General features: G+C 42.3%; 1 protein-coding gene across 7 annotated transcripts; it reads right to left on the reverse strand.

The window, feature by feature from the left end:
- Positions 1 to 3,985: 3,985 nt before the first annotated feature.
- Positions 3,986 to 54,071, reverse strand: Tab2 (TGF-beta activated kinase 1/MAP3K7 binding protein 2). 7 transcript variants are annotated; one of them, XM_063288633.1, is made up of 8 exons: positions 53,584 to 53,724; positions 27,875 to 27,938; positions 22,251 to 22,438; positions 17,508 to 19,008; positions 10,465 to 10,625; positions 10,168 to 10,261; positions 9,097 to 9,177; positions 3,986 to 5,929 (listed from the first exon to the last, which is right to left on the reverse strand). In XM_063288633.1, the coding sequence occupies exons 3-8, from the start codon at positions 22,350 to 22,352 to the stop codon at positions 5,787 to 5,789; spliced, it is 2,082 nt and encodes a 693-aa protein (XP_063144703.1). In that variant the 5' UTR covers positions 22,353 to 22,438; positions 27,875 to 27,938; positions 53,584 to 53,724; the 3' UTR covers positions 3,986 to 5,786. The 7 variants fall into 7 exon arrangements, with proteins under 7 accessions (XP_063144703.1, NP_001380743.1, XP_038966847.1 ...); NM_001393814.1 differs by lacking the exon at positions 27,875 to 27,938 and having other exon boundaries at positions 53,584 to 54,071; XM_039110919.2 differs by lacking the exons at positions 3,986 to 5,929; positions 9,097 to 9,177; positions 10,168 to 10,261 and adding an exon at positions 30,438 to 30,577 and having other exon boundaries at positions 10,568 to 16,262; positions 53,584 to 53,722.
- Between the last annotated feature and the right edge of the window lie 90,108 nt (positions 54,072 to 144,179).

A 144,179-nucleotide genomic window follows, 5' to 3' on the forward strand; every position in this document is an offset into this window, starting at 1 on the left:
CAACGTACAAATACACTTGTAGTTGCTACTTCTGTCTGAAACCTGTCTTTCTGCCTTTTCTGGGACACAGGAAAACAGGGTCATCATACACTTGGCAGTCAGTTTTCTTCTTTTCTTTGTAAAAACATCCTCTCATATCCCTCTCTGTTCTAATCCTCCCCTCCCCCTCTTAAAAAAAAACCCTTAACATATCCAAAACACAAGAAGCCTCTCAAACACAAATCCACAAAAAAGTCAAATTTTCAGCTTTGAAATAAAATCAATTAACAAATCAACATAATAAAATGTAGGGACCTTGGGTTCAAATGGCGCCTTGTGAATGTTTTGGACTGTCTACAGGCACATACTTCTCACCCTCCACTAGCACAAGCTGTGTAGCTAACCATGGTATTACTAATAACTAGAATTATTAATTACTAGTGCCATTGTTACATTTATGGATTCTACTTTGCTAATATCGGCATTCCATTAGTGGTCTAGCCTGGGAACCTATCATTTATAAGATTGCTACTATGGGAACATACATGAACCTTCAAAAGGCTGTGCTCACTGGTGAGCTTGAATAGATGTTAGAAACATTACTTGGCTTTCAGATTAAGAATCATCATGATTGCCAGACAGTGTTGGCACATGTCTTTAATCCCAGCATTTGGGAATCAGAGGCAGGTAGATCTCTTGAGTTTGAGGCCAGCCTGGTCTACAGAGCGAGTTCCAGGTCAGCCAGGGCTTCACAGAGATACCTTATTCCTAAAACTTAAACAAGAATCACCACCATCAATAATTACCAGTCTCTATGTCCCTTACTATGCCAGGGAATAGACCTAGGGTCTTGTGCATGGTGGGCATATCACAGACTCCATCTCCAGTGGACCTCTTACCATGCACACACGTGTATACTCTATCAGAATACACATAGATGATGTTGGCAAAACACTTCAGGGGTATGAGGGAAGGTGTAGTATAGAAGGCCCTCACCACTTTAAGAACCTTGTATGTGGTGTGTGAGTGTGCACAATGCATGAGGCAAACATGACCTGATGGATATGTGGATGTCAGAGGAACCCTTTGGGGAGTCAGTGTGGTCCCAGGGAGTGAGCTCGTCTCCAGGCATGGCAGCAGCGTCTTTACCTGCTGAGCCATCCTGTCAGTCCAAGGGCTTCAGGATCTTGGCCCTATTCTTGATCAGTTTAACTCAATTAGAGATCTAGGGCAAACAAGACAGACAAAGGTGGGGATATGCAAGGTCTTGGGGAAGTGACAAGGCCAATTTAGATGTCAGAGGCTTTTATGGGATCGACCCTGCAGAGGCAGCAATACCCGAGGACAGGAAGGCTGCTGGACAGGAGCCTGCTGATGAGGCGTCCTCTCCGCCTCTACTCTAACACATTACACGCTGGAGCAGGTTAAGGACCAGAAGTGGAGTAGGGAGCCAATTCCAAGCCTTCTAACCCATGGTGGCTGGGTTCCCAAGTGGGGCTGTCTGTAGCAGAGGATGGAGATGAGAAAATCTGCAGCAAGAGGCAAGGGAGTGTTCAGTGGATTTATTTTAGGCCACGAAAAAATGCCAAGTGGGCAATCCCTAGAGTGTCTTTTGAATATAGCACATGTCATCCTGGAGAAACACTTTGTTATACTTCATTATAAAACACACACGTCCTAGACAGCTGGACAAGCAACAGAAACATTAGGCCAGCCTGACATTAAAAACAAACAAAACCAACTCTGTAAAAAGAAGGTGGAGAGGACAGCTGTTAGTAAGGTGGCTTCTGTACAAGAGAGCCCGAATTCAGCCCTCACCCTGCAGCCAGGTGTGGTGGCTGCACCTAGTGTTAGGGAGGCGGGGGGGGGGGTGCATCTTTGGGGCTCGCTTGTCCTCCCCTCCCCCGTCTCTGCAACGCAACTCACCTTTGACACTGAGAGGACTTTAGTCTCCATGACTGAAACACCAACTGATCCACGGAAATGTCCTTAGAGCGACTGATGAAATGCAGGGCAGCTCACCTGTTAACTGCTGTGGAGAAAAAGGCGTTGGAAGGCAGAGGGAATCTCAGGGAGGTCACACTGGGGGACCCAGAACCTCCGGCCTCTGTGAGCACTACACACAAATCCAGACACACATTACATGTAATTAAAAAAGAAAGCAAATGGTGGGCCAGAGTGACACACAGGCCTGTAATTCCTGCACTCGGGACGCTGAGGCAGGACAGTGAGCCTAAGGCTAGCCTAGGCTACTATGCAGCAAGGCCTTGTATAAAAAGCCAAAAGGTGCTGCTGGGGCTGTGTCGGCACACACCTTTAGTCTCAGTACTCAGCAGGCAGAGGCATGCAGATCGTAAAGCGAATGCCAGGACAGCCAGGGCTGCACAGGAACCCTGTCTGGAAAAAAACCAAAACCAAATAAACCCAAAAAGCAAGAATGGTGATTTAAGAATTTCACTTTTGTTTACAAAAACTTGCAACATGGGTCTCTGTACATCAGACACGGTAACAGAAGGTAACCACTGCCTTTAAGTCTGTACTTTTGTGTGTATGCACGTGAGTACACCAGACCCATGTAGAGCAGTAAGACAACTGGCCAGAACTGGTCATCTCCTCCCACCATGTATGTTCTGGGCCTCAACTCTGCCTGTGAGCCCCTCACCGTTCCCCCTTCTGGGACTAGAGCGCCAATGTCCAAGGACGGTGGCACATGCTCCTGGGAGGCTTTCAGGTGTGAGGCTCTTGTCAACATGGTCATTTCTAAAGTTGGCTTCCAGACTACGGTCCTACCCAGGCCTCCTGTTCTTTAGCAAAGAAAACTTTCCTCTCATTAGGTTTCAAAAACTCAGGGTGGGCTTCACACACAGGGTGGGCTTCACACACAGACCCTGTCAGACACCAGCAGACCTCACACACAGGGTGGCCTTCACACACAGACCCTGTCAGACACCAGCAGACCTTCACACTCAGGGTGGGCCTCACACACAGACCCTGTCAGAGACACCAGCAGACCTTCACACACAGGGTGGGCTTCACACATAGGGTGGGCCTCACACACAGACCCTGTCAGACACCAGCAGGCCTCACACACAGGGTGGGCTTCACACACAGGGTGGGCTTCACACACAGACCCTGTCAGACACCAGCAGACCTCACACACAGGGTGGGCTTCACACACAGGGTGGGCTTCACACACAGACCCTGTCAGAGACACCAGCAGACCTCACACACAGGGTGGACCTCACACACAGGGTGGGCCTTCACACACAGGGTGGACCTTCACACACAGGGTGGGTCTTCACACACAGACCCTGTCAGACACCAGCAGACCTCACACACAGGGTGGGCCTTCACACACAGGGTGGGCCTCACACACAGACCCTGTCAGAGACACCAGCAGACACGACTTTGCTTGTTTCTGTCTGTCTTTTCATTTTTTTTTCACAAAGTCTGACTATGAGAGCTGCCCTCAAGAGAAGCACCACTGTACACTCAACACCAATGCATCATGGGGCTTAGTGAACATGAAGTGACTCCTAGGCCAAAAGGCCCAAAAAGTCACCTGTGTTTTGAACCACAGGGTAGAATTTTTAAAAATTAAAATGAAACTGCTAAAGTACACCATGGAAAGAAGCCACCACCTGCTTTCTTCCTCAGCTGAAATCCGATTACTCTGTTCAGTTAAACAGCCTGACAGCCAGACATGGTGGAGCATGCCTGGCATCCCGGGGCTTGGGAGGGGAGACAGGGAGACTCCAAAGGGGATGGCAGTAGCCTGGTCTTACCTAGTGACATTCTGCTTGCAAGAACAAACCAGGAAACCAACCACTCAAGACATGCAAAAGAAGCCAGTCTGCAGAAACCGACAGGACCAGAGGGGAGGCTGGGAGCTCCTGAGGAGACTCAGGAGTGAGGGGCTGCCTTCTCCTGACTTCAGCTAACTATGGGGCAGCATGCCAAGTACAAACTGTCCCACAAACCTCAAAGACAAGCCACAAAATCCACATTAGAATATAAGTTTTTTTAATTTTTATAAATAACTTATCTGTTACAAAGATAGTTTACCCAGCTAAATCACAAAACCATCAACTCAAGATATCCAAATTACGTTTTATTAATAAAACCAGTAAAAACTGACTTACCAATCTTCACATAGAACTGCAGAGAAAGCTGAAAAACAAGGCCTACTTTAAAGCACAACGCGTCAAACACACGAGTTTGGGGTCTGCTGACTAGTGACCATGCTTGCCGGATCTCTTCCCATAGCCACGGTGCAGAGCCGGAGGCGAGGCTCTGACCTTTGTACACTCCTCTGTAATAATCCTGTTTATGTGAAGCATAGCCACGTGTGAACATTTACAGTGGGACAGTCTGATTTCCTATTTTTATTCTATTTCAGCACTTCCCTCAGCCCCATTCCAAGCACTGATAATTTCATAATTTTCTTAAAATGCAAACTTATTTTTTCTTGATTTTATTTAGTTATATACATTCCTGATCATATGAATATTTATTTTCCTTACAAAAATATATCATCAAAATAAAGAGATGTCTGAGGTTGCTTCAGTGTTCAAGTCTGCTTGTTTTCTTTCTTTTTCCAGCTTTTCTTCAGTTGTCCTAGTGATGACTATGTTGTAAATACCCATGACTCTCCCCACGCTAGGTCAGACGTGGGCTGTACCACCTGCAGGGCAGCTCCCCTTCTTCCCGGAGAGAAGAGGCTGTGGGAGCGGCTGCTGTGGCTGCTTCTCAAACTGCACTTTCCCAACAAGAACCTCCCGTGGAGTTCTACGGGACACCACACAGACGGGGCGAGATGGCGGTGGGTTTAAATACTTTTTGCTTTAAGCTGCTGGAGAAGACAAAACGACATGTTTGGCCACCCACTGCTTAAGTCAGTGTACAGCATGACCATCCTACATGGCTGCCGTGTTTCCTGCAACTCCCATGCAGCACCTGCACTGGCACCAAGGGGACGACGGACGGGCAGGCGGGTGGGAGGTGGGGGGAAGGAGGGGAAGGTGTGTTGTGCACAGTTTCTTCACTTCATTAATGCTCTTTCTATCGTATGGCATTGCTTTTCTCAGGTAAGGTAAGGTAAGGTAAGAACATGATCGTGCTTACTAAAAGGGAAAAAGAACATGAGTTAACAAAAGTCTATTACACTATACATATAGAAATATAAGAAGATAATGAAGAAATCAAAGCAGACGTGAGAGGTCTGTACAGTAGGAAAGGCTTGGGGAGCGCACTGCGGATTGTACAGACAGACACACTGCTTTCCTTTGATCTCACACCTAGATGCTGGCTTCACAGAGACGTCCTCAGGGAAGACAGAGGACAAGGCCAAAAGTACCACAGATTTGTGACGATTCCCACATCTACTGGCACTATGTGGCAGCAGAGTTTTTAATAGTCAAACCTTGTTCCTTCTCTTTGTGTATGTAGTGTTTCACCAAAAGCTTTAAAAACACAAAAAGCGATCATCCTGTTCCTTCCTCCCATCGAGATCAGTAGTGACAAGAGGGGAGAAGTCCTGGGAACGCCTAGGCATTGACACGGTGACACTGCACATGGTCAGGCAGCAGGCAGCCCGGTCTCTCAGGTCACCTTTCAGGTGACGAATCCCACTGCCCGTGACTTAGACTGAGGTATCGTTAGCTCTGTGGGCTGACACTCGACACAGCACACCGCTGTCTCCCCACACCTTCAACTGGACTAACTCCTACGTGGGTGACACACTTCCCCATGACAGGCGACGGTCTTGAAGTTTAGACGTGGCTTCAGAGGAAGACGGGGCCTTTGGCTCAGAAATGCCGCGGCATCTCACACTGCTCACAGCGGATCAAGGCCGGGTGGTTCAGAAATGTACAGGCAGTGCAATTCCACTGAGCCCCCTCCTCATCCTCTGTGTCTTGAGTCTTTGGTGCTTTGATGGTGGACCTTTGATCTATAAGGAAGCAAAAGAAAAAACAATTTTAAGTTAAATAAAAAAAAACAAAAAACTAAAAAACCAAAAACCCCAAACAACACAAAGCCTACCTACAAGCTGGTGACAGGTGAACTGGCTGAACTGACACGTCCCCCTCTGGGGAAGAGCAACACGATTCACGGAAATACTTAGATGGCCTAAGGGACAGCACAGCCTCGAATTTCCAAGTGCCAGAGAAGGAAGGTGAGCACTGACTGTCACATCAGACTGTCACGGGCCCTGCTGACCGTCACACACTGCAGAGTGTGACCCTGGGTCCCGCATCCCATTCCAGCTGTGTTTATATTTGTTTTTACTAGGAATACAAGTTTCCATTCAATGTAGTGTTTTTTATCTAATGAAAAAACAAGTCTTTAGTAACACAAAAGACAAACAACTCTGCCATCCCGCTTTTTGGTTTTGAGGCTGGGTCCCACTTTGAGGCCCAGGTTGACCTTAAATTTGTACCAACCCCCTGCGTTAATCTGCTGAGTGCTGGGATTCAGTACGTGCTATGACCCTCGTTCACACTTAAGGCAGTAACACACTGAAAGAGTGAGGCAGAGTCAAAAAAAAAAAAATCCCATTTTCTTGCCGTATTTTTAAAACTCAGACAGGGTCTAAGAGAGCTCTGAATCTGGTTTAAAACAGCAGGGAGCTTTCTGCAGTGCTCAGTCCTTTGGTATACAGCTCCTTGGCTGCCATATCCAAAAGCCACCACCTTCTACAATGCCAACGTTTCCATCTACCAAGTTTCATCTTGTATTTAAATTTGTAATCTAGTTAATTTTTTTTCATTTATGCATTTTGTATATGTACACGTGTGAGTAGGCATGTATCACAGCATGAATGTGGAGGCCAGAGGCCACCTTGTGGGGTTGTTTCTTTCCCTCTACCACGTGCAGCCAGCCTGGGGATTGAATTTAGGCCACCAAGGGCTGGCCAGCACCAAGAGCCCTCACCATGTGACCTTCCTGCAGCTCCACTCGAGCCACTGTCTATACATGGGGGTGTGTGTGTGTGTGTGTGTGTGTGTGTGTGTGTGTGTGCCCCATCATTCTGCATATGGAGACTCAGCTTTCCCCAATCATTTATCTACAGCTCCACTGTGAGGAGGTGAGCACTGACACACCTTGCTTGTCCCTCCCTCTTCTGTCCCATGCTGTGTATCTGTGTATCTGGGGCCATGCTTCTGCAGCTTTCTGATCACTGCCTGTTACTCGCTCTGAAGCAGGAGTGAGCTATTTCCAGCTCCATCCTCCTGCACGGGGGCTCGGCCTGTTTGGAGTCCCGTCTGAGTTTTACAATATCTTTCCTATTTTTACAATGACACTGGAAGTGTGTAGAATCTGTAGACTGGGGCTGGCAGTGAAACACACTGGCTGTTCTTCCTTCCACACGACTGAGGTTCATTTCCAGCACCCACATGGCAGCTCACAAGTGTCTGTAACTCCAGTTCCAAGTGACCTGACACGCTCACACAGACACAGGCCGATAAAACACCAATGCACAGTAAAAACAAAACAAACAAAACAAAACAAAACAAAAACTGTAGATCTTGGGTATTGTAGGTAGTTCGACAGTATATATTTCTGATAATCTCCTTCAGTGTTTATAATTTTGATAAAAAATTTTTCTGCCTCTTTGGTGGAGTTTACTCCTATTTTAACGTTTTGATTGTTAATGTGAAATGAAACTTTTTTGATATTTATGAATTTTTTCATAACTGTACAAAGAAACATAGCTGATTTTTATATACTGCAACTTAATGAATTTACTAAGTAGTTTTTAACAGTGAGTGCTTGAAACTATGACTAATACTGATTCTGATAAATACTATGCTTTTTCTTAAAACACAAATACCTATAAAACTTAATTTACAAATTAGGTATAGTAAAAGAGTAGTAACTCATAGTAAAATAGATTATAACACTATACTAATGAAAGCGACCTAAATGTTACACATTATTTCTGAAATATTTCTCTATGGCTAACGGCAGCGGAGAACCCACATGAGCATCAATCTCTCCTGCCGTCAGAGGTGACTCAGACTGGGTGCCTGCTGCTGCTCACATAACTGCTCAGGGGAGGGAGGGCAGGGCCTCTACTGGAAGAAGTAGAATGTGGGCACTCCTGTCTTGTGATAAATGGCCTTTATGATGCTGAGGTTAAATCCCCCTTCGCTTACTGACTTTCTTTGTATTTACTTGTCATTGTGTGGACTGTGTGCATGTAAGGCAGGGCACACGTGTCAGAAGACAGCTGCAGTTGTCTCTCTCTCTCTGCAATGACTGGATCCAGGCCATCGGTTTTCACAGGAAGTACCTTTCCCAGCTGATGATGCAGTTTGGACTTTACGCTTGAATCACGAGTGGACAGGCTTCCGTCCTGCTCTTTTCATGTGTCTATGGACATGACATGGTTTCTTTGTTCACTTAGTGTAGTCCACCCTGTCATGCTCTGTGTTTCTTATAGTCAGAATTTGCTTTCTTAATATTGTATGTTCAATTACAAATCATTTTACTTCTCTTAGGGCTAAAAGCAAATTATGTGTCATAATGAATAGTGAAAACACTGACCTAAATATACATGCTGTACACTGAATTCCAGCCAGTCAGATGTATGCACACAATTCTGCTGCACACGTATCCTAATGCTTGGATCAAACACAAAGCCTTACTTCATGTCCTAGTTTGGTGCACACATATGCTGTGACTGAATGCTGTAAGAGGTTACTACATGATACTGTTTTGAAATTTACCTGGAATTCAGGATATGTGACTCAGAATTATACAGAACAGTGTTCTCAAATCTAAATTTCTCTAAAGCACCTGCTTATCACTGTTTAAAAATGTAAAGACACTACATCTTTGAACTTTGTTTTAAACCCAAACTTTCTGTTTTGGGAGTACACAATAGCTACTAAGGCCTCAAACATATTCTAAAATGTTAAATATATCACATCTTTGCATCCTCCCCAAACCCCAGAATGTAAATAAAAACAAACATCTCCCTGATGAATTCACTCCAGAATACTAACGTTGGATGGAGGCACTACTAAAGTGGAAGGTTGAAAAAAAATTTTGTTTTCTAAGATTTGCTTCCCAAAATGTAAGTAACAGTTCCCACTTAACGGATGCACTGACCTTTAGGTTTGGGCGGCACAGGGCCTACAAATCCAATATTGTCATAAAAGTTATGGATAGCGCTGGGGTTAAAATGCGGTCCTGAAATATGTAAAAAAGGAAATATATTAATATTTATAGCTCAAAAAGATTTAACTTTACTTTTTAAATCAAGCATTTCTTTCTAAAAATAAGCACAAGAAATGCTTTAAATTATACCCTCTTAATTTCAAGTTATATTAAGACTTCAAGAACATAACTCAAATACAGATATGAGAGTACTCATAAACTGAGGCAAGTGATGAACTGGGAAGAAGTACAATTAATGCTTGTAAGAAAGAACTAGAATGTGACAAGTTAAAATGATAGCCTATTGGTATTTTAACATCAATTTAAGAAAAATGTCATCTTTCGGCTTAATGGATGCTGGATTAAATATAGAAACAGGACTCAAGACTTCTTTGTTAAGTTTCCTTTTTCTCTTTAAATTTTGTCTTTTCTATTCCTCCCCAATTTCAGAATTAGGTTTCAGTGATAAAATTTTATTTATGTTTTCTATGAAACTAACTTAAATCTCAGTACTTTTTACTATAATAAGAAATTAATGCTGGCTACTAATTGCTTGAAAAGTATCAAATCCTATCATTGTCCATAGAATATAGCTATACTTTTATGTCGTTTTCTATTTTATCATCCAATGCAGTGCCAGGGAGAGGAGGACACACAATTCTTAAAGGAAAAAGAAGGGGAAGCTACACATCCTTATTAATAAACCCTGTACAGAGGCTGCACACAGAAGCCAAACCTTTCACATGCAGCTAGAAATACGTTTCATATGACCACTGTCTTCCTTTACCACAGGCTATAGCAGCACAAGCTACAAAAGAGCTACGGCTGCTGCGTGTATCTGATTCCCTGAACCAACTACACACTTACTGGGGGAAGAGGGGCCACAACCCAACTGTCCTTTAGCACTCCCTGGCTCCAAAGCTAAAGCACTCTGAGACAGGGACTGGTAAGCCTGTTCTCAGCCACAGAAAGGCCTTGGCAGATCAATCAATGAATTTCAGCTGAGAATGCACTGAACTTTACCTCGGGCTTGAAAAAGATCAATTTCTTTGGTTAAGCAGTCAATGTCAATCTGGAGTTGTCTATTACAACTTCTCAACTGCTGCATTTCTTCGAGCTGAAAAATAATTCCATGTAAAAAGGTTTGTATTGGATTCTCATGTCATTACTGAACAAAGAGTGCAGTTGGCAGGGGAAGGGAGGACAGAAAAACAAGTATGAACCAAGAGCGTGTGCAGAAAGCTAGAGCAAGCCTCACACTGTGGCAGCCAGCCTAGTGTCCTGGTCGGGCAGAGGCCACAGTGGCTGCACAGGACTTACTGAAGGTATCTGGGACATGGAGTTGGACCTCTTCAGGCGCCTTCGCGTTAGACTGTTTTCCATCTCATTGACCTCAGATTTGAGTTTGTCCAGCTTTTTCTTCTGCATCTCGAGCTCTCTTTGAAGCCGTTCCATCCTGGCCTTCTGGTGCACCAGCAGAGCTGCAACATGGACACACACATGAGGACCAGCCCACTCCAGCAGCTAACTCTCAGGCAGAAAAGCAATTCTGCGACCTCTGCCAAGAATCCCAGAGCTACGTTAAAACAAAATACGGGGATGCACTTAAATTTTCAAAGATCTTGACTTGGAAACTTTTAACTATTTAACCAAATATTGCACACCTAAGAATGGTTTAATGGTTTGAATGAAACCCACATTATGGCTGAAGACAGTGTCTGTGGTCTGCTACTTTTTAAAAGCTTCCAGCTTACTAGACTGACCTAACTCATTGGCTCTTCTGTAGCTCACATCTGACGGACGCATGGGAGGGAAGGACAAACTCTTCTCTCCAGTGTGATGTCACAGGCTACTCGAGACATTCTAACATGATGAATTTACAGACACTTCATACACAAATATGGAATGACAAACGATTTTGATTGTTAACAAACAAGAATGACCAAAGCACATTCAAACTTCTCATTAAAAACGTCACTTAGATAAATACTTTATGTTCTTGTTCTCAGATGACATTTTGTGAAATTACTTTAGCAGGATTTCTAAAAAAAAGCAATAAATCTCTAGGGTAAATGCTGTGCTGTCAGGGAAAAGCTCATCAAGCTGTCAACGTCGGTGCACCTCTCTGGGAGTCAGCCCACAGAGACAGGGACCTTGACTGTTAGGACACTGGGTTGGAAAAACACCCCAGGATGATGCTACCCAGAAAAAGTGAGCTGATGTGAGAAAGTGCCTCAAGCCACAGTGTTTTTAGTCCTTCCATGTTCAGAATGTCTCACAACTGCCTCAAGCATCCAGTGCCGTACAGTGATGCGCTGTACAGGCTTGCAGTCAGCAGGTATACGGTCTAGGTATACAGTAGCACTGCCACACTGCTCGGGGCTCCCCAGTAACCGTATGGTAAACAGACTGGCTCCATGGCATTTTCCAGACTGAATCACTTCCTAAATGTTGTTTACCTGTTCACTTAAAAAGGAATTCTAGGGGCAGGCACAGTGTGGCGAAAAGTCAAGATCTGAAGAGTACCGGTTAAAAATGTCCCCAAATTGAAGAAAGTATAATTCTAGAAGATAATGGAACAATTTGTTCACCTAACTAAATCATCAAAGAGTTCAGATAAACACATTTTCAAAGTGTGGGAGAATGTACAAACAACAGGCAGCTGCTGAAATAAAAACGGACTGTAATGACACGACAGAAAGCTGAGTACACACACAGAGAAGACCACAAGACAACTGTGGTCGGGTGGGTGAGAACGCTGGAGACTGCTGAAAGCAAAGTGAGACTAAACACTAGAAACACCTGAGAAGCACACCAGGGTCTGGGAAAGGATGGCCCCAAGCCCAATGAACCAGCTTGACTTCTGTGTTTCCTTTGCAGGCCATGCTTAAATCTACACAGGAGCCATTCTTAAATGCCAACATGCTAAGTGTTTAGGGATTACAAATGAAAGGAATCAAGGTGCACTATCTAAATGAAATACCCAGTTTCTAAATTAAAATAACAAAGAGAAATAAAGAATGCGTGTTTAAACGTAGTCACCAAGGAAGGACATGAAAGACACAGAACTCAAAAAAATTGGACAAGAATTATACATTGCTGTATTACTACTAGACATTTATTTGGTGACTGAGTCACAGAAGATTCAAGGATGGCAGCTTTTGAAAGCCTCCTGTTTTCATTTGTTGTGACAGTTTTAAGGCTAGTTGAAATCAGATCTTGCAGCAGGGACTGTAACTCGAACAACAGACACAGCAGGAAAACTGAGATGATGCGGAAGGAAGCTCTGGAGCTGAGATATCCACATCATTTACACTCAGTACTGACAAGACATGAGCTAGACTTTTAACACAACTGGTAATGGCCACTGCTAGGCACTAGCTTGTTGGCATTATTTGTACATAACTAAGGCTCTACATGCAGTTTTACAGCCATGAGGTACCTTCACCATCTAAAGCTTACTTCAGAGCCTGCTTACAGCTTAGATAGATCTCTAATTTTTTTTTTTTTCCCGGAGATGGGGACCGAACCCAGGGCCTTGCGCTTGCCTATCTACCACTGAGCTAAATCCCCAACCCCATAGATCTCTACTTTAAAAGGAGATGCACAGCAGTCTGTGAGTTTGTGATGGAATGTCACAAAGCTAGTTCACTGTGGTTTCAAGGAGTATCATCACCATAACCAAGAGAAACACAGGACATTTCTGTTGTCTGCTTTTCCAAATTGTGGAAGGGGAAAGGTTTTCTAATTATGATACAAATGCCAGAAAGTAGAAGGGAAAAGACCGGCAAATGTGAATGCACAAAGGTAGGGCATTAAAACATTGGTGAGCGCAGTAAAAGGCCCTGCGAGTAACAAGGAAGTAGATGAAGACCCGGGCATGCTCACAAGATAAGAAACAAGGTGCCCGAGGACGACACTCATGTTCCCTCATTGACAAGTTAAGAAACCTCTACATAGTACATTTCTATGTGACAGAACAGGGAAGTATTTTCTTTCCAATCATTTATTCACTTGAGAGAAGGAAGAACACTCTTGTGAACACTATGAAAGTGCTCTCTACTCATAAATGGGGCACAAGGACTAGTACAAGAGGTCTAGGAAGCTTCACATACAAAGCGAACACATTTCCTGTGGTAGTCACATGGTGGGATGCAGAACTGCAGTTTCCTTAGAGGTAGGTGTGGCTACGGGACCTGCTTTACCAAAAGAACCCCCCAATTCCAACCCCTCCTCCCTCCCCCATGGCAGGAGCAAGACTGATCTGCTGGCATTTCTTGTGTCATGGAGCAGAGATGAACGCTTCCTATCTGGTTCTCGGGTGGGGATGGTGCTGAACAGAGCCCACCAGCTACTCTGCTAATGACACTGCATATGAGGCAGGGAGAGCATGAAGTCAAAGCTTATTTGGGCATTATAGAGAAAGGTCCTGACTCGGAAAAAGAAGACAGTGTCACTATTTGCATAAGCACATCTCTGGATTATCTGTGATGATATCTAACATCACATAAACATTATATAAACAGCAGTTACACTGTACTGTCTAGTGAATGAGGAAGTCTGTATGCCTTGTGAGGGTCAGGATTCAACCATATATTTACAGAAATCACATGTATGTAGCATGTACTAAAATGTGCTTTGTGTGTGTATATGTAGTTTTATGTATACATGAGTGACTAAGAATAAAGAATGTTAAGCGATTGTACTTAACAGATGAGTGGTTAGAGGTGGAGACAGTTACCGTATCTTTTTTGTCAGACCTTTTAATTTGCATACCACTTTCATGCTTTTAAGGTACTGTTTTTTTTATCTTTTTGTTTTTTTTGAAACATGGTTTCTCTGTGTAGCTTTGACTATCCTGGAACTCACAGTATAGACCAGGCTGTTCTCTAACTCACAGATGTCCACCAGCCTCTACCTCTGCCTCCTGAGCTCTGGGATTAAAGGTGTGCGCCACCAACACCCTCCACTGACGACACCCATCAAGGCATCAGCTTCAAGACACAGCTTGCTGGGCTGGGCGAGCTCTCCAGAGATGGAGCACGATGCCTCAGAAGGAAGCCACTACCAGATCTGCAGCCTCTGCGGCTCCTGTCTGATGGCGCTGGGCGGGGAAGTGGACTGGTAACTGTGGGTACAGAGTGCTGCACACCTGAGTGTCTTTTACCTCTATAATTTAAATTGTATGTCCTTTTGAAAAAAAAAAAAAACACTGAATGTGTATCACAACCAGAATTTTATTAACTCTCCAACAGGAGTGTTGTGACTTGTAAGGAAGTGCTGGTGAGAAACAACAAGGAACGAGAAACACAAAACTCAATCAACTTTTCAACTCTCAAGTTTTTTAACTTGAATTTCTATTTTAGGCTCAAGTCAAGGCAATCACTCAATAAAATCAATGCTTCTGTTGGTATTAACAGGATGACAAAATCACAAGTATGGCTGGAGACAAGACACTGGAATCGTATTATTAAAATATAACTTACGTATTTAAGTTTTTAAACAAAGATACTTTGCCATCTAAATCACTCTTAGAGAGGTTGCTTAGAGAAGAGAGACTGAGTGCTTGTCTGCTGAGCCCTGGCTTCTCTAACACATACTATGTATCTTTCTTTCCCCTGTGACAACAGTCTTAATGAGGAGTGTCAGCTCAAGGACAGCAGCCGCTATGGGGGAGAAGGGGACAGCACCCTACTTTCAGCAGTACTCTCTCGGTGGTCTCCATCAGGAGGGAAGAGGAATGGAGCTTACAGCTCAGTGGGTTCTCAGCCAAGTCCAAATAGGACAGTAGTAAGTACACAGACACCAAGGGACGCTGTCTTCTGTGTTTACTGTAACCTTCAGACAAGAGGGGCTGGACGGATCAAGTGAGGTACTGGCTGAAAGGATAAGGTGGGGCCAGGAGGATGGTTCAGTGGATAAATAAAGCACTTGACACCTATAAATTGATAACATGAGATTGATCCCCACAAACCATGTAAAGGTCAGAGGAGAAAACTAACTTAGAGTGAGTCTTCTGCCCTCAATTGCTAATAAAGTACTTGCATTCCTACCCACATATGCAAGCACACAAGTATGCGTGTGTGAACATAAACACTCTTACAACCACACATACTCTAACCACTCATAATCTAAATAAACGTAAAAACAGACAAAGCCAAAAAGTGGATGAGAAGGCATGGCAGGCATGAGAGCTTTTACTGTGAATAGACAGCTAGCACCTGCACAGTGACAGGATCTGAAGTAGTTTTGAACAGTGAGGGTCAGGTGCTAACACACTGATCTGAGAGGTGGTGGCATTTATGAGGACAGGGACTATGTGGATGGGAAGACAGGACTCTGGGCAGACTTGGAAGGAGAGTTGGCAGATGTGAACGTGAAACAAAGGAGACCAGGATGTTCCCAAGGTTATTCTAATCCTTAGAAAATTCAATTGCCAGTAACTGACTAAGGGAAAATAAACTGGTGGGAAAGTCAGAGGCTGCTTCAAGACTCAGTAAATTTAAGAAACCCACGAGATATTCCAATGCGGGGTACTGTGCAGACAAGGTGCCTTGAACTCAGGGAAGAAGTATGGCTTAAAAGTTACCAATTAAGATCTATAGAATGTTATTTACCAATTAAGGTCTATAGAATGTTATGTAAAATCAAAGGCCAGAGCTGGGCATGGCGGCAGAGTCCCATAACCCCACACTTGGGGACTAAGGTAGAAGATTTTGTCTTGAGTAGAGCTGTACTATGTAGAACTATTTTGTCTAAACAAGTAACAAAAATCAAGAGATCAAATGAGATACTCAAAGAACAGGTAGGAAAGAGGTTAAGAGTTTTATTAAGTGTGAGCTGGGAGACTCTGATCTCACTAGGAGCAAAGAGGTAGAGAGCAAAGAGGTGAGCAGAGGGGAGAGTGCACAGCACAAGACAGAGGAGGGAGAATGCACAGCACAAGACAGTGAGGACTGTGAAACACAGTGCTTCGTGGGCAAGAGGTGGCTGATCTCCAGAGAAGGGAGAGGAAGGCTCAAAGATGTCTACTGAGGATGTAACAATGCCATCACCAAAGACCTTGACAGTAGTTTTCTGGGTGACTGCACTGGGGGAAAACTTGATTGTAGTAGATTCTAGAGAGAACGGGAAGAAAAACAATATGGAGACAGAATATTTAAAGAACATTTTGCTTCCTCATTTAAATCAAATACAAAAACTAGTATTTAAAATGCCCAGTTAAATACAAATGTCTACTTCATTGTATTTTATCATCATAAAAACTCAGCTCTACATTTAAGAATCAGCAATTATTCAAACACAGGGAGACTACCTCTCCCCCAAGAGAGGCAACTGAGACCTACGGAAGAACTTAGTAAGTTATACAAACTCAGGCACTGCTGAACGTAAAGAAAAAGTTTCAGTTAGTCATAGTATAGGGTAGTATCAATTTTAACATAATTTCTAGTACAAACAGAATCACTCACAGACCTCTACAATACATACGAGCATCAGCCCACTATACCAAGATGCTAACTGAGCAGATTTAAGCTGGGTCCTGGGCACCTGATGTTTTAAAACTCCATAGAGGATTATGGAATGGGAAAACACCACTCCCTGCATGGTTGAAGAATCACTTCATATGCATCAGTTTAAAACAAAGCAAGACCAAAGACTCAGAGTCCTCTGAGAAACTCAGTCATAAGGTCAGTGCATCAGAAGAGCATTAAGGGGTTTGAGAGATGGCTCAGTGATTAAGGGCACTTGTTGATCTTAGAGTGGACCTGGTTTTAGTTCTAAGCACCCACATGGTGCTCACAACCACCCTTAACTCCAGTTCCAGGGGATATGATGCCCTCTTCTGACTTCTGTGGGCACCAGGCAAGTATACGGTACAAAGACACACAGGTAGGCAAAACATTATTCATATTATGGAACAAAATAAAAATATTTAAAAACAAACAAGCCAGGGTTGGGGATTTAGCTCAGTGGTAGAGCGCTTGCCTAGCAAGCACAAGGCCCTGGGTTCAGTCCTCAGCTCTGGGAAAAGAAAAAAAAAAAAAAAGAAAAGAAAAAAGAAAAACCAACCAACCAACCAAACAAACAAAATCAAAAAAACAAAATTAACTTTCTGAAGAGCTAGTAACTCCAGATTATAACATTAAAATTTACATGAATAATTCCATATTAAAGTACTATTATTTGGGACATTTAAAGACGGAAGTGGGGATACAGCTAAGTGGAAGAAGACTTAGTGTAGCAAGGCCAGGACCACAAAACAAATTAAAGAGATCCGCAGGCATGCTGATGCCCACTGCTGCTGTGCAATCACATGCACACCAAGCCCAGCATGGAGAATGCCCCTTTAATATCAGCTTTACCTTGTGTGTAGGCAGCATCATCAGATCCCATACTCAGTTTCCGTGCTTCGCTTACTCTATCCACGTGTGCTAGAGTAGGGTCTGTGAGGTGCTGAATAGTCTCTGTTTCTACATAATGGTCAGGGTGATTCAGAAGATTTGTAAGTTCAAAGGTGGGGGAGACAACCCCCGGGGAGACGGCAGGGGGCTTATTGGGAGAAACTGTGATTTTGAAGGTGTACTTTGTGTTGGGCTGCGTCACCACCACTCGAGGGGAGGCTGCGGAGTTGCCACCTAACACCCGGCTTTTGGGAGGGTGGTGGTGGATAAAGGCAGGACCCATGCTCACTTGCCCAGACATGTTCCTGGAGGCTGCAGAGGCCCCAGAGTTCGTGGATATGAAGAGTGTAGGCTGATTCCGCATGCCCTGCTCATCTCCTGTGCTGGCATTGGCTGAGATGTAGACCTTGGGTTGACTACGGGAGATCATCTCATCAGTGCTTGGAGGACTGGCAGCTATGTAAACAGTGGGCTGATTTCTATTTAAGGTCTGGCTGTTGACCAATGAGGAAGTGCTGGCAGTTCGAGGTCCAGAAGAACGTAATTTTGAAGAACTGTTTCTTTGTGGGGGTTCAAGTTTGATTTCTATCTGGTTTTTTCGAGGTCCTGTTGAAATATTCTGAATGTTATATTGGCTATGGGCAGAAGACTGAGAGCTAGCAGACGAGTGAACTGTTGGCGGTTGTGGAGTAGTTGGCGAACTGATAGGCATGTAGACATGAGAGGTCTGATGGCCCTGCTGATTCGGCTGCTGGGTTGAGGTATGTGGCAAAGGATTGGATGCAGGATAAGTAGTCCAAGGTCCAGGCTGTGAAGGCTGATAGGCTTGCTGAGGGTTCACGGGATTAAACTGAGATACCCAGCCAGAATGCTGCTGTGTCTGTCGAGCTGCACCACTAGGAGTTGTGATGTAAGGCCTAATGTAGATAGAATTCCCCTGTGGGCTGTTGAGTACAGGTGGAGGCACACCATGTATGTGCAAAGACGTAGGGGTGCTTCGGCCAGTCTGTATGTTTGGGGCTAAAGTTACCATAATAGGATTAAACCTGGGAGTTTGTTGAGAGAGGTTTGATGTCCCTTTGCTGCCTAGGTGAAATCCAAGATGTGGTGTTGAATTAGAAGCACCAGATGTACTGGGCATTCCAAAAACATTAAAGCCTTGAGGAACTTGAGCTGGTGCTGTTTGTGGCTCCTGCTGAAACAGTTCGTTATTGGACTGCCCACCTTGAAGCTGTCCATCGCTAACACTGTGTGTTAAAGTCCTACTTCCGTTCACTCGACTTCCTTCTCTTCCATGGTGGTAAACATTCTGTGACTGCAAGTCCAAGTTGAGAGAAGTCATGTGATTGCGTAGACCAGAAATTCCAGACTCATCTGAAAAATTCAGGTCTCCTTCACCGTAAAGATACCTTGTACTCTCCTGAGAGAGAACAGCACAGCAGGCATCCAGGTTATTATTGTTCTACAGAGCAAAAGAAGAACAGGTCACTCTTAGTCACGAGAAGTGAATGCACAGATTATCACTACCACAGAATACTACACGACTAACAAGAGTACAAATATAATCGTAAGAGACATCTTTGGATTTGAGAACTATTTTATATATATGTTTAAGGTATTAATTCTCACTGTTCATATAATGGAAAAATTTACTAATAACAGATAAATCATTGTCTAAGAAGCTACTTAGTAAAATGGATTCATCCAAATACAGTAAAAATGCAGCCTAATTAAAAATACAATTTTTACAATGAACAGAGTAATCAAGTTTAAGAATATAATAAGGTATAGTTAAATTTCTTTTTAAAGTGAAATGATAAAATGCAAAGTTCTTCAGACTACTTAGAAAAGATTCAGTATTTATATAGCCAATTGGTACATGGATTCTTTTAAAGATCACTTATCATGTCAAATCTACCTGTGCTTCTTCCTTTTGTATAAAACATGCCTCTACAAATGAAATGTAAGCATAAAGGAGCCAACAATAGAGCTGAGTTCACGTCTCTGCCTTCAACAGAGCACCCATTCTAGAGCAACATGCAGAAAAAAGCAAAACCCAACACAAAGTGTTTTTAAATAAAGTACCACACCATTGGTCATAAATTCTCCAGAAAAATACTTACTGGACATCAATCACATATGCAACAATCTGAGCTCATGGAAGACTTAATAACAAATAAAACTTAGCTTTTCCCCCTAAAGAGCCTGTAACTCAATCAGGTAGACAGTTTTGGAAAATGGCAGTAGTCAATTCCCTTAGGCCTATGACCTCTCCAGCCAAGGACCGTTAACTGGGTTTAGAATACCCCAGCTAAATTCTAAGTATTTATACAAAACCACAGTCAGGTGTAGCTCTCACCCCTCATCAAAGCAGTTTCTTTTGCAGCAGAGACCATTACAGAAAGCTATAACTGGTCAAAATACAGAGACTAATCAACTGTGGGGTGCCCAGAATCAATTGGTACATCCACAACACAACCTCTACACCGTGGAAGAAAGGACGATACAGTTTTAGGAGTCAGCAGACCAGAATGCCTGCTGTGTGACAGTGTCCTCTGGAATGAGAGGGAGGCTGAGCCCATGAAATGCTAACACTCTGGCTGTCTAAGTAAGACCTGCACAATGACACTACCATTAACAGGCCAGCATGGGCGGACGGGGGAAGCTACATAAGGTACCTTCCCTGGATGAGGAGCTATAGACAATCAATGGCTGCTGAGAGAGGGAGACCCAATCTTCTCCGGGGATGAGCCCTGCAATTCCAAGTGGTCAGCCCTAAACAAATGTATACTAATGTATACTAGAGCAAGACTAAATTAGCTCAGTGACCTGTTCCAAAAAACAAAACAAAACAAAACCAAAAAAACCAACCAACCAAAAAAACATGGAAAGATCTAGAAAACAACAGTAGAGGTTGCTCTTATCTCAGGCCCCTACGCATGTACTTTTGTTCACACTCTTGTACCTATACACACTAATGTACACAAACAAACAAGCATGTGGGCACACACATAGACACACACTCCTGGATTAATGAGTGCATACAGCTTGATGGTTAACAGGGCACAAGCAAATTGGATGAGGAGAAAAACAGACAACCAACCAACCCTCCCAAAACAAAAACCAAAGTAACATAGAAACCCTAGGCTCTTGATGAAGGGAATGGTAACTGTGAGAATTAGGTGAACGGCGTTCCTAACACAGTGAATGAAGTAACTCTAAGTGGTGTGAAGGTTCACATTGGAAACTTTGTAAACCGCATGGTTGTAAAAGGAGATTGGGCTTAAGCAATGGAGGATTTAAAGAAGTGAATGGTACTATAGTTTAGTCGTTATCAAGCAGTTGAGAGAGCTACTAACACAAATGAACAGAGAAGTAATGACAAAAGAGTATTTTGGGAAGACAATTTTGTTAATACATAAGATTCCTTTTTCTCCTCTTTTTTTTTTTTTTCGTTATATTCTACGTTGATAAATGTGAATGAACTAGTGACTCATTCACCAAATATTTACAATAGGGAACTTTCCATTACTGTTTCTCTTTTTAGAACTGAGTCATGTACCCTACCAGTAAATTTACCTGGATTATACTTTTCTGTGAAAATTTTTATTCTCATTGAACAGTAAAGAAATGAAGTAAAAATGTGGGTCATAGATGTTACTACTGGTAACAATCAAAATCTGAACTTATCTGCTTATTCTAAAACACATGTCTAACCACTGTATAAAAGAACCAGGTAAGTTTGGAGAATTTCACGTCCCCAAGGCTAACTATAATGAAGAGTATAATGTCAGGCTATAGAGCTGAGCTGGGACTCCAGACCAGACTAGTGTACTATAGGATTAGAGTCAAGACATCCAAAATTCATCTTGAAGAACATGGAAAAAATTTTAAAAAGGCAAATATATAGCACCCTGTATTTACACTGCCAAGAAACAATAGTATCTTCATCTAGAAAGGAAGTAGACAGATTGGTGGGACTCAAACTAGGTTAAGTCTGAAAGTACACAGAACAACTGAAAGCACAGATAAAAGATGGTAAGGGTGTGGGTGACATATGTAGTCACTATAAAGCAGGATAAAAATTTCATACATTATCAAATTTTAAAAATAATCTGCCAAAATTTGAAGGGATCACCAAAATACTTTTTGAGAGGAAGATGAATAGCCAGCTACAACTATCACTAAATATGTAGAATTATGGATTTCTAGAATTTTGTATACTAAGAAAATGTAGAAATTGGAGAAATTAATTGGAAAATTTATAAAGAAAACTTAGAAATATGAAACAATTTTTTTCTTCACAATTGGGAAGTTATGCACTGTTCATACAAATCACTCAAGTCAGAGAGAAGAGACTGACGTACGAACAGTGTTTTGACAAATGTACCCATCAACAGAAGAATAAGCTTTCTGAACCAATGACTTTCCCGTTTTCATACAAAGACCTGGGATTTTACAAATGTAATGAGAGGATGAGGAAAAGGGAGCGAGATTGTAGAGAGTAGAACTAGAACCTCTATTACAGGCAGATACCGAGAGCCCTCCTTTGCCAGAGGCCACGCTACTATGAGACACCAAAGATCGTTGTTCATTACAGCACAGTAAGGCTATCAAAGAGTTTTCCTCCAGTATCTAAAAATCATCAGATTCATATTATGAATAGTACTGTATCAATAAATCCAGAAACCAGTGAACACTGACCTGTAACATGCACCTGGATACAACAACTTCAGGCACTTCAGGGAACTTTTGTCGCAGGTCATGTAAAACCTGAAAATCAATTTGGTGGCTTCCTTGGGCCATTCGTATGTCGCCTGCTCAGGACTATCTCAATAGGCAATTCTAGGCCTGGGTGGAAGTAGTACTCATCTCTTCTGGCCAAGCATTTTCTGTGAAAGAAAAAAAAATTATTGAGAACTGACTTTAGAATGAATGTTGCTATGGATTTATAATCACAGCACCTAACTATAAACTGTAAAAGTATTATTTAGGTTTATTAATTTTCATTTCTAGTAGACAATTTCAAAATGATCTGATTCCTATCTGAATGCTCTACAATGGCAGTGCTAAGATGTATCCAATTAGGAAACTGCTGTGATGCTGTCTTGTCTTTCCTTATTCTTTTAGGGAGAATCAGGAACTAATAACATTTCTTAATGATTACCCATTAAAACCTTTGAGAATCTAAAATGTGGCTCTAAAAGACCATGTGTATTTTATCTAAAACTTAATGCTTTCACTCTCTATGTTGCTGTATATTCAGTTCTGAAATGCACAATTAACTCCTCTACACAAAATAACCAAGTCTTCACTACCATCAGATAGTTGCAAAAGTACTTTGTATCTGACAATTCTTTCTTGCCCCTACTGCTTTTTCCTGACCACCTTACTCCACCTTAGCTATTACTGTAAGTCTCTTAATGGTCCCCTCTCTACCTGCATTGTTCTTTGTGTTAGTCCCCTGCCTCCTGCACTCTCAGTCTTTCCCCATAAACTATCTTTGGGAACGGTACACCAGAGCAGCTTTCTCCTACCTCTGTGCCTCAAAACTGCATACCAGGAGACCTCTTGTTAATTAACACATTCCTGTTCCCTCTGTTGCTAATGGGCTTCTGGTATCTTTTTTGAGGCTTTGAACTTAACTGTCCTCTTTAACATTCCCTCAGATACTTGAAGGCTCTCTTGTTTACTTCTTACCTTCTTCACTCATCAAATGCTACCTACCCACTGACAAACATCTTCCCTAGTCATTCTGCCATGTTAAAAAAAAAAATCACATCCACATATTACTTTTTTCCTGTGACATTTATAAGTGATCTCTAGAAGATCAAGACCTCTGAGGTTAACTACTATATTCCCAAGACTAGACCAATTCTAGGTTCACAAAAGATGCAACATCATTAGATGAAAGTTTTACTGTAAAGTTTCACATTACAGTTTCTAAAGCACATTTCAAATGACTTAAACTTAGAAAAAAATTTATATGCAATATTAGGAATGGGAAAATAAACATCTAAATGAGAAACACCTTCATTAATTAAAGATGAAGAATGAAATCAAATTCTAATCTCTTCCATTATTAAAGCATATACAGCATGTTACCATTGGCTTGCTTTTCTAGACAATTAGGACACAAATGAGAAACATTATTCAAATGCGCAACTATACTTTATGCCCACTTTCTGAGAGGACAGAGCAGGTCCTGAAGAAAGAGGGATCCGAGTCGGAAGGCTAATCTTGCGTAGTACTCTGTACAGTAGGTTTGCTCTCTAAACTACATATGTGAGAGAGACACTTGGAAGAGCCAGGTTAAGGTTAAAATAACTCATCTGTGATTCCAGGGTTTCTAGTTTGGCTTCAGCATAGCTAACTGTCCCCTAAAACAAACTAAGCATCACTATCCAGTCGGGAACATGAAAGAATCCAGACTTTCTACACTCAACCCTGTCCTTCATTATATTTTAAATGTTTAGAATCAAACAGGAAAAACGAATCCATACTTAAGAAAAAGGCAGCCAATGGAGAGCAGGCCCAGAATAACGTGGCTGCTGGGATCAGCGTATGAACTTGGAAGCACCTCATGCATGAGGGTGAGTGGACCTGGACTTCTCGGGAGATAAGTGCAATATATTGTGGATTCATACATATGAAATTTGTATATAACATTTTTCTATTTAAGAACTAAAATATGTGAAACGACTCCACTGGACATGCTTATCCACAGTAGAAAGAGGAGAAAATAAAGCAGTCTGGAAGATGGACAGAGCTATGAGTGAGTGGAGCGGGGCTTCCAGACGCTCAGAGTGCAGCAGGTAATACCAAAACGTAATGTCCTTGTAATTAGAGACCAGAAACCAGGACACAAGTGAGTAGGTGGATAACCTGATGGAATTGTGATTAAAATTTTTCTCAAGTTAGCAAATGATACAAACTTACAAATCTAAGGAAAACCACACAAAAGGCCCAATATTGTCTAACTGCTATAAACCAGGGAAAGAAATCTTAAACACAACCTGAGACACCTATGGCCAGTGAGACAGCATATTTATAGACAGGGCTCACACTCTAGCCCAAGGTAGTTTTGAACTTGGGGCAATCCTCCTGCCTCAGTTCTTTCTAAAATATACAGTGAAGAGCAGCGCTGCAAAGCAGAGGAACCTTGACCTCTGGTTAGCAGGAAATACGCATACAGAATTTTTAAGACACTGAGGGGTACTATGCTCAAGTCAAGGAGGAACAAGAACAAATTTAGTAATTCTAATCTTAAATCTATTTGAGTCAGGCATGTTGATGCACGCCTTTAATCCCACTCGGGTAGCAGGTGGGTCTCTGAGTTTGAGGCCAGCCTGATCTACAAAGTGAGCTCCAGGATGGCTAGGGGTACACAGAGAAACACTGTCTCGAAAACCAAACCAAACCAAGCCATGTCACGCCAAACCAAAATCTATCTGAAAACTTGGGTGTCACTTGTCATTTACCACTTAAGTATATTTCAGCAATATTACTGTTGTGAAGGAAAGTAAGATTTTTGTGGAATATGTTCAAGGAATGTTTTTTGAGGGTCTCTTTACTACTTTAAAGTCTAGTATAAAGCACAGGCAGTAGAGAAGAAGAAGAAGACACCGAATTTTCCAGATTTCACTGGAGTACCTCTATATATTTGTAAATATTTTATGTGGAGATGCCTGAGGAAAATGCTGATATGCGGACACAGCAATTAAAATATAGCCTCTCATTAGCCTGGAACTTACTGAATAGGCTAGAACGGTTGGCCAGTAAGTCCCAGAAACCCACCTGTCTGCTTCTCTACCACTGGGATTTTAAGCACACACCACCATGCGTAGCATTTTTATATGTGTTCTAGGTACTGAACTCAGACTGGGCCATCCACTCGAGCTCCCAAAAAGCTTAAAATCCAAGGAACTGATAAGGTTTCTTCTATAAAATTCTTAAGAGATCCACATAATGTAAATATGACAAGTATTTTCTTTTATATTAAAACAATAAAAAAGAAGGTAACAATGTTAGCTGAGACAAGAACAAACTTTCCTAAAAAGTAGAATTTCCTAAGAGTAAAAGAAGCAATATTGAACTTTAGTCATGTTAGTTTCTGGAGGTTTTGTTTTGTTTTTTTTTTTTTCCAGTTAAAAAGGGTAAAGAAACAAAGAGGAAAACAAAAACCATCTTAATAGTTAAAAATGGAAGTAACCAACACTATCTCCTCTCAAACTAAATGAGGTAACTAACGTATATAGAGCTCATATATTTGACACATAGCAGTTGCTAAGTAAAAGCAAGGATTCTTGAAATGTTCTCTTTGGCAAGTCACTGAATTTTAATACTTCAGTTATCATCCTGTATAAAATGATGACAGTATTCAACTGTCATGAGAATCAATGGATAATCCATGTTAAGATGACAATGACAGCAAAAGAAACCAAATATCGGTAAAACAGTAATACTATCCATTTTTTTTTCTTTTTTTGGAGCTGGGGACCGAACCCAAGGCCTTGCATGTGCTAGGCAAGCGCTCTACCACTGAGCTAAATCTCCAACCCCTGTTTATTTTTATAAAACGTAAAAACTCAGGAGTTTACAAGATTACACAGTATATGATTATATTAATTGTATTAATTATATTATTAAGCCTGTCTAGCTTACAGCAAAAAAATTTAAACAGGTAGCAACATGATTATTTATTTTGAATACTGTGGGTTCTCACAAAGTAGGAAGGAACCAAATTTTAGTAGGAGGGCTTCATGCTCCCCGGGCTGCAGAATTCTGAAGTTGATTTAATCTTTGAGGTGTTCTTTTTCAGTCTTCATAGAACAAATGATTAATGCACATTAGAAAAACTGAGACACGCAGATCCCTTCAATATGTACGCCTGTGCTCAAGTACTCGAGAAGTTGTATAAACTGTGCTGTGTGTATTCAAAGGGATCTTCACTGAGGGAGTTGGAAACTCATAAAGTACAACTATGTGAATAACGTTAGAGATGAAGCAAGACTGTAAAACAGGTCAACTCTAGAAATGAGGAGGAAGTGTGGGTAGCGTAAGAAACGGGAAGCCGAGGAGAGGGGACTAGGGAGACCATGGAAGGGCGTTCAATTGCTGTGACAGAAGAGGCCAGTGAAACCTGCAGGTGGGTTTTATTAGAGGCCCAGAAATACACTTGAGGAGAGTCTTTAATATTGTCACATACAAACTGCTCACACAACACTGAGACAGATCTTGCTCTATATCCCAGGCTGCCTTTGAACTCACGGTCCACCTGCCTCAAACTCACCAGCGCAGGGGCTACTGCTGTTTCATCCTTACAAACTGTGTATTAACTAGTATGAAATGCTAAGCTGGGAGAATAGTGGGAAGCTGCTGTATAGCATAGAGCACTCAAGAGGCTAGAAGACTGCAGTGGATTTTAGCTACCAGATTACTACCCACAATGCAATTCCACTACTCAGAACCAATCCCTGACTGCTAACAAAAATCTTCACACAAAAACATCAGTTTCACCACTTCAAAGTGGTGAGACTATCTTGTTCACTGCTGTATACTAAGTACTTAAAAAGTATATGGTAGGGACACAGAGATGTCTCGTAGTTAAGAATTTACACTGCTCACTCATAGGGCCCAGGTTCAGTTCCAAGTACCCATGTTAGGATGGCTCATAACCGCCTGTAACTCTAGCCTCTTTAGGCACTGCACTAGCAACACCCAGTGTTACCTCTGGTTTCAGAACGTTTTGTTCAGTAATTCATAAAGCTCAATTTCACAGGCAAATTTTAGGTCTTGTTTGAGGCAAAGTACAATATTTATTATAGTATTTACACATCATTACTTTTGTTAGTTTCTGGACTCAGATTCGCCTGCTTCTGTCTTCAAGAACTTGGGATTAAAGGCATGAGTCACCATCACCTGATCATTTCTTGACCTTTTAACATGAATAAAACTGTCCTATATTTGTAAAAAATTCTTGGCTTTAAAAGACGTTACAGAAGCTTTTGAAAGCTGTATCTCTATCTCGTTTTTCTTGTCAGCGCTGCGCTGTTCTGGGAGGGTGCTTTTAGTAATTCTCAGGAGCAATACATCACATTTTAACAGAGCTAGATACAGATCAGCCTCTCCAGGGTCCAATGGAAAGGCAGACATGTTCTCCCTTCCTCCTCCTCGCCCTCCCACTCCCCACCAGCATTTCCTAATACTAACCCTACCTCGTGTTGCTTTTGTGGATTGGCTGACATTACCAGTGAGTTATTTTGAAATAATGTCTTTACCATAAGAAAACTGATGTGCAGTCAGAATAGCTGGATGATGTTACCTACCATCTTTTAAAGTTACAGTAAGTTATAGAATCTTCTGATCTCAATGAAGATTCCCAATTGAAACCTAAAACGAGAATCATATAATCTAAGCATCCATGTTATATTGTTGCTGTAGTATATAAGTATCATATTATAGGCCAGGTAAACAATACCAGATATTCGATTCATTTTTAAAGAATTTACAAATGTCATTAACTAGCCTAAAAAAGTCAACATTTTTCTTTTCCTCCTCCTCTTATTCAGACAGGGTGTCACTATGTTACTCTAGTTGGCCTGAAATTCTCTGTGTAGACCACCAACTCACTCCATTTGCCTCTGCCTCTAAAGTGGTGAGCCACCATCCCCAGGCCATCAACAGTATTTTATGACAAATTCCTGGAATTATATTTCTTGAAGTATGATACTCCAATTTTAACAAGATAATCTAAACATGTCAATATTATTTTTCTATGATGGAAATAAAAGAATTACAGCCATTCAACAAAAAAAAAATCTGAAACTTAAGTACTATTACCATTTAAGATAAAAATAAGAACTTCCAGACATGGTAGTGAATGCCTTTAATCTTAGTCCTTGGGAGGCAGAGGCAGATGAACTGAGTTCAAGGCCAGCCTGGTTTATGTAGTGAGCCCTTGGACAACCAGACCCTGTTTCAATGAAAAACAAAACAAACAAAATATAAAATAAGATTATAAACAATCTTCAGCACTGACTGCCATAGAACTTGTAATATGGAATCACACTGCGAAATCAGTTAACTGCCAAGACAACAATACGCCAAACCAGTTATCCAAATGCTAAATTATTTTAAGTTATGGTCTAACTTAATACCTTTAATAACTTGAAGTGACCAAGTAAGTAAGTATTATATAAAAGCAGACAACTTTATAGGCTTAGCATAATGACCTTTTCAAAGAAAAGCAATACAAATTAATAGTCAGTAGCATGATTTATGCCTTCTCTTTTTAAAAAGAAACCTTCCTATAATCCCATTACTTGGGAGGCAGAGGAAGGTAGATAGATCTGAGTTCAAGGTAGCCTGATCTGCAAAGCAAGTTTTCCAGGACTTGTAGTCTAAGGGTTACACTGAGAAACTCTCTTGAAAAACCAAAACCAACCAAGCGAACAAAAGCCCTCCCCAATGTCTTCATTTAGTGCAGCGCCTTAAGGACTGAGTGCTGCCCACTGCTTCTGCCTCACCACTTCACAAGTTCTTCTTAGAGGAATGTGCAGGTCAACCACAGTTGGCAATTGACGTTTTGAGGTTTTGTGGTAGATGTTGCCATTTTCTATGGATTAAGGAAAGTGCAATAAATCTGAGACAAACATATTATATAACTAACTACCTTGTGTGTATTTTCCACTTCATATCTTATTATTTTTCCAATATGCTAGCATTTTACTATGGAAACAAAGTTACTTTCCAGTGCCCCCTTTCATTTAATATTTTAGATAATCTATCCTGATCATAAATATCTTTAAAAGAAAACAGGGAGTAAGCATGTTAACAAATCCTTACTTATAAAAGAAAACTATAGAGTATTAGAAAAACTCATGTTCTGGTCTTAGAACATAACTATAAACTTTATAAGGAATGAATTAACCTGATACAGGAAAATGATAATTAAGTTGAATATTAATTTACTAACATAAGGTGGTTAGAGGACAATTCTCCTTACACTATTTGGATCTCTGTGATCAAACTCCTAGCATCAGGTTTGATGACAAGGGCCTGTCTTTAACTACAGAGCCATCTCAATGCCCCCCCCCCCCAACTCCAAACAACTGCCTTCAAGGAGAAATAAATTATTGCATTGCCACATTAAGAAATACTGAGTCTTGGGGTTAGGGATTTAGTTCAGTGGTAGAGTGCTTGCCTAACAAGCACAAGGCCCTAGGTTCAGTCCCCAGCTCCGAAAAAAAGAAAAAAAAAAAAAAAAAAAAAAAAGAAATACTGAGTCTTTTCTCTTAGAGGAGTAAGACATCCAAATTACTAAATATAAGAAACTTTTGTTATAGCTTCTTTCAAGCAAGCCAGTAATATATATTTGCATATATATATGCAAGTTAGTGGAAATACAATTGAATTCAGGTAAATATACCATGTAAATACAGTATTTGTTTTATCTATAAACAAACCCGATCATTTCAAGTGACTGGAGAATGTGTTAACTTCATGTGAACGTAGCAGAAACAGAACAGTTAAGGATACTGGGAGGAAATCTGCTTCACTCACTCAATCCCCAATATTACTTGCCTCACACATGAACCCTGGAGAAGGATGGCTGTTTTATGTTTACTTTTCAATGAATGCCAGTGTACTATTTTGCACATTTGCAGGGCTTGACTATATAGCACTTCCACAGCATTTCTCTTAAACTGCTTTTGCCACCACTAGCAAACAAACTAAACTAGAAAGACTCAGGCAAAAGTTAAGCTACAAGTGTTACTAGATGTTAGGGGATTCCATGCCACTCAGGTTAAAGCAAGGCAACTGTAAGTTGTGAACTGTGTGTTGTTATAGATCACACAGCCTAAGCTTCAGTGCCCAACTTTCGCATACCTGGAAATAGAAAAATTCAAACTGTAGCTGTCCTTGGTTGGCTCATTTGCAGTTATAAATGTTTAATTAAGTAACTGCAGTGAGCTCATCTCTACTGGACACTTCTTTTCCAGAGCAGGTCCAGGAACTGGTTCTGGAGCCTTGAAAGCAGGAGAGAAACTACAGTAAACCCAGAGGTAGGCAGGTAAGAACTGTGGAGCACACAACATGAGGTCTGAAAGCAGGAGCAGCCCACAGCCTCAAACTGAATACTCAAGTAAGGAAAAGGCTTCTTGGCTCCAGCTTACAGGGAAAGCCATTTGCTTCAGCAGGTAGTCTTCACTTGCCCAAGTCTCACAATTCCCCATCTTGGGAAGTGGAAAGAGGCCTTTAGGAAATCTCCAAAACGGTGCCTGAGATCAGTGCAAACTGTAACAGAAAAGCTGTTAAGACCTATTGTGATGGATAAACTTGGAATTATAAATTCTTCGTTTTCAGGTTATTTACTCCTCCTCTTCAATATTGCATTTCCTGTTATCTTTTAACTGTTCTCCTATTTCCGGAGGTCAAAGCTTCCTTGAAAATATTTTAGATATACTCGAGCAATGAAATTAATTTTAAGTTCCAGCTTTCTTTCTTTCTTTTTTTTTTTTTTTCAAGACAGGGTTTCTCTATGTAGCCCTGACTGTCCTGGAACTCTGTGGACCTGGCTAGCCTCAAACTTGGAGATCTGCCTGCTTCTGCATCCTCCGGAAGGCTGGGATTAAAGGCACTGCTCAAGTTCCAATGCTTAAAGGCGGTGGTAGATAACAGGTCATAAGATGTGCTTCTTAACCCATTGGAAATTGTTTTTCTGTTACCAAAACAGAGTCACTTGTTTTAAAAATATTTCTTAGGCTCATATTAAAACAAAAACAAGTTGGCAAGTCTCGAAGTTAGACAAACAGTAGTAAGCTATTAAGAGTGGTAGCCTAGTTAGTTTCCTGGGAATGATGTCCTTGCACTTGATTCTCAGTATGCTGGCACCTTTACAAGTTCCTCTAAGAAAGGAGTCCCACACTAAGTAAACTGAATCTCTGCTCTATCAACCTGGAGGACTGTAAACCCCTTACAGTTCTTGTATACACCAATCTAACACTGTGAAAAGTAGTTTCCCTCCCCTGGTGGGAAACACAAGTTTTCCAGGCTCTGTGATGGCATGGCATAGGGAAAAGAGCCCCAGAGGACAGGAGAGTTGCTTCAAATCTCACTTCAATTTGGCCTTGAATTAAAATATTCCCATCCAAAGTTTCCATTCTACCAACCGGCAGACAACTGGTTATTCATTCGACTGGGCTGCCTTGAAATTTCACTGTGTACACAAAGCACCCAAAGCCTGCTGCATATCAAGTTTCCAATAATACATTGTTTTGTATTACTAAAAAATGAAACATATTCTATTCTGTTTGCTTCATTTCTGCTCTGACCATGGAGGTAAACTTAGGTTTTCATTTTCATAAATACTAAAGCAACAGCCATGTTTAGTAAGCTTTAGGTGTAATAAAAGTACATCACATTCTAAGAGATATAAGTGATTTATTAATACTGGCTTCAGAATAACTACAAGAATGAATATATGAGACAGTTCAATTCTCACAGCTGACGATAAAACAAAGATGTAACAATTTACATTAAGGATACAAAGATAGTTGGTAGAAAACAAGATTTTTTTTCTCCTTTCCAGTAAAGTAGAAAATAGGTGTCCTAACAGCCTTGTTAAAACTTAGCTCTAGGAGTCAGAACTTAATTAATCCACAATATAGCTTGATTTTTATACAGCTAAAGAAAAGAATAGCTTTCTACCACATATGGGTAATAATTTCCCTCTTACTGATAGAACAGTGGGTTCCACTGAAAATTATTATTTACCAAATATGGCTCTAAGATCAGATTACAGCTCCTCTGCCATCTACCAAGTATAAAGCAAGTGTCACCAGCCACAAGGAATTTAGGAAAAACATTTCCTTACAGTTTCTCAGATGTATTCACAGCACAACTTTCTTTCAAAATAGTTTTTAAAAACATTCATGAAAGTATGTCACTCAGAAAGGAGAGATTTTATTTGTATATTCCTCAGAAGGCGGGGGGGGGGGGGGGGTCAGGAGAGATTCCCTGTCACTAACTAGTTCTCCTGGAGAACACTCCCTACTTTAGAGACTCCCAGGGAGAGAGACACTGTAGAGAAGGCACCATGACTTTATATCTAGCCACCACAGTGACACTTCGGACACTTTGGCCTGTTTCCTTGGCTGTCTGTCCCAGGTATAAAGTATTAGATAGTAAACGTGCCTCCTCCCTTCCAGTCACACCTGCCTTTATTTGCTTACTTACTCATTTTTGGTCTCACTGCACTAGGAACCTCTCCAGGACAGTGTTAGCTAACAGTGATGTTGGGGCTAGAGAGGATGGCGGGAGATGAGGCAGGTGCACTGCACAGCCAAGTCTCCTCTTGCCTTAGCCTCCCATGCAATCATAGATAACATTCCTATATCTAAAATATTTTCAAGGAAGCTTCTGACCTCAGGAAATAGAACAGTTAAAAGATAACAGGAAATACAATATTGAGGAGGAGTAGTAAATAACCTGAAAATGAAGAATTTATAATTCCAAGTTTATCCGTCACAATAGGTCTTATGGCTTTGATTTATGACCTTTTAAATAGGAATTTGGCATTTTCCTAAATACTAAAATGGGAATTCTAGCATCTTTCCATTTCTAGTAACAAAATGGTGGTTTCTGGTCTGAGATGTGAAAGCTTTGGGAATATTGCTCTATTCGTCCTTTACTAAGAGCTCTTCCACTTTCTGACACCCTTTAGGTTTTCCATGCCAGTGCACAGCACTGCCACTAGTCAATCTACAGTGTTACAGAGATGAAATGCTGCCACTAGTCAATCTACAGTGTTACAGAGATGAAATGCTACCACTAGTCAATCTACACTGTTACAAAGATGAAATGCTACCATTAGTCAATCTACAGTGTTACAGAGATGAAATGCTGCCATTAGTCAATCTACAGTGTTACAGAGATGAAATGCTGCCACTAGTCAATCTACAGTGTTACAGAGATGAAATGCTACCATTAGTCAATCTACAGTGTTACAGAGATGAAATGCTGCCACTAGTCAATCTACACTGTTACAGTGATGAAATGCTGCCACTAGTCAATCTACACTGTTACAGAGATGAAATGCTGCCACTAGTCAATCTACAGTGTTACAGAGATGAAATGCTGCCACTAGTCAATCTACAGTGTTACAGAGATGAAATGCTGCCATTAGTCAATCTACAGTGTTACAGAGATGAAATGCTGCCACTAGTCAATCTACAGTGTTACAGAGATGAAATGCTGCCACTAGTCAATCTACAGTGTTACAGAGATGAAATGCTACCACTAGTCAATCTACAGTGTTACAGAGATGAAATGCTGCCACTAGTCAATCTACAGTGTTACAGAGATGAAATGCTGCCACTAGTCAATCTACAGTGTTACAGAGATGAAATGCTACCACTAGTCAATCTACACTGTTACAGAGATGAAATGCTACCATTAGTCAATCTACAGTGTTACAGAGATGAAATGCTGCCACTAGTCAATCTACACTGTTACAGAGATGAAATGCTACCATAAGTCAATCTACAGTGTTACAGAGATGAAATGCTGCCACTAGTCAATCTACAGTGTTACAGAGATGAAATGCTGCCATTAGTCAATCTACAGTGTTACAGAGATGAAATGCTGCCATTAGTCAATCTACAGTGTTACAGAGATGAAATGCTGCCACTAGTCAATCTACAGTGTTACAGGGATGAAATGCTACCATTAGTCAATCTACAGTGTTACAGAGATGAAATGCTACCATTAGTCAATCTACAGTGTTACAGAGATGAAATGCTACCACTAGTCAATCTACAGTGTTACAGAGATGAAATGCTACCATTAGTCAATCTACACTGTTACAGTGATGAAATGCTACCACTAGTCAATCTACACTGTTACAGAGATGAAATGCTACCACTAGTCAATCTACAGTGCTGTTACAGTGATGAAATGCTCGAGTCCACTTGATGATTCATTAAGTATTTTTTTTCCACCAACTTTCCTGAGACTGGTCTGTAGTCTTTTATTCTATTTTACTATCATGACTTTGTAAAGAATCTCAAAGTTTACCTTTGCCTCTCTATGTTGTGAAATAGTTACCTGAGGCTTTAAGTTAAAAAAAAAATTCAATGTTTAAAGTTTCCAAGGTCTGGTTACTCTTTGTAGTGAATGTCTAAGACTGGACCTTGCATTTTGTGAGTTCAGATCCTTTCATACTTCCCTCCCTCCCTCCCTCTTCAGGAGCTCCCTTTAACCTATAAGCATGTAGAAGTCTTAGTCATTTTAAATACACTGCCACGTGCATACACCAAAGTTGCCAGTTAAGTCTGAAAGTCATTCATCAAGTACTAATTCACAAAGCAACTTATTCAAACTGCCCTCACACTTTAGTCTATCTAGCAGGAAGACAAGGAGCACAGAAGAAGCCACAGCAGTAGTGTAGGAACTGAAGCAACACAAATAAGAAACAATATTCACTAGGCTCCTTTCCTGCTTGCCACTCCCACTAAAATCCACGCCTATGCCTTCTCCAGTTTGGGTCTCTACATCAGAGATCAAGAAGGCTACAGATTCCCTCTTTAGTTTTTGGTTATGAATGCATAAAATACCCACATTAATGTTATTTTAAAAATGTAATTTGTCAGGTCCAATGTGACACGTCCAAATACAGATTGATACTGGAATTGAGAACAGTGGTTACACCAGAGATGAGAAGATAGGGAAAAGCACAAGATACACAATTATAGGGAAACATGGTGATGAAAATGTGGATTGTTGTCTCTATGTAGGCGAGGACAGGCATCAGATAAGGCGAGAGCCTGTGATTGGGCAGTGGGAGACTTTTAGAGGTGAGTACAGAGAGTACAGGGAGAGAGAGGAAGGGAAGGAGAGGAGAAGACGAGAGGGAACCTACAGGAGAGGAGGAGGAGCGGGAACCACACAGTCCCGAGAGCTGTAAGTATTGGGGATCTCTTAGATGATTAAGTAATAAGTAGGGTGCGTCTGCCCCACCTAGGTGTGCAGCTTGTGTTCCTATCAACTAAGTTTTGAGTTCTTTGTGTTTTGTGGGTTGAGAATTTACTAATATAAATCTGACTGATAAATTAGAGTTTTGATTTTACCAGGTTATGGGGATTTGTGACAGCTAACCACAGAGGGCAGATGGCTGGGGATGTGAGAGGCCAGTTTGTCTGCCAGTGCCTTGCATGGAATCCTTTTTTAAATATTTCATGCAACAGAAACAGCCCTGCGGACACTACTGTGCTCTACTGCATAAAATCCTAACCCTTCACTTCTGCATGCATCTTTCCTTCGAATCCTATTTTTAGGTATCTTTAGGGTCGTGTGATTCAGATTTAAAATCTATTAAATGTACCTTTAAAAGAGAAAAAAGCCAGAGTGTCATATATTCTAAGCTGGCCTCAAACTCTCTGGGTGACTGACCCTCTTGCCTCCACCTCCCTAGTGGCATAACTATGGTGTGCATCTCCATGCATGACTTATATGTTATGCTGAGCTTGGGGCCTGAGGCATGCTAGGTAAGCATCTACCACCTGTGCTATATTCACCTACTGCTAAATTTACTTACTTTAAATATCTTTTTTAAGTTTCAAAAAAAAAATATCCTTGCGTATATTCACCACCCACGGCCTGTTATAGAAGGGCATGTTTACACAAGTGCACTCTGAACACTGAGCACATTCCGGTCTTCCCACTTCTTTTTCCTCTCCGTCAGTCCTCTTTGCTCCCACCACTGTTCTACATCTACTTTTATGTTACAGACAAATAGTGGTTTTATGTATTTTTATCACATCTGCAAGTGAGAATGTAGATGGTATTTGTCTTTCTGAAACTGGCTCCATTCACTTCCATGCATTTGCCTGCAAACTCCATTCTTTTGAGTGGAAAGCATTCCACTTGTGGACATACACCATATTTGCATTATCCATTCTCTGTTGTACCTCTGTGACTTGACTTGGTGGCGTCTGGGCAGAAACTGGAGTGATTTGGGTGAGTCACATGGTAGATCTATTTTTAGGTTTTTGAGGAGCTTTCACATTGATTCTCATAGTTGCTAGACTACCTTACATTCCTGTCTGCGCGTATCCTCGCCAGCATTTATTATTATTTGTTTTCTTAAAATTGATCTATTTTTATTTCCCACCAGTCCCTATATTCTTAGGAATCCAGTCAGGCTTTCTGAACACATTCAAACCCCTTTCTTCCCTCAGTGAGCAATGTTGTTGCTTAGAATGCAATTTTTCCACTTTTGACACGTGTTAAAACTACCTCTTCATAATCAACTCTAGTCTGACCTCTTTCTTGAGTCTTCCCAGTCCAGTCCTCATGGGCTCTATACTCAGAATTAATAATGTTCCTGTGAACCAATAAACACCACGAATCATTATTTTCCTTGTATTGTTCTACTTCTTTGGTGACATGGACCATGTGTTTAAATATAGACCCTGTCTATATGCAACATTGATATATAAAGTGTACAAAATTAGTAAAATGTTCTTAACATTAGACTTTTGTTTTGCAATTTCAAATACCAGAAGATATATTAAGAAAGCCAAAATTCCACTAAGTAGCTACTGTAGTTTGAATATGCTTGACTTAGAGTGGCCCCATTCAGAGGTGTGGCCTTGCTGGAGTGGGTGTGTCATTGTGGGCATGGGTTTTAAGATCCTAGACCTAGTTTCCTGGAAGCCAGTCTTCTAGCAGCCTTCAGATGAAGATGTAGAACTCTCAGCTCCCCCTGCACCATCCTGCCTGGACGCTGCCATGCTCCTGCCTTGATAATGGACTGAACCTCTGAACCTGTAAGCCAGCTCTAATTAAATGTAGTCTTTATAAAAGTTGCTTTGGTCGTGGTGTCTGTTCACAGCAGTAAAATCCCTAAGACAGCCACTAAAATGGATATTCTGAAACCCCAATGAGAACCTAGATACTCATTAAAAATTCATGAACTTATTTACTGGGCAGAAAGGAATTTCATGAATTTATTAATTAACCTAAGTTAGTAAATTAGGGAAGGAATACCTTAAAAGTAGAAAAAAAAATAAAGTATCTTCTAAGTATGTACAACACACACCTAGACTCTATGTTCTAAGTTTCTTATACAGCTTAGTGGCAGGCCTTGGAGTAGAACCTGGATTTTTGACTCATTCTAAGCTCTAAAGCAAACACTATTTCTGTCCTCTACAAAAAAGTGTAGTATGCAAGGTAGGTACATGCGCATAAGGATCCCTATTCAGAAGGTAGAGAAACATGAAGTATAAAGAAGCAGAGTTGGAACTAAAATATACATTTATTAATCTACATAACATACATGGTGCAACTTTAATTACTTTATGCAAGTAATTTTACCTAGTAATATAAGATGAATGATGTCTTATTTACTGATTACTATTTGAATTATAAACACAGCATGTGGTCGCAATTTCCTTTAAACAGTTCTAACAACTTACTTTATTTCACATATAAAACTATAAAAATGAGTACCCATGGCCTAGAGGTGGGGTGAGACGACAGACAATGACACTGGAATAGTCTCTAAGTAATCTTCATATAGGTTAGAGGAGACCTCAGTAGGAGAAAAGGAATGAGGGTAGAAAATTTGGGATTGCTCTCCACATATAATAAACTCTGCTGTTCGCTATGACTGAAAAAAAGAACATACTTTTTCCTAAAGGGAAGCTCTTAACAGCAACGGAATTAAGACAGTGAGGGAGAGAAAGGGTGGATCTGGAACAAATAACCAGCATCCAGACAATACACACACTACCAGCCTAAACAATGCAACCGAAACTCAATCCACTAACTCCTACCCAATAATGCACTGTAAACAGCGTGGCTCTGAAGCCAAGAGCCTCACGAGTACTCTTTCTTTTCAATCTTAACAATCAATGTGGAAGGATCACTGATCACGCCCACAAGGATTTCTTGCATTCATCCCTCTACTGCTACCTTAATGTACTGGTTCTGCTGTTACCTTTATAACCAATTAACAACAACCTGTTTGATACCTTGTCTTACCCAACAGCTCTCCTAAGCTGTATTTTACAATAGCAACAGGCCTATTAACTGCCCAAAATACAAACTGGGTCATATCATATTGTTTCTATGAGAAGCGAGGGATTTTATAGTTGACTGGTATTGACTTTGGGTATTTATCCTTGACACTGACTTGGGAAATGCAAAAGAGGAAAGGTAAGAGGGAACTTATAAAACAAAGCCAAGAAAGTTAATGTGAAAGTTTGTATATGGTTGGCCCACGGAGTGGCACCATTAGGAGGTGTGGCCTTGTTAGAGCAGGCATATCACTGTGAGCGTGAGCTTTAAGCCCCTAGACCTAGCTGCCGGGAAGCCAGTCTTCCAGAAGCCTTCAGATAAAGATGTAGAACTCTCAGCTCCCCTTGCACCATGCCTGACTGGATGCTGCCATGCTCCTATCTTGACAATGGACTGAACCTCTGAACCTTAAGCCAGCCCCAATTAAATGTTGTCCTTATAAGAGTTGCCTTGGTCATGGTGTCTGTTCACAGCAGTGGAAACCCTAACTAAGATAGTTAGCTACATGAAATCACAAAAGAACTGGCATCAAGCGCCTATACCTGTTCATCCTTGTATTACATACAACACTTGTAAAATCCAAGGCCAGCTTATGCTATATATATAATAAGACACTATTTAGAAAAAAAAAAAAAAAGAAGAAGAAAACCAAATGAAAAGAGAAAATTTAAAGCTTTAATAACAGGTACTGGGCCAAATGATTTATAATGTGCTTGGTCATTTAATGCTGCAAATAATCATGGGAAACAGACACTTAGTTCAGGTGATCACATATTGTTTCATTTACAGCATTAAAATAAATACGAGTTATTATATAGCTATTTTCTCTTATTCCCGGTACTTAAACCAGGTCACTAAGAATTCTTATATTGGTGTCACCAATATTAGAGAGCATCATATATATCCTATTAGTTTGTCATAAACTGTACTTATCTGTATATGAATGTATATACAGATAAGATCATGTACAAAAGTACTCCATACACATACTAAGCAACTGGAAATAAAAATACTTTAGTGCCAGTAGATAGCTCATTTGGAGGCAGCTGAGTTTGATCCCTAGTACAGGTATTTTTAAAGGGTATTTATACAGTGTGGTGACCTGTGTAATCCCAGGCTTTAGGAGGTAGAAAAGGTGGATCCCTTGGTTTTATGTGCAACCAGCTTAGCTGAATTGGTAAACCAAGCCAGTGAGATATCTTGTCTCAAAAACCATAGTGGATAGACTACTTAACTCACAAGAGGTATTCCTCTAGCCTACATAAACATTTGCACCTATGCTCGAATAGTACTTAAAAATCACTCACTTTCCTGCTATTTAAATGTACAACAGAACAGTAAAGGTTCACAGTGTTTTTGTCTTATACAGCTCAAAATAAAGGAATATGTAAATGTTTTACAAGTATAATAACTGACAAAGAAAAGTGTAGCCTATACTTACTTCTGCTATCACCTGCAAACAGAGAGGACTAGACAGAAAGTCCTAAGAGACATGCTACTATGTATTCAATGAGCCCAGGCTATCATTAGCAATGTGTAATCCATTCAACAATGTTCTGGACCAAAAGGAAGATGAATCTGTAGACCCATTACCACTAGGGAAAAATGACAGCACAAAGTAAAACACATGCTTTACTGGCTTTGGCTGGTGAAGGTATTATGGTGCATTCTCCAGCAGTGAGATACAGATTTAAATGCATCAAGGTCTTCCTACTCAGAAAGATGACCAAGTGTAACCTGGACTCTTAAATGCATTTGTTTTCAAAGTCAAGTAAGTGTACTAGCTTTAAACCTTGGTAGACTGTGTGCATCATTCATTTACAAATATTGACCAATAGCCTATGTGCTAAAGCATTGTATTACAGTGTTAAAGGAGGACCGAGACGGGCAGCCTGTTACTGTCATGCCCACTGTATCCTAGCGGTACACTCAATGAGTTTTCCCTTTTCCAAAAGAAAAAGAAAATGTTTAAAACAACCTAGTACAAAGTACTGATAAATTAAGGCAATTATAACAATTTGGCAAACCCTACAAATCAATAAAGCAATGTTAGCCATATATAAATCACCAATAAGAAAGTATCATTAGAGCTAATGATAAGTTACAGCAGAAAAAAAGTGATGTTTTAAAAATATCTTCCAGAAGTTAATTAAGTATAAAGCAAATCTGAGTAGGGCCCAGAAGATGTGCCAAGGCTCATGCTTTCCTTTCACCAGTTAAGTCTGAGCTGCATCTCTCCTTGTCAGCTACTGCACATCCCGGTTCACGGTCTTTCTGGATGGTTTTACGTATAAGAAATGCTGTCAGAGAATACCATCTGAGGACTTACTCATGTCAAGCTCTTCAAAATACTCACAGGACTACTTCAGTTTATAAAGGCTTGGACAACGCTCTGAATTATTAGTAAAGAACTATTATTAGGGGAGTAATATTAGAACCACTCATCTACCAAATAAGTATGGTTCAAAATAAAAGTAATCTTTAAAATATCCATCCTCAAAATAATTTCCCAACTGTACAATTTCTGTTGTCCTTGACATCAGATATCTAACTGTTTGTGATAAACGGAACCAATCCACACTTTTACAAACTTTTTTTTTGGTTCTTTTTTTTTTTTCAGAGCTGGGGACCGAACCCAGGGCCTTGCGCTTCCTAGGCAAGCGCTCTACCACTGAGCTAAATCCCCAGCCCTTACAAACTTCTTTACTTTGCTACTACACTAAGTGAACTAAACAGAAAGGAATTACAATTCACAACAAATCTGTATTTCCTCAACTGACAAAGATTATTTCTAGCCTCAATCTCATGCCTAAATTCCATTTTAAATATTGAATGAGTTGTCTACTTGATCTTACAAATTCTCAGTCTAGAAGCATTTCAGAGCGAATGTGTTCAAAAGCAAGCTCCTGACTGCCTGCCTAGCCAGTCTCTGCTTGCCATCCCTCCTCTCCCCAGCTCAGCCAACAGCAGCTCCATGCTTCCAACTGCTTTGGCCACCCCCTGGGAGTCATTCTTGAATTCCCTTTCATGCCTCACATACGATTCATCAGCAGTTCCTGCCCACACAGGGCTTGAAACACATCCAAAATCTGACCTTTTCTCACCCTTTACTGTTATTACCCTGGTTCCAGCCACCATTGCCTGCCTCTCGTCTGGACCATTGCAATCATTTTCAATCATTTTTCCATCATTTTCTTTGCTTACATCTTTGTTCTATTTTTATAATGTATTCCATACACTGCAGAGTAATGCTTTTAAAGGAGTTACCTGTTTAAAGAAGACCATGTAATCAGTTAATGATGTATAAAAAGTATGACATCGTCTAAGACCCAATCATGATAAAAAATTTTAATCAGCTAGAACTAGAAAGGGAACTGATAAATAGCACCTATGAAAACCTTTCAGCCAACACGTCCCTCGTGATCAAAGACTGAATACATCCTGAGATCTGAAAATAGCTAGCAAGAGCTGTAAGGCAAGAAAGAAAAGGCATACAAACTGAAAAGGAATGAAAATGGACTGGGCTCACGAGGACACTGAAAACTCACAGAACTATTTAAACAGTTTTCAAAAGTCTCAGAACACAACATGTACCCCCAGAAATCATCTATATTGGTATGTTAACAATGAACAATTAAAAGGCAAAATTTAAAATATAATTTACAACTGCTTGTAAGGCCTAGGTATAAATCTACCAAAGTATGTTATGATTTGAATACTGGAAACTACAAAATGCTGAGGAAAGAAATAAAAAACTAAGTAAGTAGAGAAAGATGCTTATGGACTGAGTTAATAAGAATGTGTATTTTCTTCAAAACTGACCTACAAGTGTAGTATATATAATTCCCACCAAAATCCCAGTGATACTTTTTTAATATGAAAAGGAAAAAGAATAGCCAAAACAATTAAAAAGAATAAAGTTAGAGAAATTTGACAATTTACCATGTAGTTACAGCAATCAAGATAGTGTACTACTAGTGGGAAGGACAGATCAAAAGAAAAAAGAATAGAAAATCCAGAAATGGACCCTTGTAATTACAGCCATGTCACTTTTGTCAAAGTTGTAAAAGCAATTCAATTTATTCTCAAGCCGAAAATATTCAACCCAAACACCAGACCTTAATATAAAAATTAAATCAAAATAGATGACACATCTCTGTATAACACATTCAAAAGCTTTTAGAAAACTTTTATAATAGGAAAAAAAAAATTGAGAACATGAGTTCTGAGAGTTAGCAAAAAAGGAACAATCCACAGAATAAATATGATAATAAAATGAATAGAAATAATAGCTAGACTTCATCAAAATAAAAAAACTTTTAAGCTATGATGAGATATTACCTATTACGGTGGCTGAGATGAGAAAAATGACAGTATTAAGTGCTGGTGAAAATACAGATAAACCAGATTCGTGTGCATTTCTAAGTACAATATAAAGTGGTCTGGAAAGCCAGTCAGCCAGCCGGCCAGCTGGCCAACCAACAACCTTAGAAACTAAAGGAAATGAAATATGATTTGGAAAGGAGCTCACACCATTCAATAGTCAAAGAAGAATCACCTATTCTATACCTTTTCTAATTCCCTTGATCCAACAAAATAGTGTTATGTACCAATAACTCATTCCTTGTTAATGCTGAAACTGTACTGTGGCTGAATGTACTATGCTTTAATCATATACTAATCTGAAGGATTTTGGATTCTCTAATTTGAAGCTATAAATATTAGGCTGGGAGTTGTGTTGTATTTCATACACAAACTCAATGTTAAAAGCCTTAATGATTGCCCCCCTTCTTTGTATCCAGTCCACTTGCCCTTACATATGTACCTGAATGCCCTCACCCCTTTCACACATCAATATGCCACATCTCTGAGGCCTAGTAGGAACATTAGAGATTTTCTATGCCATGTGATAACTAATATCCACCATTTGGTATACTTCCCTGTCCTGATGGCCACATCCATGTGTTGTTAGTGACAACGATAGCGACCTGCTCAAGTGACTATACAAAATCTGGGTACTTTCAAGAAGCAAAGAGTCCTTTTCCAATCATTAATCTTCTCTGTTGAAATAGGCAAGGTGTCTTTTGTAAAAAGTGGTACTTCTGTCCAGCAACAGAGACCAGTGAGGAACCCGGAACCCTTTGCTTCAGTGAGAAGAACAGACGGATTCACTATTTCCCACCTTGGTGCACTCACGTGCACTCCCAACACCCAGCCCCCAGCTTTATTTTCATAATGCCAAACCGGAACCCCCAAAGTCCTTCAAAGTAATCAATGTTTTAAAAAGTATATGTCAGGATGTGCATCCTGACAGTACTATGCTCTTTGGTATTAACAAGGAATGAATACTGATTCATGTAACAATCTGCATGGATCAAGGGTTATTAGCTAATCTCAAAGGGTAATAACATAATGTATGGTTCCATTTGTACAACTCTCAGTGATAAAACTAGTGTGGTTAGGGAAAAAATTAGTGTTTGTCAGGGGCTAAGGTTGAAGGAAATGGTTAGACTATAAAGGAAGAAGATGAAAGTTTCTTAATGATGATTAAAAAGTTCTATTCTAAATATGACTGATTATACAAGTAACAATAAACCATGTTCTAAGATTTAAGAAAATGCAAATTAAGTTTTATCTACAGGGAATGTACACACTTAGACACCATTTCCTATTTCCCATTCCCTCACTAGGCTCCTAAGGCCTTTCAGCTCCTGGAAGATAACAAACAGGTCTCCACACATAGGTCTCTGCAATTGCTCTATCTTATATTTGGAAACACTTACCTCCATCATTTCACATTCAAATCCCTGCTTAAATACTACCTACACAAAAGTCTGTTTTCTTCCATATAAACAGAAATCATGCCCTTTTTCCTTCTGCAAAGAAGTCTTAAAACCATTATACAAAACTCAAACAACTTCCAAACTTCATCGTTCCCTCGGTCTGTTCTGTATTGGTGAGTGTTGTCAGGATCAGCAGGAACTCAATCCAGGAGTATGAAATCCTTTACCTCTAACTTTACACTCAGTTCCCCCTCAAGTCCACTGCCAACCCCACTCCTTAACTTCAGTCTCAATTCTGATCCCTGTCAACCCTAAAACAGCACACAGCCTGTCTTCCCCCAACCCAGCACTTACCTAAGGTAATCTCTCCACTGTAGCCAGTCTTTTTAGAATTTTGAGTACTGTTGTTCCATCAGCCACAAGACGAAGTCAAAGTGTTCTTTACAGAGCACTCAAATCTCTTCATACTCTGTGCTCTTCCTGTCTCCGTCTCACAAACCATTAGAGCCTAATGTGTCATGGAGCTATACACAATGTATAGGCCTTCCTACCTCCATGTTTAAGGCATTACCTTTTTCTAGTGAAATGGAATCTCTACCTGCAACCTGTGTCTTTCTAACTCTGAGATTAAGTGCAATCTCTCCTATGTTGGGCTGTTTAATTGCCTACTGAATGAGTCAGGCATTCATTCCCTCCAGGAGATTCCTAAAGGGATTTGTCTAACCCAGTTACAGCATTTGTCATAATCTATCACACTCTTCTGCAAACATCTCTAGAACAAGAGTGACATTTTAGAAATCTGTCTATCCCCTTCACCCAGTAAGTACCTGGTGCACAGCAGGAATCTAAAACTACTGAGTTAGTCACTGTATAAGGAGTTGCAATACATCTATGGGTAACATTTTTTTTTAAAGTATAGGAATGAGACATCATAGAAGAACTCAAAGGTTTCTTTGCATAGGTGTGTCACTGAAGCAAATAAGACCTGAAGTGTTTTCTGGTTCTTTTAATCATGTAGCACTATAAACATACTGAAATACTGATTAGCACCTAAGTTTAGTTATAAGATCACTAGCTCAATTTTCCCATGGACCAGTATCTTTCTCAAAAGGTACTTCTCGTTCCACTTCAAAACTGCAACAGTAGTACATGACAGTCATCCTCCAAATCTATGTCACTGTTCACAAGTGGAAAATCTCATGAAGAGAATGAGGATGTCTCACTCGGACCAACCAATCACTTCAGCTTAAAAATCTTTAAGTGTGCAAGTAACTTTTATATGTAAGAAAGCAGAATCACCATATGTGGAAGTGGGAATTTTCTTCTGAAATCCCCATTTCCACTTGTATTTATTTTTCCACTTTCTGGGAAATCATCAGTAAGATGGCAGAGTAGTACTTGATTTGAGGATAGATATGCTACATGCCAGTCACAGAGTGAACACCAACAGTCACCCTCCATGCATACACAGAATATGTTTGTGCTCAGTGGCTTTAAACTGAACATGTAATCTGTTCTGAATCCCCCCCCCCCGCCCCCCCGAGAAAGTCTTATGTATTCCAAGCTGGACTCCAAACTCACCAAAAGCTAAGGACGACCTTGAACTTCTACATCCTCATGCCTCCATCCTCAGGACTGGGATTACAGATATTCTCTAAACAATTTTTTAATCTAAACTGTTTGGGCCTGTATTGCCTACTTCTCTATCGCTGTAACTACTGATGATAAGCACCGATGGAAACCTATAATATACAAATGTTATATACATAAAAACAAAAACACAGCCTACAGAACATCAAGAATAAAGTAGTGCTGGAAAGATGATCCCCCCCCTTAAAGACTAGATTTATAACCAAAAAAAAAAAAAAAAAAAAAAAAAGAATATGGAAGCAAATATATATCTATACAAGAGGCTTTATGTACAGTTGACTTTTTAAAAGGTAAAGGATCCCTTTTACGTTTTTGGTGCTACTACTCATTGACGCCAACTAGGCTCCAGGTAGAGACTGTGCTAGCTAATACAACACAAAAATATAGTGATGATTACTGTGTAAACTAGGCAACACAACACCCCCCCCCCCACATAATACAAAATAATAAACTTTTAAAAAGTTTTAATGACAATAGCAACTGAACTCCAGTGATAACAGTTAAACAACAGTACTTACTATCTCTGAGTAATCTGAAATTAGACTGGTTTTAAAGCCAGATCCTTTTACGTTAAACCTCCAACACACTGAAATTAAGGCACTTAACTGCTATGATAGAGACTGACAATCTGACAAGTTAACAAATAGATCAACTCAAAAGCAACACTGTCCTCAGTTTCTGAGAGGAATTAAATCAGGTGACTTAATTCTCTACACCTGTAACAGTTCTTTAAGACTCAGACTTCACTTCTCTGCCTAAAAAACTCCCTGACTAGTAGTTCTGCAAGACCAAACTGTTCAAATGAAATTGTTATTTCTATTCCAAAGTATATTCTCTCACTGATAAGTCATAAAAAAAAATCCTACTGAGCTGCCATAGCCTGTGTACTGATACAACCAGTGGTATAACTTTAACAGAGAGGAAGCCAACATGGTGTGCTCAACCCTGCTAACACTATAAAGTCAGCATTAATACATAAAAGGTCAAATGAAAAGTCATTAATGCAAATACATTGAGTAAAATGCTAACACTCAAAATTATAGTCTTGTTCAATACCTCAATTAACAAACTAGGAAGAATTCACTAATCAAAATTACCCTATAATGGACCCATGCCTTTGAATAACTCTCTTAATAATAACCAGTATTCACACAGTTCTACTAAACTCACATTTCTTTACATCCTCTCCTCCCCTTTTTCTCTCCTCCATGGACCTTTCCACTCTACTAGCTTCTGGGACTTCAACTACAAGGCCTTAATTTAGTCACATTCTTTTGTTGTTGTTGTTGTTCCTTTATGAAACAAGAATGCCATGTTCTTTAATAAGGCAAATAATAGAGTGCACATTCTTACATTACTTCTGCTCTCCTCTGCTGGACCTGTCTGTGAATCAGACTTTCTTCCTGAATCCCCGAGGCCTTCTCCACAGTTGATTGGCAAACAAAATCCACGGAATCACCCTCGACTGCCACTTCATTTATCTCCCAAATAAGACCATAGCATGCCAGATTTCAACAGACTGGAAATACATAATTTTTGAGGGCTATTTTGGTTGTCTTTACACTATTAGGTATGTCTGTGAGTGCATGCACCTACCATGGCATGTATGGAGGTCTGAGACAATATGTAGGATAGGCTCCCTCCTACCATTGTAGTTAGTCCATGGGATCAAACCCAGGTTGTCAGGCTTGGCTGTGGGCAATTTTACCTGCTGAGCCAGCTCTCTGGCCCAGTGATCCTATTGATCAATCTTTTTCTTTCTGTAATTCAAGAAATACTTTGTGTAAATGGCTTACGGATTTTTTGGCCTGTTCAGCTCTCTAGGTAAAGGACAGCATGCATCAGGAGAAAGCCAACCAATGTTAACATTTAGATATACAGAGAATGGTCACTGCTAAAGGGAGTGCTGGAGGTTTTACCCTTTCTGTGCAAACACCATTACTCTCATGTCAGGAATGGAAGCAAATGACTGGGCCATTTAGTTCATAAAGTGAGTGCAGATCAACTGCCTTAAAGGGATTAAATAAACAACCTTTAAGTTAGTTAAGGTATATAATTACACATGAATTATTTTTTTTGCCTTTAAAAGCTGCTATATCCCACAGGGTGTGGTAGCACGTGTTTGTGACCCCAGGTACTTTGAAGGCTGGGGCAGTTAAGTACAAGTAAAGAGGTCAGTCTGGACAACTTGGCTAGACCTTGTCCCACAACAAAAGCACAAAGAAAAGATTGGGTGCTACCTTAAGGGCAGCCCACTGCTCAGCATGCCTGAGCTTGTCTCTCCAGGCAGGAGGAGGCACTACCAACCCATTCCACATTCATGTCAACAGCCTACACGTTAACAACCAACCGCTTAGCTGCAAATACAATTAATCCATTTCTTTAGATTTCTAGGATTCTTTCTCAAAAGTTTTGCTAGACTTAAAAAACATAAGATTTTACTTACGGTGTGTTTAAGACTAGACACTCAGCCAGGCTTCTCTCTGTATCACAGCATTAGAGAGAAGGACTGCAGTTCAGCTCTAGGCCAACTTAGGGTACATGGCAAACCTCCTCCACAAAACGAAGCAAAATTCATACCATGCACTCAACACTGAAGTCAGTGTAACCCATAACCTTTCCGACACACAAGCTTACCAACAATGAGTAGTAGTGCAGGACATGACAGAGCAGGCCTTTAATCCTGACATTCTGGTGGCAGAGGCAGGCAGGTTCTTGTGTGTTCGAAGCCAGCTGGTTGGCACAGGTTTTTGAGAACCTATCTCAAAAAAACACACAAATAGTAGTGGTGGAACAAAGACAACCATTACAACCACTCAGCATTCTGTCAGCTGAACTCCTAGCTCCAGTCCATGCCCTCCCCAACGCATGAGGAAGGTAGAGAGGAAAGGAAGCCATGCTCTAACTTGAGGAGCTCAATGTAATCACCTCCCAGAGTTACAAAGATTTGATTTGAATGGTTACTCTGTTTTTCTTCAAAATCTCATTCATAAGCTGCACATTTCATCTTTACAAATGTTTTCCTTAATATTTTGTAAAGTGTATGAAATAGTCTTGTTTATACAATAAATGAGAAAAATTGACAGTTGACTATTATTACTCTACATTTTCTACGTGCCATACATGTACTGTGCTACATGTTTCAAGTGTCTGCATAAATGGGCATTTTATTCAGTCCTTGCTGTACATTTGTCAAAGTGTTTAGATCCAGTTTATCAAGCTAAATGACAGGCCCATAATGCTCCTTCACCAGAAAGCTGTAATGGTCCTTCTGTGTTAGACTAGAGATGACACAAATCAACTCTCCAGAAAGCTCCAGGGACAAACAGTCCTTTACATTACACTACAGGCAAGGCTCTCTGAGTAGCCAATGAAATGTGGACTTAAGATGTCCACACAGTAGTGCTGGCAGAACGTGCTACACTTACCACCTCTGCCATGTTTATTTTGCAGAGCTCCAGAAAGGCAGCAAACAAAAGTGACACAATTTATCCACACCCTATTGTATACAGCTTGTATTTAAATGTACCACTTAATCAGCAGAAACCTTAGCCAATCTATTTTACAGATTAGAAAATAGAGAAGCTAAGAAATTATACTGGCTCTAAATCAAGTGGCAAAGTAGAAGGTGGCCAAAACTAGGATTCAAACAAGGGTGGTAAATTCCAGAATTTTCTACTGAGTCACAAAGTAGCTTTCTAAAGTACTAACAATAGGAAATCCCTACTAATTGAAACTCTATAACAATTTGTAATTCTGAAACACAAATACAACTTTGTCTCCAAGTTATAAAGGATATTCTTAGTCTAAGAAAAAATGTCACTGGATAGTTTTATTTTCTGAAATTCAGACTAGTACTCATTGCAGATCTCAGATTAAACAATGTCCACTGCTCAGCTTCCCTGCTTTCTTCCCATGTGTTTCCCCCAGACACATTTTACTCATTTATTATGTCATCTACTACTGACGCGTAAACTATATGAGAACAGACAATTTTCTCTGTTCAGTACTGCACCTCCAGGATCTAGGTGTCCCAGACACTACTAGTAGTGCTTAAGAAAAACTTGAAAAGTGAATGAAAACTTGGTACCCAGTAGGAATTCAATGATCAGTAGCACTGCTCTTTTTACTAAGCAGAATACTATGTGTATAGTAAAGATTCTGAAATGGAACTGATGATTACAATTTGAAGGAGGGCAAGGACACACCTGAAAGCACTAATTAGAAGGTTGAAGCAGGGCTCAAATCAAGACCCCGTCTCAAACAAACAAAATAAACAAGGTCAATAAAGCAGTCACATACTGGAAGATGGAGGTAAGGATCTACATAAATTAAGTTTTGGGTTGATATGCTTTTAAACTGGCAAAACCTAAAAATACCTACAGAAATCTTCAAACATGAACATGTCGGCTAGAACTTCCGAGTCAAGAGAATCTAAGTGAAACATGTAATTCCCCTCCCATTTCCTTTAAAAAACAAAACCTAGAAGGGTGAATGTGGGTAAAGCACCACTATAACAAACAGGCTGTTCTGAGATGAGGATACCCAGAAAGATAGAGCCTTTACCTCAGTCCTGGCCTCTGTTAGCAAGCTCACAACTGAGTTTAGTCATTTATCAAGGAATGCACAGTACCTAGTAACTCTGAGTACTTAGGGATTTTGCTTTTCTGAGTGTGTGTTCTTGACTTTTTAAGGATCAGAATAATTAGGACATAAAATATTAAAATACTGGTAATTACTTAAGGGACCATAAGCCAGAGGTCAATAATGTGAACATATAATTTTCATTTAATGTGAGTATCTCCAAATTTCTTACCATCTGATACAGCACTAAGTGAAGACACACACAGTTTGTAAGCACCCATCGAAAGAAAGAAATCTCCTTGGTGCAGTCCAGCAACCCCTTCCCTATACTTAGCAGGCATATCTACTACCCACATTCCTGTTCATCCAATCCTCCACTAGCATCTTTCTCCCCATTTGTGCAGTGCATCGATCATCACACCTGTCTCTACTACTGTGTAATCCTGAGCTTAAAGAGTTCTTATTAAAAAAGACGGCATAAGTCAATCCAAACAAAAGCATTATTGCTGTTCTCTGGGGCACGTGAATCTGGCCAAGCAGAGATACGATGAATCTACGTTATAAATATTTCCTGAAACTTTTTAAAAAAGATAGGAAGGAAAACATCTTTTCTAAAGTATCCTGATATTCATAAAAATAAGTATTTAGTGTGTGTAACTTCAGTTTTAGAAAACTCATCCTACAGAAGCTTTTCTATCATATACCTCATAAACTCAAGCAACCTATATTATACCTAATGCTTATTTCTCAAAATGAAGGTGGCTCACTGATTTCTAACCAGTTCTTTGGGAATTTTCCTTACCTAAAAGCAGAATGAAGCTTTTATTTCTGTCAAGGCACAAAACCAATCATGTTAAGACCTTTGCCAGAGAAACACTCAATATGGACATAATTGGGAGTCTGGGCAGTACTCACCTGACTACGCAGAATTTGCCTCATTTTACTAGGTGTCATTAACTACATATCTTACCATATTCTTAGCTAAAGGCAAACACTTCTTTCCACAGAGGATTAAAAACAGGTGGCTCCCTCAATCAGGTGGGGTTGGCTTAAAATTTGCTCTCCCAGAAGCATATCATTTTTACCTTTGATCATTTCATCTACTTATTAATGAGTTAGTTATACAAACACAGGTTCTATGAGAAGTCACAGAGAACATTTTGAATAGTAATATTTCCCAATGTCCTTTGGAAATCATTTCTAACTCAGAAAAAGCTATTTGATGAAACAAAAAGAAAGTTGAAACGATGGCATATATTCAGTGGCTAACATAATAATTACCACATTCAACTTTCAGTTTGATTCTTTAAGACTGGGAACATAAAGGCACTCTCTATTACACACTGGTGCAGGGTGCAAGCAGACGCTCTGAATCACTGGGATTTTTGTTCTATTTCCTGTTAATATACAGATAGTACCACCATTCAACATACTCATTCCACACACGTTTTAAAAGCTACAGAATTCCTCCTGGACTATCTGGTTAATAGCTCAACTCATGAATCTGAATTTTTTTCCCCTAAGGATTCGAATTAAAGTAGCTAGCTAAAGCATATAGTAAAAGAAAAAAGCAACTGATCATTTACTACAAATACGTATGATTTCAAAAAGGTTTCAAGTTATGTAATTTTAAAAGTAATCATGGATTCACCTTTACAAAGACATTAAGGGTGTTTTTGAAAAGCTGTCAAAACTCTTCCTGTACAAAGTGTGGTAAACAGTCATAACTACAAGCAAATAAAAAAAAAAAAGTCTCATCTGTACCCAGTGAAATTCCTGGCAAAATCTGAACCTGCATAATGAGCAACATCTTTGAGTATGCTAGGACACAAACTAATTCCTTTATAAAATGGCAATCAACCTAACCCTAAGATTTGGCACTTCACTAACTTACCAAGAGCTGACAAAATGGATGAAAAGCTAGTGTGCCTGGCTTTTGCCTCGAATACTGCGTTTGTGTCCAAGAACTTTCCAATGAATAAAACCAACAGCCTGCAGTGCTTTGGGGAACCAGAACTTCAGGAGACTGGAATAAAAGCTCCATGTGGCTGCAAATCTCCTTCACACTCCTGGAAACCCCTCTTATCAGAAACATTTGAAGAATTCCTCCATAACAATTAAGCTGACTTGAATGGAAACTTAGCATCTCAAATATACTATATATGGAATGAAAACTTGGCCAAACACGTAAATACAAACTCAAACTCACGCTCCCTGACACTTTCCGTCTACAACTCTGAGCCAACAATTCTACAGCATCAGCAACAGACAGATCCACCTGTCACCTGTCAGCAACACCCAGAGACCCTCGTTAAGCCTCCCGATTTCAACCGCTGTCTCACAGTCGGTCTGGTGAATCGGTCAAGAAAACCGGAATAGTCCGGTGGATTCTAAGGGGGCTACCTATTCGCAGTGGGGAGTGCTCCCCATTTCGAGGAAGACTGCCGAAAAGCAAAATAGGAAAGGAAAGGGAGCGAAGCGCTTCCTCTTTACCCTGCTCTTAACTTCCCTGGCTCTCCCTTAACTCGCGGGCCCCGAAGTCATCGTTCTTCAGACCTGGGCTCCCCCAAAGGCGTCTGGTTCCCTCCCTCCCACTTCCAGAACACAGGCCTGGGGGCGGGCCGGGGGCAAGGCACCCCCACCCCCGGCTCTCCCGGGCGCTGGACTCCAGGGCAGGCCCGGTCCCCCTCCCCCGACGCCCCGGAGCCCAGGCCAGGCCCCAGGCTCCCCGCCCCCACCCTCCCTGCAGGACTTGGGGGGCCTCCCTGCGCCTGGCCACCGCGGGCAGGACCCTGGCGGAGCGGGGACGGAGGCTAGGAAGGCGCGGACGCCCCACTAGGGCCTCGCGCGCCGGGTAGAGCCGGACCCCGACCCAGTGCAGGCGCGGGGAGCCGGACTGGAGATCCCGCCGAGGCCCCGCAGCGCCGTCCGCTTACCCTTCGCCGCCGCCGCGGCTTCCCCCTCCTCCTCGTCCGCCGCCGCCGCCTCTCCCACTTGGGCAGCCGTCTCCCCCGTCGTCGCCGCCGCTGCTGCCGCCTCCGTCACCTCGGCCGCCGCCAGCGCCGATTCCACCCGGCAGGGGGGACACCTCAGCCCTCCCTCCCTCCCCGCTCAGCCCCCTCCGCCCGGCCGCCGCCGCCAACTCCCTCGGGCCGCCGCCGCTGCCGCCGCTCACGGCTGAGGGGGAGGGGAGGGGGTCGGCCTGGGGCGCCCCGCCGCCGGCGCCTGCCGCGAATCAAAGCGATGGCCGGGGCGGCGTTGCCGCGGCCCGCTGCTCGGCTCCGGCTCGCACGGCCGCCCTGCCTCCCTCCGCCCCCACCCCCCGGCCGCTCGCCTGCCCTCCCCCCACCCCCCCAGTTCTCGCTAGCTCGCGCCGCGGCTCCGCCAGCCCAGTCCGCATCAAAATACGGCTGCACAATATGGCGGCGCGGCGGTCGGCAAACACCGCGAGATCTGAGGCAGCGGCCGTGAAGAGGCCTCCCTCCGCCGGGTGGCGGGGATGCTCTGTCCACGCCCCACCTCCGCCACCCGCCGTCCCCACGCCCGTCTCGTCGTGGCTGGAGGGGACGCGTCCCGGCGCGGGCGAGGAGAACAGTGCGAGTCCCTCACGCTCGGACGGACCGCGCTGGCGGGAGGGAGGGAGAGAAACTGAGCGCCGACCGGTGCGCGCGCCGCCGAGGGGCTCGCGGGTCCGGAAGCGGGTGGCGGGTTGTGCGAACCGAGCGAGCCAGCGGCCCAGCTCGGGACGACGGGCGGGACCCTGCAGGCCCTGGCGGGCCGCGGGGCAGGGGGGCCTGCGGGGCCTGAGGGCCTGCGAGCCGGACACACCCCCTTGGAGCCGGGCCGTACTCAGGCCGCGGGCTTCCGTGCGACCGGAGAGGGAAGGCGGGACGGACTGAGATCGGGCGTTGCGGGACGCGTCCTGGGAGCCGCGGGACTAGAGCGGTGTTCGGCTTGGGCGCTCGACTTTTCCTTGAGCAGCAATGGGGGTGGGAGGACGGGAGAGAAAAATGACCTAAATAATACAAGGGAGTTGTTTCGATTTTAACTGCACGTTCCTAGAAGTCCTAGAAGCAGAGCCAAAGACACTTTAGCTTCGAGGGGAGAGGGGGACACTTCAGGTTTCTATCTTCTTGAAGATGTGTTTCGTTTTCCCGAGGGGAGGGGGTGTTCAAACGTTCTCACAGTGTAAAATATTTATTTAAAAATCTTGGCACTTTCATATGGCAAAAACAAAAAGGCTTTTTTTTTTCCTGACCCTGTCCAAAGTGTGCATATCGCCGCCAGTTTCTTCCTTGAAGAAATTCATACTACCGAGAAAAATCCCAAAGGACTATTTTTATTATTATTTTATTATTATTTTTATTATTCTATTATCAGTGTGGAAGTTTATTGTTTTTAAAGCCTCCTTTTTAAACACTTAAATATAACCTTTTCACTTCCTTTTTCACACTCAGTTTTTAAAAATACCTAAAATATTGGCGTTTAGCTCCAATTAAAAACTTTTAGCCCTTCAGAAGTCAGAGTGCTAATAATTTACAACATTGGAACTTTTAATTTTTTTCTCTTGGTTGGAGATGACATTAAGAAAGTAAAAGTATATACTTTGAAAAAGTATTTTTTGTGTGTGTGAAGTAAAAGTAAATTATAATTTACATAGCAGATGCTGTTTTCATTTATTCACAGTAACAGTCATTGGATCCAAATACTATAGCAGTTTTCTGATGAATTCTTTCCTAGTCAATATAATGATTTTAGATAAATTATTAAATAAGTTGTACTTCTCTGAAACAGGCACAATGCAAACATGTACTTTGAAATAATAGAATTGGGTTAAGTAATTTTATGTTCAAAATTTGTTTTATGAAATGTACATGTATACATTTTAATAGGAATATAATATTTTCCATATAAACTTAAATGTAATGGGTATGAATAAAGGAAGAGAAGATGTAACTTTATATCCTCGCCTAAGTTTGAAGAGCTTGGATCTCTAATGAAACAAAAGACCCCAGATTAAAGGAAGCTAAAGAACATGACATCTTAATGCAACATGGGACCCCCAACTTTAATTCCTTACTGGAGAAGAAAAAGTTACAAAGTATTTTATACTAGGATAATTAGGTAAAGTTGGGTATGCACTACTGATACAATGTAACTATTATGTTATCGTTAACCTTCCGAGATCTGTTCTACATTGTAATATTCTTAAACACACTGAAGTGTTAAAGAGGTAAAAGGACACAATAGATAAAACTTTCTCCAGGTGGCCCAGGAAAAAAACGTATATTCTACATGCTGTCTCTGTATGTATACATTCATATCTGCCATACACATACAGAAAGAGAGGGATGATAAATTTTAAATCTTGGTCAATCAGAGGCATTTTAAAAGTCAAATTTGATGAAGCTAGGGTATTTGTACTGTCTCGTAATGTTTTGAAAGTTTGGTTGCGAGCCTGGCCTTTATCAGGCAACATCAGTCCAGTTCTCAAAATCACTCAAGCCCAAAAGATCTTGCAATTTCTGATAAGTTTGACATTATTATAAAACAAATACTTTTTAAAAAACCAACCTGGCCTGGAGATGCATTGTAGTGTTAGAACACACGTTTGTGTGAGGCCCTCAGCACAGCAGTAACAGAGCAAAACAGAAGGACTTTCAACTTAGGGGTTTCCTCAGCTCAGCAAGAGGAGACATATAGTGAACTCAAGATAAATGATCAGTCCTCTTGGTTTCTCCCTACAAACAGACTGGAAGTTCGGGTTATGTGGGTATGTTTTCTAGCATCTTCATTCGACTTGATTTGGAACATAAATAGCTAGGAATGCCTTTATGTATTTGGTAAGTGTGATTTCCGTTTATCGAGTTGGCGAATAGTCATCTGTAGCCATAAGACTATAATGAAAATAAATAAGCATTCTCTGTAGTAGCTACAGGAAACTGGATAAAAACCCATTCGGCATTCAGAACATTTTAGTGTAGTTTTGTGCTTTCTGATTCTGTGAGCACTAGCTACCTGTGATTGTTTAAATCAAATTAAAATTCACACCCACAGTCACACTGCCTGAATTTCAACCATGCATTCCGTCTCCACAGAAAACACTGTTCAACAGAACCAGAAGCGGAAGAGATTACACTGTATAAATAGCATCTGCACAAGGTAGATGGTGATAGTCACCATAGAAGCTTAGGAGAGGAGAGATTACTTTGCAGGGCGTGGACACAGGAAAAGCAGAGCAAGTTTCAAGAGGAAGATTGCAGGTGGAGGTGAAGCCAGAAGTTTCCAGGCAGCGACAGCTTTAACGATGCAGGAGAGACGTGAGAGAAACACTTAAATTTGGTGTATCTATAGCATAAAAGATGGAAAGGAAGACAGGGCCACATGAAACCACAAATGCTGAGCCTAGCCTGTTTTGCAGGCAATGAGAGTGACTTGTGTTTAGGCTAGAGAAAGGACATGATTAAATAAATGGTCTTTTAAGAAGGATGCTCTTATGGCTGTCACAACACCTCACCTGGTTAAGTGCTTGCTGGACAAACCTGAAAATTGATCTCTAGACCCTACATAATAAAATTGAGGCAATGTCCCTAGCACTGAGGAGAAGAAGGAAGTAGACTGATCCCTGGGGTTTGTTGGAAAGCTACTCAAGACCCCTTCCCCCGCCAACAAGGACATTGATTAGGGGTGAAACCACAGATTATATAGCAGTGCAGTAGCCCAATGAGAGACACTGAAAGGTTGCTATAGTGTGATATGTTATCAAGATCATTTTTTTTCTTTCTTTTTTTTTTTTTTTTTGGAGCTGGGGTCTGACCCCAGGGGCAAGCGCTCTACCGCTGAGCTAAATCCCCAACCCATCAAGATCATTTTTAATGGCATTTAACAAATCTTGATTTCAAGGCATAATGAGCCATGATGGCTCACAGACTGGCCCTCAGCAGCATCCTCAGTTCCATAGTGAGTTAGAGGACAGTCTAACCTAAAATATATTTTTATATTTATATTTAAATATAAAAATCATATCTCACAGATTTGGGGACTTCAAAACAGTAGACCCCAGTCTGAAAGACTCTAAAAGTACAACAATACAGTCAACATCTGGGTTCTTTCCACTTCTGCTCTGCTGTTTTGGGCTTTCGAATCCTTCTCAGCCTAATAAGAGGGTCCTAGTAGTGGCAGGCATCTGGAATGTTAACGTCTAGAAGAGGAAGGGGAGGATGATGAGAAAGGGAAGAGAAAGAGGGGGGCATGTTTTCTAAAACAGCTTTCCATTTTCTTCTTGTCAATCTCGATTGTCAGCTTGATGTGACTTAGAATCACCCATGAAACACATCTCTGGGCATCTCTATGGGGGATGGGGGTGTTCTCAGAGAGGTTTAACTGGTGGAAAGACCTGCCTCAATGTGGGTGACCACCTCCTGGACTGAGCTTTCAGACAACCAAAATGAGACAGTGACAGTCTGTATTCTGGACAGTATCCACAGAGATCTGGGGGGCGGGAGGTCTGGCCCAGGGGAAGGGTTCAAGTCAAGGGGAGAGAGGAGTCTCTGAAGCTGTCTTCTAGGGCTGCTGCTACTGCAAGACACTGCTGGGACAGACCAGGTAGGCCTGGGCAGCTTCCAGCAGCTAAAGCTTCAGGAGAGAGCCCTCTTCCCCAGGAAGTGTTATGGCTCTTATGTGACAGATGCTCTCAGAGAGTGATGGAGTAATTCTCACATGCTTTTATTCCTTCTGGATAGGACCTCATATGCATTTTGGGGTAGGTTTGGGTCTGACATCAGATGCTTTTTATTGGATTGGTCTGAGATGTTAGGGATGCCTTATCTGCTCCTACTGTCTTCTGGTATGAGGTTCTGGGGCTTCCAACCCACTCAGTCTTACCAAGTTTCCTGTCATGGTCTATTGCCCTACAGTGACCTGGATACCAGATTCATTTCTCTCTGCTTCGTGACCGTGGATGCACTGTGACCAGCCATGCCTTCCTTGGAACAATGGATTGTACACTCTGGCTGGAACCCAAAACCTCCTCCTTTAAGTGGCTTTTGTCAAATATTTTGTTATGTCAATAAGAAAAGTAACCGCTATAGCTCACCTCTCCCAACTAGTTCCCTTCCCTTCCCCCTGGGTCATATCTGAACCACAGACCATTCCCTAATTCTCGAGGTGAAACAGGTTTTGAATAGTAAAGATGGGGAGGTAAGAGTCAGAGACACCCTGAGGGCTTCTGCCAAATGACTCAGGACCATAGGATAGGAGCAGATATGAGAGGCAGTGAGGTCCTCAGAGCTGCTGTGGTCTGGGGTGGCAGAGATGAAAAGCAGGAGGTGGGGGCGGGATAGGAAGGGGGAGAAGTAATGAGTCTTGACCATGCAAGATAAATATATAAGAATAACATCAAAAGCACAAAAGGAATGCTTGACTTAGGAGAAGGGTTACTTTGTGTGTGCATGCAAACTGAAAGCTGTTCCTAAGATTTCTATGGATGTGCAAAGGCATAGAGTAACAAGATGATTCCAAAGAACAAAGCTGGAAGACTAACCCTACAAAGTTTCAAAGTTCATTATGAGGCTCAGTAATTGAGACAGTGTGGTATTGGCAGAGGACTAGATGGATATACCAAAGGAATATAATAGAGAATCCAGAAATAGAACTTGGGAGCCTGATTTACAGCAAAGTCACTGCCACAGTTCAGCGAGGAAAGGATAATATTTTGAACAAATGGTGCTGGAGCAATTGGCTACTCATCTGGAAAGAAAGGATATTTGACTCCTACCTCACTCCATATACACTAATTAGTTCAAGATGATCATAGACCTAAGAGGGAAAGATTTTACACAAGCTTGTACTAATCAAAAGATATGATCAAGAGAGTGGGTTGGGAAGAGAGACACACACACATCTGGATAATGGACTCATATCCAGAATCAGCAAAAAGAATCCTGTAAGTCAGTAAGAAAATCAAGCAGATTAAATTTTAAAATGAGGAAGGCTATTGTTGTTATTGGAGGGTTTTTTTCCTTGCATTTTGAGACAGTATCTTATGGCAGTTCAGTCTGGCCTTAGATTCATTCTGCAGCCAACACTGCCCTTGAACCCTTGATCCTCTTGCCTCTGTCTCACATGCTGGGTTGTAGACAAGCATCCCTATGCCTATCTAAGAGACTCCAGAACAAGTGCTTTACCAAGATGGCCAGTAGGTAGCAGGGGAATCTCATGAAAGAAATGAAAATAGCAACAAAGATACACAACAGCCAACCTATTGGTTTAGTTTATCCAGAGAGCTCCAATACATCTGGCTGTCACGTGTCCACTAAAAACACATGCATGAATATTCATGAGACATTATTCATGACAGCAAACCGCAAATGTACCTGCTGAACCATCTTGCCAGCTACATTCTTGTTCTTTTTTAAAAGGGGTGTGTGTGTGTGTGTGTGTGTGTGTGTGTGTGTGTGTGTGTGTGTGTGTATCTGGCATGATGGTTCTGCAGGTAAGGTAAGGATGCTATGAACATACATGGTCAGAAGAAGAAGATAGCTTTGCAGAGTTGGTTCCCTCCTTTAACCTTTGCATGGGGATTGAACTCCAGTTTGTAGAATGATGTCATACAGGTGTAGGCAGGTACAAGATAGAACAAGGTCTGTCACTGGGCGAGAAGGAAGGATGGGTGGGAGAAAAGTTTTAGAGAGAGGAGGAGACTGGAGCGAGGGGAAGGAGCAGCTGAGAGAGCATGGAGGAGGATGTTAAGATTCCTCTCTGCACATTTACAGGTTGTTATGAATGTTCTTAAGGGACGGATGTGAATACAGGGCTTTGTATGTCTAGGTGGGCAATTATATCTTACCAATTGGATCGGGGTGATTTAAGTTCAAGAGAGTATGTGGTGGCTGGAGACACTGGGCCGCCACGGAATTAGGATGTATATTTCTGACATGGTGGCAGCCTGCCTTGAGAGCCAGGTGGGTAGAGAGATTGTTGCCAGGCTCAGAGAGAAGCCTTCAGCAGTGTGATATGGGATGGAGCAAAGCGGGTGAGAGGGTTTGTTGACTGAGATGAAGATATCTACCGGATATCTTGGGGCACTATGGTGCCAGACATAATGTGGGGGTAAAAGACAGCATTTTTTATTTTAAGTTTACAACAGCACAGGTTATCAACAGACTTATACAGAAAGCACTTTAAACACTGAACCATCTTCCTAGCCCAGAATTCTTATTTTTTAATAGCCCTAAATTGGCAATGACACAAGTATTTGTTAAGAGAAATGAATAAATTGTAGTATATTAATATAATGAAATATTACTTAGCAATCAAACAAAACTGATTAATTCCTTTATCAATAATCAGTTGATCTTTCAAAAAGATTGCCAAGAAAATTCAAAGGAGCAGTAGAGAGCATTTTTTTTCCTTTAAACAGTCACACTGGGACAATGGGGTTTTAGGTCAAAAATATGCATCTGAAACTCTACCTTATACTAGATACAAAATTTAACTTGATGGGAGGGAGTGGGTGGATGGGTGAGGGAGCACCCTCATAGAAGCAGGGGGGGTGTGGGATAGTGGGTTCTGGAGGGAAAACTGGGATAACATTTAAAATGTAAATAAAAATGCAATTAAAAAGTAAAAAAAATTAACTCAAAATGGGTTATAGACATAAATTTAGGAAATAAAAACATAGAAATAAATCTTACCTGGGTTTAGCCATGGTCTCCTAGCTATAGCATCAAAAACATGAACTAAAAAAGAAAACCAGGTAGGTAGGGTTTTATCAAAATTTTAAAATCTTATTAATAATCAAGATAAATAATAGCATACAGCCATACAAATAGTTGAACACAATTGTTTGTCGTACCTTTATTCACAGTGCCAAAAGTATAAATAACTCAAATGTTTATCAGCTGATGTGTGGATAATTAAATGTGACACGCCCACAGTAGACTATTACTTGATAATAAAGAGAAATGAGCTATTAACTCGTGTTAGACCTTAGACAAATTTAAGTAACATTCAACTAATTGAAAAGTCAGTCAAATTGAAAAATACGAAAAATAAGAAATTCCATATTGAAAAACATGTTGAATGATTCTATTTACATGAATTGTCCATAATAGGTAAGTACATACACACAGAGAGAGAGAGAGAGAGAGAGAGAGAGAGAGAGAGAGAGAGAGAGAGGAGAGAGAGAGAGAGAGAGAGAGAGAAAGAGAGAGAAATAGTGATTAGGAGCTAGAAGAGAAGAAAAAGCTAATATGACTGTTCTTTTTTGTTTTTTGGCTGATGAAAATGTCCTAAAATTAATTATATATATTATATATAATATATATTATATGTATTATTTACATATATATCTTTATATATAATATATATAGTCTGCAAATACTAAAACCCTCTTAATTTCACACTTTAAAAAGGTGGTATTTATCCTACCAAAATTATAGCTTAAATTATTCTACATTAAAATGAATGAATTAAGAAAATACTCAACAAGATAAGTGCCATCCAGACCCTGGGAGACACTGGGGAGGGGCAAGCTAGATAGGAACCACACGATCCCAATACTATCCTACTGCTGTGAAGAGACACCATGACCAAGGCAACTCTTCTGAAAGAAAGCCTTTAGTTGGGGGCTTGCTTACAGTGTCAGAAGGCTAGTTCATTAGCATCATGGCAGGGAATGTGGAGGCAGGAAGGCAGGCATGGTGCTGGAGAAGTAGCCGAGTGCCACATATAATCTGCAGGCAGCAGACAGAGAGACACTGGGCCTGGTGTGGGCTTTTAAAGCCTCAGAGCCCACCCCCAGTGACACCTTTCCTCCAACAAGGCCACACCTCCTTGGAGTTCATCAACTGGAGATTAAGCATGGAAATTATAGGAGCCTATAGGGGTCATTGCCATTAAACCACCACAGTCCTCTAAGTATGAAGTTCAAGAACAGACACAAGTAACAATGGTGACAGGTTAGACTAGTGGTCACCTCCATGGTGAACAGGGTGAGAAGTGTGGATCCAGGAGTTTCGAGAGGGAGCCAACCAGAGTACAGACATGTCCTGTCGCTCCCTCTGACCTGTTATCTATGCTTATAGGTATGCAAAAGTTTATTGAATTGTACCCTTACAGACAAATGTGATTTGATCATTTATCTTTGTGTTTTAGGAAGAAATGAATGTGGATAGTAACAGGATAATTAAACTTAGGAAAAGAGGGATGATAAAAGATCTTGGGGCTGCCATCTTAGATAGGCGGGAACGAGAATTTTCTTTTCCTGGTTTATTTAGGACAGGGATTGAAATGTGTGGAGAGAGCAGAATGGTATGTGGAGCAGGGAGCTGCCCGCTCACCCAGTCACTTGCTTTAGATAGATCACGTGACCGACACACACACACACACACACACACACACACACACACACACACACACACATTCTCTAGCGTGTCCACAGCACGGGACGTCTTAGTTGGGGTTTCTATTGCTGTGATAAAGCAATATTACCAAAAACAACTCGAGGAACAATGTAGTCCACCATCCTGGGTAGTCAGGTCAGGAACTCAAGGCACGAACCTGGAGGCACGATCTTTGCTTAGAGGCCATGGAGAAATGGTGTTTACCGGGCTGCTCCTCATGGCTTACCCACATTGCTTTCTTATCCACTCCAAACTACCTGCTCAAAGGTGATACCTACCGTAGCGAGTCTCTCCTCTGACATCAATCCTTAATCGAGAAGATGACTTGGCCACTGAGCAATCTTTTTTTTTTCCTTTCTTTTTTCTTTGTCTGTTTGCATTTTATTTTTCTTTAATCTTTTATTTTCAGTCCTGACTTGAACCCCCTTCCAGTCCACCCTCCAGCTGTTCCACATCCCACAACTCTCACCCAAACCCCCCTTTTCCAAGAGGATGCTGCTACCCCCGCCCCACCCGACCAGACCTCCCCACTTCCTAGGGGCCCAAGTCTCTCGAGGGTTAGGTACATCTTTTCTGACTGAGTCCAGACCCGGCAGTCCTCTGCTTTATATGTGTTAGGGCCCTCACATCAGCTGGTGTAAGCTGCCTGGTTGGTGGTTCGGTGTCTGAGAGATTCCAGGGGTCCAGGTCAGTTGAGACTGCTGGCCTTCCTATAGGGTCACCCTCCTCTTCAGCTTCTTCCACTTTTTCCCTAATTCAACCACAGGGGTCAGCAGCTTCTGTTCATTGGTTGGGTGCAAATATCTGCATCTGACTCTTCCAGCTGCTTGTTGGGTCTTTCAGAGGGCAGTCATGAAAGGGCCCTGTTTGTAAGCACACCATAGCATCAGTAATAGTGCCAGGCCTTAGGGCCTCCCCCTGAGCTGGATCCCAATTTGGGCAGGTCACTGTGAACCTCCTTTCCCTCGGGCTCTTCTCCATTTCCATCCCTGCAGTTCTTTCAGACAGGAACAATTCTGGGTCAGAGTTTTGACTGTGGGATAGCAACCCCATCCCTCTACTTGATGCCCTGCCTTTCTACTGGAGGTTGACTCTACAAGTTCCCTCTCTCCACTGTAGGGCATTTCACCTAGGGTCCTCAACTTTGAGTCTTGAGAGTTTCTCATCTCCCAGGTCTCTGGTACATTCTGGAGGGTCCTCCCAACCTCCTTCCTCCCAAGGTCGCCTATTTCTGTTCTTTCTGCTGGCCCTCAGGGCTTCAGTCCTTTTCCCCCACCCAATACCAGATCATGTCCCCTTCTCCCCCAACCCCCCATTCCCTTTCCCTCCCCTGTCCCTTCCTCCCTTGCCCCTTGTAGTTGCTTCTTTCTCCAAAGCGGGACTGAGGCGTCCTCACTTGGGCCCTTCAGCTTGTTAGCCTTCTTGAGTTCTATGGATTGTATCCTGAAAATTCTGTACTAATATCCACATATTAGTGAGTACATACCATGCATGTCCTTTTGGGTCTGAGTTTCCTCACTCAGGATGATATTTTCTAGTTCCAACCATTTGCCTGCAAACTCATAATGTCTTTGTTCCTAGTGGCTGAGTAGTATTCCATTGTGTAAACGAACCACATTTTCTGTACCCATTCTTCTGTTGTGGGGCCTCTGGATTGCCCAAGAGCTGGTTCTTTAGGTAGATCTATTTCCAACTTTCTGAGGAACCTCCAGACTGATTTCCAGGGTGGTTTTACCAGCTCACAATCTCACCAGCAATGGAGGAGTGTTCCTCTTTCTCCACATCCTCATCAGCGTCTGCTGTCACCTGAGTTTTTAATCTTAGCCATTCTGACTGGTGTGAGGTGGAATCTCAGGGTCGCTTTGATTTGCATTTCTCTGATCACTAAGGACTTTGAACATTTCTTTAGGTGCTTCTCAGCCATTTGAGATTCCTCTGTTGTGAATTCTCTGTTTAGTTCTATACCCCATTTTTTGATTGGGTTGTTTGGTATTTTGGTGGTTAGCTTCTTGAGTTCTTTATATATTTTGGATATTAGCGCTCTATCAGATGTGGGGTTAGTGAAGACTTTATTTTCCCCAATCTGTAGGTTGCCCATTTGTCCTATTGACAGTGTCCTTTTCCTTATAGAAGCTTTCCAGTTTCATGAGGTCTCATTTATCAATTCTTGATAACAGAGTCTATGCCATAGGAGTTCTGTTTAGGAAATTTCCCCCTGTGCCAATGAGTTCCAGGCTCCCACTTTCTGTTCTATTAGATTCAGTGTATCTCAAGATTCATCTTCCTATACAACTCCAACTTGCGTCAAGGTGGCTATAAAGAACAACCTGGACACAGTGTGTCTGTCTAGTGATGTCACTGTGGGGAGAAGGACCAGAGGTTGTACTGAATGACTTTAAAACTTTTTTTTTTTTGGTTCTTTTTTTCGGAGCTGGGGACCGAACCCAGGGCCTTGCGCTTCCTAGGCAAGCGCTCTACCACTGAGCTAAATCCCCAACCCCGACTTTAAAACTTTTAGAGAATAATAAAACTAGGTCCATGAGAAATCAACAGTGCCCTTGTCTATCAGCTCCTCTTTGTCTTGGGAGCAGACTTGAAATCGGATTAGAAGGACTCATCTTTCCGTTTTGGTGGAGAACCACATGCTTTACCCACTTTCATAAAAGGTTTCATTTGTAATGGTTTCTGTCTGTATAAACAATGGACCACAGGTTACAACTGTCACCTCTCTGTCACCTGAACTCAAGTGCTAAGTATGTGTGCTTGCCTTTGATTGGTCAAGAAAACTCCCTGACCCTCAATGTCTTTAGTTTTGGATGAGAAGAGATTCTAATCCCTGACATTAGGGGAAGCAATTGCTCTACAATTTGTAAACACTGTATGCCCTCCCTTCCTTTCACATTTGTGCATAAAAAACAGCACTAGGGGAGCGCAGGCTGGAAGGTAGAGAATTTGGGATTAGCCTGGGCTACATTGTGAGACCTTGTCTCAAAAGAACAAAACAAACACCCCCCCCAAAAAACTACCATCAACAACAATTTTTTGAGGTATTATGGATAGAATCCAGAGTCTTGTAGATGCCACCCCTGAGTTATACATACCCCAAAGAGACCCTTCTCTCTATAAGTTGCTTTGGTTACAGTGTTTTTATCACAGCAACAGAAAAGTAACAAATGAACTGTATGTTCAGATGAATAAAGTCAGCGAAGTAGAGCAAAGGACAGAGTTCATGATTGCCATTGCCTGGATTTTTGGTGTTGTTGGGGTAGAGTTGATATTTGAACATAAGGACTTGTATATGTTAGGCAAGCACTCCTACTGAGCTACGCTGAGAACAGGCTTTTAAAGGAGGAACAGCTGGAGTCTAGAGATACAGATACAATGTGACAAACTCTATAGGCAAACCTTTTGTCAGAAGCATGGAATGAACAGATGTGCGTAAGTGTTGTAGCAGTTCTCCGCCTGGGAAGTATGCCATGAATATCTCTTGCAACTTCAGAATCTTCATACGGGAACTGTATGACCTGATCTGCAAGAAAAACTGTGTTGATAACGTGGAATATTTAAGACCTTTTATAAGGGGGAATTTTGTTGTTGTTGATTGTTTGCTTTTGTATTTGAGACAGGGTCTCACTCTGTAGGCTAAGCCAAGCTGGAGACCATTATGTAGCCCAGGCTAGCCTCTGACTTTTAACAATTCTCTTCTTTCAGCTTCCTAACTACTGAGATTACAAGCATGAGTCATTATGTTTGTGGTGTGTGTGTGTGTGTGTGTGTGTGTGTGTGTGTGTGTGTGTGTCTATTTGAGAATAAAGTTATATCCAGCAAGATAGCTCAGAAGGTAAAGATACTATCTTCAAGACCCATGTAAAGTTGGATGGAGAGGACCATTTCCCAAAAGTTGTCCTCTGACTACCACATATACCCTCTTCCCACATCATGTGTACTAACATGCACTGATAATATTAATAATAACTTAAAAATAAGCTTAAAAGATACATAACACACTGGTAAAGTATAACGTGTATGATGGCAGGGCCAGTCATTCTACACAAATTCTGAGTATCTTCCTTAGGTTAAGCATCACGGTAGAGCAGCAGTTCTCAGTCTGTGGACTGCCGTGTCCACGGGGATCACATATCAGTCATCCCGCATATCAGATATTTGTACTATGATTTATGACAGTAGCAAAATTACAGTTATGGAGGGGCAATGAAATAATTTTATGGTTGGAGATCACCACAATGTGAGGAGCTGTCCTCTGACTACCACATACACCCTCTTCCCACATCATGCGTACTAACATACGTAATTTAAAGGGTTACAGCGTTAGGAAGGTTGAGAACCACTGAGTTGCCTATATTGTGATGAAGAAGGCAATTTGGGCCTTTGTGGAACTTATATTTAACACAGACTGAGTTAGAGCCCAAATGATAAAGGTTATTAAAATTATAAGGAAAAAAAATTCACAGACCAACAAGAAACTAAACGAAAAGAATTGCCGGGTTGGAGAAATGGGACAATGTTTAAGAATGCTAACTGCTCTAACTGTGCTTGCAGGGGACCTGGGTTTGGTTCCCAGCACCCAAACCGTGTGTGTGTGTGTGTGTGTGTGTGTGTGTGTGTGTGTGTGTGTGTGTACTCACATACTCAGTATAAATCAACTGTAACTCCAGCCCCACGGGTTCTGCATTCTTTTTCTGTCCTCTCTGGGCACCAGTATCATACAGACAATCAAACATGCATACATACACATAAAATAAATATTAAAATAAATTACTCCCCCCTCTCATAAATCCTAATTCTGATCAGCTAGAAGGCTTTAAAAACAAAGTGAACTTAAGAAACACTGGTAATGGCCAATAAATACAGAAAAATAAATTCAGCTGCAGGAGTCTCTTTCACTGAAGTGAAACTGTCTATTAATGGTAGAGAAAATCTTGGTGCTGGCATTCTGGAGACATGGGCATTCTTATATCTTAGTAGTGGGAGTCCGATTGGTATCAGCTTCCTGCATGGCAGTTTTGAAACACTCATTGGAATTTAAAATATGCAAACAGTTTAACCTAGAAAATCTATTTTGGGGAAGAAAAAAAAAGGAGTGGGTATGTATTTGAAGATATGACCTTCACTGTTGCTTATAATAGTTGAAAAATAAGAAAGAAAATTTTGTATTGTATTGGGTGGTGAGTTAAAGTCCATTGGCTTAATAGAATCTGATGCAGTGGTTAAAAAGGAACTATACACACTGACATGAAAAGACAGCATACTATTATAATGAATGAAGAAGGTAGGTAGATTTCACACTGGATGGCAGAAAAAGAAAAGGTATTCTCTGGTCCCCTTAGAGGGGTGACTATGTGTTTGAACACAAATATGTATGGAAAAGTCTAAAAGGACTCTAAAACATAAAAGAGATTGTCTTTGGGTAGGACCATTTTGTGGTAATCTTTATTTTTATACCCTTTATTCGGTGGCAATTTCTCAATGTTTAGAGGTGAATACTATTACGTTTAGGTCAATTAACAAAGCAAAACTACCCAGAAGTTGTTTCTTATTGCCCCTTCCCCCACCCCTACCAATCCTACAGCCTTTGCTTAACCAAGTAGAGATGCCGAATTTTTTTTTTATTTTATTAAGACTCGAGTTTTGCACATTCATATTTTTCCTGTCCTAAATCAGTAAGGAAACCTTTGGCAATCATAAAACATTCCGAGAATTTGGAACAAAATGACAATCACAGAGGACTAACCTCATTTCCAAGATGGTTAAATAGGAGGGGAAGGGAAAGAAACCTTGGTGGGATCAGCGACAAGAATTTGAGTAGGGCTGGTTTTACCGTCTGTTCCTTGGAAGGGGCTGGGTGGGAGAACTGAAGAGAACCAAGGGGGCTGCCACTGTCTTGTCCCCAGGCACCAGACATTTCTATATATACTAGGCTTTAGGGTCCCAGAGAGCAACAACCCTTTTCCATACCACTTTCTTCCCAGCCTTCCTGGATGGAACTAGATGTTCTATCTGTAGACCTACAACCACAATTGGCAGAAAAATTCACCAACTCAAATCCACCCACCCCACTCCCTTTCTGTGGGTCTTATGGGCTGTCATATTGTAGACAGAACTGTTCTGTGACTCACAATGCTACCAATCCACAAAGGACTAATGACTAAGTCTCAGATCTCGGGGCCCCGGGGAGGAGGCAGGCTTGGTGAACTGTGGGTTTATTGTAAAGAATCTACCATTTTATATAGGCCCCAAGCTAAATAGACAGAGGCACTGTTGCTGTGTGTCAGGATGCACGTTTTAAAACACTTGGATTAAAAGGGAGCTCTTACTTTCAAAAACGTTTACAAAGTACAAAATGGAGACCAATAAACTTTGCATGGTGAATTTCATGTGGTGTGTGTGTGTGTGTGTGTGTGTGTGTGTGTGTGTGCACCATTTCTCTATCCACTCCTAATGTCCATTGCTTGCCTTGGCCACCCCAGAAGTTATGTGTCCAATCAGAACGTTTTGTTCCAAGTTCTTAGACCCGGAGAGTAATCTCTACTCCCCACTCTTTCTCCGTATTTCTCTTAGAATAAAATTCCAATGTAAAATTTAAAAACATGGAGACAGTCTTTGCTGTGGTGCTTGGAGGTGGGGTTAAGGAGAGACACTCGATAATTTTCATGTGTCTAGACCTAATTATTGGTTTGCTTACTAGAGAAATTCACAAACTTTTCTAAGCGTCTCCCCGCACCCCCAAACCGAATGTTGAAATGTAAGCTATTGTAGCATGGAAAAGTTTGTGAATTCTGAAGAATTTTATAATAATAAGTCTATGGGTCTGAATCTCAGGAAAAATGACATGTTTATAGAAATTCTTGTAGGCTCCAGTTTCAGCTACTATAGCATTTCTTTAAATAAAATTTAAAAGGATGTTACCTCAGGCTTATGAGTAACTGTCTTGTGTATGTTTCACTCGCTCACTCACAGTCAGCACCAGAACTCTATATTCTATGGTTTTGTTTTCCCTTTGAACTGGTTTTCTTCCCACACGATAACCTCAGGGGTTTTGATTTCTAACATTTTCTCCGTTAACAGTGAAGACCAGGCAAGAGGTTTGAGATAAGGAAATGATTAGAGGAATTTTATATTTAATGGCTCCCGGATCCCAGCAGTCTTGTGAGATTGGATAGGGTAATCAGAAAAGGAAAGATATTCTTAGTGACAACTGATGGCAATATTTGAATTTTAAGGTTGTCATGAGCCAAGTTACAGTGTGAGCTCATGTAGCCGAACTTTAGATTATGTAAGTAATGAACACTCTCACCCCAAGCCAACTCCATTTAAAATCAACATTTCAGAAGGACATTTGAACAGAAAGATATCTCATTTTCATTCTTTGTATCTATCTATCTATGTATCTACTTATATATCTGTGTAGCTGTGTATCTATGTATCTATGTAGCTATTAATCATCTATCCATCCATTATGTATCTATGTACCTAAGTATTAATTTATGATGTATGTATGTGTATATTCATCATCTGTCTATCTTTCTATGTGCGTGTATGTGCCACAGCATGCCTGTAAAGGTCAGAAGGCAATTTGCAGGAAACATCTCCCACCAAGTAGGCCCCAGGAATCAAACTCAAGTTGTCAGGTATGGATGCAATTGGCTTTCCCTGTGGGACCGACCATCTCACTGGGCCAAGACATCCTAATTTTTCCAAAAATCGTTCTTTACATTTTCCAAGCAATATTTTCAGACTTGCATCGTGAAGTGCTAAGGCATGTTAGCCAGTTTTTTTTTTTTGGCAAAATGAAGGAAGAATGGGATAATCATGTTTATTCCTGTGCAGATTACGTGTGCATTATATCTTTGCAAAATCAACCAGCTCATCAATGAAGTCAGAAAGGGCCAAGAGCCATTCCTTTGCTGGTTTGCCTGCCATTTCTTCTTTTACATCAGAATGTAACATATTCCGTAATGCACCATCCTTTCAGGAGCTTGGGCATACCCCACTTGGGGCTCTCCAGAGAGACAGTTGATCCAAAAAGCATAGATTCTTCCAGATTGAATGCAGAGGCTTTTGTTACAGAGAGAACAGGAAAAACATGTGGGAAAGTTGGTTAGCTGGAAAAAAAAAAATCTACTGTGCCCATCAGTATCAGTGGAGACACAATCACTCCAAAAACATCTTTAAAGAAACTGAGATCTTTCTTCTTGGGAAGTTATTGCTGTAAGATTAAAATAAATGGTTTCTTTTATCCCACACTAAATCTGGCTGGCATCTGTTAGATATCTTCATCTCAGTCAGCAAAGCATCTCACCCGCTGAGCTCCATCCCATATCACAATGCTGATGGCTACTCTCTGAGTCTGGCAACCAATCTCTCTACCCATCTAGTTTCCAAGGTAGGTTGCCACCATGCCAGACGCACACATCCCAATTCCGTGGCGGCCCAGTGTCTCCAGCCACCACACACTCTCTTGAACTCAATTAAATCACCACATGAAAGAACACACAACACAAGAACCTCTGGTCCAATTGATAATATATAATTGCCCATCTAGACATACAAAGCCCTGTACACATCCATCCCTTAAGAACATTCATAACAACCTGTAAATGTGCAGAGAGGAATCTTAACATCCTCCTCCATGCTCTCTCGGCTGCTCCTTCCCCTCGCTCCAGTCTCCTCCTCCTCTCTAAAACTTTTCTCCTGCCCATCCTTCCTTCTCATCCAATGACAGGCCTTGTTCTGTCTTGTATCCGCCTTCACTTGCATGATGACATCATCGTACAGGAAGTAGCATCAGGCATCAGGAAAAACAAGTTTAGAAACTTCAGGTAACACTTCTTGGGTCAATTCAGGACCCAGGAAGATAGAAGACCACCATCAGGAGAAAGTGAGAAACAGAAAGAGAGTAAAAGAAAAGATAGGCTTTGAACAAAGCTACCTAACACTGACATATGAGATAGGACATACTTAATATATAATAATCCATGGCATGTAGCTGGTTATTGAACTAGCTAGTTAACAAAGTAAAGTTATCTAGAGAGAGGGAACTTCACCTGATAGCTTCCTTCCATCAGATGGGCTCGAATGCAACTCTGTGGAGTCATTTTCTTGATTAATGATTGATGTGAGAAGACCCAGACTATTGTGAATGCTGTCACCCTTGGGTTCTGGGTTGTTAAGAAATAAGACCGAGCAAGCCAATAAGCAGTATTTTCCCATAGTTTCCGCATTAGTTCCTGCCTTGGCTTCCTTCGGTGATGACGTAAGCCAAATAAACCCTTTCCTCCCCAAGGTGCTTTTGGCCATGGCATTTGATGACAGTAACAGGAACCCAGCTAATACATACCACGCCCCCAAATACTTTCTTTTCATCTTTTGGACTTTGGAAGTGCTTGCTTTGTGTCTTTCAGATCCCATGTCCTTGATGACATAAATACATCTTGACCCGTGTGTCTACTTTAGTCCCTGGCACCAGTTCCTGTCCATAAGAGATATAAGAAATACTTGAGCAAATGAATGACTAGGTATATAATTAAAGTAGTTCAGTAGAATGCAAAACAGGCACAAATGTACCATGGGCTGAACTAAATTTGCGGCTTGCAAACATTTACTGTTCTTATTGTATAATGTAATATGTACCGGGATGGCCAGTTTTGATTGTCAACTTGATATAACGAGGGATTGCCTGGTGAGAGAACCTCAGTGAGAGACTGTCTAGAGCACAGGGTATGTGGGTGTGCCTGGGAAGGTTATCTAGAATGTCTTAATCAATTTGGGGAGATACTCCCCCAAAATGAGGGTGTCACTGTATGAAAGCACCCTAGATTAAGTGTCATGACTGAAGGAGAGTTTTTTAGTTCTTTTGTTTCTTGGCCTTCACTCTAGCTGGCCAGTTCATCTACTCTGCTGCCGCTGGTGGTGGTGGTTCATTCCCTGATATTAGAACTAGCATTAGGACTTCGTTTATACTAAACTATTTTTTCTCGTTTCTAAAATCAAGCTTAATTGTATACTTTCTAGTTAAAACTGTTTACAAATGGTCTATATAGTTTTAAATTAGCAAATAAAGGGTTGAAGTGAGAAAAATCTGCCTTCATCCTTGATAACTTCTGTTCCTCCAAATGGTGTTTTAGTAACAACTGAGTCTGTGGTCATATAAAAGTACTTATTTCAAAATAAAAAAAATGTTTAAACATGCGACATGTTTAGTCACTAGTCATTGTGATACTTGACACTCTCTATCTGTTCATGAATAGAGATGGAATATTGGGAACGTCCAATGAAGATATAGTCCTTAGATAACAAATGATTTTCACATGGTGTGACTGCTCTTTCTGATTGTCAACTTGACTACAGCTGGAACTAACTAAAAACCCCCAGAATGGAGGACACACCTATGAGGGAATTTTTGCTTAATTTGAAGTAGGAAGATTCACTTCTAATCCGGATGTTTGAGGTAGGAAGACGTGCTTCTAATTCAGAGCTGGGAAAAGACAGTCCTTGAGTCTGGACTTTGAGGTGAGAAGAGTCTCCTTTAATCCAGATCATTCAAGCTGGGAAAACCCACCTCTAATCTGGGCCACACCTGCTGGCAGCCTACATAAGGACATGAAGACAGGGCTGGAGAGATGGCTCAATGGTTAAGTGCACTGACTGCTCTTCCAGAGGTCCTGAGTTCAATTCCCAGCAACCACATGGTGGCTCACAACCATCTGTAATGAGATCTGATGCCCGTGTCTGAAGACGGCTACAGTGTACTCACATATATAAAATAAATAAAACCTTTAAAAAAAAAAAAAAAGGACATGAAGACAGAAGCTTTAGCTTTTTTCCTGTGTGCTCTCCCCTCGATAGCAAGTCCACTCCTTCATTGGCAGTAGAACCTATTTCTTTGGGATTCCAGCATATACTGAACACCAGCTGAGGCATCCAGTCTCACGGACTTAGCAACTACTGGATTCTTGGTCTTCCCATTCACAGTCAGCCATTATTGGACTAGCTGGACCACAGCCTGTAAGTCATTCTAATAAATTCGATTTCTCTGCATTTAGAGACATTCTTCCTGTAAGGTCTGTTACCCTAGAGAACCCTGACTAATACATATGGATGAAGCTGATAAGTGAAAAGAGCCTTAAGACTATGGACTACAGCACTTGGGAGGCAGAGGCAGGGGCTGCTCTATGAGTTTGAGGCTATCTTGGTCTCCACTGAGAGTCCCTAACAATGCAGGACTACACAGTAAGAGTCTGTCTCAAAACAGTGCAGGTCACTGTTTCTTGATTTAGAGTGAATAGAGATTGAAAGCTTCCCCTCCTCTTCCCCTCCCAGGCCCTCCCTCCTACCTGCTCTGCTTCTATTCCCCATCCTCATCCCTTTCTCCTCAGAGAAAGGGAGGCCTCCATGGATATCAACATACCTTGGTACACCAAGTTGCAGTAGGACTGTGTGCATCTTCTCCTATTTAGCCTACGCAAGGCAGTCCAGTTAGGGGGAAGGGATCCAAAGGCAGGCAACAGAGTCAGAGACCACCCCTGCTTCTTCTGTTAAGAGTCTCCCATGAAGACCAAGCTAAACATCTGCTACATAGTTTATAGGGCCTAGGTCCATGCCATGAATATTCTCTGGGTAGTTCAGTCGCCATGAGCTCCAATGGGCCCAGGTGAGTTGATTCTGTAGGTTTTCTTGTAGTATTCTTGGCTCCTTCAATCTGTTATTCCCTTCTTCCACAAGATTCCCCAAGATCCACCTAAAGCCTCTAAGATAACAGTTATGCTAGGTTCCCATTTGCAAGTATAGGAGAATATTATTAATAGTGTCAGGGTTAGGCTCTGTCTCTCATGGCATGGCCTCAAGCTGGGCCAGTCATCCAAGCTGGGCAATTTCTCCTCCATCTTTACCCTAGCATACTTTGTAGGCAGGACAAATTGTGGGTCAAATGTTTCATGGGAAGGTTCGTGTCCCCATAACCCCACTGGAAGCCTTGCCTGCTTACTGGAGATGTCCATTTCAGGCTCCATATTCTCCATTGCTAGGAGCTTTATCTAGGGTCGCCCTCAGGTCTCCGGGAGTTTCCATTTATCCATTTGTATCTAGTTCGTCCCAGAGGTGCACCCCTCATCCCAGTTGTCTCTCCCTGCGTCCTCCCCACAGTTGATCCTGTTTCCCTCTCCCACCTAGTTCCCTTCCTCCATTCTCCCCCTCCCCATGTCTATTTTATTTTCCCTTCACAGTGAGATTCGAACACCCTCCTTGCGCTCTCCCTGTTACTTAGCTTCTTCAGGTCTGTGGATTGTAACATGGTTGCCCTGTACTTTATGACTAATGTCCACTTATAAGTAAGTATGTACCGTGTGTGTCTTTCTGGGTTTGGGTTACCTCACCCAAGATGGTATTTTCCAGTACCATCTGTTTGCCTACAAAGTTCATGATGCATTGTTTTTAATGGCTGTGTAGTATTCCACTGGGTAAACAAACCACATTTTCTTTATCCAGTCTTCAGCTGAGGGGTGTTTGGGTTGTTCCTAGTTTCTGGCTATCACAAATAAAGCTGCTACAATGGTGAATGCGTCTTTGTGGTATGGTGGAGCATCTTTTGTGATATGCCTAGGAGTGGTATAGCTAGGTCTTCAGGTAGCACTTATTTCGAATTTTCTGAAGAACTGCCAGCTTGATTTACAAAGTGGTTGCACAAGTTTTTCACTCCCACCAGTAATGGAGGAATGTTCTCCTTGCTCCACATCCTCTCCAGCACGTGCTGTCACTTGAGTTTTTGATCTTAGCCATTCTGACTGGTGTAAGATATGGAATCTCAGAGTTGTTTTGATTTGCATTTCCCTGATGACTAAGGATGTTGAACATTTCATTATGTGCTTCTTGGCCATTCTCTGTCAAGAATTCTCTGTCAAGAATTCTCTGTCAAGAATTCTCTGTTTAGCTCTGCACCCTAGTTCCTTGAATTCTTTATACATTTTGGATATCAGCCCTCAGTCAGATGTGGGGTTGGTGAGGATTTTTCCAATTCTATAGTCTGCTGTTTTGTCATATTGACAGTGCCCTTTGCCTTACAGAAGCTTTTCAGCTTCTTGAGGTACCATTTATTAATGTTGATCTCAGTGCCTGAGCATTGGTGTTCGTTCAGGAAATTGTCTCTTGTATCTATGTGTTAAAGGCTATTCCCCAGTTTCTCTTCTATCAGATTTAGTTTATCTGGTTTTATGTTAAGGTCTTTGATACACTTGAACTTGAGTTTTATGCAGGGTGATAAATATGGATCTATTTTCATTCTTCTTCATGCAAACATCTAGTTAGACCAGCACCATTTGTTGAAGATGCTTTTTTTTTTTTAAACCATTGTTTTATTCTGTCTTCTTTGTCAAAAATCAAATGTCTGCAGGTATGTGGGTTTATTTCTGGGTCTTTGATTCAATTTCATTGATCATTGTTTTTATGCTAATGCCATGTGGTTTTTATTACTATTGCTCTGTGGTACAGCTTGAGATCAAGGATGGTGATATCTACAGAAGTTCTTTTATTGTTCAGGATTGTTTTAGCTACCCTGGGTTTTTTGTTTTTCCATGTGAAGTTAAATATTGTTCTTTCAAGATCTGTAAAGAATTGTGCTGAAAGTTCGATGGGAATCGTGTTGAATCTATGTCAGCCTGACGTGCCTGATCTCGTGATTGTTATTTTTTTGATGAAAGCATAATAGTGTAGAAATTATCACTTTGTTGATCTTGCTAATGTGATATTAACCTTCACTTTAAAGAAAACTTCATAGTTGAATCAATCTATCAATCGATCTCTATCTATGTATCCATCTAACCTATCTACCATCTGTCTGTCTACCATCTGTCCATCCATCCACCTGGCCTTCTCATCTTGTTCTACCTTTGCTGGAGTTTACTGCAACTGTGGGAAAAGAACTCACATATTCTTTGAAGCTAAAATTCAGGAGTGCTGATTTCTGGCCCGTCCTTTTTAGAATGCCTAAAGTGTCAGAGATGCCAGAGATTTGCCACTGGTGACACTGTAGGGCTGCTAAGTGTGATGCCAAGAGCGCCCCCTCTGTCAAGATGCAGCGTCAATTCACCCCTGATGTTGCTCTGCTGATAAGCCCAGTTAGTGGGAATTCCATGGGTAGAGGGAAGGTAGCCTCCCACTACCATGCATGTTCTACCTGGGTCACCCCACAGCAAAGCTATGCAATCCTAGCACCTGCAACACCAATTTCTATTCACACACAGGGGTCTTTGTTTTTTGTTTTTTGCCAAGTTATGTAACACACCAGGGCAAGTGAGTCAGGATCCCCCTGACCCACTCTGCAGGATGCAGAGTTTATTGGTCCCTGAAGCTAAGGATTTGGAGTATGCCTTGCTTTGCTCTCTCCAAGCTCAGTCATTCCTGCCATTGCCTCCATACATTGACATTAGGTCTGATTTTTAACCATACCAGAGAGTGGTGGTGGTGCTAGGCAAAGGATAGTTCCAGAGCCAAGCCTGGAAAACAAACTCAAACAAACAACAAACTATAAAACAAAACAAAACAAAAAACTCTGCTGTGTCGAACTAATGCTAGTCTCGAGGATTAACATTTGGTGAGGAAAAGATTGAAGAGTGATTCCAATAATCTGCTAATAGGGCTATGTAGAATTTTCAAACAACTCACAGAACCATTGATTTCACATGTAGGGGAGATTTTAAGGGCTTTTTCATTAAGTTCTCTTATTTTACCTGCATAGGGACTGAAGTGTTTTTGCTCAAGGTCAGGGTTACTGGCAGACTCCAGTGCACAATCAGGACCCACTCCAGTGTTACCATCTCATACCTGAAGTTGCACAAGCTTGTCTTATCCTTTTATGCCAGGGAAATAGGACATTTTAGTCCCTAGAATCACATATACATTGTATGTGCTTAAAATCCAACAGGATTAACTATTAATAACAGATAGACATTTTATGATAGATTCTTATCTGGGCCCACTAGACATAGAAGGTCTATCCGTAGTTAACTGTGCTCTTCACAAGCTCCGGGTTTCTATTTATTTGTGCCTAGATTCAAAACTTCTCCAACAATAGTAAGAAAACCTTCTGTCTTCATTCAGAACCTTAGTTTTTATGCAGTACAGAGAGCAGGAAAGAACAGAATTCTCTTGGGTTGTATACACTCTTTGGGTCATCTTTCTGCTGTGAACTGGTAAGTTAGAGCTCACCAATACACACTAAGATAATTGTTAGAGACTCCTGCCCAGCATCAGACATTTCAAATCAGGGCTAGACTCTCAGATGAACTATTTTCACCGAAATCAGATTCTTGACATAGTTTCCCCACCCCCACCCCAATGCTTTGCATTTTCTGTTAAATGTGAGATACGTAAAAATGTTAGCAATCGTACAGTTGAGGAATAAAAATAAGCCCTGCCCTCATTTGGCATGAGAGAGAAGTTTTAATCCAACCCCCAGTGGGAAGTTAGGATTGATAACAATGTAGCAAACGGTTCCTGGTTTTTCCTTTTCTAAAGTCAAACACAGCAGAGGCAAGTAGAAGGCACTTTGTTATGGAATTAACCCAGGTAGCTGGGATTGCCTTACAATTTAAGAAATTTTATCAGGAGAAAATGAGTTTATGGTATTTACTGTTAAAATAAGGAAAACAAACATTTTTATGGGGCCTAAAACATCTTCAATATTTCAATTATTTCTTAGAAAAAAAAAACCCCAGGAAATTCTTGCAACCTAATTAATAAATAAATCAAAGAGGCTAGGTGATTGATTTGAGACCACACGTGGTAAATGGTAGGTTCTTTTGTTGATGCTGAGTTTTTGTTTGTTTGTTTGTTTCTTTGAGGCAGGATCCCACTGTGTAGCCCTAGCCTGGAACTCACCATGTAGGCCAGGCTAGCCTCAAACTCACAGAGTGGCTCCTGCCTCTGCTTCCTGAGTGCTGGGATTAAAGGTGTGCATCACCATGCCTGGCAAGGACTACATTCTCGATTTAAACTTAGGTCTTTCTACCGTTAACACTATATGTTTTACCCCAAAGGAAATGTATTCCTAAGGCTTATCATGAGAGAAACCTGAAGTTACTTCATGGTATATTATTACCATTACCTGATCCCTCGCCAAAGGCTTGTTATCAGGAAGCCTGGCAGGGGTTTGGAGTCATTGATATTTCCAAGAGCAGCATAGCTCATTTGGAAACCCACTCTCCCCATCAACATTTTAGTCAGAGGTGTCCCCATGACGTGTACCAGGAAAAATCAATTCATTCACTTCATCAAAAAATTAATTCAAGCTTTGTAAACCCAGAAACAATAAAATCTTAATTAGTTTGCATTATATGATTTTTTTAACTAAAGAAAAAGTAAGGGATTTAATTAAGATTAAAAAAAATGCTAAGGAAATAGGTTGTATTGCTAGTTGTGAAAAGACTCAGGGCTGGAGAGATGGCTCAGCAGTTAAGAGCACTGACTGCTCTTCCAGAGGTCCTGAGTTCAATTCCCAGCAACCACATGGTGACTCACAACCATCTGTAATGAGATCCGATGCCCTCTTCTGGTGTGTCTGAAGACAGCTACAATATGCTCACATACAGAAAATAAATAAAATCTTTAAAAAAAGAGAGAGAAGACTCAACTTTCCAATAAGGTCGTTGTTAGTTTGTCGAGGCTTTAGGGGTGTTTTTGTTTCCAAATAAAAACTTTGCTGGATTTCTTAATACAGAACCTTTATGTTTCTTAACTTACTTATTGGAACATCAACAGCATAGTCCAGTGCAGTTTTATAGTTAGCTTAATGATTGATTCTGCCTCGATAAAAATGTCTGCAGTTTCCTTCATTGTCCTTTTCAGAATAGGTAGATATTCTGGAAATGCTTTCAGGCAATGTTTAAACTGGGGTGTTATTCAACCCCTGGTTTGGAATTTCATTAGTTGCCCCAGTCACTGATTCTAAACTTGTGCTTAAAATTGGTTTTCATTTAGATTTCTTTGCTTTGTCTCACGTGTATGAGCATCTCACCTGCGTGTATGGATGCATGCCCGGTACCCTTGGAGGTCAGAGGAGGGATTGGATTTCCTGGAGTTGGAGTTAAGGATGGCTGTGAGCCGTAACTGTAGTTAAACAACGTGTGAAAACAAACATTTAATCGGATTTTTAATTATCATGTTAACCAAGCTTTCTTCTTCTCTTCTTTCCCCTGTTTTTCTCTTCCCTTCCCTCCCTCCTCCCCGTCTCTGATAGGGACTTCTGTAGTTGAACCTGATCTTGTAACCAAGAATAGCTTTACTTCAAATTCCTGATCTGCCCCACGCCTTTACCTTCCACCTCTACCTCCCAAGTGCTGGCATTACAGTCACGTGACACCATGCCCGCTCCTAAGCATTTTCTCACATGAAGGGCTGTGAACACACATGAAGGGCCGTGAGCACACATGAAGGGCCGTGAACACACATGAAGGGCTGAGAACACACACAAAGGGTTGTGAACACACATGAAGGATTGTAAACACATATGAAGGGCTGTGAACACACATGAAGGGCCATGAACACACATGAAGGGCTGTGAACATACATGAAGGATTGTAAACACACATGAAGGGCTGTGAACACACATGAAGGGCTGTGAACACACATGAAGGGCCATGAATACACATGAAGGGCTGAGAACACACACAAAGGGTTGTGAACACACATGAAGGACTGTAAACACATATGAAGGGCTGTGAACACACATGAAGGGCTGTGAACACACATGAAGGGCCGTGAATACACATGAAGGGCCATGAATACACATGAAGGGCTGAGAACACACACAAAGGGTTGTGAACACACATGAAGGATTGTAAACACATATGAAGGGCTGTGAACACACATGAAGGGCTGTGAACACACATGAAAGGCCATGAACACACATGAAGGGTTGTAAACACACATGAAGGGCCGTGAACACACATGAAGGGCTGTGAACACACATGAAGGATTGTAAACACATATGAAGGGCTGTGAACACACATGAAGGGCCATGAACACACATGAAGGATTGTGAACACACATGAAGGGCTGTGAACACACATGAAGGGCTGTGAACACACATGAAGGATTGTGAACACACATGAAGGGCTGTGAACACACATGAAGGGCCGTGAACACACATGAAAGGCCGTGAACACACATGAAGGGCCGTGAACACACATGAAGGGCTGTGAACACGCTAGGTGAGACAAGGATTATTCAGCTAACCCTGTTATGTAGCTGAGTCTCCAGGCTTGTTTTCACAGTGCAGCACTGAACATTTTTATGTGCGTGAGAGTTTCCCTTAATAGTAACCCGTGCTCCTTAGAACTGGTAGGGAGCTGGTGGGATGGCTTTAGTGATACTGTCAAACCCAATAGCTCGCGTTTGATCCCTGGTACCCACGTGGTAGAAGAGAGAACTCATTACTGAGGTTGTGCTATGATCCCCACAGGAATGAATAGAAATGTAATGAAAAAATAAAAAAGCCTAGGTAAGGTTCCGTAATGGTGACATTAATCCTTTTGAGTGATTTCTCATCGGAGACCAGTCCCTGATGCCTTATTTATAGCATTCTAGGCTTTTTCTAGGCTGCATTCCATGTTCCTCCAGCATTGGCTCTTACCTACTTCCAAATCCACATCCATATCTTTAGGGAGAGTTGTAGAACCCCCACTCCCCAATTCCCATTTTCCAGCTTCAGTCTGCTTTATGTTACTATAACAAAAATACACATGTTGCATGGCAGATTGCAGCAGTGGAAGGAGTGAGCAAGGCATGAGAAATGGGGAAACAAGGAGGGCTTTGCTTGACCCTGGCTTTGAATAGGTTGACTTGGGTTCCCTGTCAACCTGTTAGCCTGAAGGTGCACCCCAAGGCAGCTTCTATTTCTTCATTTCTCATTTTCTCAGTTTTCTTCTACCAAGTTTCCCTCTCCTTTTTCTTTTTCTTGCATTCTTTTCCCATACCTTCTTTCTCTATTCTTTTCTCTAAGATAGAAGAGTGTTTAAGTGAGAAGAGAGAGTGTTGAGTCTTCTTAAAGTGGCCATCATTCATTTTATGGCTTGCTTGACCCTGTCTGGTTCTACAGAACCCATTCTTCTGCCACTATCTCATGGGGTATCATTTTTGCCCAAAAGTTTTCTCTGATCCCTTCCATGGGGCCCTATTGCTGAAAGAAAGCCCACTAAGCCTTTGTTTTCAACTTCATGCTTTTGTCTCAGGTCAGGAGAGTGAGGAAGAAGCCAGCCAACTTTTTTACCTAGTCATGGCCCCTCTCCTTGTCTGGCTGCCTATCAGGAATCTAACTCCTTGTCCCTCACAGTTGTATTGTTTTGGCACACAGGATGCTATACAATTTATTTTTTTCACCCCATAACTTTTAGCTTGTAGTGTAATGATTGTGCAATTTCTTAAATTTTAAAGTAAAATATAATCTCAGTGTTGCTTGAAGTACGGAAGCTGTTATATTTCAGTATTTGGGTAATTTCATGGAAGCATTTGAATTTTTTCTCTTGTCCAATAGGCACATTATTACAAAAGTCACAAAAATTTTGTTGGGTGAGATAACTTACAGTAACTTAGGTATTGAACTTTATAAATAAGAACTTTTATATATTACAAAGAGAAAAATGTAATGGTTAGACAGAGGGACTTCAAGCTCAAAATATTCTTGGTAAGTTTCTCCAAGAGAAGAATTAGCTTCTTCTAAGATATGAGAAAATACCCCATCAGATTGGCCTGTGGCCTGTGTTTTGTTATGATTGATGACTGATGTAGGAGAGCCCAAGCTCTTATGGTTGGTGCCAGCCTAGAGTAGATGCTCTGGAGTTATATAAGGAAGCAGGCTGAGCAAGGCATGAGTAACAAGCCAATAAACACTATTCCCCCTGGATTCTGCTTCAGTTTCTCCCTTCCAGTTCCTGCTTTGAGTTCCTGTCCTGACTTCCTTCAGGGATGGACAGTTACCTAAAACTTCGAGCCAAAACAAACCCATTCTTCCGCCAACTTGCTTTTGGTCACAGTCTTTATCACAGCAGTAGAAACCCAACTAAGCCAACGTCAAGCTAATACATCAATGCATTTCTTCCATAAAGTCAGGCAGTCAACGGCTTTCAGTTAGAATTATGAGAAAGAAACATTTCTACTTTGAGGTTGAGTGATCTGCTGAAAGCCAACTATATAGGTTACATTGATCTAATTTTTCCATTGGGGACCTATAACTAGGTCACTTGATCTCATGAGTAGCCCAGGTGACTGAAGGTAGGAACACTCGTCCATAGAAATGCTAAAGCACCATTGCTTATTTCCCATGGAGGCTGTTGTTTCTGGTCTCAGGTACCAGACTCCATCACAGTTTTTGCACTGAGGTCTTTGTTTATGTCCAATGACTCTAGTCAATGGAATGCTTCTATTTTGAAGACTTAATTTAGCGAGGTTGAAGAATAAGACTATTTTCTTCAAGCACTGTTTTTTTTTCTTTTTTCTTTTTTTTTTCGGAGCTGGGGACCGAACCCAGGGCCTTGCGCTTGGTAGGCAAGCGCTCTACCACTGAGCTAAATCCCCAACCCCTCAAGCACTGTTTTTAATGAGTCTCTGCACATCTGCTCTATTATGTTAGCTGCAGATCCTTAAGCATCTTGGGCCAATCCTCTGACTTTTTGGTCACTGAGAACTTATTGAAGTAAGTCTAGTTTAAACTGTAGTCTCACACCACCTTCAAGATTCTTCTTTATCTGTGGCAGTCAGACCTTCTGGCTTGAAAGATACTGAGCACAGGAGGCACACATCCTGTCCTTCTGCTCCCTTTCTGTGCTCAAATTGAAGGACTTAAAGAAAAAGTGTCAGAATGGAGACCTGATCCCAATCATACATTCATGCTGTTACTTCCTTTGCTATGATCTGAGCTGAGGCCACCTTTCCGTGGCAGCTGGCTTGAGGTCGATTGTCCCACAGATGTGCGAATGTGCTCAGAGGAGACCATACAAAACCCCCTCACTGTGTGAGTCCCTTTCTGGAAGGTCTGGCATTGACTCAACCTCTTCCAGATTGCTCAGCACCTCCCCTCACCCCCAGAAGTCTATCCTGTTACTTGATGCCATCTCTTGCCTGGCACACCTTCAGACTGTGATGCCTGAAAGTCTACTTCCTCTTAGCACCTGTCCCCAAAAGCCACTCAACTTACAGGAAATGCAAGTGGCCATCCCGTGTCAAGAATAGAAACTCATGTTCCTCAACCCTATATGTCCATTTCCGTTTCTTCCATGCAGGTCGATGATGAGAAAAGTATTCATTCCACTGCCTTGGGATTCCATGTTTGCCTTTTGTAGTGTCTCTAATCCTGACCTTCTTTTCATGCTGGGCATCTTTGTTATGAGGCATTGTCTGGTGTATTACAGGATTCTTAGTTCTAGAGGAGGAAGGAGAAGAAGAAGAAGATCAAAAGACATTTTCATGTGCTCCCAAGATCTGGCAATACGTTAGGGACTGAAAATCTCATGCCATGATAGAAATGTAGAAGACCACTTCCCTAAGTCTCTACACCCTGACCAAGCCTGTGAGCATGACACTTCACCTGGCAAAAATAGCTTTGCATGGATGATTATTTCAATGGGGACCTTCATCCTGGATAGTTTACGTGAGCTTATTTTAATCACAAGGCTTCTTAAAGAGTGAAGCAGGGGAGGACAGAGTTAGAGAAACAGCAGAGGTCGGAGTGATGCAGTTTCTTGCATAAAGGTAGGAATGGAGCCATGAGCCAATGAAGGCAGGAAGCCTCTAGAAGTGAGAAAAGCCCAGGAACTGATTGTCCCCTGGAGCCTGCAGAAGAAACGTAATCCTGTCAACACCTTGGTTTTAGTTTAATGAGATTTGTGACCTCCAGTACAGTGACGGTGAGTGTGAATTGCCTTAGGCCACAAAGTTTGCGCTAATTTCTGATGGCGGTGGTTGGAAACTGAGGCATTCAGGAAACTCCTCATCTAGACCCAAGCCTGAATTGTTTATCCTGGGCATCTGGGAGGGAATTGCTCCTGGTCAAGAAGCAGCATCCTAATTTTCAGGAGGGCTTTCCTTGTGTTCAGTCAGCCACCAGAAGTGCCTCAACCCCCTCTCTTCTAGGATGGGGAAGGAATTGTCTCTCACTGCAAAAAATAATTATGTTCCCCACAAGGACAGTAACTCAACAGTCTCCTTTTCTTATGTCTCTGCTAACTCGATCCTTGGGCAATTTTGAGTGGGATTGAACTTGTTTGATGTCGGTTCTATCTATGGCTTTGTTTTGGATTTTCTAAGGCAAGGGAAGATCCCATCCCATCTCAGTTAATTCATAGTTACTCAGAAGCAATGGTGGGAAAAGCCTCCCGTCCTTTGCAAAAGGAAACTGGGTGTTTTTTTTTTTTTTTTGTTCTCCATGACTAAGATGATCTGGTTTGGAACCTGGACATCCTCTTGCCTCAACATTTTGTGTGCTGGGATTATAGGTACATGCCCTCATGCCTGGCAGAAGATGTGGTTTTAATGAAAATACCCCTGTTTCCCATCCGTGATGGTTGCCATTGCTAGCCAATGATTTAATGATAGTTTTAAGTAGAGTTCACAACTGCACAGCTAAAACCTTCCTAGCTTTGGCTGTGGGTGAGTGATTGAGATCTGGCCCTAAGGACATTAGTGACTTCTAGGTCATGTCTGTAGAAGGAAATGACTTATGCTTCCTTCCTCTTTTCCCTTGGGGAGAAATGCAAATAAAGTGCTGGCCAGTTAGCCTTACTGAGCACATGAAGAAGGGAGAGCTACAGGATAGATAGAACCTGTCTCTTTGGATGACCATAGAGGGGAGCTGGCTCTCCACCCTTCAGTAAGGTTATCTAGTGCATGTCCTGGCACACCAGTGATATCATTCACATCCTTAGACAGAACCCCTGTTCATTATTTTCTTTATGTACTATATGATAGATTTTTCTGTTCCAGTTAGCTTTAAGCATCAACTTGACATAGCTCAGACTCAGCAGAGAAGGGAATCTCTGTTGAGAGGTTGTCTAGGTCAGACCAGCCTGTGACTATGACTGTGGGGGATGGTTAAACAGTGTAAGAGGGCCCACTGTGGGCAGCACCATCCCTAAGCTGGTGGTTCTGTACTGCATGAGGAAGCTGAACAGGGGCCTGTAACTGAGAGAGTGAATGAGTGGGTGAGTGACTGTGTGAACAAGCCAACAAGCAGCCTTCCTCCATGGTTTCTGCTGTAAGTTCCTGCCATGATCTCCCCCAGTAATAAACTGTAACCTATAAGAAGAAATTAACCTTTTCTTCTCTTCAGTTGCCTATGGTCATTGCGGTTGTCACAGCAACAGAATGAAACCAGAATAGTTCTTTATAATGTGTGATGTTTGACGTTTTTTGATAATATCCTCTACTTAGCTGTTGTTAAAGCTTAAGAACAAGGTGTGTGGGGTGGGGGAGCAACAGGGCAAGGCAAATCCAAAGCTATTGTTATTCTGCCATCCACAGTCTTCTGATAATTCTCTTCTTCGCAGCAGCAGACGGTCAGTGGTACCTCTCATTCTTCAAGACCTGGCTTGGCCAGTATCTCATTCACGCCCCCGTCCCATGTGCCCATCTACTACTGGAACATGTTTAATTAGCAGGAAGAGTTGTACATTTCTATAGAATGCATGAACTTATAAGTTCCTACATGTGTATCTAGTAGCCTGGCTAAATTAATGTATCTTTTCTTCCACCCTTATCCTCTCTCTCTCTCTCTCTCTCTCTCTCTCTCTCTCTCTCTCTCTCTGGCTGTGTATGTTATATGTGTGATAAGAAACTTTAAAACCTCTTTTGGTAGCAGTTTTCAAGTATACGGTATATTGTTTTTAACTATAGTAACCATGACTAAGATACATTTTTTTCAACTAAAAAAGAATAATTTTTTAAGAGAATGAGGCCATAATATATCTATCTATCTATAGATAATATTATCTATCTATCTATCTATCACATACATGTACATATATTTACATATACATGTCTACATATATACACACACACATATATGACAAAGGGTTTGTATATAGAATAAGAACTCTCCAAACTCAGTGACCAAACTACTGAATGAGAGGACAGGCTATTTCATTAAAGAGATATATATGGGTGGTAGAGAGATCCATTAAAAAAGACGTTTAGTGTCCTTAACCTTTGGGGATTTCAAATCCTATCAAATGCTCTTTTTCAGAACCTCTCCAATGAACACAAGTAGACCTCTGCAAACATTATCTGGGGCAGGGAGCATTTGGGACTTTGATCAACTACTGTGAGTGCAAAGGGCACACAGCCTTTCAGAAGAAGTTAAATGTATATGTACTTGTGACCCCGGTCCTCCTCTCCTGGGTGTTTACTCAAGTGAAACAGACACCCATGTTCCCACAAAAACCTGTGTGTGAATGTTTATAGCGGCTTTATTCATAATCACTCCAAACTGGAAACAAACCAAATGTCTTTCACCTGGGTAATGGGTAAACAAAATTTGATACATTTACATAGCCTTGTAATCCTACACTGGGCAATAAAAGGAATGGGTTACGACAGATGGAGCAACATCACAAAGTCCTCCCTGCATCATCTCCGTGAAAGCAGGCGGGGCCACACGCTGTAAGGTTTTATTTCACGCAATGAACGGCAGGATAATCTTGCAAGAGCAAGATGAAGACACACCATCGAACTGGGGCGGGGGAGAAAAGTCTAACTGCAAAGGAGCAGAAAGGGTTTGATCAGGATGGCAGAGCCAGCTGTTTTGCTGTCTGAATTTTATTTATTCCATTGGTATGGTGGTTACAGAACACCATGCCTGTCAGAACTTGAACAACTCTGCTCTGGAAAGATTAATATCTTTTACGTGAACTGTATCTTACTGTCCAGTGGAAAAAAAAAAGAATGCTGTGGTGAGTTTAAAAAGTTATCCGTTTTAATTTAACGTGTACAGGTGTTTTGCTTGCACAGATGCGTGCTCATCGCACATATGGTCGTTACCCATGGAGGCTTTGGGTCCCTAGAGACTGGAGTTATAGATGGTTATGAATCACTATATAAGCTGGGAATTAAACCTGGGTTCTCTGGAAGGATACCCAGTGCTCTTTACTGCTCATCTATCTTTTCAGCCCCTGGAGTAAACTTTTAAAGACACTCCTGTGCTCGGAGTGCTATAAAGTATGTACATTTTATCAACAGTGATTATGCACCAAGAATATCTTCTTCCTCCATGCCATCCAAAGTGAGTCCTGACTTTCAGGGCCTAAGACTACTGAGGTTTTGATGTTTCTGATAGATGCAAGGAATAAATCATTTTCTTTTCACAGCAATAAAATAGCTTATACTTAGACACTGTGACTCGGATTTTGTTCATCTTAAACAAAACGGTGTGTTATATTCTTATAGCCAGTCAATACTGACTAACTAAACAACCAATATTCCTTTCTGTTTGTTTTCTGAGACAGGGTATCTCTCTATTCCATAGCCCTGGCTGTCTTGGAATTCACTATGTAAGACTAAGCTGGCCTTAAGGTCAACAGCCAGCCTAACCCAATATTCTTGAGGATCATCACCTCATTCTTGCATGGGGAATCTAAAATGTAGGAGGTTAAAGGCATTGCCAAAGCTTACAGTGAGTGCTCTGATAAGGACATGTCAGCTGCAGCCCTTGGAAGCATGCTCAGTCTACAAGATCCCACTGAAAAGGAAGCTTTAGATGGAAAAATTTGGCTTATTCTGTAATGAAAGGACTTGGAAACAACCACTAATTCTGTGTTCTTAAAGGTTTTTATTATACAGCTGGTGCACATTTATTCTATAGAAGTTAGAAAATAGGGATAACTTGATTTAAGAAGATGCATCTACATAGCCTGGTATGGTGGCAAACACCTTTAATTCCAGCACTTACAAGGCAGCAACAGGCAGATTTCTGAGTTCATAGGGCAGTCTGGTCTACAAAGCAAGTTCCAGGACTGCCAGGTCTACACAGAGAAACCCTGTCTCGAAAAACAAAACAAAACAAAACCACAAAAACAAAAAAAAAAGTTGCACATAAAGTATATTTTAAATGCAGAAGGAAAATCCTTCCTTCCTTTCTCCTTCCTTCCCTCCCTCCCTCCCTCCCTCCCTCCCTCTGTCCCTCCGTCCCTCCCTCCCTCCGCCCCTCAACACCTCCCTTCCTCTCTCCCTTCTTTATCCCTGTTGGTGATTCTCTTCCAGCACTCACCACTCATATTACTACCAGAAAATACTTTTTGAAGTAAAGAGTGAAGTATTCACCATCAACATTGTCCTCTCCTTGCCACACTACAGACTCTTTCTTGGCTCTTCAGAGATGAGGAACTCCCATTCCTCAGAAGTAGCCAGGGAATCTTGTAGCCTCCAAGCTTTCCAATACCTTCATGACAGTGAAAGAGAACCCTGGCAGATGGCCAGAGCAGAGGCATCATGGAAAAACACGTTCTGTCTTTGAGGAAGACAAAAAAAGAGCTCTTATCTCATACGGTGTGCACAGTAGGTGTGCACAGTTAGGAGGTAAAATACTGATTTGGGGAAGATAAGGACACACCACTGTTCTTAGGTCACTCACTATGACAATCCTATGTGTCAGGACCCCCATCCTCAGGAGAATATGGTGGATCCACAGGTTAAGAGAGAGACTTGTGTAAGGAACACACTGAGTAGGTCATGTGGGCTGAATTCTCGAGCTTGCTTATTCTCCAGAGCCCATTTCCTTAATGTGGACTCTGAAGGGACAAGATTCTTGAACTTCTTTGAGGAAAACTTATGGGGGGTATATATTAGTTAGCCTGACGCTATGTGACAAAGTACCAGGCACAACAATTTAAGAGTGAAAAAAAAATGTATTTGAGCTTGTCGAAGACACTGGCCTTCATGTCTCTTTTGCCATTGTGAGGTAGAGTATCAATGTAGTGAGGAAATTCGGTGAGCAAACAGGAAACATACTGAGAGATGGTGAGGGTAGTTATAACCTTCCAAGGCTAGTCTCTACTGACCTACTTTCTCTACCCAGGTCGCTCCTCTTAAAGTTTCCATGCCTTCCAAAATAGTGTGGGAGTCGAGAACCAAGAATTCAAACATGATCCTGGGAGGGACATTTTACATCCAAACTGTCACAGGATGGTCAACAAATATTTTTAAAAGGTGCAAAAGAGAGGTTACCTGTCTATAGCCTTGCCAATCTATTTTCGGGACTTTTTTTTTTTTTTTTAAAGGAAAAACCATTTGTGGAGCGTATTTTGATGTTAATGATAAGAAATAAAACCCCTACCTTCTTAGCCTTAATACTGAGGTGGATGAGAGAGAGGGAACACAGACTTAAACATTGAAATGTAGTGACAGTTAATAAGCAGAGTTTTAGCCCCAGTCCTTGCTTCCTCCTCTGCTTTGCCATGTTGGGTAAGACTGCTTACAACTACTTGTGGCCATGTTTGGATCCTTCCTCTGAATGGCAGGGAGAAAAAGGTGGGGCATGTGAGGTCTATGTTGGGTGCTTTACAGAGCTACATATCCAGTGTCATCAGAAATACCAGCATCAGCTGCAGTTACCCTTTCTTTGTTGACTAAATTCTAGCCTTGTAGGGACCCTCTCTTTTCTTTTCTTAGTCTTCTAAATTTTAATAAAACCCAAACCCTTTCCTTTGCTCCCTAATCTTGGGTGGCAGGGCATGGCTATGTTTTGAAGTCTTTGCAGTCTTGGAAACTTGGTGTTCTTTTTTTGCTTTGGAGATTTATAAATAACCAGATTTACACACACACACACACACACACACACACACACACACACACACACACACACACACACACACACATCTGTCTCCCAGTTCTGCCAAGATAACCGGTATGGGTTCTCTTTCATTCCTCACCACACCTTTGCTGGTGAAGGTAAGCTTGAGTCATGGTTATAGAGTAGCAGAGAAGCCCTGGGGCTTTGGGATGGCCTTCTATAGGAGGCTTACTTTGGAGACAGTCTTTCGAGAGTTACACGTGTATTCTGAGTCTTAGCTTATTGGTTTTATAAACTCAGTTTGTTCAATGTGCTTGGTGGGTCAGCTTCTTGGCAATGCGCTCAGGCAAAAGCAGTTCACAGCAGAGAAATATAAAAGGCTCATCCTAGCAATGTCCCTGCTTTGATGCTGTGGGCTCGGGATGCTCCTGGTGCCCTTTCTCTCACTCTGTGGTCCAGTCTACTGAAAAAGCCAGTCATGACTGATGGATCTTCGATGCCTATGAAAACCAGGACAAAGGGAAGCATGGACAATCTCATCAGCTAGGTGATAGGGCTATGACAGTGTGACATTCATGTCCCCTAAGGGAGCAGCCTACCAGTTAGATGAGAATACCGGGAGGATTCTCTCTCAGCTGGACAGGGGCATAGACGTTCAGCCAATATGGGCTCCTTGAGAATTCTTTTCTCTAGATTTCATACAAACCAATCAGGTATTTATATACCTTAAACAGCCTTTTTGCACACAGCTCTGACCATTTCCCCTTTCATATTTAATGAGCACCAGAGGCCGACTACTCTTATCTTTATTCTGAACTTAACTTGTAAGGTGACGTCATCTGAAAGCCGATATCGCTTAACATCTATTGCTTTTAACTGGGGTCACGACCCTGCTTCTGATACTTCGTGTGGTAACTCATGGTAACACTCAAGGACTGGCTTCAGACCAATAGTACATCAGAAGGAAAGGCATGGGCAGGACTGTACTCAAGCAGGGCACTCAGTAAAGTAGGCCCTAGGACGCCTTGCTTAGGGGCAACCTCCCAGTTGGCCAGAGAAGAGAATTTATGTGGAACCTGTGGTGGGTGACTGATGTGGGTCAGTTTCAGATTGTGGAAAACTCGGGATTCCAGGATAAGGAGTTCCTACCTTATATAGGCATCAGGGAACTATTGTAGGCTTCTGTGTGCGGCTTGGAGAGTTAGAGTTGAATCTCAGCCTCATGAGTCCAATCAGAGCTCTGCGCTACAGTCCTTGTCGTCCCCTCTGTATTCTTGTTTTCATAAGACTTTGCTTTCGGCAATGGCGCTGTTTGGAACAGTGCTTGAAAGCGGGGTGGGTGAGTGGTTGGAGGGAAGACGGAGGGGCTGAGGAAGCTTAAAGAAGCGGGAGCAAGCGAAGACACAAGCACGAACCACAGAAGAGGAAAGTAAGCTATTGGTTGTTTCCATTCCTGTGGATCTGAAACTCTACCCCAATTGTGGGAAGCTGAGAAAGGCCGCAGCAAAAGAAGAGAGAAGCAGTCGCCTTAACAGCGATGTTCAGAGGCTGGAAGAGAGTGAAGGTGTAGACTTACGTTATGGAAATATCCTTAACCTCAACCAAATTCCAAAGGCATTGTAAAAGGGAGCGCTGGCGAGGCTGGCTTTGCTATGTGGGGTCTTCGCCATTAGAGACCCACAAAATTGTAAACCTTGGAAACTGCTGTGCTTTAAAAAAAGAAAAGAAAGAAAGGCTTCTGAACCCTTGTCATTTAAAATGCATTTTTTTTCCAGCGTCATTTCAAATGAGTCAACGGCAGTATTTCCCCCACACCGGGCACTTTCAGGCTCCAACTCAGTGTTTGTCTAAATCGGATTTAGACGTGCTACGTATGATTCTAAGCACTGATACGTCCTAAACTCCCAAGTGACTCCAGCTAGCACGAATTTTGGAAAACATTTGATCAACAGTGACCTAAGGGAACCAATTGGGCTTCCCTAATGTTTCCTCCACCTTGGTCCGTCCTTTTCCTGCTGTGGCTTACATTTGATCCTTGTCACTTATGCTCCCGAAGGCAGCCCCCTTATACTTGACAGTCCCTTGCCCCTTGCTGTTTTCTGCCATGCCTTGCCTTGTGTCAGGGGACGTGCTAATGTTATACATGTTAGGGTCCCCACACGGGTCCTGGTGCTCCCTGTTCCCAGTCTTCATTAGGCACTGCGCTGGTGTGTAGTTGATCCCCCTGCCGTGATTACAGCTCTTTATCAAGGGCCAGGAGACTTATTCCTTATATCAGGCACAAATAGCCACTGGTTATTTATTGGTCATTTTAAGGTCAAAGCTCTCACTGAGTTTGGTCTTGGGGGTTTTGAAACAATACTTCTGTTGAGGTTCTTGTACCCCGAACCTTGGAAAGTGGGGGAAAGACAGTATTGCTCTGCAAGGTCAGAGTCCTTTCCAGCAACCAACAGGGACATATTTAACCATCTAACCCCTCAGACCTATTAACAGTTTCTTTTAGGGAAATTGAGCTCTTGGGTTGTAGAAACGAAAAACCCTATTAAGTTACTTTGTATTTGCAGGGCAGGGAAGGGAAGCTGTTTTTCAACCTCCAGAGAAACTTTGTCCCTGCCATTCATCTGGAATGTTCTGTTCCTCTCTACCTGATGACATCCGAGCAGCCATTTCTGGTTGCTTGACATGGTATTTTCTTCTCGGAGCCTTTGCCAGTTTTCCTGACTTACCTCTCTTACACATTGTTTGCACTGGAAATTCCTCCAGGGTGGTGACTGGTCGAGCTTGGCACGCACACAGTACATACCACCATAACATTTTGTGCAGAGTTGGCGGCCAAATTAAATTGAGGTTTCTGTGTCTGCATAGTAATGGGAATTTGTTAAATTTAGGTAAAAAAATTGTTTTGATACGGATAACTACTGATTTCTTTCTAATGAAAACTATCTGGTTTTCTGTAGTAACCATGAAGTGACTCACTGCTCCTAAGGAGCAGCAATATTTTAACAGTTCTGCAAAGGAGCTGTTCAGTTCCTTTGTTATCAGATCTTAGTATCTGTGCTTTGCCTGAATCCAGGAGAAAAAGATATTCTTAAAGCGTGTCAGTTGAACTCTTTTCCACAAAAGTACATTGAATTAAAAGCAAAAGACTTGAGACATTTAAATATGAAATTTAATTTTTTTGTCCACTTGGACTTAATGTATGGGGCCAAGCTGGTCGTGGGAGAGAGCTAAGGTTAATGAAGACAGTGGGCAGTGAGGGGGATTTGCTACGTGTGTGTGTGTGTGTGTGTGTGTGTGTGTGCACTCGCGCACCCGTGTGAGAGTACATGTATGCACGCACGTGCATGTGTGTACACGTGTTCATGTAGAAGCCAGGCAAGGCTACTGGCATCCTGTTCTATCATTCTCCATCTTGTTCCATTGAGGCAGGGTCTGTGACTGAACTTGGACCTAGACTGGGGACCAGAAAGTCACAGAGCCTGTCTCCAGTCACCATGACTGCGGGATCATAGAAGCATGCTAGGCTGTGCTCAGCTTTTTATCAGTGGGTGACAAGGATTCGAACTTGGATCTTCATGTTGGTGTAGCTCATGTACTCATGCTCACTGAGCCATCTCTCTATTTCCTAGACTGGCTACTTCTTGATGTCTGGTTGTTTTCCTTAAATGGTGAGGAGTCTTACTTAGCCAAGGAACACAGTCTTCTCAAGGACCCCTCCATTATCCCAGGACCTATTTCACCAGGTAACAACTCAAACATCTGGAATTTTTACGCAGAAAAGCAGATCTTGCCGTTGTTGACGTTGATGTTTCCTATATGAGTGCAGCCACCACCAAGAGTCCAATAATATTTCTTCGCTTATAATATATGAAATGTCCTGACTATAATACAGGGTTCAGGCTTCCACAAGGTGGGTGATTCTAGTTCACAATTGCCTGGCAAAGAGGAATTTTTTTTTCAAGAATAGGAATTGTTGATGGTGTTCAACCAATATCACATTTAAAGGCCATCGACAGACCAAGTCCCAGATGCTTAAAGACAAGACTCCTCATTTGAACTGGGGTCTATGCAGTCAGCGTCCTGACCTTCTCTTGAGGTGTTGATGTTTTTTCCCTATACAGTTGGAAAATTATGCAACAAGGAAAGGCTGGGCTTGGACCATGGAATCATTAAAACTGTAGCTACTAAGTCTTCGCTGGGTCAGGCAGCTCCACTGTTCCCTGAGGAGACTCAATCTCTCCTTTCTCTTTTTCCTTTTTCCTCCCACCAACAGTCAGATGTCCCTAGACACGAGTCAGCTGTCATTAAATGCAGCCCTGGTCTTGAACAATGCTGTTGCTACCCTGTGGTAATTCCCCACCACTCTGCCATCGCTTAGTGTTACATAGGGAGACTTTGCTTCCCTTCATCTTTGTGGTTGCCAGACTTGAAATTTGTTTTTCTGTTTAACAGAAACCCTAGAATTGTTGGTATAAAGTATGCTATGAAAAACACATGCTGTTTAAAATAGCTCTTTCATCTTCAAAAATGAAAGTATTGGGCCTCAATCCGGAACCAGTAGAGATGTACTTTAGTTTACGTCTTGTCCTTTAAACTCCTCAACAAGACAATGACGAAACTGTTTCACATGTCACAATCAACTTCCCAGACTGTTTCTGCATGAGTCTTCACTTCTCCTGTATAGAGAGAACCGCGGGGCACCTTTACACAGCCAAGGGGACACTGGAAATTTTAAATGTCTGCACAGAGTTTGGATTTCTGTTGGTTAGTATCAAGCTAGCCCCTCAGTCCTTATCTCTTTCTTGACAGCCTGGAATGTGTTATGTAGTCCAGAGTGGCCTTGAACTCACAGAGATCCTCATGCCTCTGCTTCCAGAATGCTGGGATTAAAAGCATAGGCCACGTTTCTATGAATAAAAATGGCCAAGAATCAAAGTATGGTCCCTCTTTGAAGAGTTTTTAGTCTCACCTCGCCTTTCCCTCTCAGGTAAAGTAAATGAGAAAGGGCCATTGAGCTTTTTAATGGAAAAATCTAAGCTTAGAGTCATAAACATGAGGGGTTTGGGGTATAGCTTGGGGTAGAGTTCTTGCTGTGAGTGGTCCCCATTACTAGCAATGAAAAACCCAACAGATGGATCAAATACCAGGTTTTCGACTTTATCAAAACAAATATATTACAGCCTTTATTTGTGTGACCTAAGTATTTCATAATTACAACAAATAGAAATACATTGTCCTTTACAAGACCCTATGGAATTATGCATGTAACATTGGAAACAAAGACTTCAAGCAAGAAATAACCTATGTATAAGTTGACTTGAGCCCAGGGCAATGCATGCCCTTCATATAGTTACACTTGTGCAGCTGCTATTTGGGTCCAGAGAGTAGATTTGTGCTTCTCGGAGAACTGCTTGGGTCTCCTGTCAGCCTGTGTACTGTCACTCCACCCCCTGACCCTCTTCCTAGGCTCTAACTGTTCTGGCTTGTCACTATAAATGAGGTTTGCTTGTTTTTGATTATTATATGTGTGGGAATACCAAATTCACTCTTTCAGGCCCGGCCTCTTTCAGTCAACGTAATATGTGTAGGAGTATCACTCCATAATGTGTACAGGACAATGACATAATGTGTCAGTTTTTTCTTTTCTTTGTGGTTTTCAAAAAGAAAGTTTGTACTACATGCCTTTTCCGGAGAGGTGAAGGAAAAAATAAAAACAAGGAAAATATAACAATGTGTGTGTGTGTGTGTGTATGAGTGTGTGTATGTGTATGTTTTACTTGAAAACATTGATACATATATGTATGTATATATATTTATATATATATGTATGTGTGTGTATCTGTATGAATATGTGCCTTGTGAGTGTGGGAATATGTGTGTGAGAATATATGTGTATGTGTAGTATGTGGTATGTGTGTGTGTGTGAATGAATATATATGCCTCTATATGGGAATGTGTGTGTGTGTGTGTGTGTGTGTGTGAATGTGTATGTGAGGGTGTAGGTCTGTATATGAATATGTATGTGTGAATGAATTTGTGTGTGTGTGCATGTGTCTCTGTTTGAATGTGTGTGTGTGTCTGTTTGAGTGTATGAATGTGTGTGTATATGTGTGTGTGTATGTGTGAATGTGTGTCAAGCTTGGGTGTTGCCTCCAGTCACTGTCAACTTTGGCTTTTTGTTTTGTTTTGCTTTTGTGTTTTAAATTTTTATTTTTAAAATGTACTTCTGTGTGTGTCTACCATGTATTTGTGGGTACTCTCAGAGGCCTTGGCTCTCCTGGAGCTGGGGACATAGGTGGATATGAGCTGTTAGAAGCAGGTATTGGGAACAGAACCCAGGCCCTCTGGAAGAGCAAAAGGTGCTCTTAACCACTTCCATATCTTCAGCCCCCACTTGGGTTTAGTGAGATCAGGTCTGACATTGGTCTGGTATTCACCAAGCAGTGTAGACTGGCTGCCCATCAAGTCCAGGGATCCACTCACCTCCATTTCCCCAGTGCTGGTGCAAGCACATTCAGCCATGCCCAGCTTTTTGTACAGGCTCTGGAGTTGAACCCAGAGTTTCCCGCTTTCATGGCAAGCACATTACAGTTGAGTCATCGCCCAGTCCCCAACTTTACTTTTCCCTTTTATTGAAAATAAGTTTCCCCTCACATAATATGTCCTGATTAGAGTTTCTTCTCCCTCTACTCCTCCCAGGTCCTCCCTCTTTTTCCCTCCCAGTATGACTTACCCCCTTTCTGTGTCTCACTAGAAAACAACCAGGCTTCTGAAGGACTATAATAGGATATGATATTATAAAACAAAAACTAGCACTTCAGAATTGGACCAAACAAACAGATGTAAAAGAATCCCAAGAGAAGGCACGAGAAACACAGACCTACTCATTCTCACAACTCAGAAATTCCATAAAAACACTAATCTGGAAGCCACAATATAAACACAAGGGACCTATAAGGGTAAAACGGTAGAGGGAAAAAATTAATAAAATTAAAAAAACAACCAAGATTTAAAAAGAGAAGGAGAATGTGTAGTATGTGACATTAGGCGACAAGGAACCTCTGGATTATGAGGGACGATTTATTGGTTGGTTGATTGATTAAAGACAGCCACTGAAGTGTGGATTTAGGCTTCTCAGCAGCAGAGGGATCGCCTCTGGAAGACTGAACCCCCTGACAGTTTCCTGGAAGCTCTTTCTATTGGTACACAGAGGCATCCAAAGATGCAAGTCAATCGGAACTTAACACATCAAAGCTTCTTCTCTGATCCAGGGTGTCTGGAAAGGCCTAACCAGTTCTCAGCTACGGAACACTTCCTGGCTTGCCAGGCCTGTCTCAGTAACGCGAAGGTTCTGGGAATCCTTCAAAAGAATCCTAAGATCTCAGGTAACAATTCCTGACAAAGGCCTACTTTAAAGCACAGGTGCCGTCATTCCAGGGTCCTTCCTGGTACAGTGGTTCTGTTAAAATTCTTCTACAACTTCCAAAGATGTTGAGTTGTTTTTTCCGCTGGCCGTGCAACCTACCCTTAAGAGTAATTTGCTGGGGCTGGGGATTTAGCTCAGTGGTAGAGCGCTTACCTAGGAAGCGCAAGGCCCTGGGTTCGGTCCCCAGCTCCGAAAAAAAGAACCAAAAAAAAAAAAAAAAAAAAGAGTAATTTGCTTCCCCAGGGCAACTAAACCCTTAAAAAAATGTTCAATATCCTTAGTCATCAGGAAAAGGCAAATCAAAACGACTTTTGATTTTTCGTCTTATGCCAATTAGAATGGCTAGGACCCATAAAAACCAGTGACAGATCATACTGGTGAGGATGTGGAGTTAGGGACGCTCCCATCCATTGCTGGAGGGAGTGCAAACTTATATAGATACCATGGAAATCAGTGTGGTGGCTCCTGAGAAAGATGGTTCCTGAGGAAGACCTTGATCTACCTCAAGATCCAGCTATGCACTTTTGGGCATACACTCAAAGGATGATTCATCCTATCATGGAAACACATGCTCAGCCATATCTATCGCTGCTCTTGTCATGGTATCCAGACATTGGAAACAACTTAGATATTCCTCTAAAGATTAACGGATACAGAAAATGTGGAACAGTTATACAGGGGACTATTACTCAGATGTTAAAAAGAAAAAAAAATTCACAGGTAAACAGATAGAACTAGAAAAATAAATCATCCTAAGTGAGGTAATGCAGACCCAGAAAGAGAAATACAATAGGCATTTGCTCACATGTGGATATTAGCTGTCAGGTTAAAGTTAGCTAAGCTACAAACCATAGAACCAGAATCAGGTATAGAGTAAGGGACTGGGTGTGGGATGTACATCTCCCTAGGGAAGGGAAATAGAATAGTTATTGGTGAGGTATGGGGGGACCAGACTGGGAAGATCAAATGGGGAGGGCAGAGAGGGATGGGGCATGGAGAGAGACAGCTAAAATTAAGGGCCATTTGAGGAATAGTATGGAAACCTAACACAGCAGAAACTTCTTAAAATAGATACATATATGAAAGTGGTCTTAGTGAAATTGCCAAGTACTGGGGGAGACAGAATCCCAGTTGGTTATCTTTTGTCACCAAATAAAATTTCAAGTGCTAGGATTGCATCTAATTGAGAGGTTGGCTAAAGGGGTCCCATGGGAACTCCCTAACAACCCAGGCTGTCGCCAAGACTCTATGTTGCTCTCCACAAACTGACAGCAAGTCCCCAGTGCTGAACATACCTCCTGTACAACACATTGAACATGGAGACGTTGAGCTGGTGCCTACCTAGAGCCTTTACCCCTATGTGAAGAATTTGATACAGGAAGGGAGTCTGCACACTGCCTGAAGAGAAACATAAACACCAGCCCAGCCACAAACCCTTTGATCTACAGTGCTGCCCTGCCTGCAGGGCATTGCTCATGCAATGGCAGCACGAAACTGGTGAAAGTAACCGACTAATATCTGATGTGACTTAAGGCTCATTCTATGAGATGGAGCTCATCCCTGGCTCTGCTTGGGTGACCAAGAACCTGAGACTAGATAACCCACGCACCTAAGGTAAAGCCGAACAGTGCTGTTTTAAAATAACAGAGAACCCTCAGAGCAATTAGATGACATAGTGACGTTCTGCTATGTTCATGGATTAGTGCCTTGCTCAGCCATCAGAAAACCTTCCCCCAGAACCAATACAGAGACCTGCTGCCAGTCGTTATGTACAGAGTGAGAGATCTTGGAATACTTAGCAGTAAAGGGAATGTCTCCACCAAGTCTCTCCCCTCGGGGTTCAGGGAACTCTGCTGAGGAGGAGGCAGAAAAAGCAAAAGAGCCGGAGGGGGTGGAGGACACCAAAAACATACGTCCTTCGGAACCAACAGGATCGATGCACACATGAACTTACAAAGGCTGAGGCAGCATATTCAAGACCTGTACAGGTTTGCCACAGATGGAGTCCTAGAACTGAAAAAAAAGTGGACACGGGCTCCCCATCCCTAATCCAGAAGCAATCGCCAATGGATAGCCACTTGCAAATGAAAGCCTCCAACTGTGTATGTTTGATGAGTTGATTAAATGCCAGCTAATATGTCGTACCCCACGTTCAGACTCCAAAGAGGGTCTCTGAGAAATCCGACTGCTCTCCTGCTTCTCCACAAACTCACACCTTGAGTTTAAGACCAATCAATAAGCTGTACTGAATCTAGTATATTCAGGCAAACAGGGTGACCCTGGAACCTGTCCTGAAGAGGTGGTCCTGGGCCAGTTATCTGTCCCTTTCTGTGGACATGGAAGCATGTTAGAAAACAACCTGGGACCGTATTTTATGACCCAGTGTTGTATCATCAGAGCAAATGTAGCCTGTCCTGTGGTCTCATTTGAAATCCTCTCATATTTCCTTCGACTAAGAAGGAGGTAAGTGTGTTCATATGTTATGTGTTACCAAATTGTTGGGTGATTTATGAAGTTTAGATATTTAGTGTGTGGTGCTGGAGGCCGAGGTGTTCAAGAGCCTCATCGTCGCAGGGTGGTAGATGTCACAAGACTTGGAAGAGCCAACTGACCAGAGAGAGCTGCTCTGATAAATAATAAGTCTCCAGTCATAGCCCCGAGCCACAGACCCACAGAAGCACGCTTGGGTTGAGGGCTCCATTAACCTTTCAGGGATCCCCCTTCTCCATACTGCTGCAAACAGTAACCAAGTGTCTAACACATGACGTTTTAGAGAACATAGTCAAACCATAGCAGGAGGTGGTGAGGCCAAACCGAAGGAAGGAGCCTGGGAGTCCCGCCCGATCTTTCACAATCGTATAAAATTCACATGGCTTTTTGAAACTGTCAGTATCTATTTTTTGACTTCTTCACAGAATCTAGGTCATGGACTGTAGAGGGAAAACCAAGTCTTGAGCAAAGGAGTCATACTGAAAGGCTTGGTTTTGACGACAGTGAGCAGAAAGGGTGATTTGGGCGGCCAGCTTCGTCTTTCTTCCTCTGTAAAATATACAAGTTTCACTAATGGGTCTCTTAACACAGCAGGGAAGTTTCAAAGGCAGAAAATTATAGACTCCATGAGACAGCTTATTTTATATCTCAAGGCTCTCCACACCCTTTTATTAATAAGCACTTGTAAGACAGGCTGTCGACTTCTTCTGGAGATTTCGGAATATCCTGTTTTGCTTAGGTGGGGCCCCACCAACTGCCACTTCTGATTGTTGATGTTCATGCTGTCGTCTCACTAAGCATCTTGTGTTAAGGAAGCCAGACGAGGTAATGCGGAACTGAGAGGCTAAGGGGAGACTTGAGAGAACCGACAGGTTTAAGTCTCCTGAAAATCTAATGCGTTCCTTGTGGAGATGAACATGCTTCCTTAGGCTCAGCACCCCTACCACACATCCTGTGTGCGCGCAAATATACATGCATGTTTTTATATGTACATGTGAAGGTACACATACCTTCCTTCTCATCTCTCTGTCTCTCTGTCTCTGTCTTTCTGTCTCTGTCTCTCTCTGTCTCTCTGTCTCTGTCTCTGTCTCTGTCTCTGTATCTCTCTCTCTCTCTCTCTCTCTCTCTCTCTCTCTCTCTCTCTCTCTCTTTCTCTCTGTGTGTGTGTGTTTATAGATAGTTGTATGCCAGAGCTGGTTCTCACTAGCTTGTGAGAGCCATTGTGTGCCTCTATTTTTGTAAATTCATATTCAGTGAGCTCACGTTCGGTGGTTTAAGTGTAGACACAGTGGGCATATTTACACCACAGAAATTGGCAAGTGCTTACCATAAGCCAGAGGTTTGTTTTCCCTGGGGAGAGTCCATTATTAAATGTTAGCCAGAACATTGTTGGTATAGAGACCCTCTGTTTCCGGTCAACGTACGCAGATACACTGTATGACCTTAGTTGGAGGAGGGGCAATTCCCAGGACTAGGCAGGGCAAGGTTACCATGACAAGCATGGCTGCCCCCATGGCCCAGTGCTACCAAGACTGCTCTTGTTATTAGAGCAGAGGAGTATGGGATGGATGAGGAGCTCATCTGGATTGCTTGAACTCCCCTACCCCTGCTCAGGCTTGCCTTGTTCTGTAGCTGTGAGATTACCTCTACCCAAATATCCGACAGCTGCTAAAATGCAGATCCCAAGGCTCTGTCAACCAGAAACTCCAACTGAGAAGGATCTGGTGGATCCATGCTGCAGCCATTAGTCAGCTTTAACTGTCAACCTTGACGCAGGCTGGAGTCACCAGAGAAGGGAGTCTCAGCTGAGGGATTACAAAGATCGGAGTGGCCTGCCCGCATGTCTGTGAGGGACTGTCTTGATTGTTAATTGATGTAGGAGGGAAGGCCCTGCCCACTCTTGTGGCATCCTGGGCAGGCCATCCTCGGCTGTATAAAAAGCTAGGTAAGCATAGGTTTGCAAGCAAGCCAGGAAGTATGATTCCTCCGTGGTGTCTCCTTCGAGTTCCTGCTTGAATTTCTATCTTCACTTCTTCTAATGTACACTGTACACTGTACACTGTACACTGACATAAACCCATTCTTCCTCTAAGTTGGTTTTGGTCAGAGTGTTTTATCATAGCAATAGAATGAAACTTCTGAAGCTGTAGCCAACACCAACCCTTCCCCCCTGTAAGTTGATTTCCCTCAGGCGTTCTGTCACAACAACAGACACTATTATTGCTAGACTTATTGAGAAAATTCTGAGATTAGAGGCTCATGGGTCACACTTACTAGCCCAGCCTGGAAGACTCCTAAAGGCCCAGTGGGCCAAACATCTGTCGCTTTTTGTCTATATTCCGTGATTTTCTATGAGGAGAGAGCAGAGTCATATGAAAGAAATACAGATCCTGCTCTCTAAAGCATTGGTTCTCAACTAACACGGCAACCCTTACAATACAGTTTCTCATGCCGTAGTGACTCCCAACCATAAAATTATTTTTAGTTGCTGCTTCATAAGTATAGTCTTGCTACTCTTGTGAATCATAATATAAAGACCTGTGTTTTCTGATAGTCTTTAGGTAACCCTTGGAAAGGGTCACGCACCCTCCAAGGGGTCGCGACCCACAGGTTGAGAACCACTGCTCTATTGTTGTCCCCCCCCCCCCCCGCCATTTCCATCTGGTAGGCAACGTTTATGATGAGTTCATTCTCATCGAGTACAGGTTACCATGCTCCCCAGCACCTGAAGGAAAAGAAGCTTTTGATGCAAATGTTATCCGGTAGAAATGTGAAAATTCGCGGATAGTGGGTACTTGTAGGCTCTAACATCCCGAGTGTTGGGACCATCAGGGGGCACTTTTAACTGACTATAGCCAGGGTTCCTGGTTGTTGTCCCGAGCTCAACCTCGCAGCCATAGACAATATCTGCTGAGAGGAGGATTTGGCTTTCATGAGACCAACTCAACTTGTTTTTCAGCTGCAAACCACTTGGACTGTGGCAATTTTCTTAGCAGGAAGAATTTTAGAAGGCCATGCGGTTTCTAGCTCCACTCTGTTTCGTCTTCATTTTACACATGAAATATTTGGAATCAGATTGCCTTTCTTTAAAACTATGGTCCAAATTAATTTATACTGACTTGATTCAAAGGAGAGAGAAATTGCTACCTTTAGGAGTTTTTGACCTCAAATTCTCTGATATTTGAGATACTTTAAAAAAAAGAAAATTCCTAGGATACAATTCTTCAGTAGCATGGAGGTAAATTTCAAGTAAGGGAAAGAGAAATGAAAAATTTAATATAAAGGCTATAATTTTCTAAAGATGTCTGTTCCTTATTAACATCAAGTGAATGTCAATCATCCAATATTTTTGGAATATTCATGGGCTTGGGGGGAATATCCTTGGGTTGTGGGAAGTGTACTGGGTGTCCTCCCGTGTGTAAAAAATTTTCCCCAGTGTAATCAAAATTTTTATAGTTCAATAAACATATTAAAATGATGGGAATAAAGTGTTTTCTATATATCTCATTAACATAATTAATATAGCTTATTTAATTAAAAAAAATCTCTGATTATATAGGAGCTAGGCTTGCATCTTAGCCCCACCTGCATAGGTCACTCTTTTGTGTAGAGAATAAAAAGATTCGTCTTCGGCATTGTATAGTTATGAGAGTCGAACACAATGCTAGGTGTAAATGAGTTTCACTGGAGATTAGGTCAATACAGTTTACGCTAATGACGCAGCTGAAATTCCCTGTTCATGTGCGACATTTCAGTCTTCTGTTCCAGACTGAGGTTCTGCTCACTCCGATCTCCTCAATCACTCTTGCTGGAATGATGGACCAACTCTTTGAGACGAGACCGTCATATCCCATTTGGAGAACAAGCAGGGTCCCTGCGTGGAGATAAATATTTTAATGTTTCTTCTCCTTTCGCTTTTCTATTTCTTTTAAAATGTGCATTTTTCCCCCTCAGCATTTGTAGAAGCCATGCAGCTCTATGTTTTTATAGACAGGCTGTTCAGAGAGTTAAGGGAAATCAAGGTGCTCCCTGCACACCGGGGTGATTCTCCATGCACACCGGGGTAGAGGGCATTAGTCACCCTGGTTCTTTAATGGCCACAGAAAGGGCCACATAGTATTTCATTTTCCTTCCCTTTTCTTTCTCCTTTTGCTTTTCTTTGAAGTAAACCAAATTTTTTTTTGTTTGATTTTTGTGGGGCTCAAAAACTAAGCAGGTCTCGGAGAAACAGTCTTCTAGAGTTCTTTTCCAAACTTCGGATCTGACAGGAAGAGAGACAATTCTATATAAAGATGGTTTTTCTAGTTCCTTAAAAAAAATCTTTTGAGAGCCCCAGAGAGGATAGGAACTCTACAGGAAGACCAACAGAGTCAACTAACCTAGACCTTTAGTGACTCTTAGAGGCTGGACCAAAGACCATATACGCGCTGGACCTAGGCCCCTGCAGATATGTAGCAGATGTGCAGCTCAGATTTCATGTGGGTCCCTCAACAGCTGGAACAGGGGCTGCTCTTAAAGCTGTTGCCTGTCTCTGGATCCCATTCCCCTAACCGGGCTGCCTTGGCTGGCCTTAGTGGGGGAGGATGTGCCTAGTCCTGCAGTGACTTGATGTTCCAAGGTGGGAAGATACTGGGGGGGAAGGGAGGATGGAGGACGGACTGTGTGAGGGGGGACCCAGAGGAAGGGGGTAGCAATTGGGATGTGAAGTGAGTAAATAAGTAAATTATAATTATAACTTATAATTTATAATTAAAATATAATTATAAATAAATGATAAATTAGTGGGAAAAAAACCCCTGCTTTTCTTTGTTTCATTGTCCCTTGCTGGCTACACAGTAACTTTGCATAGATACCTCTTCCAGCGCCACTGAAAGAAGAAAGGAATTGCATTCTTGTAACTGTGTTACCTAGTGAATCTAGACTACAAGCAGCACTGCAAGGTTAGCTAGATTTATTAACGGCACCATCTGAGGTGTTTGCATAAGTGTCTTGTTTACCCAGTGATGGAGTGATGAGGTGGAGACATGGGAAGGAACAGGAAGATGTAGGTTGCACACTCTCACACCAGGTTCAGCCTCCATTGAAACCTTGCCTTATTATCTTTCATGTAAGAATATGCACGCACACACAGTCACAAATCCGACCATTCTGCAGTCACCTTAAAAAAAAAATCCAAAATCTCAAAACCTTTTCCTTGCACTTTTGGAGGTTGAGAAGTCTAGGGTCAAGGTGCAGGTGGGTTTGGTTTCTGCTGAGAAACATCTCAGCTTACAGAGGCAGAGTGCTATGGTGTCTCTATTTTCTTCTTACAAGAACACTAACCTTATGATGGGGCCCCATCCTCGTGAACCTGACCTAATTACCTTCCAAAGTCCCATCCTCAAATACCAACAGATTAGAAATTAGGGTTTCAACATTGAGGGGACAGTATTAACTCCATGGTATCCTGTCCTGGATCTCATAAACTTCATCTTGTTCTTCTATGCAAAATAGGTTAATTCTATTTCTACAGACCTAAAAGTCTCTTCTTCATTCTAGTATCAAAATCTAAAGTTTAAAGTTCGTCTGGGTACTATCTCTAAACCAGACATCATATCAATGTTTTGTAGACTGATTCTTGGACAGTTTCTATCTGGAATTTTCTTATCAAGAATTCTTCTACAGTACAGTACCCAGATTAAAGTAGGTGTTGACTAAATATTTGCTGAATTAATAAGTTTCTTTTGTTGGATATATATTGTCTTACCATATAAAAATGAAATGCTGTAATTCATCACGATCATTCCTTCTCTTGTTCATGCTGAAATAGAAATATCATGGGATGAGGGAAGTAAGAGCCTATTCATATAAGTGTGGGTACACAACACAAGGAGGCAGCTTGAAGAATATCGGAAACCATGTTGGACTCTCAGTAGGGGGGAGGCCAAAAGAAAGCAGTGTCGAACTTTTGGTAATGACTATGATCTATATGTCACTGAGAGGCTCACCCACGACATGTGGGAGAACATAGAGTCCCAATCTGAGTTCAGAAAAGTTCCTACATTCCAGGTCAGCCGCTGAGAATGCTTTTGAATAAAAGAAACAGAAACCAACTCAACCTGGTCAAGATGTATAGCAAATTGTGTTAGTGTCAATCTAGAAGCTGTTTTTTTTCACAGATTAAAAGTCACTTTCTCATGGTTGCACAGCTTTGCACGCCTCTGTGGACTGCCTTTGCTCTCAGGCTAGCTACCCTGGCGACCTGTGGGCAGACACTATTGATCATCAGAGTTTAGAGCTTTCTTGGTTACAAAGAAGCAAGGAAGAATGAGAGAGGGTTTGGCAGAGCTCCGAAGAAAAAGGAGTGCTTTGTCTTAAAGTCTCTATCAAATCTGCCCTCCCTCTCCTTCTCTCTCCATTTGTTTAGAAGTCCCCAATGGGACTAGACATTCCTAGTATCCAGTCAGTTACTGACAGGGTGAATGCTTGTAGGATTACCATGATTCACTCACACCAGGCTAGCCAAGGAGAAACAGTTGGTGATATGTGTACTACATTTTCAAAACCCCAATGATAGCATGGACTGAGCTCACAGTCTGTGTCTTGGCTCAATAAGGCTCAATATGGTTACTCCGTCCCATATTTTTATCCTCTATTCCATATAGCTTCTCCTCCTGAGACCAAAGGACATTTCTCATGGTCACAGTGACAAAAGTCTTAGAGAAAGTGACTTCATGGCAGCTCAGCGAAAGCCTAATCTTGGGAGTGAAACACCATTATTTTCTCTGTCTCATCCTATAGGTCCAAGCAAACCATATGGCAAACTCTACAATAAAGTTTGAGGAAGGACAGATTCTGTCTGTGTAACTGGGGAACTTGGGAGCTATGGCAAAGCCGCGGGTAGTGCTGAGATGGGAGTGAGCAGAGCAAGCATGGTTCTGGGTTAAGATATTTAATTAAGATAGATACCAAATAAATATTTGAAAACGTAGTTTATTGTGTGTGTGTGATGTATGTATATATGTATGCGTGTAAATGTGGATATGTATGTGTTGAAAGTGAGGACAGAAACCAAAGGTTGCCCTCTAAAAGAGGTAGGGTCTCCCTTCTTTTGTGCATTGCCATATAGCCCCTCCAGGGACACTCCTGTCCCCACCTCCACCTCACAATAGAAGTGAGATGTACACAGCTGCATCCATACTAACATGGCTTCTCAGGATTTGAACTTAGGTCCTCTCACTTGCAGAGTGAGTACAGCTCATTGAGCCAGTATGGAATATTTTTAAAGATCAAAAGTAATGTGGGAATTTTCATGATGAGCAAAGAACAAACATTTTTTAAAAGAGACAATATGAGTTAGTCCTCGTGGTTGGCCGACTCCGAGTCCTCTTTCTAGGACTGCCACAGTCAGGTTTAGGAGGAGCACAAAGCGCTTGCTCAGAGCTTGCTGTCTGTGCCCCCTTGCATCTACAGCTCAAGCACCCGAGAGGCTGGAAGCCTCTGTGATATGTAATAGGAACAATCAAGCAAACGCTGTCATGAATTAAGCTTCCTTGAGATGCTTTCAGAAAAAAAAAAAAAAGAAGAGGAAAAATAAGGAAAGAAAATTGAGTTTCATTTTAACGGTCAGCTTAAGAGCAGCTACAATTTCCAGGGAAATTAGAATTTGTAAGGTAGTACAAGTGTTTTCGTAATAGCAAGGCCAAATTTCATAATGCTTTTAGGCTTTTTTTTTTTTTTTAATCCAGTGCTCGTTTTGACAAGGTCCAGGAAAAGTCTTTTTGGAGCAGCCACGAATTATGCCACGGGTGCTTGACTTTTTATAAATGGGATTGGTGTAGGAATTCAAGAGCATCCGTTTGTGTTGGGAGACTGTGCTTCTGTCTCATTCAGAGAGTGATCTGTTAATCCTGGGACTGAGGATGTTGGCAAGAAGAAAGTCTTCAAAGTTCCTAGGACTCCTGTGTGGAACTGCCCTGCGTCTGTGGCCGTTGCAGGGTTAGACCCAGAATGATTTTCAAGCAAACCAAGAGGAAAACACGACTGGATACCAAATCCTGTCATTTAGAGTGAGAATCCTTTCTTTAGTGTGAAATGCGAGGGCCACGAGTTATTTTTCCAACCAGGACTCACTCTGAGTCATGAGGGGTGAAACCACCTTCTACTTCATGGGATACCCTTCCCTCAGCCCTTGTGCCTAGAGATTTATAGGATGCAGGGATAGGGTGGTGACTAGCAACAAACCAAGCAGAAATCTGTGTTCTGTAGCGCATGGCGAGATGTGAGCAATACTAAGGGATCTATTAGTTTTATAGTGGTTCCTCTGATGACCTGCTGTGGAACTTGTCCCCGCTTACAGTCATTCAGAGTTGAGTAAGGGACAGAAAGACCAGCAACAGGAAGAGGAAGGGCATCAACTCACAGTGACATCTACATCCAGTGGGGTTAACATGGAAACAGGAACAGAAATCAGAATGTCGCAAAAACTGCAGAGAACAGGAGACCTCATGCCATTTGAATATTAGTGTGAGCAAATGAGGTTTCTCAGGAGAGTAAAAAAAAAAAGTAGCGGCCTCAGGAACCCCTGTGGCAATGTGGCGAACTCTCATTACTGATGCTCAGTGGGTTTTTTTAAGGGTAGTGTGGAATGTTGGCTACTTTTCTTATTGCTGAGACCAGAAACTTTACAAGAGGCAGCTAAGGGAGGATTTGCTTTGGCTCACAGTTTGGAGGCACAATCCATCACCGTGAGGAAGGCTTAGCGGGCAGGAACGAGTCCCGGCTGTGGCAGCAGAATTCATGAGGCTGCCTTTCCACACTTCAGTGGGCCAGGAAACAGAACACAGGGGATGTTGGCATCCACGTGGCGTTCTCCTTTCCCTTTTTTTTTTTTTTTTTTTTTTTTTTGGTTCTTTTTTTCGGAGCTGGGGACCGAACCCAGGGCCTTGCGTTTCCTAGGCAAGCGCTCTACCGCTGAGCTAAATCCCCAACCCCCTCCTTTCCCTCTTTATTCCACCTGTGCTCCAACCCAGTGAAAGACGCCATTCAGAAGCATGGTGGATCTTTCCTTCTTCTGTGGCTTCTCCCTGGAAACACCAGCGCAGACACATCCAGAGGTGTGACTCCTGTGTACTTCCAAGAAGCCACTGAAGGTCAGCCACCGCTGGTGGGGAATATCATTTCCCGAGAATAATCAAGACTGGGGTAAAACTACAGCAAAAGAAGGGAAAAGCAGCAGCAAAGTCCATCGCACTGTTTAGAAACATGAGCCGAACTCTATTTCTTCACAAATGTCTCCCTCAAAACCTATGTTACACAATCTTAAGAGATGTTATTATGCCATTTCCTTGATTTAGGGAAGCTCGGTGAGGTCTCACTGCTACAAACCAAAGCTTAGACTTCTCAGCATAACATAAAATGTCCCTTAAACTCTGGCTCCAACGACCCTCATTCAACATCCATACATCCATACATCATAAGTCTTTTCCCTTCTGGTTCTGAATGGCACATGAAAGCCCCACCCTATCCTGTCCCCATACTGTACCATCTCAGGTCCTTTGTCATTTCCACATCATCTCTTCCTCTTGCCCATTCATTATGTTGCCTCTGTCTATAGTGTCCTTCCTGACCCTCGCTAGAGGATTCATCTTTGAAGACCCAGTTCATGTTAGCTCAGCACCAACGTCTTCCCTCAGCACCTAAGTAGAAACAATGATTTCTTTCTCTGTACAAACTGCTCATAGTGAATATTTCAGAGGCAGCCTAAATATGTATTTCTATTCTTTAGAAAAAAATTTAAAATTTCTTCCCCTCTTTGTGCTCTTGTATTGGTGGGTGAGGGAAAGCGGGTTATCATATACCTGAAGATTCGTAGAAAGACAATGGCTGGGAGGTGGGGGATACTAGTGCTCCTTTGGCAAAGGGAAGAGGATGCTGAGGACCCCCAGACACATCACAACACAGACGCATAGCTGGAGTACAGCTGTAGGGGGGGAGCGTGGTCCAGCAGTCTCATCAGGATGTCCCATATCTTTTACAGCAAGTCTCGAGAAAATTCCTGACTTAACTCATCGAAAGCTTTCATTTCCCCAGAGGGTCACAGAAGGAATTAAAGAAATTGCAAACTTCTGTAAATTTTAATGAACAAGGTGGAATTTGTGTGAGCACAGTGTTCCTTATACCGTGGCAGAAAGTGTGTGATAGCTGGTGAGGGAAATTCATACACATACAATTTCTATCAACTCTATGTAGAATGTTGACTTAAAATACAAGGAAACGCAAACAGGATTCAGGGGCTTGGGATTCAAGAAGAAAAAGCCTTCATGTGGCTGCCATGACACCCTCCGAACTGGAACTGAGACTTTGTAAGTTCAACAGATCTGATTGACTGAACGTAAGCGATCCCTCCCCATAACAGCTCTCTGATAAGCTCTATGTCTGAAGGGAAATCCTGGGACCGATAAGAGGAGCATGTGACCAAGATGAAGATGAATAAGGAGGTTTGTAGGCTTAAGAATCTCTCCAGAGGTCCTGAGTTCAAATCCCAGCAACCACATGGTGGCTCACAACCATCTGTAATGGGATCTGATGCCCTCTTCTGGTGTGTCCTAAGAGAGCAACAATGTACTCATACATAAAATAAACAAATCTTAAAAAAAAAAAAAAGAATCTCTACAGAGACCAGATACCCAGAATGCACTGGGGCAGGAAAAAACAGGCAAAGAGCAGAGATGCTTACAGTACCATTCAGTCAGATCAAAAAGTGCATGTTTGGGAGACTAAGAGAGCCCAGGGGTTGGGAACATGAGAATCCTCCCATATCCAGGAAAGGGTCATCTGCAGCTTTACCATTCAGAGTTGTTTGCAGAGATAAATGAAGTAATGTATGGGAATCACTTGAAATAGAATCTGGGGAGTGCATGGCAAAGTCACCTGTGTCCTCCAGTCTGTGCAACGCAGGATCATAGGTCATAGGGAAATGGATGCTAAAGCAAGGGATTAAGTCCTCCCTCCCATAGGGGTGCACATTGAGGAAGGAGGTCAAGGCCATTGTGAGAGCGAGGAACCTTGTGGTGTCCGGGAGGGAGGACTGAATAGAGACTAGAAGAAGGTAGGTGGGGAGAGCCAAGGAGCAGGAAGGGGACAGCCAGAAACAGGACCTGATCCAATGGCAGGGCACTGAGAATGAAGACAGGCGGAGCAGAAAAAACAGAACCTCTGCACTTCCAGATGTTTTAATCATGCCAGCCCACCAGTGAGCTAGAAATGGCAGAAGGTCCAGCTATCGGAGAAAGGGAAGCAAAAGAGCAACTGCAAGCTGCCCTCCATATCAGGCCTGGCCGCCCTGCCTGGCCACCAGCTTCCTGTGCCTGATCCTCCACAACTATTACGACTTAAAGGCCCAGGAGCATCTGCCATTGATTGTTTGGATATTTTAGCTTTAATTTTAAATCATTATGGTCAAGCGAAGGTAACACGAGATGTCTCAATTAGAGCTTTTAGAAAAAGCCTTTGCAGGCTGGTGAGAGGCCTCTATATGGTGGAAAGAGAGAACCATCTTTCACAGACTTGTGAGACTTCTTTGATTTTCACACGCTTGCCATGGTGTGCATACATATACATGTGCACGTCACAAATAAATACATGTAAAATTATATATACACATATGTCCATATACACACATATATACACACATACATGTAAACATATATACAGATGTACAAGCACATACACATTGTGTATTTGTGTGTGTGTGTGTGTGTGTGTGTGTGTGTGTGTGTAGTTTCAATGGTGCCAATGAAGTAGGTTGAAGCCATCCAGAAACACTGGCACACTTCCATTAGCTGTCAACCATTAAATGTCACCTGCCTGAGGAATACTGTTCTATAAGAAGTTTCTGAAATACAACAGAAACTTTGCACCTAGTCATTGGCTTTGAGGAGCAAATTTTAGGAAGCCTTCTCTAAAAGGTAGGAGTAGGGGTTTGATAAAAGAGAAAATAAAGAATTTCTGTATAATTCACTGTATAATTTCTGATTTCAGAGGTTTCACACCTCATGCTTGTTTTGACTCATGGCACTTAAAGATCAGGGAAGCATGTGACAAAGAGCTACTCACTTTATGGAATCAGGCAGAAAGAGAGAGAGAGAGAGAGAGAGAGAGAGAGAGAGAGAGACTCTGTGTGTGTGTGTGTGTGTGTGTGTGTGTGTGTGTGTGTGCACGTGCACACATGCCCTGTGGTGGTGGGGGCCTTCTGACTTTCTACCTTACTCCCTTTCTTCTATCTGGTCCTGAAGGCCATGAGTTAGTGCCATTCATATTCAGAGTGGGCATTTCACTCTCTGTTAATCCCTCCTAGAAACATCCTCAAGAACCTATCCAGAGATGTATTTCACTGATCTCCCAGGTGATTTTAAATGCAGTCAATGTCGACAATGAAGTTTAATCATTTTACTTTAAAACCACAGGGGACTTCTGGTATGCCAAAGCACCAATGGTGTAGAATACTATAATAGAAGGAGTTAGAGTGCTGTCTGTGATACATTCCTAAGTGGGTAAAGCAAGCTTGGGAAACACCTTAATTTTTCTCACAGAAAGCAACATCCAACTCTACAAACACGGACAGTGGGAACAGTATTACCCGAAGAGAACAGGAGACAAGAGCAAAGACGAGAAATAACTTGTGTGTAGTTTTTATTTATATATTTATGGTTTGTTTTACTTGGATAAGTGCTTATGGATTACTTTGTCCTTAAAGTTTGGTTTAAAAATAGATGTATTTTAATTTGTTTAATTATGTGAATGTGTATGGGGTGTGTGTGTGTGTGTGTGTGTGTGCATACATATGAGTGCAGGTTTCCACAAAGGTCATAAGAGGGCGTTAGATCCCCTGGAGTTGAAAGTACAGGCAGTTGTGAGCCACTTGAGCGCTGGGAACAGATCAGGTCTTCTGCAAGGGCATATGTGCTCTTAACTGCTGAGCTATCTATCCAGATTCCTAAAATTCCTAAAATTTCATATATTGTAGGGTTAAGGAGATCACTTAGTTGGTAAAGAGCTTGTTGTGCAAGAATTAGGATCTGAGTTCTATTCCCAGCACCTGCATAAAAAGTCTGGTGTGGTGGCACATGTTTGGCCTAGCCTCCACATCGAGCCCCAGTTCCCAGTGAGAGGCCGGGTCTCCCAAAACAAGGTGAGTGGCTCCTGAGTAATGGTGCCTGAGGTTGACCTCTAGTTTCCACACAAATGTACACACACACACACACACACACACACAATATTAAAAGAATCACTTTTAATTAGATATCTTCTCTCTTGCCACTCCAGGAAAACCAATGTCCTTGACCCTCTAAAAACATCACTTCCCATTTGCCTGGCAAAGTCTGATCATTGAGGGCACCAGTGTGCATCCTGGGCTCAATGCATTGGCTTGAGCTCTATCCTAGTTCAGTCACACAGGATGTTTTGACTTGGGAAAGAGGTTTAATCTTTCTGTGCATCTTGAAACAAGGAGAATTCTTCAGTATGCACACAGGGCCTCATGAGAATTAAAAGAGTCAGTCCAAGTGACATGCTTGCATATGGTGACTGAGCCTGCTACACATTGCCTCTGTGCTCACTGTTCCTTATCACCACAGGTTCTTTTCTGTCATCAACCCTGGGAAGGACAGCCCTTCTTGAATTCTGAGGAGTCACCGACTCCTTCCACTGTATTTTGTCCACAGCAGGCACCATCCCTTAAGTACTTCCTGTTGCACGATTATTTTTATTTAATTATTTCTTCTTTCCTCCTACTCTTGGGCCAGGATCCACCTGAGGTCAGCAATCAGGTGTCCTTCAGCTGTGTTGCTGGCATTTGGCACAGTGCCTGCATGTAGAGTAAGCACAATGGATGTTGCATGGATAGATGGTAGGATGGCTGGATGGGTAAATTGAGCCCCAGGATCCCTTCCCCTTTAAGGCTATTTCCAAACACACTAGGGAGCTTCAGCACTTGTGCTCACATCTTGCCACACCTATCAGCCCCTACACCTTATTGTTATGTGTTTAATCTTTCCTTAGCCATTAGCTTGCTCCTGTTTCTTAATCCATGGGCTTTCCAAACCCTCTTGTTTACTCATCCGTCAGCAGCATCTGAGCCTCACTATGGGCGACCACTCTGTTTCCATTCTGCCACGTTAGATGAGAGAATGTGGCGGTGAAGAAGTGTGTTGGCATCTTCCCTTGGAAGCTTGTCCCTTGTCCTGAGGACAATGATGAGATCCAAGAGATGCTTCCAGAAAAGGAACAGAGAGCTTAAGGAAGAGCCATCTGTCACCTCTATCCAGTTCCACATGTCAATTTCCCTTCATTTCATAGGCTCCTTCCTTTGAGGGTGTATTGTTGTGGTGACTATTGAGCAAAGTGAGAATCTCGAACGGGACCAGTTAAAGGGGCCCTGCTGAGAGGAGTCAACTTAAAAGTCAGCCCTCTACTCTAACGGGATAATACTGTTGGCAGCCATAAAGCTGAGGAAGAGCCCATGTAGAAGCACAACCCACTCATGTCTGGTTTGAAGCTGCAGCAGCAGTAGTACATATATAAGGAAAAGGCTCAGAGGAAGGGTCTTCTGTGTTGTAGGCTGTGGGGGAAGGGGAGGGTTGTACAAGCCCATTTTCTTGTCTTAGCATGCAACCTAGACACACTCTTAGCTCCCTATAAACAAACATGCTGCCACCTCCAGCATTCGTCATTCCTTTTGACTGGTTTAATTGATCAGGGAGAATGAGATTACTTGGAGACCGTCTTAGATTTTTTTTTCAAGCTGCACAAGATATATTGACAGTATAAATATTTTTATGTCACTATATATCTTAATGAAATAACATTCATGTCTGGAGAGCGTGTTGGCCTGGAAAGATCTATTTACCTAAATCAGGAAAGGCAGCCGGCAGTGCTGGCAGCCCTTTGGCTTGTCATGATGTGGTTGGGCAGACAGAAATTGTGCACAGGGACAGATTTCTGTAAGGAAAGATTTAACCCCTGCGTTGATATTATGAATCAGCACACCACTGTTTCAGACACTGGCCCAGTATCAGGCACAGTCACTTTCTCCTCTTTTTAAATATTGAACCTATGTAGAGATACTAACAGAATCTCCAATTCAGATTCTAATTTTGGAGAACGTTAATTTATAACAGAATAAATGAAAGACTGGATTTCCAGAGGCAATATTTATGACCCACTGCCTGGTAAATAAAATACTATTGTTAATTCACCTGTCTAGAAGGGAGCGTGTGGCCTCTGTCTTTCAATACTTTGTCTAGGTACTAGGCATTGTGTAGATTTGATGACCTCTTTGGGGTCAAATCTTGGATAGGAGATTGAACAGGAGAAAAGGTCACACATTTTTTCTTTCTTCTCCCCCAGACCCTCTTCCTCATGTGTGTGTATGTAGACATCAGACATCAAGCTTGGGTGTCATCCCTTGGGTCCACCATATGTTAAAATGCTTATTATTTTATTATTGTCTGTGTTTATATGTATGAGTGCAGTTGTGAACATGCCGTGGCATGCGTGTGGAGGTCAGAGGACAATTTCAAAGGGAAGGTTGTCTTTTATTACCTCGTCCGATCTGAGGATCCAACTCAGGCATTCAGGCTTTCAAGCTCGTCTGCCTGGCGAGTCATTTTGTCAGTCTCACCTTGCTTCTTGAGACTGGGTTCTCCCACTATCCTGGAACTTGCCAATTAGGCCGACTGACCCTAGCGGTTGCCTGTCTCTGCCACCCTAGTGTTTGACTTATAAGTATTGTTGGCTTTTTAAAACAGGCTATGCTTTTGTAGCAAGTACTTCACCAACTTGGTTATTTCCCAAGTTGTTGTACAAGTGCTGAGCACCAAGAGATGCCTTTGGATTTGGAGCGTTGAGGTTGCCAAGGGCGAAGAATTGTGTTTTTTTGTCCCATGCTGTCTTTTTCCAACATACATCTTGGAAGATACTCCATTTTTTCCTGGCAGCTCAATTGCGGGGGAAATGCCTCTTTAGGGATCAGTTCTACTCAAACACAACTTTATGTACTTTGCAATACTATATGTCAAAAATAAATAGAAGAATAAGTTTATTTAGATTTCCAAGTGCTAGTAGGTTTTAATTTACATTTTAACATTACTTTCTATTGATATTAGCATGTATTGACGTGGCCTGGGGTTATTACTTGAGTTTGTTTTTAAAGCCTGAAGGGTGTATTGTCATATTCTATTATTGTTCATATAAAAGTGAATCAAATGCGAAGGAAATGCATGTTGGGCCTATGAAACAAATACAACAAAGATCTGGCTTACATGCAAACATGTTTAAAGGGCAGGAAGGGAGACTTCCAAGCAGTGATGCTCCTATTGCCTAAAACAGTCTCCCAGCAGGAAGCTGCACAGACAGATAAGGTTTTGTGGCAAGAATTAGTAAAGAGCCTTGGGAAGGCAATAGAAGGTATGGATATTTAGGAACATGTTATAGCCAAGAACAGTCCTTGGAGAGAATACACAGCAGTCAGAACAAAAGTATGTTTCAGACAGAATGTGTGCCTTCCCCAGCTTTCTCTGTGGCTCATTCAGGAGAGTATGCTTATAAAAGCCACTATAAAATGTGATTTGGTGGTGTGGTGCTTTAAATAGAAATGGCCCCTCCCCATAGACTCATGTGTTTAAATGCTCGACCCATAGGGAGAGGCACTATTAGGAGATGTGGGCTTGTTGGAGTAGGACTGGTCTTGTGAGAGGAAATGTATCACTATGGGCCCACAATGGGTAAGCTTTGGGGTCTTACACGCTCAAGCTGTGCTCTGCTGCCTTTGTGTCCATCAAGATGTAAAACTCTCAGCTATTTCTCTAGCACCATGTCTGCCTGCGTGCCATCCACCATGATGGTCATGGACTAAACCTCTGAAACTGTAGCCAGCCCCAATTAAATGTTGTCCTTTAGAAGAGTTGCCTTGGTCATGGTGTCTCTTAACACCTAACTAAGACAGGTGGCCATATTGATCTATAAGAGAAATTACAGTCTGTGGAATAGATTTCTGGTTTAGAGGTCTCACACATAGTCTTGCAGATTTGTGGTCAGTCCAACTTTTAAAAAATAAATCCCATAGTCATCACCTTTCTACCCATGCTGTAGAAATAATGACCGGCAAACGAAATTAATCTACAAGCACATTTTGAAGAAGCCCAAATTTAAACTAAATTACCTTTGTTCTTATCCAACTCCCCCCTAAACATTTATTGAATTGTTATCAGACAGAAAGAAGTAAATATGTGGTTAAAACATATAATAGTACTTTAAAAACATTAAAATTATATGTAGTATGAAGGATCGATACCCGAGTGATTAAGATAACGTAGCCAAGAAGCCACCATTTGAAAACGAAAAGATGGCTGGGTATAGTGTGGCGTACCTTAAAAAAAAAAAAGAACTTTTTATTGATTCTTCTTGAATTTCACATCATGGACCCCAATCCCATTCATCTTCCTGTTCCTTTGTATCTGACATTTGCTCTTGTAACCTCTTCCAAAAGAAAAAAACAAAACAAAACATCTCATTGTGAAAGCTGTAGTCTGTCACAATGTGTGCCACAGTATATCCTTTTGTCCGCACATCTTCACTTGCAAATGTTCGTTGCAATGAGTCATTGGTCTGTTTTCAGGCCTCTGGCTTCTTCTGCTTCACTATCAATACTGGGTCTCACTGGGACTCCTCTCAGATATCCTGTTGGTGCCCCGAGTCATAGAGATCCTGCAGCTTCGAATCTGTAGGACAGGCCCCTTCACATACACTAGCAGTTCATAGATAGGGTAGATGTTGGGGTGGGCCAACTCAAAGCCCTGGATCTGGGCCTGGGTGGGAAGTGAGCTGATGAGCTCACCAGATCTCCACACCCACACCACCAGGGAGAGCTCTCCTACATTGTGTAGATCACCCAATGCTGCAGCAGACAAGGGGCAGAGCCAGCTCTGCCAACCTTATGACCCTGGGCCCAGTTCTCCTGACTGCTGCACGTGTTGGGTGCCCCTCGCCCAAGCCTCTGCACAGCAGACAAGTAGTAGGGCCAGTTCTCCCACACTCATGCCCTTGGGGGCCAAGTCACCTGCAGCCCCCTCATCCCCCAACCAGAGCCAGCTTTATTGTGTGTTTTGTACAACGATCAGGGTAGAGGAGTGGGGGTGGGGCACCCTCCTGAGTGTTGTAGCTATCAAGGGGGTGGGGCTCACACTCCAGCTCTCAGGCCTTCTGGGTCATCTCTCCCTTGATGCCCAGGCAAAGGGTAGGGCCAGCTCTACACAGCCCTCAGACATCAAAATGGCAGCTCAGACCAGATATGTCTGCCTGGCTTTTGGTTGTAATAGAACCCCGTTGTTACAGGGTCACAGACCCAGACTTGCCCCTCCGCGTGGACCAGGACCTCACCATTGCCGTAAGTGGCATAGCCCTCTACTGACATCAGACTCTTCATACTACCCTCGAGTCTCCAGTTCTGTGTCTCGTCACTGTGCACACATCCTTGCTTCTCTTTCTCTTCCGTCTCTCCACTACGAGCTTGCTCATCTTAGTGGTGCCCAGGGTCTCTGGGTGTCTGGGGTCACCTCAAGAGTGCTATGCCCCACCCGTACCATCGGGCTCCAGGTCATCGGGCTGGGGGTCATCTTGGGCTTGCTCTGCCTGCCCAGCCCTTGTGGTAGGGTTTGTCTTAGACATTATCTGTGCGTGGAAACTGGTGGGAGCCATCTTGGTTGTGTTCTGCCCGCCCAGTTCACTTGGCACCAGGCTGGCGACCTGGTCCCCCAGTAGCGGTAGTAGCTGGCCCTGCTATTTGTCTACCATGTAGAGGCTTGAGAGAGGGGCATCTGACACCTGCAAGACTGAGTCATTTCAGGCTTGATTTGCCTGTCAGGGCTTCATGAAACCAGGTAGGTGTCGACTTGGGCATGTACTGCTACTCCAGCACTGTGGTACTAGGCTGGGGGACTTGCTCACTGTGGCATACTTTAATCCCAGCACTTAGGAGGCAGGCAGATCTCTGTGAATTCCTTGTCAGTCCAGTTTACAAAGGCTGTCAAAAAGAAAAACAAGACAAAACAAAAACTCTAGGAAAGCCTTTTGTCTCTATGTATTATCAAGTCCCAATATTAAACATAGCCTAAAATTAACTGACTTGGTCTTCTTAGGTTCCAACTTAAAAACAATAATCATAACAAGGGAAAACTTTTCCTCACTGTTGTTGGAGCTTTCCTGAGAAATATGAACAAACAAACATGTACTCACCTCAGATTGGGTATCCACAGCAGACCAGAGAACTGAACCCACCTGAGTCCAGCTTGGTGAATCAATGAGTTTACTGGAATTACCTTCAGGAGTATGGCTGAAGGAGAAGCAGCTGCGTGGTGGAAAAAAAGCACCCTCAACCCCATGACTCCCAAGAGCAGAGAGCAGAGTGATACAGCAGATACCCGATGTCCTCCTCCGCCTCGGAGTGTATGGCTGTGCACCCACATTAGCACACAGCACACATACTCTGCACCACACACTAACTTCAATAAGAAAGCATCACTCTTGGTTGTTCATATTACAGTTGGGTTGCTATTCACCACTGCCTTCACCTTGTCCGGTAGGCTGTTGCTTCTGGAGCACACAGGGCCCATAGCCAAGCAAGACTGGTGGGTAACAATTCTTTCCTACGATCTCATATGGTGCCTTCTGCCACTCTGAGAGCCAGTCAGCAGGGAGGAGATTACAGCTCTGGCCCAGTTTGATTGCTATCTATATCCTGCAGCCAGAGTCTGTGGCAACTTTAGGAACACAGACTTATCATTTGATTCTGGCATGAAACCAGCAGCAATGGCAATGCCCTTTATGTCTTAGGAGAGGTTGGGGAATTCCCCGAGCAGCAAAGGGGGAGTAGCTCAGCCATGGCATTGAGATTTTCACTCAATAATTTTTGACTCTTGGGAATCCCCCTTCCTGTTTTCACAGGTTACCTTAATTCAAACTCCTTAACTTATTCTTAGTGTTTTTCTATTTTCCCCCCCAAATCATGAGACTCAAGGAGTTGGGATTATATAATGTGACCTTCTTATAGAGGGTGGGTATGCTGGAGGTCCTGGAGGCTCACCGCTGTGTGCTCCAAGCAAGCATCCGTTGGTCTTAGGTAGCTAAGAGGATACAAAACAAGATGTTGACACAGCTAGTACAGCACAAAAAGATCCCATCCATTGTACACCTACTTTGTAAAAACCCAAACCAAACCAAAACAACAAAACAAAACAAAAGTAATGTTGGACTCAGTGGCATGTATGGATGCTACAGTCATTTTCCCTCACTATCTTGTCTCCTCATTTGGGGTGCTGCTCCTGCTGTAGGACCATTGCCCATCTGTTGTAGAGATTCCTGGAAAGATACGAGCACACATTTACTCACCCCAGATAGGGAGACAAAGTACAGATACCACCCAAGTCCATGTTGGTGAACCAGTGGGTTTTATTGGGGTTACTTACAAGAGCAGAAATGACTCATCAAAGCCCATCTCAGTCTGGGTGACAAATCACAAAAGCTGGACTGTACAACCTGCAGGAAGTTCAACAGGTTTGATGGTGTTCTTTCTGGAGGGCCCAGGTAGTCTGAGCCGCTTCCAGGCAATTGGCTGGTCTTTGGAGTTTTCTCTAGGCATTTTGCTAAGTTGTTTCTTCTTCTTCTTCTTCTTCTTCTTCTTCTTCTTCTTCTTCTTCTTCTTCTTCTTCTTCTTCTTCTTCTTCTTCTTCTTCTTCTTCTTCTTCTTCTTCTTCTTCCTCTTCTTCCTCTTCTTCTTCCTCTTCCTCCTCTTCTTCTTCCTCTTCTTCTTTCTCTTCTTCTTCTTCCTCTTCCTCTTCTTCCTCTTCTTCTTCTTTCTCTTCTTCTTCTTCCTCTTCTTCCTCTTCCCCCTCTTCCCCCTCTTCCCCCTCTTCCCCCTCCTCCTCCTCATTCCTTCTTCCTCCTCCTCTTTCCTTCTTCCTCCTCCTCTTCCTCCTTCTTTCAGTTTGGGCTTATCTGATACTGATCTCAGCCAGCTTTACTGCTTATGTACCCATGAGGAGGGAGGGCATAGTAAATCTAGTCAGATTCAGGGACTTCCTGAAGCTATTTTGAGTTGCTTACTCCCCAACTTAACGAGCTTCCAGACAGGATGTAGTATTTCACTTCCCCTTAGATTCTAAGGCTTAGAAGTCCTGTTGTTTCAATTCATTGTAAACATCCTTTTCTAAGAAGTCTCTTCCAAGATGAAAGGATTCAATCTTAAAGGAAACTGCTGTAGTAGTATCTTCTTACCTTAGTCTTGGCAGGGCTGGTCTGCTGTGCTCAGTTTGGCTCAGGCCCAAAGCGAGCAGGACGTGCTTCAGCCTGCCTTCACTGCCACTGGAACCAGCTTTTGGGTTCTGACAGGCTGTGGGCCAGCAGTGTTGGTCTTGCCCTTGCATAAAGAGTACCTAACTACTTCAGGAGCCTTGGTCTGGGTGAACAATTCCCTACCTTCAGAAGAATACTTTCTTCTTGCAGGGGAAAAATGTGAAAGGTTTCAGAGGTGAAAAGTCCCCATCTCTAGGACAATCTTTTCCATTTGTGCTGTTTATCTCTTATGTCTTCTTTCTGGCTTTAAACCTTTTAAGAAGCCCACTAGCATAATCTTAGCTCTCTGTTAATTTTTTTCTTCTAGGAACTCTGGCTTGACATATTTACCTTAGATATGTCTAAGGGGTCTGAGTCAAATAGAGTGACTTAGATCCCTTTGTTTGCTTTCTCCTTCTCTCCCTCCCTTTTCATGCTTCATTGATTTAAGATCCTGATTTACATGTCTGTCTAAATCACTCAAATCTGTGAGAGCCTCTCCTACAATTATAGGGCTCAGAAGAACCACTAAAGCTCCCCACCCCCACCCCTGGCTGAATTAATCAGGTTGTGCAGCCTTGGTCTTACGGGAGGATGAGCGGTTATAGCAGTTTCTTCCATTTCTTGTATCACAGACTCATCCCCAGGTGTCCCTGTGGCCCTTAGACTCACAAGCCAGGCTACAAGAGTCTCTTTCACTCCTTGTTTAAAAGTTTTCCTACAAACCTGTAATCTCAGCACTTGGGAGGTGGAGGTAGGCAGATTGGAAGTTCAAGGCCAGCAGCCTCTACTACATCAGACTGTCACAAAAAAGTCAAAGGCCCATTGAAGTAGTTCAGATGCAGAATATTCCCAATTCTCATAGTTTCCCCTACTGGACCATTATTTAGGCCCCTGTGTGTATGTTGTATTATAGATTTTCCCTTCATCTTTGTTAATGGTTGGATCTGAGCTATCTTCTATCACTTCTGTCTTGTTTTCTGTGTCTTTGCTGACTGATTTTTCCCATGGATTCTGAGATTTTGGACCCAGAAAGGGCTGTTTATGACATCTCACAGCTTGAAGGGAAGCTAACTGCCACCACCACCATCTCATGCTCCCCTTTCCCACATTCCCTGTCACCTACGGGTTAGCATGGAGGGTTCCTTGTCCTCATCCTAGTATAATTTCCCCTCAAATGGGCAAGTACTTCCTAAGAAAAAACTTAGCCTTGGCCACACCTCTTATTGCCTACAGCAGAGGCCAAGGCAATAGCATGCTTATCAGGTCTCTCTTATGATGACACTTTTTAGGGATAACATAGTCTCTTGCCCACTGGCCATTTTAATGATGTCCCTACGCTTACTTTAGCAATCATGAAGGGGTGCCACCTCATACCACAGAAAGGTAGACAGTAACCTTGGAATTCTCCCCAAGGATGGTCCACTCTCAGCTCAGTCTTGGCTGTATGTTTTATAGTACAGCATAGGACATATACAACTGCTACTACAGCAAGGAGGTCCATCATCCTATGCATAGGGGCAAAGTAGTCTTATAGGGACCAAATCTGCAGCCTCTGCCCATCAGAGGTATTAGCCTCAGTTAAATATCTCATCGCTTATTACAGGGACCACACATCTGCTCACTAACTCATTTTTAGTTCCCTCAGTCCCCAATTAGGCACCAATTGCGCTTCATGATCTTTCCTGCAGAGAGATGAAAATCAACTACTCATTCCAGATAGCTTACTGATGGCAGATCAAAGACCTCCACGTAAGCCTAGCTTGATGAACCGATGGGTGTACTGGAGCATGTACAGGAACATGAGTGAGGGGTTACTTGTGGAGTCATTAAAAAGTCTGCCCTAGTGTGGTTGACAACTCACAAAAGCTTCATCCATGAGGCTCCTTGGTGGGGAGTTAAAATTCAAGGTGCTGGTGAAGTCTGTGGTCCCATTTTTTGGCTTCTAGGGAGACACACAGTGTACATTCATCTGACTCTTTCTGTGTTCATGTAGAAGGAAGGAGAACGCTTGAGTCTCTTCTACAATAAGGCCACTAGCTCGTGCATTTAGGTCTTACCGTTGTGGCTGAATTGAATTTTTGTTATCTCTCAGAGGACTTATTTAACATTGGGGCTTCAACATAATAATTTATAAAGGCAGTTGTGTAGCTCAGTGTTCTTGTGAGACTCCAAACAGTGGGAGTAGGGGTATCTCTGACTCTTTTGCCTGCTTTTTGGGACCTTTTTACTCCTCATGGGTTGCCTTATGCTGCCTTGATATGAGGGTTTGTGGCTGGTCTTATTGCAACTTGATGTGCTGTGATTGATCAATATCCCTGGGAGACCTGGCTCTTTTTCTGAAGGGAAGAAGAGGAAGAGTGAATCTGGGGAAGAAACGAAGTGGTGGGTGGAGTGGAGATGGGAGGGCAGATGGGTGACTGTGAGGAGTGAATGGAGGGTAACTGCAGTTGGGATATGATATATGAGAGAAGAATAAACAAACAAAAATAATTTAGAAAGCATCTGAGCCTTCAATCTATATCATATGTGCATATTAAATTATAGCCCTTGGGTCCTGCTAAGACTGAACCCCCAGTGAACTAGTCTATGGGGGGAGGGCGGCAATGGGGGGAGGGTTGGGAGGGGAACACCCATAAGGAAGGGGAGGGGGGAGGGGGATGTTTGCCCGGAAACCGGGAAAGGGAATAACACTCGAAATGTATATAAGAAATACTCAAGTTAATAAAAAAAATTATAGCCCTAAGTATTATAAATACTTATCAGTTAAAAATTCTCATTTGACTTTACATTAGCTAAAAAAATAATGAAAAAACTCAATGGCCAAAGTTACTCCTTATATGTTGTATAAATTACACTGCAATAAAGACAAAAAAAAGTTAGTGAAACAAGTAGGAAAATGCAGGTAATGGTTCTGAGGCTGAAGTTCTTGTGGCTGTGACATTACCACTGCAATTTCATGAACTTAATGATGATGCTTCCTGGCAGTTTTACAGCAATTTCAAAGCATTTTGCTTTACCTGACTTGATTCACACTAGGATCCCTGAAGCTCTGCCTTTGGGATCTGTTTCTAGCCTGTGGCTGAGGACTTAAACAGAACGACCTTGACCCTGTGAGGACAAACCTGGTCTATACCTATTAGAGATACTTGCCCCTAGACTGACTAGAATTACCTCTTCATGTTCAGTACCAAGTCCCCAGAGACCAGCCTGGCTCATGACAAAAACTCGAGTGTTCAGTGGGGAATCAACACTTTATAATACCAAACCTTGAGGAGTGCCAAGGTCAGGAGGCAGCCCACTCTTCGTCAACACCATTGGAATCAAAGAGGCACAGGGATGGAATAAACCTACTGGCAGAAGCAGCTTCTCAGAGTGCAAACCAAGATTCTGGCAGCTTCTCAGAGTGCAAACGGAGATTTCTGGCAATTACCTAAGCTCACTAAATAGAAGCAAATGGTCCCACCTCCATACTGAAACATTTGCCTCTGATTTTCTAGTTTAGAGCCATGGCAGCACCTTAACATGCTAAGAACACTACAAATCTGGACTATTCCGTGAGGGTAAAGTTGTGGGTGGAGCCATGGCCTGCCCATCAAATAGCTTAGCTTCTATTTCCTGTGTCTGGGTGACCTCGTTGCATAATCCCAGCAAACAGTGGTTGCGGCAACTCCAGGCAAAGATGAACATCATGGTGACCAAGGAAGTGACCCTGGCATTAGTGTGCACTTGCCCATCAAGAGACAATGGTATTGGTAACAGAGATGTCAGCCTCATTTGAAACACTACGCACAATCTCTGTGGTGTCTTCTGCAGGGATCCCTTCCTGAGAGACAGTGGAGTTAGAGCCGGAGAAGAGGTTCCACAATGGGTATCAGTTGGTGAGGTACTGACATTCCATAGCTGGTTGAGCTAATCTCTCATCTACGTCTAGTAGATATTTCTTCTGCTGCTGTTTTCTCTACTGAACCAACCATCTGGATGTGATAAATGTGAGTTTTACAGCTAAGATTAGATAGTCCTTCCCTCTCATCTCCGGTCAGTATATGGCTTTCAAGACAAACATTTAAGAAGTAACAGAATATTTTGGCTGAACCCTGTAGGGTGGCATGGTCTACATGGTAAGTGAAGAAGCTTCCATGGAACAGGAGCGGGCTGACCGTGCTGTATAACCCAGGGAAGGGAGCGAGGGCCATTTGAGTTGTATAAGAAGGCAGAATTGTGACAACCTCCTGGGTGCAGGTCTTGTCACTCAGGACCTCTTCTTGGAGTGAGCATTAATCAGATCACAAGGGTTTGGTGGGAATTGCTAGGTATTGTTGTGAATGATAGTTCCCTGATGTTGTGTCACTCTGGGTGGCGGGAGTTTCTGACCAGTCTCAATCATTGATAGATGTTATGGCACTGGACCAGGTCAGGCTGGTGAGTCTTAACTGCATTAAGTTTGAGGCCCATCAGTGTCTTAGGCAGATGAAGCTAGGTTTGGGATCCCAGACAGAACTGAAGTACTGCTTGAGACTCCTCGCTGAGGGAAAAGAAAGGAGTGGAGAAAGTGCCATGAAGAGCCAGATATAAGAGCAAGATGTAAGAGACAAGAAGTAGAAGACTTTAGAGACATGAATGGGGTCTTAGAAATCCACAAGTTTCAATGGATAGCTTCATGGCTGTTCATCTTCATTTTTGTTAGACCACTGGGACGCAGACCTTTTCAGGCAAAAAGGTAGCCATCGGAATGAGCATTACTATTCATCTCTGAGGCCACTGGTATCTAGATCACCGTGGTGCTTCTGCACTGTGAGGAGGTTGGCTGTCAAGTATGAGGTCTGGAAGTATGAGGCATTAGGCCTTGAGGTGGACTCTGTAGTGGAAGGCAGTTATAGTATGATACTCCGGAAGCCATTGTAATAAGTAAGAATAGAGGGCAGAATTGCTCATCTCCCCACTGTAGTGGAGAAAGCCCAGAGCCCCACTTTGGCAGTTCCATAGCATGCCAGAATGTCACTGGTTATCCAGAAGGGTGCTCTGGGGGAAGAGAACAGGGGAGCTGGGCACACATAGTTCCTCATGAGGAAGTTGAGGGTGGAGAGGAGGAAATGAACTGGATCCAGCTTCTGAGCACGTAAGAGCCACCCTGAATCTTCTAGATACTGTACAAGGATCTCACTAAAAGTAAGGTTGGACTAATAAACACTTGGAGAAAAATAAAACAAGGCAAAAGAAAATAGTCACAAAAACTTACAGGAAAGGAAAGGAGACTCCTGACTCACTGTGTCTTAGTAATATTTTATAAGAGCACCTTCATACGTTCCCGTATATCTCTTTATTCAAATTCCAAGAAACGCCTTCGATTTAGGAATCGGACTTCATAGCACCCAACACGGACCACAGGAGGGGATCTCAGTGCAAATAAATGAAAACACTTAACGGAGGTCAGTCTAGAAAACAAAGGGAGTTGGAAGATAAATTATTTAGCTCTGCAGCGGCATGTCGGATCAAGCACAATTCAGCAAAATATCAGTCTTACGACAAAAGCCAAAGGAAAAGACTATGCTCCAAATTGCTCCTGGCTGGCTGGCCTCTGGGTTATTAATTCAAATGTTCCTCCTATTGGTGTTGTTAATGGCTTCAAACAACCCTTTTCTTCTCTTAGGCAAGGGGAAAACTGGACCCATTCCAAAGAAAACAGGAGTGGCCGAAGCCAACACTCGAAACGTTGTTAGATAACTTCAACTATTAATTTTCTTTAACCGAGCCCCTTTCCACTTTTTCTGAGGATATTTTTTATACTGCCTAAAACTATAAATTAGACATTCCTAATACATGAAAGATTTCTAAATAATAAAAGGAGAACCTTCCAATTTAATTAGCCTCGCCTCTCTTTATTCTGGGCTGGTTTTTTTTTTTGTTTTTGTTTTTGTTTTTGTTTTTTTTTACAGTATTAGATGTGGAGCAAATAGAATAAAAACTCAGATGTGGTGCTTGTTTAAAAAATATAATATATCTACTAATTCTTTGAGAATTTTAAACAGTGTATTTTGATCGTCTTTCACTGCCTGCCCACTCTGCCTCCAAACTCACCCCAGATTTGTCCCTACCTCTCCAGTTCCTCCCAAACTTTGTGTCTCCTTGAAAAATGAAAATCTATAATAAAACAACCAATAAAAATGTTTTTTAAAGGAAAGCCAAAATTTTTTTAAAATATGAAATCTACTGAGTTATACTCATTGGTGTAGGTCCATCTGCTAGATAGAGCATGGTCCTCCTACCAGGGGCCTTTCCTTCCTTCAGAACTCACTAACTCTAAATAGCTTACTTTAAGGGTTGGAGGCTAATGAGCTTCTCCCTCTTCCAAGGTAGAAAGCTGCCTAGCTTGATATGGTACAGACTTTGTGCAGGCAAATATGTGATGATTGAAAAAATTAATGACTGCATTGTGTGTGTGTGTGTGTGTGTGTGTGTGTGTGTGTGTGTGTGTGTGTGTGTGTGTGTGTGTGTATTGAGCTCTGTTTCTTAGCTGGCCTTGGCGCTGTGTGTGTGTGTGTGTGTGTGTGTGTGTGTGTGTGTGTGTGTGTGCATGTTCGTGTGTTTGTGTACCAGTAATCACCCTTCCCAGCTGAACCTTCTCACCAGTCTAAGTGTTTGTTTGATTGATTTGTTCCCAGTTAGAGATTAAGAATAAAGGATCATAAGGACACAAGGGCTATTAGAAGAAGTAGGCAGAAATAATTTGGGAAAAAAAAAAACCCAAACAAACCTGTTAATAGGAACCTGACATGTCCTCAAGTTGGAAACTACTTTGAGAGATCAGACTTTAAAATTTCAACGATCTCCAAGTTCAGGTTGGAGCCCTGTCCCTTGATTGTCTTGAATGTGCGTGGCCTCGTGGGACATTGCATTTCTGGACCTTGGTAATAATATTGAGGAAGAATTTCATCCTGTGTTCTAGTTAATGGCTAATTTTTGTTTGGGGGGCATTGCTTAACCCCTTCCTACCATAACTTCCTAAAAGTTCCTGACATTTTTTTTTCAAGAAACATTCTGCTTTCTGTGAAGCATCTCTGAGTCAGACAAATCAGTCCAAATGAGTGCCCTGTTGTGATTACTCCACTTGCCTGAATTTTTCTCTCACTTCCATGGGGCAGTCAAGGGACAAGCATGTGATTATGCAAGTGTGTCAGAACTCGTGCTCCTGCCCTAGACCTTGCAAAGAGTGACACAGCATCACTGAGCTGACAGAAGCCTGTGACAGGCAGGATGGTAAAAAAATCCCCCATCCCGAGAACTTCTGGAGTCTTTGTTGCTTGTGAGTCTTCAACCTGACTCCTGAGCACTGAATAGCTATGCTCAAGCCGGGCAGATAATTTTCGGTCATTAGAAAAGGTGATAATTGATACTGGGTACCACCTCCAGCTTTACCCCAGAGAACTAAGTTCACTCTGCCGTTACACAAAGTACACCTGATCCCCTTTCAATACAACCGAGGGAGATTTTAAAGTCGTCTGTCCTGCCCCTTCTAAGATTTCCCTGATTGAATGTCATTTCCTTTGACACCTGCTCACTACTGTGGTTTACGGGGCCATCCCCGTGTTGTTTCTCTTGGCTCCCAGCCCAGTTTATCCAGGTTCCTGTTGCTATGTGGGATTGAACTCCTGGTGCTTGGACTAGTTCAGGTCCTGGTCAGATGTCTCCTGGCCTTGTTTGAACACTATTTATACAACTGCAAACAGAACTCACTTTCAGTTCTAGTGAGTATATATGTTACACTCTTGACTCAGATGGAGTGATACATAGTGGGTACTTCAAAAGCTGGACGTATCATTAGTAATACACCGCTTGGATTTTCTTTTTTCAGAAGAATTGCAGGTGTCAAGTCACTTCATCTTGTATTTTCACAAATTTAAAAATACATATATTATTAAAAAGTTTATGTATCTGGTTGCTTTGCCCGCATGAATATTTGAGTGCCGTGTATGTGCGGGATGGGATTGAACCTGGGTCCTCTCAAAGAGCAACCAGTACTCTTTCCCCTGAGCCATCTCTAGCGCCCTAATGATTGTTTCAAAATCTTCAGGTAGCAATTAGCATTCATTTCTACTAAGTGTCTTCTTTCAATCTATTCTTAGGCTGAAGCAATGACATTTTCTGACACTTTTTAATCCTGGTAGTTTTCGATTCTAGTAGTTTTTCACATCTTTTTAAAAATCATCTGATGATGAGTGGAACTGCGGAGTTGTTGGCTGACCTACCTGTATTCAATGCACACGTGGCAGGCAGGGTGAGCAACAATGCCAGACAAAAACTGTAGGGAAGACCTCCATACGTAAAAAGTAAACAGTGGATTTGGTCCGTGCCAAGTAGAAGTATGAGTGGGCCACAGTTAGCCAGAGACCTGGTGTGCATCCCGTTGACCCAGTGTTCTCTCTGTCTGTCTCTGTCTCCCCCGGCCCCCAAATCAGCACCAGCCTCTCTTTCTGGAAGCTCTTAAGAGAGGGATGAACTCTAGAGACCTTTGATTTTATTATTCTGGTTTTTAAAGTTCCCCAAGTGGCAAGAGTTCCTTTTATTTCATTTTCAAGCCTAGAGATATCATCAGAGAAAGCTAAGATTTTCTCAGTCTGCTTTTGTGAGTTTCTATTATAGCTCAAAAATGTTCTTTAGAGCCTGCTAGGTGAGAAGCTTCATGCTAGGACCTGTTGGCGAATCGGGCAGGTGTCTTGTTCAATACATTCATTAAAGACATAAATGAAAAACACAAATGACAAGTGAGATGACTCTAAAAGAGAATAGAAAATATTCGTACGCCAACATCAGGATTGCTGGGTTCCCCTAAAGATGCATATCATACACAATGGCAAACATTCAAATTTTTAAATGTTCAAAAACGAATTAAGCAAGTCTAGAAGTGGGAGGTCGAACTCGATCACATCTTGGCTTTTGCCTTTTGGGGATAACTACAAGGACGAGGGTGATGGAAAATGATGCCACCCCTGTGGGGAGCTTGCAATGGGCCATATACTCAGTGTAGGTTAAGCTCAATTTGGGGTCTTGTATTAGTTAGATGTCCAGCAATGTGACAAACATGCTGGAGGTAAGAAACTTGAAGGGGCAACGTTCATGGCCACAGTTCTCTAGTTGGTTGGTTCTGTTGCTCTTGGTCTTCTGGTGGACTAGCACTTGGTTATGGGAATTGAAGAAAACCACTGAGGTATCCAAGCTGCAAAACAAGGGAAAAGGATCAGGGTCTAAATCTCTCCTTCAAGGATAAACCTCTGATGACCCACTTCCTTCCACTAGACTCACTTCCTGAAGGTCCCCCATCTCTCAACAGTGCCACTAACTCAGTGCCACGCCTCTAGACTTCTAGACTGTTGGAGGGTTACTAAAAATTAAATCTATAATAGTCCCTGGGAAAAAAATTACAAAACAACCAAGTTGTGCTAGCACAAAAGAAGCCAGAGCTGATCAACTGAGGAAAAAAAAAAAGTTCCAGTTTAAGGATTTCCTTCTGAAGAATGCTGGTCTGTGGGTCATTGGGCGTGGTCATGTAGGATTTGTGTTAGGCTGTGGTTTTGTGCTGGTGACACGGGTGATACAGTCTGGATGGTATGAGGCTTTGTCATACAATGGAGGAGACAGATGCATGATTCTACTGTGGTATTTATGTGTGCCAATTAGACATAAAGGTAGGAGCTGGTTGCTTGGTCCTGGCCAACTCTGTAAGGGGTAAAGCCAGGTTGGCTTGCTACTCTCTGGAGGTGAGACTTGTGGGCGTTCTTGTTAGAAGGAATCCACCCAAGGAAGTGTAGAGCTGGGACGGTGAGGCGGTGAGAGGAACTTGCCTGTATGCTGAGATTTTTGTCGCCATGTTAGTAGCCCCAGCTACTGGAGAAGCCGTTTTACTGACTTGTTGCCAGGCAGTCACTGTCTCATTTACTAGTTTATTGGCTATTTTTACTTTTTTATTTGTTCTTATGAGCTCTCCCCATACGCTCAGGTTAATGTTCTTCCATAAGTACCTAGCTATTCAGGCATAGAGTATAAGGCTAGGTAGGTATACTGTGTACTACAGAATGTATGAAGCTGCCCCAAAGCTCTACTATGTGTTGGGACAGGAGGAGGCAATACCTGCTAGTTAACTGTGAACCCTTAAGCAGGGGACAGGATACAAGACATGTATTCTTGGACTTGTTTTATTCTGAAGTCGCTTACAAGGCAATCCAGTGTAGGGATTCATCCCTCTTGGGAGAGCATGGATCCTCCTCATCTCACAGGATTCATTGTGCTTCCAGGCTTCCAGCTCTGTGTGTGGACCACTGGCCCAGGGAGGTCCACCTCATGTGCCCCATCCCCACAGCATACTTCTCCCATTGTTCTTTTTATCCCTACCATGCTTCCCCCCCTTTTTCCTCCTCCTCCCTTCAACATCTCTGTCTGGTTGGGACCAACATGTGTCCCAGCTGCCATCCTCTGTCCAGGAATACAGTACAGGGAGCCCTGGTCCAGAACTGACAACCCTCTCCCCTACTCTGTGTAAGGGCCAGTTGCTCCTTGCTTCTTTGTGCCTTTTCCCAAGCTGAGAAATGTCGGTTAGAAGAAGAGGTCTAAATGTCCTTCCCTCCCCAAGATACATGAGTTTCCTACAGAGGACCAGAAACACCTTTTTAACTTCTCCCCACTTACCGACTTTCCAAACGAGAGTTTCACACATGGCTTAAAACTATAACATAGGAACTCCATCTTAGCTTACTTCAATTCTTTTTCTTCCAAGAGAAATCAGATGCATGTATTTGTTAGGTCTCAAAGAAACTCGGGACAGGTTTCATTCCGTACTGGTAGCTCCTTCCAACACTTCTAACCCCGCCCCCTCTCCTAAGCCCCTCCCTCCCAGGGGCCAGGCTTCTGTGTCCTTTCCCCCAGCCCGATCCCTGTGCAACAGCCATTTTTGCTGACCCGGTCTCTTGGTTTCTTGGCCCAGAATGCCTTTCTTCTTCTGTGGCTACTCTCTTGTTCTCTCTCCCCTTCTCTTCTCTCATGGTCCTGTTTAGTCTACTGACAGTGTTCAGCCTGGACTCTTCACTATGCCTGCTTTCCCCTTTATATCTGCACTAAAAATCTTCTACATTCTTTAGAAATATTCATGTTCTCCTTCTTTTCTTTTCTCATTCAGAATTGTATTAAGTATTCTCCTCAGTCTGTCAATATTATAGAGAAAAGGTATTTAAAATGTATTAAGCTTCCTTCAAGCATCATTCTCAAATCAAGTTGAGATTTAACTTGAAGGGAAATTAAAACAAATAACAGATCAGTGACTTACACCTTTGCAGACAGCTTGCAAAATGCAGTCAAGCATCTAATTTCATCCGCATACAACCGAAAGGGGCAGGCTCTTTCCTAACCACCTTTTCTACCCGTTTCCTAAAGTCTTTGGCATTCAAGTGGTTACTGCTCAAGTTCACAAGGCATGTGGTCATTAATCATCATCTCCCCGGCCCTCTCCATGTACAGTATAAGGGAGTCATTGTCTACAGTTTGTTCTCGTGCCTCAACATTCCTCAGATACAAACATAAAAGCCCAGAAGCACATGAATTGCCTTGCTAAAGCTTCAAGGCTAGAGTGGCCACCTAGGATACAGCCTAAGTGTCCTGACGGCAAAGAGGTTTGCCTTCTAACTCACAAAGGCTTTCCTTCCTTCTGTGATCATCAGTTGAAAGCGGGCTGCCTTGTCCAGGGAGTGAGCTCTGATTCCCTCCTACGGTTCTTTGCTCTCTTGCCAAAAAGGTAAGGGCAGCCAGTACACCCAGGAAGGACCCTGCTTTCAGTTCTCCCGAAATGCCAGGATCCACCTGATCCTGCCAACACATTTAAGGCCGTTTCCCAACCTTTCCTGTGAATGCCAGTGTATTAACAGGAAGGCAGAACAAAAGTAGACCCTCTGTTCACTACAGCCCATCTGCATCATAGCCTCATAGGGCAAAGAGCTACAGAATCATTCAGCTTGCCGAGGTCCCTGTGCTGGATGGATTGCGGCTGGTTAGAACAATTGATTAGCTTATCGTTCAGGAACTGGAGCCAACCATCGCATGGATCAGTGAGCTTGGCTCCAGTCTCCAGCTCAGGAAGCTGATACTGTTAATTTTAAAGTCTGTAGCCCTTTCCCCCACGCACTTAATCTACCGAACGTCTATTGCTAATCTGAAATTGAACTATAAGCCAGCTCCCCGGTCCTTTTAAGGCACAAGGCTCAAGACCCCCACCCGACAATCAGGGGAACCAGAGACTTAGGCCGAGGGACAGAAAAGTCACAACTCTCAGATTTGTGAGGCTTCAGAAGTTTCCATAGGGCAATGCTTGAAAAGTGGGGACCACAGCTTTGCCACTGAGCCCTTACAGGCACAGGGATGGGGCACATGCAGCAGAGTGGGGTAGAAGGTTCAGTAAAAAATTCACTCTTTATGCATGGTGAAATGGGAGGGTCACTAGATTTTGGGGGATTGTTGTTTTGTGTGTGTGTGTGTGTGTGTGTGTGTGTGTGTGTGCATGTGTGTGCATGTGTGTGTGTGTGTGTGTGTGTACACGTGTGCGTTGTCCTCAGGAATATCATTTACTCCTTTAAGAGTCTCTCACTGGGAACTGAGGCTCACCAGTGAGACAAGACTGACTGGGGCCAGTGAGCCCCAGGGATCCTCTTGCCTTTGCCTGCCCAGCATTGGGATTACACATAAGTCTCACTTTGGCTCTCTTACACAGGTTCTGGGGCTCAAATTTAAGTCCTTTGCTCAAAAGGCACTACTTTATTGACCAAGCTAGTTCTCTGGCTCCCATTGTTCCTTATTAACAGGTAATCCTAACGAACACAGCAGACGGTAAGCCTCTTGCATTGTTTAATTAATTTCATCAGTCTCATCCAAGAAGTGTTTGGCCTGGAGGAGCAGAGAGGAAAGCTGGGATTTCATTACACAAAGTCTATTCAGCCAAACTTGAAACTTTGGGCATTCAACTGAACTCAGAGCCAAGCCTTTCTTTCTTTCTTTCTCCTTTCTCCACCCCCAGACCCCTGACCCCTCAACTGTGGTTATTCTAACTTCTTACCCACTTATTGGAGAGGTATTTCCAGAGCTTACAACTAGCCAGTGTTTTTGAGCAATTGTAACTAGAATTGGAGAGATTTAAAGCTTGGGTTCAAATAGCTTGACCACTAAAAGAGCAAACAAACCAACCCAATATCTTCCTCGATGCTTTAAAAACAAGTGAATACGGTACTGACATGGCATTACAGATCCCTTATAAGGTTGAAATTTGGGATTTAGAACTGGCAGGGGTTAAGACAAGAATCTTCCCCACTATGGGAGGGGAAGAAAGGGTCATCCATGCAGGTCTATCTATAGTTTCCATCAAATCCCCTAAATCTCTCCATCTACTGAGACCTACACAGTCGGGTTTGTTCTCTGTGTTCTGCCAGACACTGTAGCAGCTTCAGTTTCTCTCACGGAACAAAGCCCTGTAGCATTGATGTGGCTTACAGAGTCCCCAGATACTAAACAACCTCCCACCCACACCCGGCTCCTGCCCAGAGGATGACTGACTCACTCAGCTGAGGAAGGTGAGAGGGGAAAGGCATCTGGTATGGTTTGGCATAGCATAAAGCTTTCCAATGTTGCCAACACACACACACACACACACACACACACACACACACACACACACACACACACACCTTTCTTTAAAGGCTTGCTGGTATTATGTGCACAGAGCACACATCTTTGTTAGCTGAAATGCATGGTCAGGGCAGGGTTTTACTTAGCACAGTTGACAGTTTTTTCCTTGTCCTCCATTTGGTTTTTGACACCGTGTATTCCCCACCCGCCTTGGTTTTGGTATCTTTGCTGCTTTCTCCTTTTTATCTGTCTCTCTTCTCCCCTTCGGTCCCTTAAGATGCCTACCCGTAGCTTTCAAACAGTTGCCTGGTCTATTTTGCCTGTGGATTCTGTAAGTTTCAGCTTTTAAAGCCCCCCCGCCCCCCCATGTACTAGCCTCTTCTGTTTTATCACCAGGACCACTCTTTGCCGCTGTCATTCTAAAGGCCTCCCAAACAATGGAAGAATGATTCTACTTGGGGTTCAATGTGTCCTCTCATGGGGCCTCTTTCAGTATAACATCTGTGCTGGTTCTTTAAACACATGAATGCATGCAAAACACACACAGCCACACACACACACAGCCACACACACACACACACACACACACACACACACACACACACACACACATACACACACACGCACGCTTCTGTTTCACTAATTGGCCATGGCTATTCTGGGGGTTTCTATCATTCTTAGAGGCCAGTGCAACTGAATGGGCACTCAGGGACTCTTAAATTGAGCACATTAAAAAGACTGATTTAGAAGGAGTTTTGACAAAGGCTCTTTTAATTATTTTTTTTCTCCCTGCTTCCCTATGGCTGGTCAGATCCTGGTCCCTGAGTCAGTATGGGGCCCAGCCATTAGGTGTTCCTGCTTACTCTGCAAATGTAACAGGCTTATCGTAGAGCTCTGTCTCCAGCTGGTTTAGAATGCGAGTAGTGCCAGTGGGCAGCAGTCCTTACCTGCTGCAGAGCCAGAAGACACCGGGATGTCTCTTGGTGTGAACAGGTCAGAACTTAGGACCCTGTGTAGTATACTCTTCCCTGTCTTTTCTATACACTGGTAGTCCGAAGGGCAGCCAGCCTTACCAGGGTTCCCAAATGCCCACCCTCTCCTTGTTATCCAGAACCCAGGCAAGCTTAGAACTGGCTTTCAACGTGAGGCAAAACTACTTAGTCACATCAAAAATCATGAATAATTCGTACATTTGTAATTCAAATGTTCATGCTGATGCATAATTCAAATGAGAAGTTGTTATTAGGACAGAGGAGCAAACAGATTCATTTCAGAAACTTTGTTTTGAAACTTCCAATTGTTATTTGCCTTGGGTTTCAAGGCTGGGCCACTTCTATTTTTGCAGCTGTTTTGTCTGAATTGGCACACTAGGCTCGGTGGCTTCCAGTCAGTGCTGGTCAGATCGGTGCTGGTCAGATCGGGGAGGGCAGCAGATACCGATTGGCTTTTTTATTCCTAAGGCTGAGTTAGTGTGTATGCTCTACCTATTTATTCTCCCTCCAGGGCTATGAAGCGCCCTTCTTCAAGTATCCTAGCAGATACGAAGAGGAGTTGAAATCACACGCAAAATAAAGAAACTAATTCAGAAAGTCTTCACACACCCGCACCCAGTAATAAGAACTTTCCAGACTTCCTCTGCCACCCCACTGGTTACTTTAAATTCCACGATGAGAAAACATTTTGCTTCAGCAAGTTGTCTTGGCTTTTAGAAAGAATGGCTGTGTCTTTCCCCAACATCTGGAAAAGACTCCCCAGGGCAACTGTAAAATGGGACAGTTAGAGCTTCCTGAAAGGGGAAAGGCCAATTGCAAGACAGCCTTACCTCCAGTGATATCCCATAAGAAACCAGTCTCTTGAAGGAAGGCCCTGAAGGGCCTTGGCTCCCCTGTGGCCCTGACCGGTGGCCTGGCATCACCGGAATGTACCATGTCTGCGAGTTGGAGGTAACATGATGCTCTTCCTCTGAAAGCCTGTATCAAGTGTTTTGGTTTTCTCAGACTTGCTTACAGCTGGGATAAGGATACAGACTGCACAGCAAGCTAAGCTCTTTATGTGTATACAAAAACGTGGTGAATTGTGAAGCTAGGGGGTCAGGGTTTTCTGCAGCCAAGAAAGGAATGTAGTTGAGACAGGATCTTAGATGAAATATATCAATACCGTAACTGACATCCATAATCCTCTAAGTACCTGCAGGAAAAATATAGGAATTTCCCTATTATTTCTACTTTCTGTTATTAGGATAGCATAGCAAGAAGAAAGGTTTCTAATCCCACTAGCAAATGTTGCTTTAAAAAAAAAAAAAGATTCCATGTTCCTCAGGAAGGCAGGCATCTACACTTTCTGTGGGGATGGTGGTGTCAACACTCTCCCCCCAACCCTTTTTGGTGGAGCTGAAAATCCCCCAGAGTCTGAAATAATCTTGTTTGAAAAAGCAGTGACACCTGTAAAAGTCAACTAAATACCCTTGATGTCTATTGGCCCAATTCTCCAACACGTTTGAGTTTTAAATGTTATGTTAATTCTCGTGGTACATAAGTCTGGATTTGGGAATGTCTAGTACTTCCTGGTAAATCTTCGGCTGTTTGAAACAGTAACTTCTTGGGACCCAGTGACTAAAATAAGTTACTCTGATATTACTGTTAGCAAAGATGTGAATGTCTACAATTTTATTTTTACACATAATGTCTTTCAAAACATGGTGTTCAATGAGCAGAGAGACATTGTTCTGTGGGGGCTAAAAGGGTTTTAAAGATCTGCCTGTCTCCCTTGATCTCTGCTTTCTGAAGAAAATTTAAGTAGGGTGAAATGTGTTTTGTTTTTTGTTTTTCTTTTTAACCCCAGGGAAGGTAGCAAAGAATCTTGTAGACTCCTAAAAGCCAGTCATCAATCTGTGAGGAATTGGGCACTGAGTAGAGGGTAGGGCTTCAGGATGACTATGGCTGCTATGATGTTCATGCATGGGTACCTCCCACCCCATACACTCCATATATCCATACTCACTCATAAGATGGACCCATCCACACATCCATATATATTCATACTCACTCACTTGCACATTTACTTATGCATTCAAACATTCACACACAGAACAGCCTTACATGCATAGTCATAGTAACATGGCTACACTCTTTGGAGTCTTGAAGAACTGAGCAAACATATTCCCCACTAATCTGTTATTTATGTTTTGACTCAGCCTTACCCCAGAGCCATGGCTTTAAGTATGTCTATTTTTTCACGTCCTATAAAGAGCAGGCCTTATTCTAAAGCTAGGTCCCCTCATGACCCTGAATAGGAGTCTCCATTTTGAATGGCTAGTGTGTGTTCTTCTAATTGCTACCAACCCCATTTTTTTACAGTGTGTGTGTGTGTGTGTGTGTGTGTGTGTGTGTGTGTGTGTATGTGTTAGAATATCTGACCTGTTATCATCTTATTTCCCTCAATTTTTAAACATCAGGTCTATGTAACAATAGAACATATTTTCATAATAAATGCCACTGGGGGAATAACCTATTTTCGATGCTTAATGGTAACTTTAGTATCAGCTGGGGTTTATTCACAGTCCATTGAATTTAAAGTTTTCTCCTGTCCTCAACTGGGAGACAACATTTCCAATAGTATCCCAACAGGGAGATTGATCTGCAAGACATAAGAAGCCCCCAAGGGAGGCCCTCAAGTAGCTAGTCACCCGGCTTTGTCTGGGTCCTCCACCTGACCGAAAGACACTTGCCCTATTTCCGGTTCTTCCTGGTCACATCAAAGAACTTTGCATTTCCACGGGGATCTGGAAAAGCTTGAAAAATGTCCCTTTGATATTGAATCCCGTGTCCTCACCTCATTGATTGATCGGTATTCTTTCCCCTTCTGTTTCTCCGAAGTATAAATTGAATTAAGTTATGGTTGAGTTTTAAAACATGGCCCAGAAATCACCAAATGTTGATATTTTCGATTCTTTCAAAAGAAAGCTTTGTGTCCCTGCTGCCTACTTTTGGAATAATTACAACCTCCCCGTGCCTATTGCTTCACATGCAAACTCTCAAACCAGGCTTTGTCTTCTTCTTCTTCTATTTGATGCCAACATACCTAGTCAATTGCAGAACTGTCTATTTTAGCAGAAAATGTCATCTTAAAAAACGAGTATTACTGTGCTCATGTGTTCGAGGCTCTTGCCCACTTTCTCTTCTATTAGTTTCAGTGTATCTGCCCCAGTGTAGGGGAATGTCAGGGTGGGGAGGTGGGAGGGAGTAGGTGGGTGAGGGAGCACCCTCACAGAAGCAGGATGGGAGGGTTGGGGGTGGGATAGCGGGGTTTCTGGAGGGGAAACTGGGAAATGGCATAACATTTAAAATGTAAATTAAAAACACAATTAAATATTAAAAAATAAAAGACATTTATATTAATATTCAATAACAAAAATAAACTATCGAACATTTCTAAATGCCAGGCACTGTGCTTAGTAATAATAATTATAATAATAATAATAATAGTATTACTAGAAATTAAAAGCACTTGAGCAAAATACAAATTCCAGAAAGAGACCAATTAACCCCAATGTCCTGAACATATACAAAACTGAACATTTGCCAGAGCAACATACGCTATTAATTACACTGACACATTGGGAGAAAGTATGTCCGTAGGAGAAAATGCCTTAATTCATTCGTCGGTTCTCCTCTTTCTCTGTCAGGAGCCTGCTTAACTCCCACACAAAGGTATGCGGGACAGCACTAATCTCTGAATCAACCTGTCCACAATTTAACAGGCAAGGAGAAGCATAGTCTTAGCCTGCCGCTTGAGGACCAGTTCCTTCCTGTTGCTCTTTTGTTCTTGGAGACGTTTTGTGTTCTCTCTTACCTCATGTGGTAGCGGAGGCTGGCATGCATCCCTGGACAGGCACCAGACTCTGACAGGATGAATATTTCCTTCGTGTAATCTGAGCAAAAAATCACAGTAAGTGGTGTGTAAGTCACCCTAAACTGGGGATTACCTGGAGAGAAAGCAAAACAGGATCCATCATTTCAGATTTCAACCCAGGGACTGCTGATACACTTGTCAACCTTTGACAGTCCAGAAGGGAAAAATGTATGGGAAAAATTCGTGCAATTTAACTCGATCCAGCAAAATGGGGTTTGAATTTTCAGAGAGGGAAAATTAATGAATCTTTGCTTTAAGAAAAATAGGTCTTTCCTACAAAAGGGAGACTTTGGGCTATCTTCCAAAAACGATCGGGTTACCATATTGTAAGATAATACTTAAGTGCAATTAGCTCCTTGTACCAACCAAAGTGAGTGCCAAAATACATGATTACATCTAGTTTGTTATCACCTTTCCTAGCTCATGAGCTGCCATCGGTAGTCGTTTCCTCCAAGGTCAGCTGCAGTGGCTGCACAGAGAGCTGTCTAGTTATAACTAAGTGGGGAATGTGTCTAACATGCCACTGTAAAAGTGTTGTTTTCCTGGCTTTCCATAGCTGAAAAGGCAAAGACTAGTATGCTCGCGCTATGTGTCTAGTTGCAAACAGGTTACCAGGAGCCAAACATCACGGTCCCTAATTTCTGCATTCACTTAAGTAAAATCATTTAAGACCATCTGGAAGGTGTTTTTCCTTCTTTTTTCTAAAGGAGGATATGTGCTACCTCAGACCAAGTGGAGGAATATTTGCATTCAGGCTCAGTTACTGATGCATTTAAAAAATGGGATGGGTGCTTTAAACTAGGTATGGTTTCTTTTTTTTTTTTGAAACACCTCCTCAGGTGGTAATTTTGCTTAACATTTTGTTGTCGTTGTTACCCCCATTAAAGTGGTTGTTCTGGTTAGCTTTAACTCTAATCTAGACGTAGCCTAGAGTCTTTGGAGAAGAAAGGGCAACTGAGAGGACTTTCCTATATCAGACTTGACTTGTTTGTGGAGGAGTTGTCTTTGTTGTTAATTGGTGTAGGATGGTCCTGCCCACTGTGGGTGGTACTATCCCTACACAGGTGGTCTTGACCTATAATTACCGAGAAAGAGAAAAGGAATATCTTGTTTGTGATTAGGCATTATGATTTGCATAGGAAGTACCCCCTACAGACTCTTGTGTTGAATACTTAGTCCACAGATGTTGGTGAATTTGGGGGAGGGGAAGAACCTTTAGGAGAGTGGAGCCTTGCTGGAAGAAGTAAGCTATTAGAAGGAGCAAAATCTTGTCCTGGCTCCTTCCTGTATTTCTCTTTATGTTCCCTGTCTATCATGAGGTGGAGAACTGTCATGTTCTCCTGCCACAGTGATGCTCTGTCCACATGCAGAGCATCCTTGAACTAAACCATCAACCATATCAAGCAACCTTTAACTAAACCTTTTGAAGTCGACAGCCAGAGCGAATCTTTCCTCCCTTATTTAAGTCAGGTATTTTGATTACAGAGATAAAAGCCTGACAGATACCCTGAGCTTCAGGAAGAAAAGAGTATACATGGCTTCCATGGATATGTTTCTTTCAAGTAGAGTAACCTTTATCTTCTGTATGAGTCAGAGTGTTTTGGAAGGAGGGTGTTCAGGACTAATGGGACACCCCTCCCCCGACACAAAGAGATTTATTATGAAGGACTGGCTCATGTAATTATGGAGACTAAGGAATCTCATCGTTCAAAAGCTGATGACTCAGGAAAACCAGTGGGGCAGTTGTAGTTCAACCCCCAAAGCCTGAAGTTAGGAGTGTGGATATCTAAGAGTAAGGGAAGATGAGTGTTCTAGCTTCCTCAGAGAGAAGGAATTCACCTTTCCCTTACCTTCCTGTTATCTTTGGACTTTGAGTGGATTGACTTATGGTACTCCACTGTGGGAAGAGATCTTCTTTACTTAATGTTGATGCATACCTTAATCTCTCTTGGATTTGCCCTCCCAGACATACGCAGAAGTAATGTTTGACCAGCCAGCTGGGCCTCCCTCAGCCCTGTGACGCTGGCAAATGTAATTAATCATCACACATACAGTCATGGGGTCAGGAAGAGATGAGTAACTTTTCTCTAGTTGGTAAAGAGAATGGAAATAAGGAATGGGTTATCAGCATTTCTGAATGTCAGACCAGGACTCTGTTAGAAACTTACTTCTGCCCTGTCTTCATTTCAGGGCTGGTGTCTAGTACAACCCTATTTTGCTTAAGATGTACAAACAAATAACCTTAGCTTAGGGTAAATGGGTTAGATTTTTGTCTAATAAAATTGAAAGTTTCAACTGCAGGATATATTAATTATTCTGTTGTGGGAGGGTCAAGCCCAAAAAAATCTGGCCTTTGAGATTTCCCTCTGGGTTGACTAGAGAGGTGACTCTTGAGACACCTGTAAGCCCTAGAAGAGGCAGTCATGAGGCCGACTACCTTATAATAAATAACACAGAGATACTTTTGCTTTTATTACTAGGTTCACATTAATAATAGTGATGCCACAGCCATAGAGGGTAAAGCTGACTGTGCTATGGACAAGTCAAGACAGCCACACAAACCGTGTCAAGAGTCTTCATGTTCTTTGCTGTCCTCCACTTCCTTGTGAGATGAGGCAGTATCATTTAGGTGTGTACCCGGCAAGCATTAAAATAATAACTTCAGGGAGCTTGATCCTTAGTTGTAGATGTGTATGGACATTTGGGCACAACAGACAGCACACCTAAGCAGACTGTGCTGCATTATGCAGACACAAAAGTAGGCTTAGGAAGGCAGCCAGCTGATGCTGAGTTTTGAGCTCAGCTGGCTGATTATTTAGAAACCCCTTCTTATTTGTTTGGACGACAAGTAACAGGCAAACTGACACTGGGAGAGAAGGCAGATATTTGTCTTGAAAATGAATGAAAGGGGATCAACATTTCAAGGGAAATAATTGACAGCCAGTGATAAAAATGGAGTTTTCAAGAGAAAATGAGACGTTTAAGGTGCATCCTCCGTGGCCTTGACAGCATCCACGACAAGATTTGTAATGATATCAACAAGCATATAACTGGGCAGAAGTGTAACAACTTTTGAACTATCGAAGTGACTGAGTTTCTAAATGACCTGTACTTGATGTGGCAGGGTCATATGCCCATATGTGCTCACAGTGTAATATAGTTGCTGTAGTTTGTTTCCCCTGAAGCCCATGTGCTTGAAACAAGACCTGATGCTGAGACATGGGTCTTTATAAGAAATAATTAATAGTACAAGAAGAAGCAGAACCTTCATGAATGAATTAATGTCATAGCTTGGAAGTTGTAAGATGTCTGGAGAATCGCATGTTGTTTGTTTGTTTGTTTGTTTGTTTGTTTGAGGCAGGGTATCATAGAGCCCGGGCCAGAGATGACCTTGAACTCTTTTTTTTTTTTTTTTTTTTTTTTTTTTAGTTCTTTTTTTCGGAGCTGGGGACCGAACCCAGGGCCTTGCGCTTCCTAGGCAAGCGCTCTACCACT

The sequence above is a fragment of the Rattus norvegicus genome, chromosome 1, assembly GCF_036323735.1.
Source record: "Rattus norvegicus strain BN/NHsdMcwi chromosome 1, GRCr8, whole genome shotgun sequence".
NCBI classification, from domain to species: Eukaryota; Metazoa; Chordata; class Mammalia; order Rodentia; family Muridae; genus Rattus; species Rattus norvegicus.

Excerpts from the sequence above, each read along its gene's own strand:
- Tab2 (XM_039110915.2), bottom strand. The coding sequence starts at position 22,352 with ATGGCCCAAGGAAGCCACCAAATTGATTTTCAGGTTTTACATGACCTG. Across the intron at positions 19,009-22,250 it reads TATCCAGGTGCATGTTACAG|AACAATAATAACCTGGATGC; the intron begins GTCAGTGTTCAC and ends TTTGCTCTGTAG. Across the intron at positions 16,263-17,507 it reads TGATGCTGCCTACACACAAG|AATCTACTACAATCAAGTTT; the intron begins GTAAAGCTGATA and ends CGTTCTCTCTAG.